Below are 144,179 nucleotides of genomic sequence, written 5' to 3' on the forward strand. Positions count from 1 at the left end.
CGTAATGGTATAACTCTGGCAATTTTCCAAGCCTTTAGGTAAACACCTTTCTCAATACATAAATTAAAAATATAGCACAAAGGAACAGCAATTGAATCAGCAGCAATACTGAGAAATTTAGCATCAAGGTTATCCACACCTGGTGGACTATCCTTACCTTTATACAGAAGCCTAATAACCTTACTGATTGTCACCTTTTCGATGTTAAATTCACAATTTTTATTTATCATTATTAAATTCTTAATTAATGTTGTTGAGACATCATCATTTACATGTGTCATATTTCTTCTCAAATTATTAACCTTATCATAAAAATAATCATTAAAATAGTTAGCTGTGTTTAAAGGCTTTGATATGAATTTACCGTCCACCTCAAGATAAGCAGGATTTGATCCGGGCATATAACCCATTATGCCGTTCATTACATTCCATAGTTTTTTCTTATCATTCTTCACATCTTTGGTTTTAGGTGAATAGAACAAATGCTTTTTCTTTTTGTTAGCAGCAGTTACATAATTTCTTAAATTCATATAATTTTGCCAGTCCGACTGAAGGCCTGACTGAACAGCAACTTTTTTTGCATCATCTCTTACCATCGTTAGTTTCTTCAGTTCACTGTCCAGCCACTGTTTGCTACTCACAGTATATTTCCTTAGAGGGGCATGTTTCTCTAACACTTGTTAGAGATGTAACAATGTATTGAAGTCACCCAGGGCATCATCTGGATCCTGCTTCACAAGTACAGATTCCCAGCATACATTTTCAACATCCTCTACAAATGCCTCTTCACTAAACAACTTCATTGACCTTCTGAAAACTTTAGGTCCTGCTTTTGGAACCTTCGTTTTCCTAACTTGAGCAATCAAACTTTGATCACTAAACCCCACTGGATTAGATAACGGCTTAGAACAGAAATGACTAAAGTTAGTGAACACATGGTCAATACAAGTTGCTGTTGCAGCACCAAAAATCCTTACACACACTTGTTGGCTTGTCAACAATTTGCACTAAATTGCTGGCATTGGCCACAGCCAATAGCTTATCTCTGAGTGGACAGCCATCCATATTCCAATTAATATTCAAATCAGCTAATATATGAATCTCATGAGCAAGATCACACACTTCATCAAGCATCGCATATATTACATCCAAATAATTTACCCGTGCATTCGGAGGTCTGTAGCAGAAGCCTATCGGCAAAGGCCTCAAATTAGGTAAATGAACTTGTATCCAAAGTGCTTCAGTGTCAGCGGACATTAAATCATATCTTATTTTAGCTGGTATATGAGACTTAAAATAGGCTGCAACACCACCTCCAAATGCATTTCTGTTCCTCCTAAATATGGTAGGCTATATCCATGAACACTAACTACCGAGTCATTAATTGTATCATCCAAGTGAGTTTCAGATAATGCTAATACATGAACACCCTTAGATAAAATCTCAGCAATATCAGTAACTTTATTCCTTAGACTACATGATATGTGCCATTCTCAGTCCCTTTCTTGGTAAACCATCCAAACTCTGCATAGTATTTTTGGTAGTTTATTATTTCCTTCCCTTGCATATGAAGACTAGTATTAGACAAGAGACACACCAGACATACAAATACCCATACAAACATACACACAAATAACAGTATCATAGAAAACATAGTCTAATTTGTTGTGACACCCTCAAAATATTCTAATTTACAGTTTGGGAAATAAAGTATTGATGCTGCAGACATAAACAAAAATGTCCTAAAATAAGCACCAACCAATTTGCCACTAGGACCAAATAGACTACAAGGCTAAAAACAACAACAACAAAGCAAATAGTCTAAACAATATGTCTACAGCACATTTACAATATCCAGCCACATTGGCAGATTTCCAGTCCTATTCATTAAAAGTAAAAGTAAGACTAGTTCCATCAGCAAGCCATGTAATAGCCTAATATACGCCACATTGGCAAATTTTAATGAATTAAACTATTAACAAACACTCAGCATTTAATTTACAGCCAGTTGGCCGGTTTCTCAATTTCAATGAAAAGAAGTTAGCCTACTTTTTAAATCATAAAACGCATTTTAATAATTGTCTTTTGCAACAACATTGACAAATTTTCTTAAATAAGAGTGATAGGCCTACTTAATAACCAAACACCCGAACAGCGCAGTCGTAAATATATAGGCCTACAGCCCATTTACAAATTTTGCCAATTCCTATAATAGAAATAGGCTTCTCATTACACTAACCCCGCAGATTAACAAACACCATAACAAGAGCAAGTTTCCCATTCAAGGGTGCAAGTTTTCTGCCTTACTTATGTGTGGGAAGGCTCACTTAGTTTCCACTTAGTTTCACTTAGTTTCCAAAGCTTGAAGCAAAGTCTCAACTGCAAATGTGTGTTATATGTGCGACAACTGTATCTGAATCGAGCCCCTGTCCCTCCCTATTCCTCTTCCCTTGTTGTCAATGCCACCACAGTTAATGTCTGCAAATTGAGCGCCCTGCAGAGCAGCATCCACATTTCCCAGACCCACCCTCATAAACAGCCAGGTAACGATAATGTTTGCCCCAAGCCTCAGCATTGTTTGTCACTGTTGTGATATCAAACCACTATTCTCAAGTTTCATACACTGTATTCTGACTTTCATTAGATATATTCTGACTTTCATTCACTATATTCTGACTTTCATTCACTATATTCTGACTTTCATTCAAAAGGAAGCACAAGTGATTGTGAATCAGTTTCACCTGCTTTGGTGCAAATGAAAGTGACAACAGGTGCAAATAAGAGGCAAAAGCAAGACAACCCCAAAAAAAGAGAATGGTTTTGCATGTGGTGGCCACAGACATTTGCTCTCTCCTTATCCTTCCTTACTGATTCTTCTTTAGTTTTGTGTTCTGCTCCTCGTCACCACTGGCAGCATGAGGTGGTACGGGTGGTACCTGCAGCCCAATCAGGTTGCATAGGTAGTTCAGCTCCTCCAGGATGGCACATCCTTATGTGACGTCATTTTGTTCTCAACAAATCATACAATGTACATCAGTGAAGATTTTCAACACATCATTCATCAAGACCTGATGTGTGTTTTAAGTGTTCCCTTAATTTTTTGAGTAGTAGACCTATATATATATCTATATATATATATAGTTATATGTATATTCTTCCTATAGTGCAACTTTTTAAATATATTTCTCTATGTTATTTCCCATTTTATTGTTTATGTTCTAATCTAAATATTTTTATTTGTTTGTAGAATGGAGGAGGCTACAACTACATCCAATAAGAGACCCAAATAACTACAAAGAGACACAAACTAACTTTAAAGACACACAAAATCACAAATGCATAATCAATGCATAAGGACATGCATAATAATCATAATAATAATAATAATAATAATAATAATAATAACAATTAAAAAAAAGAGGCAAACCCACCACAAAGTCTGTTTGTCTTGCTACTGTGTAGGAGAAGTGGAAGGGCCTTTGTGTGTGTGTGTGTGTGTGTGTGTGTGTGTGTGTTTAAGTTGCATGATAGTATGTAAAGGCTGATAAAGTATAGGAGTAGATATAAGCTGAGAATGGCGTCGCTGTATATTTTCGTTGGCGTGGCCGTTCTGTTGCGTCACGCTGGCAGAATTACACTAGTTTCTGTAAAATGAAATTTAATGAATGAATGAAATTTAGGGACGTAAAGACATCAGCTCTCGTTGTTTTCTGGTCTCGAAAAGTAGAAAAAACCCGACAGTATCCGAAGATCCCAGCAGTGCGCATCGTGATTTGAATGAACGGACCAATCAGCGCCCTCGCCAAACGGAAGCCGCTGGCTGTCCGTCACTCTTGCCCAATCAGCGCGCCGCACCGTTGTTTGCCTTGCTTTTTGAATTGAGCTCTAACAGCAGGCAGCCACCTAGTCGGGACTTCTATGAAGTAGCTAGCTGTCAACAAACTAAAGCAACCACATTTCGTTTATTTGGACTATTTCTCACGCACAAGGGCAGCATGCATTGACGACGGACTTGAGATATAACGTAGAGATGTTACAGATTTTCTGAGTCAGGACCGACGAGGAATGTTCAGGAATTCTTTATTGTATTGTTGACTTACTAGCTCGGAAGTTAGCTAAGTTAGCCAGAGAGCTTATTGAATTTAACTAGCTGACAGCTAGTTTAGCTCCTCTCGCTGCCCTTACTTTTATTCCTTTATCTAAGGTACCGGCCACCAAAATAGTCGGTAAGTTTAGTTTACTTTGATTTTGTTCTCATTGTGCTGTTGAAAACGTACCATATAAAGCACTTAACGTTAGCTTAGTTAAGTTAGCCTCTGTGACGTTAGGCAAAGGAAATGTGTGTCTTGGTGAAAGCAGCAAACGTTAACTTCGCTATCGTTAAGATGAAGTTGGATACAGGCTATCCCTAAAGTTATTCCCCCGGTTGGCCTTATCATGCGAGTCTTTTTGCCTGTTGTTTTAGACGAAGCATGTCTTGAACAGGAGCGAGTTCAAAGTGCCGTTAATTGCTTTTGGTATCAACTTGATTAGTGTGACTATTTAATTATAAGAAAAAATGTACCTTCATTGCTTGTTTTACGTTTATACCACAGTACCTTGTACTCTGTTTTAGCCATGAGTGTTTCAGTCTGAGATTTACTGCACTTGCACAACTTATTTGCAAAGACAGGTATTTTTATGAAGCCCACTAGATGCTGTTGTATGGCTGCTGTTATGTAAACAACCAAACAAATTGAAAGTTTCAGTATAAACTTCTTTTTCACCTTGCCTAGTTATATCAAAGTTATCAGAGTTCACAAATATGTTGCTTTCTCTCCAGTTGTCAGACTTGGGTAGTATTTGTGTGTGAAATCATACCAAGTTGTATCTCTTGCCTTTAGTTTGACAGTTCTCACCCGTCTTCTTTTCTTCCTTATTGCTTTACTTTCTCTCTCCTCTCTGCCTTGCCATGTTCTCCCTCTGTGTCCCTCTCTGTTCTTTTCCTGTAACTTTTGATAACTTGGACAGTTTGGTGCCCCCATAAGTTGCTGCCATGGCTGACAGCAGCATAGTGACTTTAGGGACAGCTCGGAGTCTGCTCGTGGATTCTTTGGTCTATGATTCCAGGATCGCCGAAACCACCAAGGACCATGTATTTCTGGGCATGGCATGTGAAGATGGGGAAGGTCAGTCTGCATGGCTTACCATTTTTTTCTTCTGTCCCTTCTCCTTCTCCTCCTCCTCCTCCTCCTCCTCTCTAAATACCCATACACCTTCAGTTTCAGCAGAGATTATACTCTAATGTGTAAAAATCAGATCATCAGATCAAATCATCAAAAAAAATTTTATTTAAATTCAACCCATAATGCAAGTACTCTAACAGAAAGGCAAACAAGGGGGGTAGATTGAAGATGGATTATTGCACATCTCCGAAAGTTATAATGATTTATTCTAGGGCTGGGCGGTATGGCCTAAAATTTATATCACGGTATAAATCGAATCCCTTCACGGTAACGGTATATATCGCCGTATAAATTTAAGTGTAAAAGTTATAATAGAAGTGTTTCTGAATGGGTTTTGTAGTCCCTTAGCAAAGCTAAATTGATAAAAAAAAAAAAAACAACAACAAGAAAAGCAAAGATATAATGTATTTTTTAGAGCAATTATTGTGCAGAATGCAGATCTCAAAACTCAAAATTAAAACCCAGTACTCTATGGTGCAAAATGTCTCCTGGGATCTATATCAAAAGGTAATTTCCTTCTTTTAGCAAAATCCTAAATGACTGAGTTGTGTTTTTTCCACCTGGACCTTTATGCTCTGCCATTTCTCCTCTAATCATCAGGCTGTAACCTGTGACAGGCTGTTATGATACCACAACTATCACACATTCACATATGGAGTTTTTTGTGGAGCCCCTAGTGTCACATAGGTTTACATTACCAAAGGTTTATGACAAACTCTCCTGGCGAAAACCAACTCCCGTGTGCGCACGGCGAGAGAGGAGAGGGAGAAACGCTGTGCTGCTGCCAGAGGAGACACTGAATGAGTTCCCTCTGAGCGGTAAGTCGCTAAAAGAGTCTGAGAAGTCTGGGGCTGTTCATAAGACATTAACTCACTCACTCACAAGTTCTCCAGCAACACATGTTGCACGTGCTACGCTAAATCACGGACGTGAACCAGCTCCTCTTGCTCCGCTGTCTCTGTGCTCGCAGCCATTTTCACACTGAGGCAGGTGTGATGACGTCATCGATGATAGGACGGTAGAGCGCAAATCTCTACCGTGGGCCAAATGTATATAATTTCTACCGTCTACCGCATATACCGTGCAGCCCTAATTTATTCATAACACTGCTTTGTCACATTTATGACCCAGCCGAAACCTGCAATATTTCTAACAAGCTTACCCGAACCACCTGATCACATCACTAGTTTGTACAAATCAGGGCTGTTTGCATCCTTAAATTTAGCAAAGTAGCGCTAATTTGCTTTCTTGCTCAGCTTCTCTCTTAGGGAATATTATACTTGCTCTTTGTCCATTCTTGTTTTTGTCTCTGTTAAAGAGGCGTGTCCCAAAGAATGGATGCTACTACCCAGAATGCAATGCGTCATGATGCTGTTGCCTATTCTCTATTTGTAGTCTACCCTCATGGATATATAAGGACAAAATATCAGAAACACATCTTGGTGTTACACAATAGCATCAAACACAAACTACAGCCTCCAAAATGACCATGAAGTTGAATCAGTCAACACCTCTCTAAAATGGTTTAAACAGTGCTGAACTCTGTTACCTGAATGAAGGACTTATTGCAGGGCCCTTATCTTATGGCTCCAGCATGGTCTGTGTGAAGACCGTGTGGGTGTGTGCATCACTGTCCGTGACAGTCAATGTTAACATACTCATGCCTCTCTCTCTCATCTGTGTGGGAGTTGTCATTAGTCTTGGTCACCAAAGAACACTGTGGAATAATTAAGAGCAATACACAGGGAGGATACCTTTAAAAAAAAAAAAAAAAAAAAAAAAAAAGCCAGGGAAAAGCTGAACAGGTTCTCACTTACATAAAAAAGGGTAACAAAAAAAGGACACAAAGCTGTGTCCAATGGAGTGGGTGCTGGATCAAAGAAATATGCGGCCAAATAGAAACAAATAGATCCACACCAAGTAGCTCCTGATAGAAGCATAAATACAGTCTTTGGTCCAGGACTGTCTTGGAGGGGGTCTGATAAAATCAGTGTTTCCCCTGGCAGGCTGCCAGGCCAAAAACATCATTAATTTTTTTTTTTTTTTTTTTTTTTAAACTGGAAATATCCTTTTCACTGTATTCACTCTGCAGCAGCACACCACTGTGAGTCCATGAATTAGACTGGTGTCTATGGTTAGTTCACGTGTCTGAAATAACAGCAGGAAAGTGGAGTGTCTGTTACCTAAACTGCTTAAGTCAGCTGAAAGTTGAATTGAAGATAATGTCTGTAGTCTAGTGTTACAATCAGACTTGGGTAGTGAACAACAATTTCAATTTTCAATTTCAATTTCAATTTATTTATAAAGCCCAATATCACAAATCACAGTTTGCATCACAGGGCTTTACAGCACACGACATCCCTCTGTCCCTAGGACCCTTGCAGCGGATAAGGAAAAACAGAGAGATGCAGGACAGACGGTAATGACAGTAGCTTACAACAACAATAATGAAAGTAGTAATATTATAATTATTATTCCGGCTATTGGGGTACAATACCTTGAAAGTATATATTAATATCTGATAGTATACATATGTGACAATAATCATATGTGTATAATAACAGTAGAAGTATGACTAATGATAACAGCAGCAGGAGGCATCTGGCAGGACCACAGCAGCAGCACAACCACACACGTCACACTATCCAGGCACCGCTGCGATATGAGTTAACCTGAGAGACAGTGGAGCACAAAGGCTCCGGAGAAGAAGCCGAGTTAGCAAGACGCAGAGAGTGAGAGTGAAAGTGAGAGAGAGAGACAGAGAGAGAGAGAGAGAGAGAGAGAGTGAGCGAGCGAGAGCGGTGTATTATCAGAGGTCCCCCGGCAGAATAGGCCTAAGTCAGCCTAACTAGGGGCTGGTACAAGGCAAGCCTGAGCCAGCCCTAACTATAAGCTTTATCAAAGTGGAAAGTCTTAAGTCTAGTCTTAAATGTGGAGACGGTGTCTGCCTCCTGGACAGCAACAGGAAGATGATTCCACAGGAAAGGAGCCTGATAGCTGAAGGCTCTGGCTCCTGATCTACTTTTGGAGACTTTAGGGACCACAAGTAACCCTGCATTCTCAGAGCGCAGTGTTCTGGTGGGATAATATGGCACTATGATAATATGGCACTCTCTAAGATATGACGGAGCCTGACCATTTAGAGCTTTATAAGTTAACAGTAGGATTTTGAATTCAGTTCTGGATTTTACAGGGAGCCAGTGCAGAGAAGCTAAAACAGGAGAAATATGATCTCTTTTCTTAGTTCCTGTTTGTACATGTGCCACTGCATTCTGAATTAGCTGGAGAGTTTTTAAAGACTTATTAGAGCTACCTGATAATAGGGAGTTACAGTAATCCAGCCTAGAGATAACAAAAGCGTGGACCAATTTTTTTGCATCTTTTCGGGTCAGAACGGGCCTAATTTTCGCAATATTATGCAGATGAAAAAATGCAGTCTGTGAGATTTATTTTAAATGAGAATTAAAAGATAAATCTTGATCAAATATTACTCCGAGGCTTTTTAAGGTAGTGCTAGAGGCCAGAGCAATGCCATCTAGAGAAACTATATCATCAGATAAAGAGTCTCTGAGTTGTTAGGGGCCAAGAACAATAACTTCAATTTTGTCTGAATTTAACGTCAGGAAATTGGTGCTCATCCAGGTTTTTACGTCTTTAAGGCAATTATGAAGTTTAATTAATTGATTAGTTTCTTCTGGCTTCATCAATATTGTGTATCATCCACATAACAATGGAAATTTACAGAGTGATTTCTAATGATGTTACCTAAAGGAAGCATATAGAGTGAATAGGATTGGTCCGAGCACAGAACCTTGTGGAACTCCAAAACAAACTTTAGTACGTAAGAATGATTCATCATGAACATGAACAAACTGAAAGCGATCAGATAAATACGATTTAAACCAGCTTAGTGCAGAACCTTTTAGGCCAATTAAATGCTCCAGTCTCTGTAGCAGAATTTGATGGTCAGTACAGAGATGAGTCCTTTGTCTGAAGCAATCAAAATATCATTTGTAATTTTAACTAGTGCTATGATGCACTCTAAATCCTGACTGAAATTCTTCAAATAACTTATTATCATGGAGAAAATCACACAGCTGGTCTGTGACTACTTTCTCAAGGATCTTTGAAAGAAAGGGAAGATTAGATATTGGTCTATAGTTGGCTAATACCTCTGGATCCAGGGTGGGCTTTTTTAGGAGATGTTTAATTACAGCTACCTTAAAAGACTGTGGTACATAGCGTGTTAATATATTGATCATGTCTAATAAGTGAGTGTTAACTAAAGGTAAGACCTGCTTAAGTAGCCTAGTTGGGATGGGGTCTAAGGGACACGTTGTTGGTTTAGATGAAGAAATCACTGCGGTCAATTGTTGAGGAGAAATCGGGGAGAAGCAATCTAAATATATATTAGGTCTTACAGCTGTGTTTGATGGCAGATAGGTACTATCTGAGGACAGGAGGTCATGAATTTTGCCTCTAATAGTAATAGTTAATTCTCTAATAGTTAGTTTTGTCATTAAAAAAGCTCATAAAATTATTACTGCAAAGGGCTAAAGGAATACAAGGCTCAATAGAGCTGTGACTCTCAGTCAGCCTGGCTACAGTGCTGAAAAGAAACCTGGGGTTGTTCTTATTTTCTTCTGTTAAAGCTGAGTAATAGTTTGCTCTGGCATTGTGGAGGCCCCTCTTACACGTTTTGAGACTGTCTGCCCAGACTAAACAAGGTTCTTCCAGTTTGGTTAATCGCCAATTCCTTTCAGATTTTCGCGATATTTGTTTTAACTTATGGATTTGAGAGTTATACCAAGGAGCAAACTTTCTTTGCTTTGTTGACTTCTTTTTAAGAGGTGCTACGGAGTCGAGTGTTCTTCGCAGCGAGCTGACGGCACTATGGACAAGATGATCAATTCGGGAGAGTTTAAAGTCAGTACAGGAAACCTCTGTTACTGAAGGACATGGTATTAAATTCAATGACGAAGGAATAATTTCCTTAAATTTTGCGACAGCACTATCTGATAAACATCTAGTATAGTAACTGTTGCTGAGTGGTGTGTAATCGAGTAAAAAGAAATCAAAATAATCAAATAATGATCCGATAGTGAGGGATTCTATGGAAAGACTGTTAGGTTATCAATTTCAATTCCATACATCAGAACTAGATCGAGGGTAATGTTAAAACAGTGAGTGGATTTATTTACACCCTGACTGAAGCCAGTGGAGTCTAATAATGAGATAAACGCGGTAGCCAGGGAGTCATTATCAACGTCAACATGAATGTTAAAATCACCTACAATAATAACTTTATCTGATTTAAGAACTAAACTGGATAAAAACTCTGAGAATTCAGATACAAATTCAGAATACGGGCCAGGAGCACGATGCACTCTAACAAAGAAAAGTGGCTGCAAGGTTTTCCAGGTTGGATGTAAAAAACTAAGAACGAGGCTTTCAAATGAATTATAGTCTAGTTTAGGTTTAAGGCTGATTAACAGACTAGAGTTAAAAATGGCTGCGACCCCCCCTTCTCGGCCGCTACCTTGAGGAATGTGGGTATTGTTATGACTGGGAAGAGTGGATTCATTTAGACTGACATATTCGTCTTGACACAGCCAGGTTTCAGTAAGGCTGAGTAAATCAATATGATTAACAAATATTAAATCGTTTACAAACACTGCTTTCGATGATAGAGACCTGATATTTAACAATCTGCATTTAATTCTCCTGTTTTGTCTTTCTGTCACAGAAGAGGTTTTAATTTTTATGAGGTTGTTATGCACAACTCCTCTTTGTTTAATTTTAGATTTAGATAATTTAGGTGGTCGGGGGACAGACACCGTTTGTATAAAACTATGGCTGGGTAACTGAACTAGAAGCTTAGAGAAGCGTGTAGGACTGTGACTCTGAGTCCTGGTCTCAACTCTGGGTTGTCAGGGTTTTGAATTACTAATAAACTTGGCCAGGTTCCGAAGATATGAAAGCAGCTCCAGCCAAAGTAAGATGAATACCATCTCTCCTAATAAGACCAGGTTTTCCCCAGAAAGTTTGCCAGTGATTAATGAAACCCACATTGTTTGCAACAACACACTAACTTGGTGACGGATTCAGTATCTTTATGCTTTAAGCTGAGCTAGACCAGAGAATATGCTGTTAGATCTTAATGGTGATGCTGTTTTACCCTCAGTGCTCTCTGCTGGAAGAGATGTAATGTAGCCCCAGTGCGTTTTATGTGGAGTGAGCACTGCACCAGGCTTTGCATAAAAAAAAAACAACTTTTCAGATGCTACATTGCTCTCCAGCAGGTGCTCAAGTTAACTTTGGAGGCAATTAGGCCTTGTGCGCTCTTATTAATTTGGCATGCAGTTAAAGCGACACTTATCTTTCTGGAAATTTTACGCTTTTCTTTGTTTTGGTTAAAATGCTATTAATAAGCTGATGGTACACTAAAATGTAAGTGAATTCCACCAGAGATAAAAACTCATAACATTGCATGATTTACAACGAGGGGATAATAAGATAAATGTGTTACTTACAGGTTGAGATTGATCCATGTCTCGTCCACCGTTTCAGTCTAGTGCGTCTTGTTTGAATACTCCAAACTAGGGCTGCACGGTATATGCGTCCGTGATTTAGTGTAGAACGTGCAACATGTGTTGCTGGAGAACTTGTGAGTGAGTGAGTTAATGTCTTATGAACAGCCCCGGACTTCTCAGACTCTTTTAGCGACTTACCGCTCAGAGGGAACTCATTCAGTGTCTCCTCTGGCAGCAGCACAGCCTCTCTCCCTCTCCTCTCTCGCCGTGCGCACATGGGAGTTGGTTTTTGGCAAGAGAGTTTGTCATAAACCTTTGGTAATGTAAACCTATGTGACGCTAGGGGCTCCACAAAAAACTCCATATGTGAATGTGTGATAGTTGTGGTATCATAGCAGCCTGTCACAGGTTACAGTGTGATGCTTAGAGGAGAAATGGCAGAGCATAAAGGTCCAGGTGGAAAAAACACAACTCAGTCATTTAGGATTTTGCTAAAAGAAGGAAATTACCTTTTGATATAGATCCCAGGGGACATTTTGCACCATAGAGTACTGGGTTTTAATTTTGAGTTTTGAGATCTGCATTCTGCATAATAATTGCTCTAAAAAATACATTATATCTTTGCTTTTCTTGTTGTTTTTTTTTTTTTTTTTTAATCAATTTAGCTTTGCTAAGGGACTACAAAACCCATTCAGAAACACTTCTATTATAACTTTTACACTTAAATTTATACGGCGATATATACCGTTACCGTGAAGGGATTCGATTTATACCGTGATATAAATTTTAGGTCATACCGCCCAGCCCTACTCCAAACAGTAGCTCAGTAGCTCTGCGATTGGTTTAAAAGTGTGGAGAAAATGTAAGGAGCCATACGATTGGCTGAAAGCGAACACACCTGATTAACTGATGAATCTGTCAATCAGAATCATAATTTTGATTGACAGATTCAGCCAATGGTGATGTTCGTTGGCCTGTGATGTCAGGGGAGTCTCAAAATTCACCACACAGATTTCTCTCACAAATGTAGAGAGGTTCACAAATGAGAAGCAGTTTGTAAATGCACATTCAGCGATTCGCATGATCTGTGAATTTATATTACAAGTGTGCCTCATATTATATTTGTGAACCAGAGTGTGTGCATTTGCGAAACAGATAGTGTGCATTAGTGAGTCCGAAATACAACTGCCAGACCATGTGCATTTGTGAAAAACCCTGCGCGAGTTCATTCATTATGAGACTAATTGACCCCATAGCAAACTGTGCCATTAGATTTGGCTACAGTTGTGTTATAGTTGTGTAGTGAACAAATAGTGTATAAAACATTCAGTTTTAAGTTGTCATAATTTCACATTTCAAATTTCCGATAATGTAACTTTCATGTCATTTTGCCGCTGCAAACTCAGTTCTTGGTCAATATGGCACGCATTGAGGAATTTATTGCTTTGAGCGACCAAGTTTCCTATCAACGCTGAGTGGACATCCACATTAAAAGTGATACCTTTTCTTTTAAAAGTTAATTTCAGGGCAGGTTTTTTTTGTTTGTTTTTTGTTGCATTCATTTCATAAAGCTAATTATATTGAGTCAAAATGGATTTAAAATACAATGAGGAGCCATGTCCTTTTTATGTGAGAATTAAAGTGAGTTCTTAAAGGACAACTTCGGTATTTTTCAACCTGGGCTCTATTTCCCATTTGCAATACCGAGTGGGGACGCCTTCCGCCTCTCTGCTCCTACACTGACTGACAGCTGACTCCACTCATTCACAGTCACCACTGCCCCTGGGCCGCTACCATATGCTATTTACAGAGATAGCACTGGCGATCTGAACCGGTCAGTGGCGAAAAAAAGCACTTTTATACAGGACGCATTTGCCCCCATTACCGTTTTAGCTCGTTTCGCGGCTCAATACTGAACCAATTTTAGAACAAGTGGTACCCATGAATCATACCCACACATACACATGGGGAAATAGAGCCCAGGTTGAAAAATACCGAAGTTGTCCTTTAAGTTCCACTAAGGGAACATATGTTGGCTTCATACAATACTTGTAGATGAATCCTCCTCTATGCAATTTCTATGCAGCTGTTCTCCTTCTTCTTCTTAATCAGTGATGCATGTATTGCAAATTTGTGGCTGTAAACCTTTGCTGTAAGTCAAAATGTAGGAAAACCTTCATCACCTCCTAGAGATAACCTCTTCCTTAATCCGTCTTCCAGTTTTTTGTATGTCTTGTACCCTTTTCTTCCTTGTTCACTCTGTCTCTCTCTCTTCATTTCTCTTAGATATGCTGCCAAAAGTGGAGACAAGGGTTGTTCTGGTGGGAGAAGCTGGCAGAAATGGAGTGCTGGTCAAAGCACTGCAGGTATATCAGTCCTCTATTAATCCTGAAGGTCTACTGGCCTCTATTAAGGTGGCAGGCCTTCACGATCTGAGCATGTCAAAATCACTGCTGTTCTCTGTTTGATAAGTAGGACATAGAAACTCTGTTCTGAAGGTTGATGTTGATGCTTCTGGGTTCAAACTGTGAAAAAATGATGGCTTGCCCCTGCTGTTGTCTCATGAGGTAAATACTAAGGATAGACCGATACATCGGCTGGCCGATATATCGGGCCGATATTTGAGTTTTTTACTTGTATCGGCATCGGCCGATATGCGCGTGGGTTCGCGGATTTATTTTTCCCTGGCACTTTTTTTCATTTGAAAGTATGTGGTTAAGTTGAACAAAGCTGTTGAATCCTACTGTGTACAGTAGTTGTTGTTTTATTTATGCTTCAGCTTAAATATTTGTTTATTTTATAAAGACATTACTCAAAGATTTAAGTGAATGTATAATAATAATAATAATAATATTCTACCTGTTCTACCTCAACTTTCCATCTTGTTTTAGTATTTTTTACTGTTCAATAAATGTTTCTTATTTTAAACTTGAGACCTGTAATATTTGTTATCATTGTTTCATTTTTTTTTTTATGTAAATTGAGGGAGCAAAAGCAGTATCGGCCCCAGATATCGGCTCAAGAAAATCGGCAGTCCATAATCGGTCATCGGCTAAGGGTGATGGGAAAAAAATCGGTATCGGCATCGGCCCTAAAAAATCCATATCGGTCTATCCCTAGTAAATACACCTGAATCAGCATGAAATGGGATACAGAAGTCCCTCATGGATGTCAGTTTTTCACTTTTTATAACTGTTGCAAGACAAATTAAGCATTTTGGCCTTGGGCTCTGGAAACTTGTGATGGGCATTTTTCGTTGTCTTCTACATTTTTTAGACAAAACAAATACATTAAACAATAATGAAAATGTGAAAAGTGATTAGTTGGACACATAGGGTCTCATTCATGGAACGTGAGCAGAACATATTTGTGTGTTAACTGTTCGCTGAAGGAAATTTATGTGTATTTTGGCATTCATCAATATGTTAGTAGCTCTGAGCTTTTCGTAGGTTTTGACAAAATGAACAACTGCTTCTGACTGCGCATAGTACTTGTGTAAATAAGGAGTGCACATAAATTTTGCTTGTCGTTATTAGAAATGACAATTTGAATTGGTATTGTGCTCTGTTATGTTCACAATACGCAGATGCCTTTGAAAGATGTAAGTTAAAAGTGACAAAAGATTAGAAATATCATAATGACGCTAAATTAGTTGGTATTAGCAGATTTAAGATTAGTAGTGATTTAGTAGTAGTGATTTTTATTCCGAACATGCAAATGATATATAACGTATATATGAACAAGTAAAACAGAAATAATAATACAAAAATGGACAATCAAGACAATTACAGAAAAAGAAAACAGCTCAATAATTTCACTTACATGTCCGAAAAGGGGTGGGAAGAAGTACAACTTATTTAATCCTGCCCCTTCTCCATAAAATATTAATAATAGTTATTTATCTCCCTCTTCCTTTTACATTACTCTTTTCTTATTTCTATATGCATACACACACACACACACACACGCATATGTATACACATACATACTGTATGTACATATATACATATACACACAAACATACAGTACAGGCCAAAAGTTTGGACACGCCTTCTCATTCAATGCGTTTTCTTTATTTTCATGACTATTTACATTGTAGATTCTCACTGAAGGCATCAAAACTATGAATGAACACGTGGAGTTATGTACTTAACAAAAAAAGGTGAAATAACTGAAAACATGTTTTATATTCTAGTTTCTTCAAAATAGCCACCCTTTGCTCTGATTACTGCTTTGCACACTCTTGGCATTCTCTCCATGAGCTTCAAGAGGTAGTCACCTGAAATGGTTTTCCAACAGTCTTGAAGGAGTTCCCAGAGGTGTTTAGCACTTGTTGGCCCCTTTGCCTTCACTCTGTGGTCCAGCTCACCCCAAACCATCTGGATTGGGTTCAGGTCCGGTGACTGTGGAGGCCAGGTCATCTGCCGCAGCACTCCATCACTCTCCTTCTTGGTCAAATAGCCCTTACGCAGCCTGGAGGTGTGTTTGGGGTCATTGTCCTGTTGAAAAATAAATGATCGTCCAACTAAACGCAAACCGGATGGGATGGCATGTCGCTGCAGGATGCTGTGGTAGCCATGCTGGTTCAGTGTGCCTTCAATTTTGAATAAATCCCCAACAGTGTCACCAGCAAAACACCCCCACACCATCACACCTCCTCCTCCATGCTTCACAGTGGGAACCAGGCATGTGGAATCCATCCGTTCACCTTTTCTGCGTCTCACAAAGACACGGCGGTTGGAACCAAAGATCTCAAATTTGGACTCATCAGACCAAAGCACAGATTTCCACTGGTCTAATGTCCATTCCTTGTGTTTCTTGGCCCAAACAAATCTCTTCTGCTTGTTGCCTCTCCTTAGCAGTGGTTTCCTAGCAGCTATTTGACCATGAAGGCCTGATTCGCGCAGTCTCTTCTTAACAGTTGTTCTAGAGATGGGTCTGCTGCTAGAACTCTGTGTGGCATTCATCTGGTCTCTGATCTGAGCTGCTGTTAACTTGCCATTTCTGAGGCTGGTGACTCGGATGAACTTATCCTCAGAAGCAGAGGTGACTCTTGGTCTTCCTTTCCTGGGTCGGTCCTCATGTGTGCCAGTTTCGTTGTAGCACTTGATGGTTTTTGCGACTCCACTTGGGGACACATTTAAAGTTTTTGCAATTTTCCGGACTGACTGACCTTCATTTCTTAAAGTAATGATGGCCACTCGTTTTTCTTTAGTTAGCTGATTGGTTCTTGCCATAATATGAATTTTAACAGTTGTCCAATAGGGCTGTCGACTGTGTATTAACCTGACTTCTGCACAACACAACTGATGGTCCCAACCCCATTGATAAAGCAAGAAATTCCACTAATTAACCCTGATAAGGCACACCTGTGAAGTGGAAACCATTTCAGGTGACTACCTCTTGAAGCTCATGGAGAGAATGCCAAGAGTGTGCAAAGCAGTAATCAGAGCAAAGGGTGGCTATTTTGAAGAAACTACACAAGTACACATACATACATTCACACACACATACTCTTCAGATTAGCTTTCTTAAAAATGTGAATGGATTGTTTTAATAGACTTATTGGCAAAGTGTTTTCAGAGACTGAGAGAAAATGTTGCTAATAGTTTAGCTTTCTGTTAACAGGGGCCAAAGGCTCACAACTGTGGCTTCGCAATCATGTGTATGTTGCTAATATTGGTATGCTATAGCTTCCTGTCATAAATTCAGTTATCAAGACAAAAATCTGAAAATACACATCTTGCATCTAGACAGCATGGAGATGTTGTTAGATGTATTGTTTTTAACAATGATTTATTTACTCCATAAGTGAAAAACTGATGTGTAAAGATGCTCTATTCCCATTGATAGCAATGGTTCACATGACGACAGAATTCAAAATGCTGTCAAAAATTCAGTTTTTGATATAAAATTCTGATATTTGCCAAATCTGAAGATGCTCTGTAGCAAGTTTGGTGTCAACTGAGTAAAAATTGCGGGAGGAGGTAAGTTTAAGAAGTTTTACAGTTTTTGAATAAAACAATAGTGATGGACTTCTAATTTGCAATAGGTTTAAATGTACAAAAGTTTCTTCAGTATTGGGGCTACATTTTGGTGAAAGCTGTAGCAGCACCTACGGTCGATTTGTTGTGAATTTTCAAAGTTTTTTACTTTAGACGCTTGCTGTAGTGCTACCATCAGGACTATTGACTGGTATTTGCAGCTGAGAAAACCTGGCATAGGACTGGATCTTTGTGCAAACTTTGGTGATTTGTCACGCATGGGAAGTAGGATTGGAGGAGGAAGAACAGGAGCAGGAGGAGAGTTAACCGTTAATCGTTTAAACTCTGACAATATTTTTGACCAGGTATGTGTGCCGGTCTACAGGTTAATTTTTCTACTTTTCAGTTTACGGCTCTGCGTATCACCTGTGCCTGGTGGGAGCTAGCGGCACTGCTCATTCAAGATGCATGTTGGAGTGTTGGCTCTCTCTGTCCCTCACTCGCACACACACCTGCCTGTCAGTGGAGATAAGGTTTTTGTGCTTACTTCTCACAAGTTAGCCTTCTTGATACAAATACTGGTTCAAAATCAGTAAGTTTATAAGCTTATATTGTATGAATGGAAGTTTAATTGGGAGAATGTGACTCCTGAAATTCAACTCGCATCGCTAGAGCGAAGGCGGATCGTTCTATTGGACTTGTTTGCGATTGCACAGTGGTGTTTTAGAACGGAGCTTCTTCCTTTAAAAAGAAACCTTTGGTTGAGCACAGACACTGGCTCCAGAGAAGGCTTTTGCCAGAAAACAGAACTAGTGACAGCTAATATAAGCTGATGTTGTTGATGTTTTTCATTTGAACTGGTGAAAATGAGGGTAGAATCTTTGGTTCTGTAGTACCAACATGTTAGATTTGTAAATTACACTGTCTGTATTTTTTTGTACTTGTGATTCAGAACACAGCTTTGGTCAAACAGTCTTTGCTGCTTTGCAGTCATTTCCTGCATCTGTCCCAAAAACTGTCCTTGCTTTTGAAACTATTCCTGCTCTGGGAGTAATGTTCCCTCTGTTGTTTAAGTCCACAAGGCCAAGTGAGACCAAGGTGCAGCTTAGTTTCTCTTCCTCAAACTGTAGTCTCTCTATGTAATACAATACGTCAAAGGACTAGCTGAAGGGAACAAAAGAAAAAATCCCAGTACTTCATGTCATTGTTATCATATTGATACACTATTTTGTAGCATTTTGTTCAGTATTTGTGAACTGTTTCTTTCTCTGCACTTTAAGTTCACATAAAAGGAGAAGCCTATTTTCAAAATTGCAAATTACAGATTAAGAACGTTGATTTTATATTGCACGTCAGTGTGCACTTATTTGCACCTTTTTACATACTCACATATGGAGAGAAGACCTATTCTTGCCTTGGTGTACAAACTGGTATTTAAGTCTCAGTTTAAAGGCGGAGGAGGTTCTTCTGCATGCATATTCAAAATAAACACTAATCGCATACATCTATGGACTCTCAGTACCAGATGTTATAACTGAGGAGAGCTCACAGACGTCCTGTTTGATAATGGATTTCAGCAGATGGAGCAGAGAGGTCCGCACATTAATTCTATTCTCAAGCCTTTGTTTTGACATGATACTAGTCGACCTCTGAGGACAGGCTAGCTGGTGTTAGCTGCCCTGCAGGAAGGGACAGACTGAATAAAGCAGAATCTGCACTCTGTCACGTCCACTCTTGTTGCCTTCCCTCTTTTCAGGAGAGATATCCCCTTGTCAACTGACACAAACAGAGAATGCTGATCAATTTGCAGAGTCCTTTACAGTCTGTCTGTCTCGTAGATGTGACCATTGAATTTACTGAAGGACACGAAATACTGTGTACATTCCCCAGTTCAGTGATGATAATTTTGAGGCATGTTCAATTGTGTGATGAATGGCTGGTGAAAAAAGAGGACTACATGAAATGCTGCTTTTGCAAAGTGAGTTTGAGTTAGAGCTCTGATTCTCTGACTGAGCCCGATTGGGCCGGACCCAACCTGCTGGGTTCGGTATGGGCAGGGCTGTAATTTCTCATTATTTTCCCCAGGCTTGAATTGGGTCAAGTATCACCAATTTAGCATTGTTTTTTTTTTCTCCAATGAAACTGGCAGTTCTCGTGCATAAATGTCAGGAGCACGCTCTCTGTTCACTGGTGGGAGTATGCTCACCTGTGTGTGTGTGTGTGTGTGTGTGTGTGTGTGTGTGTTAGTGTTAGGCCACGTCAGTGGCACAAGTCGACACCCCCCGGGAGGAGTCGACAAGTCGTGTGTTTTTTCCCCCCCTCTCTCTCTGTGTGCTTGTGTATGGAATGCAATCGCTGCCTCTGATTACGCTGATACTTTATCCTTGACAGCGTACTATAAGCGGAGCAGACTCCGCGAGGAATGTCCGCAGTCATTCGGGCTTTCATAGTCGAGCGCATTTCCGCATTGTAGCTTCCTGTAAAAATGTCCATGAAAAATCCCCGCGATGTGAAAAATACATGCCGAGCAGTCACTGGTGCGCGGAGCGGAGTCCGCGCAGTCGTACAATCTAGCTTTGCGCGCACAGGGCTTGCGGACCTCCGCAGAGTCCGTTCCGCGTACGTTCCGCCCGAGTATGTTCGGGCCTTGACAGACACACACATCACATGTGTGGAGATACTTCACTTTCCTCCGCCGTGTCAATGTGATGACGTCATCAAATGACTTCTCGACTCGACTTTATTGACAGATAAGTCGACCTGAAAAAAAATCAGTCGTTAATGCCCTTGTGTGTGTGCATGCGCATGCATCGAGGCAGAACTCTGCCGTGCACGATACAGAGAGCAGAGGAGAATTGTAAACGTGTGACCATGTAGAGACAGAAACGACATGCCGTCATGTAAATAAGATAAATAACATAAGGTTATTTAGTTTGTTTAATAAAATGACAAGGTATAGACCTGCTCTATAGGAAAGGTAAGCTTAAATGACTTCCAGGGTTCCAGACTAGAGGGTGACAGGGGTGGATTTTCAGTCCTGTCCCATCCCACTCCCACAAAAATAATCCCATCCCATCTCAATCCCATGAAAAAGAAAAAAAAAAATCCTGTCCCGTCCCAATCCCACAAGAATGACTCCTGTCCCATCCCGCTCCCGTGTTGTGTTTCAGTTCCAATTAAAAAAAAAAAAAAAATACAGTACATGGATCACACAGTGCCTACCTTAGTTGAATATAAACCCAAATATGACATCTAATGTTGTGTTTTGATGTTTATTGCCTAATTATTTTTACATTCACGCCACCTTGAAGCTGTTCAGAATGATGTGGTCAGACAACACGTCATAAGAACCAGTTCTGAGAGAGAAAAATGTAGTTAAAGTATTGCAGTAAAAGTAGTGTTTGGTTCCTCTGACTGATATTATTATATATGACATCATTAGATTATTAATATTGAAGCATCAGTGTTAGAGCAGCATTTTACTGTTGTTGCTGGAGGTGGAGCTAGTTTCAACTACTATATAAAAACTTGACTAATTCCGCCCGCTCCCGTTGACTTTTTTTCCCATCTTGTCCCAATCACGTGACGAATAGTGAAACTGATTCCCATTCCATGGGAATCCCACAGGAATCACATGACCTGTGGGATTCCCGAAAAAATGTCAGCCTCTACTCCAGACTAACTTTTTTTAGTAGGAGCACTGTAGCCCCTAACTGAACATTTTAGGAGTACAAGCAGAAAATTTAGGGGAACAGTAGGGCTGCTGGATTATGGAAGAAATCATAATCACGATTATTTTGGTCAAAATTGAAATCACGATTATGCAAACGATTATGCGGCACACGTGATGACTTATACTGTTTGCATGACGGCATGTCATTTCTGTCTCGACATGGTCGCACGTTTACACTTCTCCTCTGCTCTCTGTATCGCGCACAGTGGAGTTTGGCCCCGATGCGCACACACACACGTGCGCGTGCGCGCACACACACACACACACGCAGACTATCCTGTCTCGCTCTCCCATTTTCCGCACGCTGTTTTTGAAATCTCCTGCGATCACCTGCCCCTCGCATTATTTGTAGTTATCCAACTTGACTGGCTCGTGGAGTGAATAGAGAGAGGACAGGAGGGGGCGGTATTGCGCATGCGCGGTTTCCGTAGAAGACAAAATAACACATCCAGGCGTCCGTGACCAAAAATCGTTTACCCTTGATTTCATTAATTTTGAAATCGTTTGACCTCAAAATCATAATCGCGATCACCAGACAATTAATTGCACAGCCTTAGGGCACACCTTAAATTGTCCTGCACTGCAATTATTCACATTTTTTTTTGCCATTTTAACTGTATCATAAACTATGTGTAGTCTACTGTCTATTAACATTGGACTGTTTTAATTATTTAAGTATTTAACAACACAGAGACTGGTGGTCAGTGATTTATGAGGATTCTTAAAATAACATATGTACAGATAGTGGTGGGCGATAAAATGATAACATATTGTCTTGCGATAAACACAAGGAAAGCCACGTGAGTTACTCTTGGAGTTGGGCTGTACAAGGTTGGTTGCATGACCACACTCACTTGCTCCCTGGTAACCTAGCAACGGTGTCATGCAAACAGCTAACAACGTCAGGTTTGGTTGCACCATCCTCATGTGTGAACACAAGTTGTGTTCAGGTCCGCCTATTAGCCGCAACTTTGGGCTTGTTTTTTTGTAAAGTCGCTTACAAATATTGGTAGTCTCCAGTTGTTTTTTGAACTTGTTTCTAAAGTGGAGTTGCTTATATGGGCTTGCTCTCTAAACATCGCCTTTTTCTATATATATCCGTCTAATAAGTTATTTAAACGCATGATAATATGTCAGGCTGCAGGATGTTTCCACAGCTCCCCTCCCTCCACCCTCGCCTTCTCCGCATACACACAGGTGACGGTCAGTCAATGAGACTTTTCACATTTAAATTGCACGATTATTGGAGGTTCTTTAACTATTTTGCTAACAAGTAGGCGAAATATGGAAAGAATACAATACAGATATGTAGAAAGAAAGAGGATTAAAAGATTCAACTTCAAGAGGGGGGAGATTCAAAGGCAGTGTGCAGATTCTGATTCTGTGTGAAATATGTATTCATCATTCTGATCTTGTTCAGCATACCAGTACTGTTACAGTGAAAGTAAAATGGCTCGTTTTATGCAACTTCTTTACTTTCATTTTCATTCATTCATTTATTCTCTCCACGTTTTTGGTCGGCTAGTTGGTTTGGTAGAGTTCAAGGGCAGTAAATATAATGTATTTGTAAAGTAATTTTGGTTGCTGGTCCTGGTTGCTTGTTTCTCTCTATTTTTAGTGCCTTAGTTTTTTTTCCTTCTCTACTCTAGTGTTTTATTGTTTCTTTTATCTTTGTTTCCCTCACTGAGACCTGAGTACAATTTTAGTTGCCTTCATGTACCAACATGTTCCGGTAGTGACAATAAACTTCCTTGAATCCTTGAAACTGGCAACAATGAACACAACATAGCATGGAGTGAGTTGCAAGAATGAGTGCGGATAGCGAGGAAATAGTCGAGTTGTAGTTTTTATACCATCTTGTGTATGTTCATTTATTTGAGTGTTTTCTAATGGTTGTGTTGACATTACATTTTTCTCCGTGTGCCTTGACTGATGACTGTGATTGAAATCAGAAGAAAGCTATTGCGTTTAAAATAAATGTGTTGAATTTTTTTTTATCTTAAATAGGTTATATAAAAATTATCAATAATTAATAATAATAATAATACATTTTATTTATATAGCGCTTTTACAGCTCTCAAAGACCCTTTACATTTAAAATCAAAGAAAAGAAGTACATACATGTAAGTGCAAAGACATAAACAGAAGACGAGGACAATATAAAACAACAAGGTGCAAAAGCATAGTGCAAAACAAAGAAAAGGAGGGCACATGAGGAACCGAGAACGAAAAGCTAATGTTAAAGGTTAAAGGCGGATTTGAAAAGGTGGGTTTTGAGGAGTGATTTGAAGGTGGATGGATTTGGACAGTCACGGATGTGTATAAGGAGGGTGTTCCAGAGGGAGGGGGCGGCTATGGAGAAGGCTCTGTCGCCCCAGGTTCTGTGCTTGGTCCTGTGTGGGGGTGAGAGGAGGTTTTTGTCGGATGATCGAAGGTTGCGGGAGGGAGTGTGGTGGTTGAGCATGTCTGTGAGGTAGGAGGGGGCCTGGCTGTGGAGGGCTTTGTGGGTGAGGAGGAGGATCTTGAAATTGATTCTGTACGGGACAGGGAGCCAGTGAAGGAGCCAGTGAAGGTTTAATTATCGTTATCACCCCTTAATGTAATGGTAGGGGGAAATTTGGGTTTTGTGCAGAAGTCCTGCACGTAACCCGCAAAAAGCTGTGTAAGGGGTAAAAATTTGCATATATGTATATGCAAATACATATATGCAAAGGGGTAAATATATTTTTTATTTTTCAAAATAAAACAGTGAAAAAGACTTGAATTTATAGGTGTTGGTGGTTGCAGCTTTGACTTAGACATAATGACTGATAACAGGTTGTTCTAGTACTGAGCTTTACAAGTGTGGGTGGGTGTGGGTTTTCAAAAAATGGACCCGTGCAGGACTATGCACTAGTGTACTATTTGTCACTGCAGGTCTTATTCTGATTGGTTCATGTGTAGACATAAGTTGTAGCAATAGTCACATGGAATGGTTTTGGTCCTAAATTTTTTTTTGATGAAGGCTGTCTTTGGTCTCAAAAGTTCAAAATCATTGCGTAGATCTAGGAAGATTGGATTTTGATTGACAAAAGACTCCACCATGAATCTTTTACAATTGTCATCATATTTTAGCTCATCACATGATAAATAAGAGTCAAAATCCTACCAAGTTTTTTTTCTGCATTTTTTGCCATGTGAGCAGACCGAAACATTGCAAGTTAGGACTTACTACAGAGCCAAAATAATCCTAGGTTAATATTATATTTTATTTAAAAAAAACAGAAATACACCTGGTCAGGTTGTTGAAACATACAGTATAACATCCAGTCAAAATGTGTACTTTCATGGGGATATTTATGTGTCTATCAGTGTGTGTTTGTCTCAGCTCCAGTAAGCAGCATAGTTTTGTGTCTTTGAGTAGTTCCATGTGAAGGTGATTTGGAGGCGTGGCGGCAGACTAAGTGCTGTGAGAATGACTTCCTTCCCAGGTCTCTTGAGCCCTGTCACTTCTGAAGGCTTCCTGCTTAAATCATCTATTCTCCCTGCCAATCTGCAGCACAGCCACATCCAAAGACATCTGCCGACAGCTCCATCAGAGCTCTCCCGATTGCCTGCCTGACCGCCCGCCGCCATCGCTCATGCAACCCACAGAAAAAGACGCCCCCCCACCATTTCTTCACGTCCCCTTCCCTTTCTGTCCTCGTCTTCCTCTCCTCTCCTCCTCCCTCCCGAGGGCTTTGAACTTTTTATATTAATTCTTAGCAGAAATTTCTTCCCCTCCCCAGCCTACCCCCTGTTAAGCTTGATATTTGTTTGAAGTCACTGTCTTTAGACTTGCAAGGACACAGACCCCGCCCCATCTCCTCCTTGCCTCCTCCTTCTTGAATCCCTAAACCCGACCATTCTATTTTGTCCTCGTGTGGGGTTAATTTGTATGAATTTGTCCCAGGCTATCTCTTTTACCCTTATGTTTCTCGCTCTCTGTCTCAACCTTCTGTCCGTCCCCTCTTTTTTACTTGTTCTGCTCTCCTCCTTTCAAATGCCAGTGTTTGACATCCACTTCCTGCTGGTTGGTTTTTACAGGCCATCAGAGTAATGGAGGTACCGGTGGTAAAGATAAGAGAAGGCGAGGCGGGTGCCGAGGAGAAAATGATGATAAAATCTATAGTCAATATGGTACAGTACAGTGTCTGCCTCTGTGTGTGACTGTCTGACACTTTGATGGGAACTGGGGGAAGTGCTGCATGAGTCTCAATTCACACTGGGTACTCGCTCAATCGCTGTGCATGGCCAACTCACTGATGGTGAACTGATTTGTGGGTGAATATTTAAATGTAATTTTATCTGGATCGCTCTTTAACAGAGGTTGGCACTCAAATGTCAAATTACGCTTCTAGGTTGAAGAGTCATATGTAATTTATTTAAAAGGCTTTCTTCTAAGCTTTATGGCATTTGAAAATGGGCAAGTTCCAGCTGTTACAGTTGCAGGCAGTCCTGTGAAAATCTGTTTGCACAATAGACTGTACGTATAGACCCCCACCGTACAATAACAAACCCAAAATATCCTGGATACGGTCTTGCGCTGGTGCTTTAACTTTGAGTTTAGATTCTGCGCTGTAGTGATCTCTGGTGATGTCACATTCCTGCCTGTACACCTGTCCGACCTGTTGCAATAAGTGCCACTGATTGCAAGCACACCAACTGGCACACATAGCTGTCAATCAGGATGTCAAACCCCATTCCTATGATATCAAATAACTAATTAAAGCCATTCCTATCAGAAAAAACGAACATTTGAAAATACAGCAGTGCAATCAGAACTACTTGAAATGACAGAAACCATCATTGGGAAGATTTAATTTGACATGTATTTAGAGTTTGTTAGTTGGGTTGCCGGTTTTATGGTATACTGTAATATGAAAGTTAATGGATATCATAACGTGTACATTTCAAAAAGAAAACTTTTTAAACATAGCTTCATTTAAAAACAGTTTCAGGTTTTAATTAAAGTAATAAAACATTTGTTTTACATAAAATAATCCCTCTTTTTTAAAAGTCATTCTGACTAATAATAATAATTCAATTCAATTTTATTTATAAAGCCCAATATCACAAATCACAATTTGCCTCACAGGGCTTTACAGCATACGACATCCCTCTGTCCTTAAGACCCTCACAGCGGATAAGGAAAAACTCCCAAAAAAACCCCCTTTAACGGGAAAAAAAAAAACGGTAGAAACCTCAGGAAGAGCAACTGAGGAGGGATCCCTCTTCCAGGACGGACAGACGTGCAATAGATGTCGTACAGAACAGATCAGCATAATAAATTAACAGTAATCCATATGACACAATGAGACAGAGAGAGAGAGAGAGAGAGAGAGATGCAGGTAATGACAGTAGCTTACAACAACATTAATGAAAGTAATAATATTATAGTTATAGTTCTGGCTACTGTGGTACAATATGTTGAAAGTATGTATTAATATCAGACAGTATACTTGTGTGACAATAGTCATATGTGTATAATAACAGTAGAAGTATGACTAATGACTAATGATGGCAGCAGCAGCAGGAGGCATCTGGCAGGACCACAGCAGCAGCACAAACCACACACGTCACACTGTCCAGGCACCGCTGCGGTATGAGTTATTCTGAGAGACAGTGGAGCACAAAGGCTCCGGAGAAGAAGCCGAGTTAGTGACATCCAGAATGGCCGAGTTAGCAAGATGCAGTAATAGGATGAGAGAGAGAGAGAGAGAGAGAGAGAGAGAGAGAGAGAGGAGAGAGAGAGAGAGAGAGAGAGAGAGAGAGAGAGAGAGAGAGAGAGAGAGAGAGAGAGAGAGAGAGAGAGAGAGAGAGAGAGAGAGAGAGAGAGAGAGAGAGAGAGAGAGAGAGAGAGAGAGAGCCCGGTGTATTATAGGGGGTCCTCCGGCAGACTAGGCCTAAGTCAGCCTAACTAGGGGCTGGTACAGGGCAAGCCTGAGCCAGCCCTAACTATAAGCTTTATCAAAGAGGAAAGTCTTAAGTCTAGTCTTAAATGTGGAGACGGTGTCTGCCTCCCGGACCGTAACAGGAAGATGATTCCACAGGAGAGGAGCCTGATAGCTGAAGGCTCTGGCTCCTGATCTGCTTTTGGAGACTTTAGGGGACCACGAGTAACCCTGCATTCTCAGAGCGCAGTGTTCTGGTGGATAATATGGCACTATGAGCTCTCTAAGATATGACGGAGCTTGACCATTTAGAGCTTTATAAGTTAACAGTAGGATTTTAAATTCAATTCTGGATTTTACAGGGAGCCAGTGCAGAGAAGCTAAAACAGGAGAAATATGATCTCTTTTCTTAGTTCCTGTTAGTACACGTGCTGCTGCATTCTGAATTAGCTGGAGAGTTTTTAAGGACTTACTAGAGCTACCTGATAATAGAGAGTTACAGTAATCCAGCCTTGAGGTAACAAAAGCGTGACCAATTTTTCTGCATCTTTTCGGGTCAGGATAGGCCTAATTTTCGCAATATTACGCAGATGAAAAAATGCAGTCCGTGAGGTTTGCTTTAAATGAGAATTAAAAGACAAATCTTGATCAAATATTACTCCGAGGTTTCTTACGGTAGTGCTAGAGGCCAGAGCAATGCCATCTAGAGAAACTATGTCATTAGATAAAGAGTCTCTGAGTTGTTTGGGGCCAAGAACAATAACTTCAGTTTTGTCTGAATTTAACATCAGGAAATTGGTGCTCATCCAATTTTTTATGTCTTTAAGGCAGTTATGGAGTTTAGTTAATTGATTACTTTCTTCTGGCTTCATCGATAAATACAACTGTGTATCATCCGCATAACAATGGAAATTTATAGAGTGATTTCTAATGATGTAATACTGTGATACCGTGAAACCCCGATATATTCTGAGACCGCTATCATACCGTGAATACCATATTGTTGCAACCCTAGTTTTTAGTTTAGCTCATGTCCCATTGGCTAACATAGAGGGGGTGGGTTTTATGACTATTTAGTGCACTATTTAGTGAGTAGGGAGTGATTTCGGACACAGCCCTATACTCCAGCCTGCCAGCAGGGGTGATCCAGATGTTTTGGTTTCACTTCTGGGGAGCTGTGATGTTGTCCATCCTCATATAAAGTCTTAGGTTTTTACAAAAGATTTTATGAGATAAGTCTGAGTCTGTCACCATTAGCAATGCACCTGAAGCTATGATTTTGAGTGTCCTCTTCTGTTAAAGGGTTCAGCATTTTGTGAAATATGTAAATTAGCTTTCTCTCTGAGAGTGAGATGAGAAGATTGAAAATAACCTCATGTCTTTACAGAGCCAGAGTCAGGATATGTTTTTTGTGGTCACAATTTATTCTACTTGCCAGGACGTTTATGCAGCATCTCCAGCTAAAGTGCAGGTTGCCAGATATGGTTGGTGAGATTTTGGTCTCCCTGCAAAAGCATGATAGTATCAAATGTGACAACCTTACTGTGACAGCTAGCATGGCTGTAGACTAGGGATGCACCGAATATTCGGTAACCGAATATATCCGGCCGAATGTTGCAAAAAAACACACATTTGGTATTCAGTGGAATAAGTTAAAAGCAAGGCCGAATAATAGCGGCGTGTTTTGATAACGCAATCAAACAGCATGCTGTGACAGGCGGAGTAAAATGTCAGCAGTGTGGCGATCCGCCCGTCACGACACTCGCATTTGCGACTAAAAATAGTTTTGAGCGAGGAAAATAAGCTTAAATCATTCAGCACGCTATGCGAGCAGCCTACAGATTTCAACCAGCAGCAGAAACGAAAGGCGAATCCCATCGGTTGTGGGTTGAACGGGGGTCACAGACACAGACAGTAATACATTCCTGTCAAATACGGCGGCCATAGGCTTATTGCAACGGAGAAGTCGGCTCCAATAATTTCCTCTTTCGTTGGTGTCATGACTGCCCAAAAGTACCTGGACAGCCGAGCCAGCCGAACACAGGTATGTGATGTGTTTGAGGAGAAACGAGCTGTTCACGACCCACAAACCTCACCGCACTTTAGGGACTGTTCTTTACTTATGAAGGGACTTGTCAGGGGAGGAGGGTGGCTGGTTGATTCTTATTTTATTTATTTATTTTATTTTGATCCTCCCTATGTTCATCACTGATTGATGCTGTTTTTGAAGTATGAATAAGTCAATAAGTTATTTATTCCATTGAAATATCATTGATGTATTATAGAAAAGTGATTTATCTTTTTATAAATGACAAAAGGCACATCTGCCTCATTTTCGCTGTGGTATCGTGATACTACTCAGAACCATGATATTTTCACTGGTATCGTACAGTGGGTCCCAATATTGGTACCCTGACAACACTAATCTGGAGGGGGTTCATCTGCAAAAACTAATGAAAAACTAAACAACAATATTCGGTATTTGGCCAAGCGTTTAATATTATTCGGCTTCGGCCACAAATTTTCATTTCGGTGCATCCCTACTGTAGACTCTTAAGGCCCACCAGACTGACATCAAAGTACAAGCTGACACGAAAGCTGAACTGCCAATCAGAGTGATTTCGTTCACTGTTGGGCTCCGCCGTCTCCGACGCCAACTCAACATGCTAAATCGGTCAAAAAAAGCTAATGAGGGCCAACACTGCAGGACACACTGCAACAACAAGGGCGACAGATGCTCACTGACAGCCAAACATTGACTTGGTGTGTCAGGGTCTTTAGTCTGTTACATTTCTGTTATATACAGATCAAACAATAAGACATAACATGTTCACTAGTGAGCTTCAGAACTGTTGGTAGATGTAATTTTGAACACTGGACAGACCAGGCTAGGTATTTCCTGCTACTTCTAGTCTTACGCTAAGCTAGAGCGTGCTGGTATTGATCTGCTCATCTCACCTTCAGAAAGAAAGCGAAGTGTATTTCTCAAAATGTTAAAACTGTCCACATTAGCGTCTGAAACAACATGGATCTTAACATTGAATGATAAATGTAATTCTGACTCTGTGTGTGTCACGCTTCGCTGATGCCTCTTCACTTTGTCTTGTGTCACCTAATGGAACAAATGTTTTGGAGAAAATTTGTTTATATGTGCAGGTTTACAGGTACCACAAGTAATTTCATCCCTCTGGCACTGCCAGCTCTGCCCATAAGCAGTTTGACACTTAGTTTGTGGTTTAAATTTTGCTCTCTGTAATCGAAGCCATTGATTTTTAACAGTTCTATTCTGATTCAGAGTAACACATTATCTCATCTGAGAGAGCAGAATTGATTGTTTTCAAGCAGCACTGAGCATGGTTTCTGTTTGAGAGAGAGAGAGAGAGAGAGAGAGAGAGAGAGAGAGAGAGAGAGAGATTGTGTCTACTGTATGTGAAAGAGTAATAGTGATAGTGTAGTGCAGGCTTTTCTAAATCTATTTTTCTTGATGGATTGAAAATGTCTGCAGTGGTGTTAAAAGCTCTCCTGACCTTGGTACTTTGATAGGTAGACAATATTTCACAAAATAACAGTGAAAATCATTATTGAAATCCTTTTTAAACCGCTTACTGGCAACAAACTTTCTCATTTCAATCAGTCTTCATTTTATCACTACTTTTTGTGATGCAGTGTACTTACTGGCTTACACTTCTGTTAGGAACCAGGTATCAGGCGCGTTATTAAAACAAGGCAAATGTGCGGTTTCAAAACTGATTTCAAGGCCCCAAAACTTTGTTGATTCCTTATTTTTCTTACCATCAATAGATCTAAAGAAAATACCAAAACCAACAATGAACTGGTCATATTAATAAGAACTTTATGTATATCCCAAACCTGTAGAGGTCGTCTGAAATTAGATCAACAAAAATGTGCAATGATAATGAAAGTTACTTTATTGGAATTAATATGGTCTCAACCCCACATGGAAGTACAATTTCTTTTTCTGCTGCTTTGCAATTTGCAAGGCATTTGGTGCTGCGTACGATTTGTTGTAAGAGGCAGCCTTGTTCGTAAAAAGATCATTGAACTTCTCACTAGCTGCAGTCTAAGCTTGAGTATGCTTAGGTAAAAGTCTGTGTTCTTGTCACAGGTTAAGAGTGCCACGCTACTGCAACAACATAAAAACAGAAATAAAATCAAGCTTTCATCTCACATGGAATTTGGACATAGGCCATTTTGAGTTCTTTACTCTGCTTGACACAAAATCCCTAAATATCCTTACCAGGTCTTTCCATGTCTCTCTAGCCATGCTTTTGTAATGTTGGGTTTCCCACACATGAGTTTAAGTATTTGCAGTTGCCTGAAAATTAAAATGTCTGGCACCACAAATAGATTTTCTGTTTTTAGAGCTGGACTACTAGAAGCAATATTGGAATATATATGTATATAAGTTCGGTCATTTATAGGACCACACCAGTGTAGCGTAGGGCAAACTCCGGGTAGTGTCGGAGCAGCTGAACTTCAGGTGCATTGAAATTGAAACTTTATCGTTAATTCTGCTGGATCTAAAAGTTTGCATTCATTTGCAGCAGCTGCTCCTCTCATCCATTAATCTGATCTGATAAGCTCTGAAGGGGTCAACAGATCCATTATCCACCCCACAAGTCACAAACTGCTGCTGAGAAAAAAGGAAGCCATGGAGAGCTCCCCCTCCACTGCGTTCATGGGCCCACAAAAAAATTCAGACAAATAATGATACAGAAGTACACACAGGCATTAAAAACAACAAAACAAAAGTCTGCTTTTGTCCCCAACCGCTGTCAGCTGAAGCTACACGTACACTCTAATTGTGTTGGAAACACTTGGTGATTGGGCAATTTCAGCCCCTTAACTAGCGAGATGCAACGACACGCCACGACAAAACATCATCTATCTCCGTCCAAGCAGTGCTCAAACATTTATCTAAATTAGTCTGCACCGAGTTTGAAAGAGAGACTGAATAAGCAAGAGATGAATAAAAAGGATTAAACACATCACGTTTTCATTGGCCTAGTCTGAGTGGCCGGAAGTTCGCTGCATAGATCAGCCTCTCATTGGGCGGAAAGAGCCACCCGCTGAAGTCCCGCCCTACCACCTCTGGTTGTGTAGCAGTTTTCAACACATGCTTTAATAACTTTTGTGGTGTTTGATCTTGCGGGGATGTAGCCATTTTTCTGCCATGGTTCGCGTCCTGTAGGCGATATTTTTGTGGGCGTGTTACACCAAAACCTGTTTCCCCCCACAATATTTTTGCAAGCGCACCATTGCTGTGGCACCGCCCAGAACCACTGTGATTGGTTGAAAGAAATACAAGCAGCCGGGGCGTTTTTTTCTCCAGTCTTAAAGTGGGAGTCGGCCCAGCCAGGCCTTTCTTTTCTTGAGAAAGGACTGGTGAGCGAGACTATCATTGGCCTCCATACTCTTACTGTTTACTAACTTTCTGGCCTGTCCGTGACGTTGAACGTGACACTAAAAAGTACCCCACACACACTCAGAAAGGCATATTTGTCATACACCCACTAATTTTGATTAAAGACTTTCTCTGCATCTCTTGCTTATTGTTTTGACTTCATGGCGTTCAAGTTCACTCATTTGCCTCAGCTCATATCAATCATGCAGCAGCGTTTTTTAAGTAAAAACAAGAAGTACTCTTTTTAACCTACTGTACACAACCTGCCAGGATCAAACAGCACAGACAAAATTAGTGACTAGCTTGTGAACATAGTGGACCATTTCCAGCCAAAGCAAATATTTTTCGCAGAACTTGGTGGGGACCAAAACTGAGCTGGAGAATGCGTATTGGAATTATATTTTCCAGCACAACACCTTAAAAAGGCCATGATTTAATCAAATGTATGTGCTGTTTAGGTTGTTTTGGAGTTCTACCACCACGTGACTTTGTAATGCAAAATGAACTATATATATTTTTGATCTGTACAGAGAGGTTGGAAAGTATTAAGAGATGGGCTAACATTGTTGGTTTTTGTATTTTTATGGGGTTTTTTGACAGAAAGAAAAGTATGTAAATAATGCCAATATTATTCCACATTTTTTCTAGGTTGTTACTCATTACAAAGTAAATCTGCATATATTGAAATAAACTAATAAATTACCAACATCCTACAGCCTCACTAACAAGGCTTACGAAGCTTTTACTCACACTCTCTGGTAATTTGCTCATTAATTGTGCCTTTATCAGTTGGTCATACACTGCACCATTACTGTCTTGTGATACTTTCTGTTCAGGACATCAGCATCCCATGCATAATGACAGACAACGTCCAGGAGTTTGGAGATGGAGATAACACTGATTTTGAGACAGTGTTTGTCCTCACAGACTTTGATTCTCCCGACTACAGCTACCTCTACAAACGTGACAACCGTATCGTTGGGCCTCCTGTTGTGCTGCACTGTGCTGCAAAGGAGGAAGTAAGTCATTGATTCACGGTATATTTATTTTAATTTGTTGGATATGAAATATGTCACAGACTAGATTCACAGACATGATGTAATCAAAAAGTAATTAAATTCACTTGTATATGTCAAATAACAGTATTCCCCACCTTGGTCTAAAGCAAGGCTTCTTAAACCTTATCAAGGTGAAGTTTAAATGAAGAATTTACAGCTTTACTATTAAATTCTCACTCTGAGAAATGTTTTCCATTTTAATGTGGGGAGAACCGACCAGAGACAGGCCAGAGATGAACCTTGATTTCAAAAAGCAGGATGCAAAAAATACATTATGGCTTTGAACAGGATGGTGAACAGGAACTGCTTCTGCCTGCTGTGCCGTCTGTCTAAAAGAGACTTCACACAGGATGCTAATGTCAAACATGAACCATATGCCTTGACTGTGGCGTCTGTCAACAAGACAAAGCGCTCTGCATGTTTGTCAACCGAAGCACACATACACATACACACAGGTTTAGACTGCATTGCAGAGATGTATATCTCTTGATAATAACTGAAATGGTCTGAGGCCATTTTGCAGTTTTTCATTCATGTCAGACATTTATCTGACCTGAAAACTATTAGGTGTTGGAGTCACTATTCAGCCTTTTTTTTTTTTTTTTTTTTAACTGTACTGGTTTAATTTATTCGTCATATTAAGACTGAACAAAAATTCACTTTTGTTTTTGCTCCCATTTTTACAGGTATAAGGCAAAGATCTAAGACTTTCTTTTATGCACTCAATAGATAGTCACAATAAAAGGCTACTCTAAATTGTGCAGTTTGATCACACAACAATGCCACAGATATCCCAAGTTTTAAGGGAACGTTTCATTGGTATGCTGACTGCAGGAATGTCCACCAACTGAATGTTCATTTCAGTACCATAAGATGTCTCTATTGTCATTTCCCTGAATTGGGCAGTGCATTCAACTGACCTCACAACCACACAAGTCAGTTACCATGACAAACTGCTGTCAGGTCAAGGCCCCGGTGAGGACGACAAGCATGCAGATTAGCTTCCCTGAGACGGTTTCTGACAGCTCGTGCAGAAATTCTTCTGTCGTGCAAACCAATTATTGTATCTGCTGTCTGGGTGGCTGGTCTCAGATGATCTTGCAGGTGAAGGTGCTGGATGTGGAGGTCCTGAGCTGGTGTAGCTACAAGTGCTCTGTAGTTGTGGGGCTGGCTGGATGTACTGCCAAATTTACGGAAACGACATTGAAAGATGTCTTATGGTAGTGAAGTGAATGTTCAGCTCATAGGCAACAGCTCTGGTATTCAAACAATTATATAGAATCCATGTTGAGTTAATTAATACATGTCAAACGCTGCAGTAGTATTTTCAGTGGTCTGCCACTGAATTGTTAATTATACTGTTAACAGAAAAAATATCATTTAGAGTGTTTAAATGTAATTTGATGTCTTTATTGCGCTGATTTCTGCTTTTTGCCCTCCTAGCCTCTACAGTTTTCATGTCGTCCTCTCTACTCCACCACAATGCTTAACCTGTCGCTGTGTTTCACTGGCTTCAGGAACAAAGAGGAAATGGTGAGTATATTAACGTAGTGGGACACTTACTAATAGGATGTTTCCGTGGTAGGCTGAAAGTCATGCTAAGCCATGCTGGGAACGGCCTACTATGTCATGTGTCTGTTTTTTCATGGCATGGTCTTCTGTTTATAGGAAAATGCAGCAAGATCCTGTTGTCTGTAGCTTTTAATCTAACATCTTGCCGTGGCTATTTCTGCTTGCACCATTCCTCCATGCAATATTTGAAACCAATTGGCTGACCGACATTTGCCGAACATGTTCATTTTTGTTATATAGACCTGTTTTTTTATTGAAGAATGGCACCACTACCACAGATTTGGTGATCATAATGTGAAGCAGCAGCAGCAGCTCACTCGGGTTAGCTGCGGGGGGGCCTCACATGTTTGCGTTACGGTACTGATCAGCTGATTATTACAGATATATTGGTATGCATATATTTGCTCAGTTGCCAGTTTATTAGGAACACCTACTCTAAAATTAGGCTAATACAACAGCCTGGCAATAAAAACTCTTTCCTTAAGGTTATCATTTTCAATTGTTAGAGACATTTTTTAATTGTCATTTTGGCAGCTACAATTGTGATTCTATTTAATTATTATTTAATGAGAACACTAAATACTAGAAACACTGGATATAATGCAATACAGTTCAACAGTACTGCAAACAAGAGCCATCAAAATATCCATAAAGTTGAATCAACACCTCAAAAACATAAAAAAACCCCTGAAAATTAAAACCTTAATGAAAGTAGAATTTTACTCCAAGTCTGTTATACGAGTTGTATAAGGATTGTATTACAAGTTCAAAGTAGTTGTACCTAATAAAGTGGCAAAAGTATGTTGGCCAATAAAACCCCATTTCCACCAAACACTTTCGGTATGGTACCTTTGGAACCCTTCCACATAGTGTTTCCACCGCAGACAGTCCTCTTTGATGTGGGCGGGGTTGTTGTCACTAACTGCTCCGTCCAGCACTCACTGTATTTCCTCCTTTATCAGTCTGCACCTTGGTTATCGTCCACAGAATGGGGTTGCATGCTGACATTTTCAGAACAAAATAGAACAGGCTGGAGTGAGAGTCTCTCTCAGTGGGATGTTTAAAAATAGCGCGTTTGTGCATTAAGTCCTTCTAAAGCCCCGTTTCAGCTGAGCAGTACTTTTCAGTTCGGTACTCTCTTTTTCCGTTTCCACTGCAAAAAGTTGTGGATAGTAATAAAGCAAAAGAGAAATGGGAAAAGGAATTTAAAAAAAGATACATCAGCAGAAGATTGGAAGCATTCTTTAGGTGAACATGTTAAAACCTCACAATCGAAATTCTGGAGGGAGTTCGCATGGAAAGTGAGCATGAGATATTTCATTATGTCTGACAAACTAAGGAAGTTTTGCCCTGGAGAAGAGACTAGATGTTGGAGAGGATGTGGGGAACATGAAGTAAATTATTTACACTCTTTCTTTACTTGGATTAATAGCAATAGAAAAACATGTGGCGTATGTCACCTTGCTATTTATTTTCCCTCTTTGAGTTAAGCTTGTGCTGTTTTTTTGGTTTTTTTTCATGTAGAAGAACTTGGTGAATCTGGTTCATCACATGGGTGGGACCATCCGGAAAGATTTCAGCACCAAGGTTACTCATCTCATTGCCTACTCCACTCATGGAGAGAAATACAGGGTTCGTATATGCTTGCTTTTTTGTTTACTCTGATTTTGTTTTAATCTTACTGTGTGTTTTCTGATATCATACTACTGTGCAGTTGGACTGGGTAATATTGTTGTGCCCTCATTTCTAATGATGTCGAGAGTAGTTTTAAATTGACCAACAGGTAAAATTGTATTATAAGTTTTAATTAGTGTTGTAAAATGTTCCAGGTGTGCGCCACAAAACTAAAAGTACTTTTCCCAATCCAAGACTGATGACTTTCTCCCTGATTTTGTGTTTAGATGGGCGGATACAATTTCAGAGTTTAAAAAAAACTCCCTACGTTGCAGAACCAATAGTAAATCTGCAGGGCGGTCCTTCCGTGGCTCGCTGAACTCTTGTGCTCGTAAACATAGTCCGACTAGAAACACGTGTAGTGGTACAAAATGGCTCAAGTCGCTGTAAGTCCTTCATTTCCACAATCTTGTGGACTGAGCACACGTTTGATAAAACGGAGTTAAATCTCTCAGCATCCATTTTCAAGCTCTCTGTGTGTTTGTTTGTTTGTGTGTGAGAAAAGGGGAGCGCACATTTCCGGGAGGGCGTGTCCTTTTCAGAAATGCAAGAGGCGTTGCTTTGTTGCTGGCCGTTTTCTCCAGTGTGTTAAACACACTTCAGAAAGGAGTGTCCCCAGACTATCAGAAGGCGGAGGGTTCTGATTGTCTGGTGGCGAGACTACTGAATGACAGGTCAATCAGGAGTAATGAAAACAGGGTAGGCAGATTGTTCTGTGAGCATTGACAGCGGAACAATTTGGAGGTCTAATATAGTTTTTAAGTGGTACATAGATAAATGTCATGCCTGTTTTCTGATATTATTAGGGATGCAACGATAGATTAAAATGTCTCAATACTGATGTGGGTGTGTGATGTTATCTGCAAAGGTATTACATGTAAGGTGCAATATATTGATTATGCTCGATATATTGCGGCTTGTTCCACGTGGGATGTATGAAATGACAAAGCCAATAGCATTAGACTTGCTTCAGCGTTTTGCTTCTTTCGCCTTCTCTCTCCCTCTCACAGACACAAAAAAAGAAGAACAAAAGACTTACAAACATAATGCGTCAAACACACTCCTCCGCCCATCCAGACCACTCTCACCTGGGCAATACTTTGAGCAGTCAAGGCATGTGCTTTGGATCAGCAGGGCTCCACACCGCGACCATTTAGTTGCATTTTGCGACCATGGAGCTCAAGTGCAACTTGCTGATATTAATAATATATAAACTGGAGAGCTGTGTTTCCAGCTCACAGTGAATAAATCCTCACTTTTGATGGTGCCATGGTTACAGTTTAACTTTCTGCTAATTACTAACAACGAACTGTTGACTGGAAGCTTAAAGGCACTGTATTTAAGAATGTGGCCACAACGGTTACTGCACTCAAATTCAAAATACTGCCGCAAGTCGTGTCGGCCCCCCCTCCCCTACAGATTCGAGGTTGCTGGAAAGCGGCATGCTGGAGACTGATTTGTTTGCCCATGGGTGGCTGCCGTGGCAGGGCCGCGTTGCCACGTCCTTGATCTTCGGTTTTCCAGCGGACCGTTCGAGCAAGTCCAGTTTCTCTGCTGCTTACGCTAAAGTCCACAGCAAAATCATACAGAAACACTTCCGGCCCGAGATGAGTCAGATGCTTCAAAATTAAAGCACCAGTGGCTGTGCTTTTATTTATTTCATTATAACACTTTTTTTTTACTTAATCATAACAGTACTTAAACTTTATTATAACAGTACTTTATTTATCTTTGTTATAACAATACTGCATTAAACGTCATTATCATAGTACTTTAACTTTATTAAAACAGTTCACTCACAGAGGCGGACTTAGACCATAGACTGTGTAAAATAAGGCTCAAACCTAACAAGAAAATGGAAGCACATCCCATCAGATGTATTATTTAATAAGACTCATTTTTTCACCTCATCATTTTTCTTTGTTAATATTGTGATCAATTTTGCATTGTGGACTCTATTGTGATATTATCATGCCGTGAGTTTTATGTATCGTTACATCCCTAGTTATTACATCTCCCTTGGTCTTTCTCACCTCTTGGTTGCACATTTTCTCATTTGTGTTTTCCTTTCCTTTCCTCTCTCTTTACTTTCTTTTTTTGCCCTTATGTTTCAGCTGGCAGTGTGCATGGGGACTCCCATTCTCACTCCATCGTGGATTCACAAGGCCTGGGAAAGAAGAGATGATGTGTAAGTTTAATGAAAGAGGCCTTTGCAAAATTCAAAGCTGCTCTCCTTTATTACAGATTTTCTCTGCATATATGACTTTGTGAATGTGAAAAGTTACCTGGGCCAACCAGTGTGAGGACTTCTCTTGTCCAGGTTGACAGTGAAATACAGTTATTCTTGACTGTTGCCTGCTCTATGTCCCTTTCTGCTGTGTTTCTGTACTCAGTGAAAAAATATTTGTGAGAAAAAAAACACCACTGTCTGACATTGCTGTAAAATTGATCAGCAACATTTTGGCACTGCTCAGGAGCCGTTACTTGTGTTTTAGCTGTATTTATACATGGGCACAGTGCTTAACAAGTAAAGTAACCACTTGCTGGACACGTGAAATTTTAAGTCAGCCCCAGCCATGCTCTGGGTTCACTGTTGTATCTTAAATGTGTATGTCATGTTCAAGAAAACATGACAGAAAATCTGAAACACTGTCTGCACCACACTTTAAGCCCAGTTCAGATCAAAGATTTGCAATGAGACGAGACTCACAATGGATCATTTTATAACATTATAAAAACCTGCCGGTTCACACCAATGCAACTAGATTAGACAGTGTATCCGCTCTATGCAACAACTATCTAGCTTCTGTTGTGATTTCCAGCTTTTCAGGCTTATATTGTGGCTGAATATAATTTGTAGCTTCTTAAAATATGAATTTGGATGGTGATAGTGAGATACTGGCTACAGTTGCATTTGTAGTGGTGTTGAAACGGTGAAAAACAGAAACTAAACTAGAAAAGCACTCGGAGAGCGCAGACCTCCGCCGAGCAGCTCGGATTTCCCGCCATTTTATTATTTTATCCACTTCGCTTCAACCGATCGCCACCAAATTTTTATCATCTGTCCCTTGTCCCATTATCAACCTTTCCTGAAGATTTCATCAAAATCCGTTCAGAACTTTTCGAGTTATTTTGCAGACAAACAGACCAACGCGGGCTAAAACATAACCTCCTTGGCGGAGGTAACAAGCATCAGATGGACTTTATTCACAATAAATAAATAACAATTATATGAATAACCAGCATCAATTAATCAGTCAATGAGACTATGGGCTCTAGTTTTGCAGGGCAAGGTGGGGGCGCAGCGCACCTGCACTTCGCCAACTCGGTGTGGCCAGGTGGATTTTGCAAGTTTGGCACACCGCTCGCGCTGGCGCAGCTACTCCTCTCTCCCACCTCTGCCCCTCCTACCTGCAAATTCAATTTCAACAATACACACATGCACAAACTGGACATATACAGTACAGGCCAAAAGTTTGGACACACCTTCTCATTCAATGCGTTTTCTTTATTTTCATGACTATTTACATTGTAGATTCTCACAGAAGGCATCAAAACTATGAATGAACACATGTGGAGTTATGTACTTAACAAAAAAAGGGGAAATAAGTGAAAACATGTTTTATATTCTAGTTTCTTCAAAATAGCCACCCTTTGCTCTGATTACTGCTTTGCACACTCTTGGCATTCTCTGGATGAGCTTCAAGAGGTAGTCACCTGAAATGGTTTTCCAACAGTCTTGAAGGAGTTCCCAGAGGTGTTTAGCACTTGTTGGCCCCTTTGCCTTCACTCTGCGGTCCAGCTCACCCCAAACCATCTGGATTGGGTTCAGGTCCGGTGACTGTGGAGGCCAGGTCATCTGCCGCAGCACTCCATCACTCTCCTTCTTGGTCAAATAGCCCTTACACAGCCTGGAGGTGTGTTTGGGGTCATTGTCCTGTTGAAAAATAAATGATCGTCCAACTAAACGCAAACCGGATGGGATGGCATGTCGCTGCAGGATGCTGTGGTAGCCATGCTGGTTCAGTGTGCCTTCAATTTTGAATAAATCCCCAACAGTGTCACCAGCAAAACACCCCCACACCATCACACCTCCTCCTCCATGCTTCACAGTGGGAACCAGGCATGTGGAATCCATCCGTTCACCTTTTCTGCGTCTCATAAAGACACGGCGGTTGGAACCAAAGATCTCAAATTTGGACTCATCAGACCAAAGCACAGATTTCCACTGGTCTAATGTCCATTCCTTGTGTTTCTTGGCCCAAACAAATCTCTTCTGCTTGTTGCCTCTCCTTAGCAGTGGTTTCCTAGCAGCTATTTGACCATGAAGGCCTGATTCGCGCAGTCTCCTCTTAACAGTTGTTCTAGAGATGGGTCTGCTGCTAGAACTCTGTGTGGCATTCATCTGGTCTCTGATCTGAGCTGCTGTTAACTTGCGATTTCTGAGGCTGGTGACTCGGATGAACTTATCCTCAGAAGCAGAGGTGACTCTTGGTCTTCCTTTCCTGGGTTGGTCCTCATGTGTGCCAGTTTCGTCGTAGCGCTTGATGGTTTTTGCGACTCCACTTGGGGACACATTTAAAGTTTTTGCAATTTTCCGGACTGACTGACCTTCATTTCTTAAAGTAATGATGGCCACTCGTTTTTCTTTAGTTAGCTGATTGGTTCTTGCCATAATATGAATTTTAACAGTTGTCCAATAGGGCTGTCAGCTGTGTATTGACCTGACTTCTGCACAACACAACTGATGGTCCCAACCCCATTGATAAAGCAAGAAATTCCACTAATTAACCCTGATAAGGCACACCTGTGAAGTGGAAACCATTTCAGGTGACTACCTCTTGAAGCTCATGGAGAGAATGCCAAGAGTGTGCAAAGCAGTAATCAGAGCAAAGGGTGGCTATTTTGAAGAAACTAGAATATAAAACATGTTTTCAGTTATTTCACCTTTTTTTGTGAAGTACATAACTCCACATGTGTGCATTCATAGTTTTGATGCCTTCAGTGAGAATCTACAATGTAAATAGTCATGAAAATAAAGAAAACGCATTGAATGAGAAGGTGTGTCCAAACTTTTGGCCTGTACTGTACATGCACAAAGTGGAGAGATGTTAGAGTGGGCTGCCCATGACAGGCGCTCTGAGCAGTTGGGGGGTTTGGTGCCTTGCTCAGGGGCACTTCGGCAGTATTTATTGCATTATTAATGTGCCTGATATTCTGGAAACCTGCCTGTGAGGTTTTGGCGACGTGTGCGCACTGTCCGCCGGTCAGCCAAACTTCAGCTTACACCGGCTGCGCTCCCCCTGCGCTGACAGTAGACCTGGTTTCAGCTGGCGAGCTTTTAGCGCACCTTCAGTGAAGCCTTTTGGCACGAAACTGTCACTGCAACAAGCTGTATCTGTCGACACCTCCCCCTGCTGCGCCGCCACACCCATCTCAGCGCACCTCGGTCTGCCAAACTACCAAACTGAGCGCGCCTCAGGTTGCGCTGCTCGAAACTAGCTCCCTGCACCACGCCGGGAAACTAGAGCCCCGAGTGTGTGAGGGGGCATGAGCTCATACAGCGAGCAGCAGCAGTGACCCACCGTCTGACACCAACACATAGTGAGGACAGAAACAGATGGCTCAGCAGGGACGGAGCACCTGCCGCAGCAAGCGAAAAAAAACAAAAACAAAAAAAACAAAACAAAAATAACATTGGCACTTGTATATATAAAAAACTAAACATAAATTGATGCGCACAATGACTGAGTAGTAGTAGATAACCATGATGTAGTATGTAAGGACAGAGACTGTGATGTTAAAGGCAGATGCAAAAAGGTGTGTTTTGAGTTTACTTTTGAAGGAATCGACTGTGTTGGCTTCACGGATTTGAATGGAAAGGCGGTTCCAGAGGAGAGGGGCTCGGTATGAGAAGGCTCTACCACCTGCTGATGATTTATTAATTTGGGGATGGATAGGAGACCGAGGTTATGGGATTGTGGAGGCCTGATTGATAAATGTGGAGTAAGTAGAGATGATAAGTAGGATGGTGCAAGTTCGTGTAATATTTTATAAGTTAAAAGTAGAATCTTGAAGTCCGATCTAGTGTGTACAGGGAGCCAGTGTAATGAAATGAGAACTGGGGTGATATGGTCAGATTTTCTGGTTCTGTTTAATATCCTGGCAGCAGTATTCTGAACGAGCTGTAGTTTCCTAATAGTTGAATTTGGTAAGCCAGAGAAAAGTGTATTGCAAACAAAAGCGTGAACCAGTGTTTCTGCATCAGTCATGGAGAGAATGGGATGAATCTTGACAATATTACGTAGGTGAAAATATGCTTTTTTTGTTATATTATTAATATGGTCTTCAAAAGAGAGATTAGGATTGAATAAAATACAGAGATTTCTAACACGGGGGCATTGTGAAATGATGACCAGCTAAGTTTAAGGTGAGATTGCAGAATTTGTTTCTGATGTGCTTTAGGCCTAGGATTAACATTTCAGTTTTTTCAGTATTTAATAGAAGGAAGTTTGATGACATCCATTGTTTGATTTCTTGTGTGCACTGTTCTAGATCGATCAGTTGATGAGGTGTCAGGCTTGATGGATATGTAGAGCTGAGTATCGTCTGCGTAGAAGTGGGAATCTAATTTGTATTTATTAATTAATGAACCGAGGGGTCGCATGTAAATAGCAAAGAGAATGGGACCAAGCACAGACCGTTGTGGTACACCATAATTGACCTTTTGCGTTCTGAAGAGCAGTTATTATGAAAAACAAAGTGAGATCTGTCGGTAGGGTAGGATTTGAACCAGGCAAGAGCAGAGTCGGTGAGTCCTATGTAGTTTTCTAGACAGTGGAGTAGAATATGGTGATCAAGTGTATCAAACGCTGCGCTGAGGTCTAGTAGCAGCAGTCCTGAAGCTGTCGGAATCGGAGGCGAGTAGTAAATCATTGACCACTTTTGTCAGTGCGGTTTCTGTACTATGGAATTTTTTGAAACGGGATTGATGAGGGTCGTATAGATTATTGAATGAGAGGTGATCAGTGAGTTATCGGGCTACTGCTTTTTCTGGGATTTTTGAAAGAACAGGGAGATTTGTAATTGGTCTGTAATTATTGATTACATCAGGGTCCAGGTTATGTTTCTTGAATAGTGGCTTGATTACACCTGTTTTAAAAGATGCAGGTACTGTTCCAGTAGTCTCGCCACCAGACAATCAGAGATCTCCGCCTTCTGATAGTCTGGAGACACTCCTTTGTAAAGTGTGTTTAACACACCGGCGAAAACGGCCGGCAACAAAGCAACGCCTCTTGCATTTTTGAAAAGGACACGCCTTCTTGGAAATGTGCGATCCCCCTTTTCTCGTCCGCAAGGAAACAAACACACAGAGAGCTTGAAAATGGATGCCGAGAGATTAAACTCCGTTTTATCAAACGTGTGCTCATCCGTGAAGAAAATATTTTTTCCAGCGGATGTCTTAGTTACAACATGATTGAGCTAACTGTAGTAGTTTCATGTCGTATCCGACAACGGGAGGGTTTTAACAGATGACGTCCTGATGTTAGCTTTGCTGCTGCTGTTCGCTGTCCCTGTCAGCTGCAGCCACTGATGCTTTCTAGACATCGTGATTTCCCAAAACTGAATAAATACCACACATAGCAACACAAAACTGCTTTGCTAGCTCAATCATGTTGTAACTAAGATATCCGCTGGGAAAAATATTTTTTTCACGGACCGTTTAATGAGTTATTACCTATTACAGACACCGCTAACAGCTAAGAAATAGTAATGTTTGTTCAGTGATTGTGTTTATCGACTTTACAAACATCAGATTAGTCTAAACGGTGATACAGTGATGTGAAAAATGTGATATATATAAACCAGCAGAGCTTTTAGCAGTATATGAGTCATGGCCTTGTAAAAGATTATGTTTGTTTCTTTTAGTCGGCGAGAATGTGTCGCCACAAACGCGACAAACATCCACTAACTTTGACGGCGTTTTCTGCGAGCACGGGTGAGCCATTTTGTACCGCTATACGTGTTTCTAGTGGGACTATGTTTACAAGCACAAGAGTTCAGCGAGCCACCGAAGGACCGCCCTGCAGATAGGGATGCACATTTTGAAAAAATTTTCTGACCGATGACCGACTCTCGTTAACCGATTAATAACCGTTAACTGATAAGATTAAAATGCGCTATTGAGTGTCTGTGACCCATCAAAAAAGTACCGTTACAACAAATGCTTTTTTTCATAAGGGGTTTATTTTTTAAATATGCAGATGAGGGCATAAACAATAATGTGAACATGAGGATTTTTTTTTTACATTGCCTCAAACCTGCAGCGCTGCTGAAGTGTGAACGGAGTAAAAAAAAAGGAGGAGGACTACGCTGCAGTAGCCTATACTGTGAACGGAATACAACAGATTTGCACATATTTAACTTAAATAATTAGGTATCAAATAGCCTAGATGCCTGACTTTCTAATGAAAACAGCATAACAAAACGAAAAACACACTTTAAATCCTCCAGTGCCGTTATAACATTTTGAAATAGCGGAGTGTCTCTCATGCATCAAAATATTAAACTTATACAAATAAATAACAACAGCCAGATTAACAAAACAAAAACACACTTTGAATCATACAGCGTGCCCAGTGCGCTGCATAAGATAACATTTGAAATAAATAAAATAAATAGCGGAGTCGGCTCTCGTGTAGCCTATCAAAAATATTTAAACTTAGGCCTATAGATAGGCTACAAATAGGATAAATAACAACAGCCAGATTAACAAAACAAAAACACTTTGAATCATAACTGTGCATAAGTGGCCCATAGCCAGCCACTGGAAGTCCTCACGTGTAACTTAAAAAATAACTTATACCGGTAATTTCTTAAAATAAAATAGCAAATAGTATAGCCTGCCTATATCTCCCGTGTATCATATTTTATAACTTATTAAAATAAATAGCAACAGCCAATAGATTAGTAAAACTGAAACACACATGAATGCTCTCGGCGGCGGCGCTGTAAAAAAAAAAACACACACACAACACAACACTTTTTTTAGATGAAAATTTCAGTCCTCAAAATAAAATAATCAGGCCAGGCCTACGTACCTCAGTCCTCTGTCAGACAGCTCACAGGTTTTGATTAAGAAAAAGCAACATGTCAACATGCTCCGGAGTTAGCCTGGTGCGCAGTCTGTTCACTGTGAGACCCGCAGCGGAGAACACCCGCTCAGACGGCACAGATGTCCCGGGAACACAGAGGTAGCGCCTCGCTAGAGTGGCCAGCCTCGGGAAGCACGTTTGTTGAATTTTCCACCAATCAAGAGGATTAGTATCCAGTGAGGGTAGATTGTCTCTCATATAGGTGTCCACCGCTGCCTTTGGATCATCACCTTGTTTAGGGGTGCTGTAGTCATCTCCCAGGAGCAACATCATGGCACTGCCTGGGCGGCACCGGATTCCAGCCTGGGCAGCAGACACCGCTTTCTCCGCATCCTCACCCGAAGCACCACCTGTCTCATCACCTCCACAAGCAGCGCCAGCGACAGGCTCATCTTCAGTGGCTACTTCCATAGTAGCACAGATTTCCAGTAGTTTTGCTTTTGCGGCTTCTTTCTCCCTTGGTGAAAAAAACCTGAGATGTTTATGGCGTGGGTCCAGGACACAGGCGATCAGCGCTGGCTTGGCCACCAACTCCTCCGTATCAACCTGTGGTGAACAGTATTATAGCCTAATTAATTTCCCTCTTATTTCATAACGGAACAAAGCATAATAATAATGATAATAATTAGGCTACTATTATAGCTAAATAGATTACCCCCATCCGGTCACACAATGACTGCCGGACCTTCACCTTAAACTCTCTCACTCTCTGGCCGTCATCTTCAGCTCTCGTCAGGTGTTTGTTTAGCAAGCTGAAGGTGATGGGATAAATGTTGGAAACTGACACCTCCTTTTCTGTGGACATGATGGTGGTCGCACATTTTAACGTCTCCAACACCGGCACAGTCTCCTCCATTATCTGCCAGTACTCGTCTCGGATCTCAAGGGTTCTGGCTTCTTGCAGTTTTGTAACTGTTCGGTCGGACAGAACAGCTGTAACTGCCCACTGTTGTTCCAGGAGTCTTGCGAACATGTCACACACCGAGTTCCATCTTGTTTTACACGACTGGATAAGTTTGTGTTTTGGAAGCTGCATTTGGTCTTGTTTGGCCTCCAGTGCTTTGCATGCAGGAGTGCTGTGGTTGAAGTGTCTGACAAGCCGCCCAGCTGCAACAATAACACGATGCACAAAAATGTTGAATCCATCATTTACCGCCAGCTGCAGTCTATGCGCAAAACAGGAGACTGAGTCCCAGTTCACCCGTCCCGGAGAGTTGGCAGCCACAATGTTGCGTGCGTTATCGTGGACGCATGCAGACACTTTCCCACTGAGTCCCCATGTCTCCACCGCATCATTTAGTTTAGCTGCGAGGTTGTCAGCTGTGTGTCTGCTTGGCATACTCTGTGTTAGCAGGACGGCAGATTTAACTTTCCAATCCTCATCGATATAGTGACATGTAATTGTCACATATCTCTCCGTTGTGAGCGCGGTCCAGCAGTCGGTTGTAAGAGCCATGAACTTTGTGCTTGCAAGCTGTGCTTTAAGTTCTTTTTTTCTCTCTTCATAACGGGTTTCAAGTCGATGGGTAATGGTCGGCCTTGATGGGATTTGGTAATTAGGCTCGATATAGCCCAGTAGCTCCTGAAAACCCTCGCCACTGACCACGCTGATAGGCAAAATGTTGTTCTCCACCATCGAACAAATTTTCTGAGTTATCTGCTCAGACCACCGCGCATCGCATCTTCTCCCCGCTATCATGGAGAGCAAAGTTGGCTGTAGTCCTCCATCATCTGATGCTTGTGGATGTTTGCTTTGCAAGTGGTATTGCATTGTGCTCGTACTACTGCTATATTTCAGTGTTGCACTGCATATTTTGCAAATAACCTCATCATTCTTTCGGTCAAAATGGTCCCACACATTACTCATTTTTGCTGCGAATTGCTAAATATGGCGGACTGCACGAGTCAGTAGTCTGCACGTGTCGACACGCCCCCATGAGTTGATTGACACAAGTGGCCAAAAAAAAAAACAAAAAACCAACCGATAGTGTTAATCGGTCAAAGTTCTTGTTATCGGTTAACGGTTAAACGGTTAATCATGTGCATCCCTGCCTGCAGATTTACTATTGGTTCTGCAACGTAGGGAGTTTTTTTAAACTCTGAAATTGTATCCGCCCATCTAAACACAAAATCAGGGAGAAAGTCATCAGTCTTTAGTTAAGCAAAGCGTCTAAAGACTGACTTGTGAGTCTACTGTTCCAGTGGTAAGAGAGCTATTAATTATATGTAGTGCTGGGCTAAGAATTGGGAAGAGGTCCTTAATGTACTTAGAGGGAATAGGATCCAGTAGGGAGGTAGTGGAATTGGAGGAGAAAACCAGTTTAGAAAGAGTTTCATCGGAAATTGTCTCAAAGTGGGTGAGTTTGCAAGGTGAAGACAGGTCGTATGAAACCGCCATGCCCTGGGTGGGAGATGGGAGAGAGGATATTGCTTTTCTGATGTTGTCGATTTATTGGTGAAAAATTCTATGAAATCAGAAGCAGTATGAGGAATATTGCACATAGGGGATGGTTTACATGTTAATTTAGCTACAGCGTCAAAGAGAAATTTTGAGTTATTTTTATTATTTTGTATAAGTTCAGAAAAGTAAGCTGTTCTAGCGGCACAAAGAGTGTGTTTATATTTACGAAGGCTGTTTAACCATTCAAGCCGAAAATTATTTAGCTTGGTTGATCTTCATTTATGCTCGAGCTTTCTGCATTTTTGTTTCATAAGCCGAGTGTTTTGATTGTACCAAGGGGATGGTTTTGGTCTAATTTTTCTGTTATAGAGAGGGGCGACTGAGTTAAAAGTATCCAGTAATGCAAAATTGAAATTTTCTGTGAATTCATTTAGGCAACAGGAGTGATCCATGGTGGTGATAGTTGATTTGAGTTTCTCACAAAGTTTATCAACAGTGGATGAGTCGGTGCATCGGGTAGTATAGATTTTAGAGTGGCTAATATGACGATTAAAGATGAATGTAATTTTAAAGGTGAAGAAACAGTGATCTGAAAGGGCATTTAGGTGTGGTGAGATAGCTAGATCTGTGAAAAAGAGGCTGCGTGTAAGGATCAGGTCAAGTGTGTGACCATAGAAGTGAGTGGGTTCATTGATTTGTTATGTCAAACCAGTAAAATCGGTCAGGTCTAGAAAAGCTTTACTGAGTGGTTCAGATTTATCGTTAATATGGATATTAAAATCTCCCATAATTAAAAGTTTATCAGATCATGTCAGCATGTCACAAAAAAAGGTAGAAAACTCTGATAAAAACTGTGAGTAGGGCCCTGGTGGTCGATATAAAATAGCTATATAAAATGACTGTAGCTTGGAATGCATAACAAGTACTTCAAAGGATGTAAAAACAGTGATGTTTCTTGGATTTAACTGAAGAGAACTGGAGTTATATATAGCAGCAACGCCCCCACCTCTTCTTGATGACGTGACACTCGTAAGCTTGTGTAATTTGGGGGGGATTTGGCCATCTGAGTTGCAGGTGACATTATCAGCAGGTTTGAGTTGAGCTCAGACTGGCCAGTTCACACCGCTGCAACTTTTCTCTGCAATGTTATGAAACGTTTTGTTTTGTCTTGTTGCGAATCATTGATCTGAACTGGGCTTTACGTTGTTATCTCTCCCTCAACTGTGTATCTCACTCGCTGAGCAAATAAGTGACAGTCACTTCCACTTTTGCCTTTAAATGGCTTATCTCTGAAGTGTTTCAGTGTGTGAATTGCAGTTGTTCATTTTATTATTGTTGCACTTAATACAGGTCTAGCATTAACTCTTGATTATTGACTATTCTAGTGAGACGGACAGTGTCTCAGTGCATGTTTACAATATAGGCTTGATCTATGCACAAATCCTTTGAAATATAACAGTAACAGAATCAACTTTTAATGAAACTGTACTTGACAGTTGAAAGACCTGTCACATTATTTTTGTGTGAGTGGAACAATTATGTTTTAAGTACTTGAACACAAACCCAATTGCAGAAATGATGATGTGATAGTATTGACTGTCCCTTTGTTTCTCCCACTTTCATGTGTTCAGGCACTTTCATGCAGGAGAAGAAGAGTTTCGAACAGAGTTCAAAGTGCCTCCGTTCCAGGACTGCATCCTCAGTTTCTTGGGTTTCTCAGTTGAAGAGAAGGCCAACATGGAGGAGAGGACTCTCAAACACGGTCAGTGCAGCAGCACACAACGATCTGGCAAAGTGTCTGTGCAGCAGTTGTTGTTTTTTTGTGGTGGCTTTCTGGCAGACAGGCACACTAGTTACAGTGTTCACACTTCTATTGTACACTTGCACTTTTGTATATATTTGGTTTATGGAGTGAGGTGATAAAAAAATGACACAGCTTTTAAAACACTTTGATACTGAATATTGTTCTTACTGAAGCCCGAAAATAAGCAGCCTGGTGAGACCATCCTGACGAGGTAAGCTCAACTTTCTGTTTAGCTTTTTGTATCAGTCTGGACTCACTGCCGCTCCAAACACTTAAAGTGGGTGGGAGTACTCACCTTGACCTAGACAAACTTCTCCAGCAAATCAGCTTAACAAAACACCAGGGAACATCTTCTTCATTATCAACAGAGCCGTTTCATAAATCAAGCTTTTGCCAAATCCAGTAGAGAAAGAATAGAGAAAACACCTTTTCCTCGAGAATCTCAGTGAGTGTATACTCTTCTTGTTTCTTCGTTGTTACTGACTCTATTTCTGCAATAACTTTACTTATTACTGTGTTTACTCTACTTATGTTAGAATTAGCACTTGTTTCTTCAGGAGCTGCTATCACTGTTCTTCAAGCGGCAGTCTGCCTTTAATGTCATCAGCTACAATGCAGTCCCTGATTGGCTGAATAAGTTGTCAGCTATGGTACTGATCCCTGATTGGCCCCGATTGGATTTTATTTTCTGGAAAGTGTTATTGGGTGGCACCCAGTGCAGACTGATTGAGAGAACTAAGTAGGATGTTGAGCTGACATCATCAAGATGGTCATACAAAGCTAGAAAATAAGCTCTGTGGCAAACAAAAGTTTATGATACTTACACGTTTTGTTCAGCAAGATAATCTTCACATATGGAAACCACAATTTTTGAAGCCTAAATGCAGTTGCAAGAGGTAAGAAGCTAATGTTGTCCTATAATTGAAATACACCATGGTCGGATGATTTAACATCTGTACCACAACAAGGCTGTAAAGCCATGTTTGGCGTGATGATGTTCTGTAGTCTCATTTAGCTGCTTGTTATTGACCACCTTTTTTAATACACATATAAGCTTCAAAATTTCTCATAGTCTCGAGTAGGTTATTCACTGACATATTTCATGTCCGAGAACAAAATGAGACAAGGGAACCGGATGTGCAAAAATGCTAACTCATTTCTGTATTTAAGACTCATTCTTGGGGCACTCAATTTCTGTTGGGGAGGGGCTTTATTGAATGGTCAATTCTGATTTAGCTAAAGTAAAATTAGTAAATCTGATCCATTTTTAAAAAGGTGTTTGTGTATATATGTGTATGCACATTTACATATTTTTCCATCATTATCTCTCTGTTTTTCTGTATCTTAGGTGGGAGTTATCTTGAGGTTGGAGATGAGAGGTGTACACACATGGTAGTGGAGGAAAACTCAGTAAAGGAACTGCCGTTTTCTCCCTCCAAGAAACTGTTTGTGGTCAAACAGGAGGTAGGTAGTTTTAAGGAAAGAGTGCAGTTTCAGTGCTGCTTCTTAAGACAAACAAGTTTGACACCTCTGAAACTAGCTCAAACACTACCATGACATAACATACCATATACTCTAATGTTTTGCAACAGGAAGATAAAGATACAAGGGGGGCAAGGGAAAAATAATAGGTCCTTTCAGTTTTTTCCTCCTTAACAGAATGCCGTCATCATCTGATCAGGATTCCTTTTAGATTAAACCTCAGTTGATACCATCTCTGCTCTCCCTCTCTCTGTCTGTGCTGTCAGAGAGAGGGATCAATAATAGATTTCCTCATTCCAGTGGATGAATAATTTGAGTCAGGGTAGAGTGGTGGTTTAGGTGTACTTCAAACCCCACAATCAATATGGCTTTTTCTTTATTCTGCTCGTTATATTGGTTTTCAAAGGGGAGTCTATGTCACTGTAGTATCAGAAATCTTTTGTTTCTACGTAGCTCTGTCCAAACCCAGCAGTCAGTAAAAGCAGTTTTCTCTCTTCTGTGGTAGTGGTTCTGGGGAAGCATTCAGATGGACGCTCGGGCTGGAGAGTCCATGTACCTCTACGAGAAGGTGAGTGTGTTTATAGGTGATGTTATTAATTCAAGCCCGATGTATATACACTGACCTAAAGGATACTGCACACTTATAGTATGAAATGTAAACAACACCAAGACAAACAGTTTAAAGGCAATGGATCAACCTTTTGTTTAATTCTCTTTGTCACTTTTGTCTTTTTTAATAACAAAGCACTTATATTTATGTTGCTCCCATTCTTGTTTCGGTACTTTTCATTTACTGTAGAGTTCTTTCTATCATTTGAAACCAAACCAAGGACCCCTATTCAAGCTCTCCAGGAGAGAGATTTCATTCAGTATGTTTACACGCAGTTGAGCTACACTTATAGGTCAACTAAGCCATTTAATTGGACTACTGTCCTTGTCTCAGTATACAACAATGGGACGGGAATTGATTTATTGACTGAAGTACAGTACAGGCCAAAAGTTTGGACACACCTTCTCATTCAATGCGTTTTCTTTATTTTCATGACTATTTACATTGCAGATTCTCACTGAAGGCATCAAAACTGTGAATGAACACATGTGGAGTTATGTACTTAACAAAAAATGGTGAAATAACTGAAAACATGTTTTATATTCTAGTTTCTTCAAAATAGCCACCCTTTGCTCTGATTACTGCTTTGCACACTCTTGGCATTCTCTCGATGAGCTTCAAGAGGTAGTCACCTGAAATGGTTTTCCAACAGTCTTGAAGGAGTTCCCAGAGGTGTTTAGCACTTGTTGGCCCCTTTGCCTTCACTCTGCGGTCCAGCTCACCCCAAACCATCTGGATTGGGTTCAGGTCCGGTGACTGTGGAGGCCAGGTCATCTGCCGCAGCACTCCATCACTCTCCTTCTTGGTCAAATAGCCCTTACACAGCCTGGAGGTGTGTTTGGGGTCATTGTCCTGTTGAAAAATAAATGATCGTCCAACTAAACGCAAACCGGATGGGATGGCATGTCGCTGCAGGATGCTGTGGTAGCCATGCTGGTTCAGTGTGCCTTCAATTTTGAATAAATCCCCAACAGTGTCACCAACAAAACACCCCCACACCATCACACCTCCTCCTCCATGCTTCACAGTGGGAACCAGGCATGTGGAATCCATCCGTTCACCTTTTCTGCGTCTCACAAAGACACGGCGGTTGGAACCAAAGATCTCAAATTTGGACTCATCAGACCAAAGCACAGATTTCCACTGGTCTAATGTCCATTCCTTGTGTTTCTTGGCCCAAACAAATCTCTTCTGCTTGTTGCCTCTCCTTAGCAGTGGTTTCCTAGCAGCTATTTGACCATGAAGGCCTGATTCGCGCAGTCTCCTCTTAACAGTTGTTCTAGAGATGGGTCTGCTGCTAGAACTCTGTGTGGCATTCATCTGGTCTCTGATCTGAGCTGCTGTTAACTTGCGATTTCTGAGGCTGGTGACTCGGATGAACTTATCCTCAGAAGCAGAGGTGACTCTTGGTCTTCCTTTCCTGGGTCGGTCCTCATGTGTGCCAGTTTCATTGTAGCACTTGATGGTTTTTGCGACTCCACTTGGGGACACATTTAAAGTTTTTGCAATTTTCCGGACTGACTGACCTTCATTTCTTAAAGTAATGATGGCCACTCGTTTTTCTTTAGTTAGCTGATTGGTTCTTGCCATAATATGAATTTTAACAGTTGTCCAATAGGGCTGTCGGCTGTGTATTAACCTGACTTCTGCACAACACAACTGATGGTCCCAACCCCATTGATAAAGCAAGAAATTCCACTAATTAACCCTGATAAGGCACACCTGTGAAGTGGAAACCATTTCAGGTGACTACCTCTTGAAGCTCATGGAGAGAATGCCAAGAGTGTGCAAAGCAGTAATCAGAGCAAAGGGTGGCTATTTTGAAGAAACTAGAATATAAAACATGTTTTCAGTTATTTCACCTTTTTTTGTTAAGTACATAACTCCGCATGTGTTCATTCATAGTTTTGATGCCTTCAGTGAGAATCTACAATGTAAATAGTCATGAAAATAAAGAAAACGCATTGAATGAGAAGGTGTGTCCAAACTTTTGGCCTGTACTGTATGTCCGTCTCAGCTGATAGATGGTGATATGCCCCCTTTCAGCGTGTTAAAATTTGACCCTTTTCTGGTTGACCTATTATGTCGCAGACCAAACAATCTGCAAACAAGTTAGCTATAGTTAGCTAGCAGCAAACCTGTATTTTAAAATATTTAACTCTATCAGCTGACACAGCATGAACTGTGTCTCCGTGTCCGACCAAAAATGCACGGCTCTGGATGTAGATTTTTCAATTCCTACCAACTTCTTATGTTCCACATTTAATGCTATTTGACTTTCAGGTCAAAGCCTGGGGTAGAGACTGTGGAGCATGCGCAGAGTGCCTTGGCCAGTTTGGGTCCGATTGACTATATACATGCAGGAGTAAATCGACTCCCAATTGCAATATCTGGGTGTGTTAGTCTGACTTCAAGATTTGATTTAGTACGATTTCAGTCTGACCAACATGTTTACTTGTATTTTAAAAGTCTGGTTTTAATCCGACTAACACAGTAAATCAATTTTCTCTTATGCCATGTAAACATAGTGAATATCAGGGTTCTATGTGCCCTTTTCACAATTTGAAAGTTAAAATTTTGCCCATCAAACTGTCACTTTGAAAAATTTTCTTTGATATTTTCTACTTTATTCTATTTATTTATTAGTTTACTATTTTTTGTTATTTTGTGCACTTAGTGGCGTTTATTTCTGCTGTACTGCTGCAACAACTTATTTCCCTGCAGGGTATCAATAAAAGTGTATCTTATCTAAAACAAATGGAAACTGTGAAAAATGTATTAAACAACCAGCTATCTTGCCACATCAAGATTTAGGATTGTGACCATTTAAACAGAGTGATGTGTCATCCTATAGCACAATCAAAAACACAGATTCAGCTCATTTTTGTTGAGTCGACCCTGCAGCTTCTCTTGTGGCCTTTTTCTTTAGCTGTGATAACAATGAATGCTTGTGTGCCTGCTTGATAGTGGGGCTAACTGGTCCTAAAGGCCAGCTTATGCTTGAAATGAACTAATTTGTACTGAGTGCCGTTCAATCGTGTCTAAGGCAAAGGTGTTCTTAGCTCTTCAAAGTGTCTACACTTAAAGGGGTGGGGGGGGGGCTAAAAGCCTGCCATCATAAAGAAAAGAGACACGATGAATTGTACAAAGATAATGATAGACAATGGTGCACACTCTTGGACAGGCTTTCCTTAAAGGCATAAGTGGTGTTCTACTTGAGAGAGAAGTCCACATCATGCCTACTTTCCCACCTCCTCACACTGCCAGAAAACACAGTAAACTGCCACAGCAAACTGTGAGATGTAGAGCTGTAGGCGAAAGGCTACCACTGCAGTTTATGCAACCAGCTCACCTCCAATACATTGTTATGGTCAACAGTGCCTTTTTCCAACCCACCCTGTCCTGTGTGAATCAATATGTGCCTGTGTTTGCTTACAACTCGGTTTTGTTATCCCTTCTACTTGGTAAATTGCCAGTGCATCTTTTAGGGGTCTTTCCACAGTTAGTTGCCCTTTTTACACAGAGACGGCGCTATAGGGCCACTAAAAAGTCCTGTCTTTATGCCGCCATGCATTTTTACACAGAACCAAACAACAGCGGCATCATGCTGCTTCAGTGTATAAATTTAGAAAGCCCCCGGACCTCATTGTTTTCCAAATATGTGGACATTTTCAGCCACTGTTCTTCTTCTTTGAGATAGCTGCTAACTGCTAGTAGCTACTTTTTACATCTCCTGCAGTGGGTCGCACACGTAACACATCATCAAAAGGTTACACTTGTGCTGCCCATGATCCTGCCCTGCCAGGTGTTCTTTATAAGCCCAGTTCAGACCAGTGATTAGTGACGAGATGAAACTATTTTCAAATGTTGCCGAGAGAAGTTGTAGGGGTGTGAACTGGCTGGTCTGAGCACAGCTCAAGCCAGCTTATGGTGTCACCTGCAACTCAGCTGGTCAAATCGCTGGTGGCTGGTTTTAGAGCGTAAAGCACATCAGCTGTTGGAACAGCCAGTCGTCCCCACTGAGCTCTCTGTTTCCATTCTCAGAGTGGGTTGCTGCTGCTCGCTGGGTGTGCTTATGCCTCTGTCCCTGGGATTGTACCTTTTGTACAGAACAGCAAGGCAGAATAACAGAATTAAGTTCCTGCCTTGAAAAGACAGTGCAAAAGGGGCTAATGTCACCCAACTCATCTCTTTGGGAACTTTCCTAGTGGGACTCTTTCATGTTACCACGCTCTTAAAGCATGTCATTTTGAGGTAGTTGCCATCTGCTACACAGCACAGTTGAAATCAAGATTTTAGCCAGAACTACAGCATTATACAAACAGGAATCAAGATTTGCACATTATGTATGACACACTGTGACACTTTAGATGTGCCTACCTCACTGATTAACAGGTAATTGTATTAATTATAAAAGGTTTTTGCTTCAAGCTGTTTTCATTTTTTTCCCCACAGTTGCAAGACATGCAGCTTGTCTTCATGCTGCTTTCTTTCTTTGCTCAGTTTGTATTTTTCTTGTCCTCATCTATATATTTTTAACACACTGTACTTTAGAATGACAGCCCAGCCATGAAGAAGGCAGTGTCCCTCCTGTCCCTCACCACCCCCAACAGTAACCGTAAGCGTCGGCGTCTGAGGGAGACCCTGGCACAGCTCGCCAAGGAGACAGAGATCTCCCCTTTCCCTCCACCACGCAAAAGGCCATCAGCAGAGCACTCCCTGTCCATGGGTTCTCTGCTGGACATCTCTAACACCCCTGAGACATGCAAGGCCTTGGCAGGTAAGAGAAAAATAATGGCTGACTGGAAAACAGCTTTGATCCAACCCTAAACCCCTGAAAGGTTACAGCATTTCTGTTATATTTTTATGGAAAATACAATACCTGAGGGGATCGTCTCTTCTTTGATTATGGTTGGTTCTTCGTCATAAGAGAACATGAATAAGATGAATCCCTCTTCCTTTCAGAAGACAGAGTAGGGAACAGTTCAGAGAGCAAAGATGCCAATACTGTGACCAGAAATAGGATAAGAAGAACGAAAACCAGGGAAAGGAAGATTAGGACAGACAGGGAAGAGAGGAGGAAAAGGTCCTACCTGGGCACAAAAACCCTTCAACAACCAGAGGAGGAGCAGCAGCAGCCAGGAACTTCTACAGGTCAGGTTTTTACTTCGAGTACTACTGAACTGATATCGTTAGCAAATATCAGGCCAATTCAAGGCTAATAGAAAGTAGTTATCGAAAGGATCAAAGAACTTTGTGGTGACGATAAATAAGTCATGCATCATTTTTTTCCCAGTTTAAGTGAAAAGATTTAGTTTTTTTCGGTGAAGCACTGAATTTAACCCAGGCCAGCTGAAAGTAAATGAGTGCAAACATGAACATGGGCTGCAAGTGTTGAAAATAAAGCACTTTCTGATGAGCTTTCAGACGTTTTTTTTTTTTTTTTTTTTCACATCTAACAAATGGCAAAAATCATTAGTTCCACATCGACAAATTCACTGTTTTTGTTTGTTGAATCTGACCTTCAGGAAAATTAGGACTGCTAACATGATTTAGTGTACAATGCTCTCTTGTGGAAGCTTATATCTCTCCTCCCTGTGTTTTCTTAGCACAGAGTAGTTTGGAAAATATGCTGGAAGTAGGCTCCTCATTTTTAGATCATTGCTTTGACAGGCTGAAATGACAAACTATATTTGCGTCAGTTTTCAACAGATGTAGTTCATTTTGTTTATTTAGTAAGGGGCCTTGTCCACCATAGTAGAGCCCTGCGCGGGACTGTTTTCTTCATCCCGCTCCTGCCTGCTCCCGCTGAATTTCTGACCATTACTGCCCGCAACCGCAACGTGTGTGTTACACTCCCGCCTGCACACGCAATGTGTATGTCCACTCCCGCCCGCTCCTGCAAAACTGAGAATTTATGCCCACACAATAATAGAGATGCATTGATTTTGTCTTCTCCCATCCCGCAGGAGAAAACATGTCATTTTATAGGCTATTAATAAAGAGATTCATGGGGTTTTTTGTTTCGTTTTACCTGGCCAGCATGTCACTGGTCAGGAATAGCGCTCCTATTTCGTTGTTTTCATTTAGTTTTTAATGAAGTAACGGCTGTTTCATATTCTATTCTCCTCCTCTGTATTTATTTATTTTTCTACCTTTATATAATCACACAGTGATTGAGGTTAAGGTCTCTTTTCTAAGAGAGACCTGAATAAGAAACATTAATGAGATAAAGATAAAGCCTATGCTCAATAACACCGGCATCATCACGCCTCTTTATGTAATTAACAAATAGCAACGAGAGTAGGCTGTGAGTGGCTCAAATAACACTAATAAATAACATAAAATAAAGAAAGTTAACGAATGAAACGAATGAATTTAACAAATTAATCACTTGGCCATAATATTGCTGTGGAGGAAGAGAATGTTGCTGAACGACTGCGGTCCCAATCCTGTGCGTCTCTCTTCCACGATGTGCCCACAGACACTAAAGGCCTGCTCTGAAGGCGCACTGGATGCGGGGATACTGAAGATGAAACACGGCAGCTTTGAGAGCGCTGGGAAGTAGAGGGCTCAGTGTGCCTTCACACCTTGTTTGAGCTTCTTTTCCACATCATTTGTTAACTCCATCCTGTCGCTATAGGCTACATCCCGATCCCGCAGTGACCCGACCCAGCGGGACCCAGCGGGACCCAATCCCAATGCAGCCCTCTACACCAAAGCATTTTTGTCTGGGGCCAGCATATTTTTGTAATGTTTTGCAATGGGAGCACCGTGCTACAAACACTTATGGCATGACAAGGCACTGGGTGTGAATTTTGCGCCGAGTGCTGCTGGTTGGGCGTTTTGTCTGTGTGCCAAGAGTTGAAAAATTGTCAAATTTGGGTAAAAACCCTGCGATCATCACTGTCACTTCAGCCGTTCAGTCACAGTGGAGGAGGGACAAATACCGCAAAGACAGTCAAGTTTAACATGTTCAAGAGCTGAACAACAACAACAACAGAGGAGAAATCTGTTAATATACTTTATATATATATTATGTTATGTCTCATGAACCTACACAAACGGCAGGTCCGTCCTCTCACCTTGCATGCTTAAGTACTCTACATCGTGATGACACGTTTACTTCTGCAAATATTTCGTATAATAGCAACCAGATGTACGTTTTAGCTTACCATACTTTGATACTGTATGGCACATTCAGTTTGTAGTCCAGATATACATTTTTCCTGAATGGAAAAAAAAAAACAAAAAAGAAAATCAGGATCAAAACCGGAAAGGTATGTGATGTGGTGTACCTGAGGTCTGAACTGGAAGTTTTACTCAGACATCCACAAAATTCAGTACAAATGTGCTGTTTTGACCAGGCCCTAATTTCATTAAAACTGCTAAAAACCATTGTGGATTGACACCCGGCAGTGTCTGTCCTTGCTTCAGTGCAGTATTAACAACTTGCCTTCCTTTCTGCCTGCCTTGTTTCTCCAGAGAGTTCAAAGCCATCTAAGAGTTCCACTCCTGTTCTGTCCAAGCAGTCAGCCAGGTGGCAGGTCTCCAAGGAGTTCTACCAGACTGAGAGCAACTACGTAGACATTTTAAGCACCATCCTACAGGTAGGTGTGAGTCTGTGAGGTGTGTTTGCACAATGTGGACAATTCTAACCCTCCCTCACAGGTCAGCCAGTTGGTTGCCCTCGACAGCAATTGAAGCTAAGCTACAATCATTAAAGGTGTTTGTGTTTGCATGCTCTCACTTGGCCTGGCTTATCAGTTGATCCCAGCAGGGAGTCAGATGGCTGATCAGTGAGGGAGAAAATGACCTGCCTAACCATTTCTCCTTCTGTCTCCCCCCTGCCCAAAATCTTTAGCTTTTTTTAAAGTCTTTCTTAGGCTTCCTCCATTTTGATGTCCTTTTCATTCATTCTTTCTCTACCTGACTCACTCTCTCTCTGCCTCAGACATCTATTTTTAATATCTATATGCTTGATAATTGCCATCTCACTCTCCTGTCATCTGTTTTCTCTGTTGTATTGCACAGGGCTTAACTGTTTCTTGTCCTTACAAAAAGCCTCCTGGTTTTAATTAAATCTGGGAACATAAGGTATGCTCCTTGGTGTCGTGGACTTTTCTGTCTTGAATTAATAAATACAATTAAAAAACTGAACTCACCAACTCACAGCATTGTGCCATAGATTCACTACCGTGCCATTTATCGAAGGAGAACAAAGTTGAGGCTGTCTCATAGTACTGTTGATTACTGCCTGTTTCATAGTCAATCCATGCTCCCTTTTCACTTCACAGTTACAGTGATGGGAAAATATACTTGATCTATATTTCTGAGTGCAGCAGTTGTCTTTTTCATCTCACAGCCATTTACTGAGGCAGCAGATAGTATAAGCCTGTGTTCAGATGAGCAGCAGACAGTAGACTGCTAATTGGATTTCATTTTTCAACATGACACAACAGTAACACAGGCTGACTTCCAATGAGGGGATGGCACTAATATTGTACAGTAAACTATCAATGGCGAGCCAAATTATGTCATTCACTACTCTTTTTTTTATCCCCTCCAAAAATAATTTTTATTTGTGTAATCCTGGGACTAGAGTTGTCAAAAGCATCGATACTGAAAAGTATCAATGCTCAAACGCTGTATCCGGATACAATACTAATTTACAAAAGTATCGATACTAACAGTGCACGCCACCTCAGCGCCTGTCAGGTGCGCGTGACGGGTCCAACGGACACGCGCTGTGCAGGCAGCGTCTGGCAGGCACAGAGCCCTCACTGCAACCCCGCTTGTTGTCGTCGCTGTGCATGCATGCACACATTTCTTTTGCTGTAATATGGCCAGCGCGGCTGCAGGAGGATCAGAGCAGCCAGTTTTGGTCAAAAATGATAAAGGAAAAAGCGCTCTTTGGAAATATTTAGTGAAGTGAACACAGCACACTGCAGACGGCAGGTACAGCCCCTCCCCTCACTAGCAGCTGAGCAGCTGGTGTCGCCAGCATCAAACTAAAATATAACATCTGACGTTAATGTGGGAGCTAAGCAGAAAACTTTATCAGTCATGCCCGTCTGTAACATTAATAGACAATGTTAGTTTAACAGGACAACACAATTATGTGTGTCTGAAAAGTTATGTTAACTGTAAAGTCACAGATTGAAGCTGAAAAAAAAAGTTTGGTTTCTCCCATAACCCCTGGTTCTCTGATCACATAGTGAGGTAGAAACAGGAGCATCAGTGCAGTGCAGTGCGAGCATTTCACTTGCATTTGCCCCTAAAAATATATGTGCGAACCGGGAAAATGATTTAGGTGCACAGTGTGTGAGTAAACACAACATACTGTTTAGGGATGTCCCGATCCAGCTTTTTTCACTTCCGATCCGATACCGATATTACAGCCTTGAGTTTTGGCCGATACCAATACCGATCCGATCCAAGCGCGTATTATACATATTCACTTATTTTGTTGTCAGTCATGTTAGAAAAGGTTTGATCAAGCGATATTACTCTAACAAGAACAACTACTTAATTGGGTTAGTTAGAATGATCCACAACAGTTGGTATGAGAAACTGACCCATTTATTGTTAACAGGGTTAAATAAACAAACTTTAAACTTGATCATTAACATTAAATAAAAAATATAGCTAGTTTGCTTTGGCTGCTTTGGCCCCTTAATAAATAGAAAATAAATCAACACCACAAGACATTGTTGACATTTAACAAACAATGCAGCCTTTCCTTTTCAGTTATTTTAGTAGTGTCAGTGCAAGCCTGGTGCTGCTGTTTCCTGGGACCAACAGAGGGGACAAAAAAACCACACACAATATCACTCTCAAAAAAACAGAGCAGAAAACAAATAGTCAGTTAACTAAATTGACCGCAATTCTTCCTACCCTCCGTGTGTGTCTGCCATCTGCATGCTGGCCTGGTGGATTGATAGTAAGAGCTGGAGCGGATCACTGGAATGGACTTCTTGACTCGCGGAGAGCTGGGCTGGAAAACCTGGATCGGACACCGTGAAAAACTGGATCGGAGTTCTTGGATCTGCATTTTCTCATGCAGTCCGATCCGATGCCGATGCACGTTTTTTGCTAATATCGGCGGCCGATACTGATGGGAATATCGGATCGGGACATCCCTACTACTGTTTACCGTACTCGGCATTGGACGTTTTTTCATTGATAACCGATCAAATAAATGTATTTTAAAACTCGCTCCTTTGGCTCTGACACAGCTGTCTCCCTCCCTGCCTGCAGTCCCCACTGCACTGGGCTTTGTAACAATGTCCTGCCTACAGCCCCCTCTGATTGGTTACACGGCACAAGTGATAGCCAGTCAACACTGATGCCTGTGCATGCTTTCATCATGTCACATTGAGACACAGAGCACAGACGGAGCAGGAGAGGCTCCGGTAAACCAGCAGTAATTTTGAAGGTGAGGTAACAGAAACCAGACAGAACGAAAGTTGCAATAAAAATCCTCTATGCTGAAGTTTTAAAGTCACCACCACAACATTATATGATCCATTTCAATGATGACATGCTCGCCCAGAGGCGAAATTTTGACGTAACTGCCTGTTTAATTCACATCAAGCGCAATACAATTTTGCAAACAGCCTAAATGATTTAGCTTCTAAAAATAAATAGCACCAAGGCAAAAAAGAGATGTAGGAGCTATAAGTCAAAAAGTCTGGTAACCACTGAAAGTTTGATCTTTATTTATAAACTCATTAAGCTATAAAAGTTTAATCTGAAAAGTAACTACTAAAGCTATAATCTTTTTGTTCGTTTTGATAATAAACACGTTCCTTTGCAACACATACATTTCTATTTTTTCATTTTGTGGCCGCAACACCAAGCCCCCCGCTCTGGAAAAGATTTCAGATTTCAGGCACACAAATCTTCCGTGCTCCACATTTCAGGCACAAAATTTTTTCTTGCTTTAACCCTTGAAATACATTTGTATGGACAGATCTTGTTTCTGGTTGTTATTTATTTTGGGGGGATTTTTGTTGTTATCATTGATGTTACTGTTCTGATCTTTATTTAAAAAATGACATGCCTCATAATTTTTTGCTCATGTATCGAAAATGGTATCGAGTATTGAATATTTTCCTGGGTATCGATATCGAGTTTGAAATTTTAATATCGTGACAACCCTACCTGGGACATGAATTGTTTGCACAGAATTAAAAAAGTACAGATGGTAATAATGATTTAAGGCCCTGCAGTAGATTGAAACCAAACCAAAGCTGACTGGCTGAAATCCTAACTAAACTCAACGAGGAGTGCAGTGATCTACTGGTTTTAAGGTATACCATGATATAAAGCCCTGTTTCCACCAAGCAGTCTGGTACGGTTCAGTTCAGTTCGGTGAGCAATTTTTCCATTTCCACTGTGAAAGGCTATGGATGGTACCAGTGCTAACCGTCCCCATTTTTGGTCACCCATCTGTTGGGGTTCCTAGGACTAGGCCTGTCGCGATGCGATAAGTCGGTTAATTGCACGGTAAATTTAAAGGGAGATGGTAACTTTTCCGGCCGCGATTAATTGCGGTTCAGAACGTTCACTGCTGTGCATCGTCTGGCAGCCAGGTGAGTTGGTTCATTAGCGTCATGAATGGAGGGAAGGCTCTTGTCATCGAGTGTCTTTGTCTCTGTGGGGGAGGCGGGGCTATGGGCTACACACACACACACACACACGCACACACACACACACACAGTGGTCTAAATCCAGCAAAGTTACAACAATATGGGCTTAAAAGCACAATATTACGCAATATTATCGCTTATCCCAATGATTTCTGATGCAATTAATTGCCCAGCAAAATTTGTTATCGTGACAGGCCTACCTAGGACGCAGATTTGGAACTAAAAGGTGGAGTTAGACACACTGCAGTCTGTTGATTGGTCAATAGAGGACGATCACTCTTGCTCAGGGCTGAGTTGTGGCTGGTTTTGAAACTTATATAACCATTGTTCATACCGTGGCAAGTGATACAAATATTAGTAAACAATAATTATAGATTGAAAGGATGTTTTGCTGCCTCTTGCAGCAGTTGTAGACTGAGGAAAAAATAATTTAATTCACTGGGCCGACTGCTGGCAACTTTGCCAGTCCGCCCCCCCTCCCCTACAGATTCGAGGTTGCTGCTCTGTGCTGAATTGCTGTGTTGTGCTCCGGCGTCCGGCAAAAATAGAAGTCCTGCGTATCTGTTGCGGAGGGCTCCGGGGTGCCGCAGCTGAGACGGAGCCGGAACGCAGCACAGCTGCAGCCAGTGGAAGCACACACATTGACTAGAACTGAATCCTGTCGGCTCTGCTGCCATGCCGGAGCGCAGATGCAACCAACACGCATCTGGTGGAAATTGGGGTTGATTTGTTTGCCCACGGGCGGCTGCCGTGGCAGGGCCGCGTCGCCGCATCCTTGATCTTCAGTTTTCCAGCAGACCGTTCAAGCAAGTCCGGCTTCTCTGCTGCTGCCAGGATACAGCTGAGGAGGAGCCGGCTGCTAATGCTATGTGCCGGGACACTGCTAATGCTGCTTGCTGTGCTGCTAACGTTTGTTTCTCAAAAAAATCAGTCGGGTCGATGACCCACCTGCACATGAGCTACAATGTATGATCGAAAATGAATAAGAGTTGAAAGTATTCGAAATGTCCATCCCCGTCTAGCTCTGATGCTAGTTAGCCAACTTTGGCTAAAGCTTACCTGTCGAGGAGAAGAGTAGCTACTTCGACAGCCGATTTCAAATTCATCTCTGCTTTCAACCATCTCCACCGTTCAAAAGCATCTCCTATATAGACCCTTGCTTTGCCTCGAGTTTTGTCTTGGCGTTTTTGGGAATCTTAATGAGGTCGTTTGGGTTTAGTCGCACCGTCAGCCATTGTAGCTCAGTCGTAACTGTAACTGATGCTGAGACTCTACTGACTGTGTGACTGGTAGACGGCGGTGGGTGGCCAAAACAAATTCAAAACATAAACATGATTTGCAGACCGTAAACATTTTTTTTAAATGCGAATATTCTGGCTGTACTGTTGTCAGTGAGATCAGTATGTTATATGAACATTATTCCTTAGTCTCTGTGACATATTAGGATGATTTTACGACTATTTGCTTTAGATTTCTTACATATGACTCCTTTAATCTTCTAGCGTTTAAAAATATATATTCATTTCAACCGAGTTATGTGAACTGCATATATTCTAATCCTCACTTGAATAAAAAAAAGCATAGAAGAGCATTGTTGCTGTGAGCTACTGCAACACTAAACCCAGGCCCTTACCTGAGAAGGACTAAATGCACAAACCTGCTATTTTAGATATCCTACCATGAGAGACTCTCACTGCAGCCTGTTCTTTTTTGTTCTGAAAATGTCGCTTTGCAACCCCATTCTGTGGATGATAAATGAGGTGCAGACTTCCCTGTGTGTCACTGGTGAAGAGGAAAGCGATTGCTGGACAGAGCAGTGAGTGACAACAACCTCACCCACATTTAAGAGTGCCATTTGCGTTGGAAATGCTAAACGGACCGAGGGTCTGGGTACTATGTCTAAAGGGTTCCAAAGGAATCATACTGAAAGTATTAAGTGGAAAAAGGGAGAGAGACAATGACAACTAATGTTATAGTCAGAGTTCTCATATTGAAATTTAAGGTGGGTTGTTATTTTTTTCCTCAGGTTACAGCTGCTGCGAGAGGCAGCAAAACATCCTTTCAGTTTATAGTTACTGTTTACTAATATTTGTGTCACTTGCCACGGTATGAACAGTGGTTACATAAGTTTCACAACTTTTAGTACAGAATCAATGTGCCAGGTACCCCAGCAGAGGGGTGACTAAAATGGGGTTGGTTAGGATTGCTTCTGTACCATCCACAACTTTAACAGCTGAAACAGAAAAAAATGCATACCAAACTAAACTGTACCATACCAGACTGCTTAGTGGAAATGAGGCTAATGTATGCTCACCTTTTATGCTCCACACCTTTAGGGGGTTTTTACTGTTATCTAAAGTATTCACAGATTTCTCTTCTTCTCTGAAACATACAGACCGTGTGATTTCGATTGATGGAAATACAGAATTAAGCAGTTTCATGTTACAAATCCAAATATCATGACACTGTTTTGCACATCACTGTGGGCAGCTAGTCCAATACACGCTAATGTGGTGTCACCTTTTTTCTCCAATAACATCACATCCAGACGTTCAGGAGGTATTTATCGGAGACTGAATTATCCATAGAGGTCTCTTCCTTTCCAGAGCAAACAGACCACGTGATTTGCAGTGCTACAAACAGTGAATAAAGCAGTCTCACGTTACAATTCAGTGCATTTGCGGCGTGAATGGCCTTAAGTGGAGCCAATGTTTGGTTGGTCCTTTCTGGGCTACTGTAAAAACATGGCACTGCAACATGACAATCTCCATAAACGAAGGCCAGTTCCCCATGTAGAGATAAACGACTCGACGATATTAAGGTAACAAAAACACAATGAATCCTATTTTTGGGTGATTATACACCGAAGAAAACATACTTTTTATATTCCATTTCTGCCAAAATATCTCCTTAAACCCACTGGACCTTTAAAAGTGATAACAAACAAGTAAAAACATAGTGACTAAACATTAACCCATCCTCCCCTAACATTGTGATTAAACACCCTGGCTGATTTTGTCCTGTTTCTACAAATTCCTCAACATTTATGATATGATGAAGCCCAGTTGCAGTCTCAACTTATCATCAGTTATTGTTTCATTATCAGTATTAGTTTCATGAGCATTTTATGGCCACTAATGAACGCAAAGTGCAGTTAAGTGCTTGAGTGACTTGCTGTTGCTCATAATGAGATTTTTACACAGATGACAGTTGCCAAAACTACCCTCTAAATGAGTTACCTTTCACTCTCTTAATTGTTCACAAGAAGCAAAGTATAACTACAAGTTAGCAATGTGTCATCTTTGGTCTGGACTAATTAATCTAAGCTCATAGCTAACTTAGAAATGTAACCTCAGATGCAACATGGAGGAATCAACACGTTAGGCTACATCTTGGAAAGACATGTACATGAAAATACAGTGTATAGACAAGATAGATTTGTTTTCTTTCCATCCTAAAGGAACATATTGTACAACTTTGGAAACATCTAGGTCAGGGATACTGAACTTGTTTTGCCTGTGGCCACTTTTGCAAAATGGCAGGAGGCCAGGGGCCAGTTAGTAAACATACATTGATAATGTTTATTAGTGAATATAATAAATACATTTCCAGTTTATAACCTTTCGACATTTGCTGTCCTCACTCATCTTTGCTAAAAGGCAAATCCAATTGCAGCTGCCTGCACAGGTCATGTTTGAGCAGGGGTGTTTCTGGGATTTGAGGACATTTGGGGCTTAGCCCGGACCTCTGTTGGAGGGTCCAAAATCTTCCGCTGGCACTTATCATGTTAAACAAGCTCTGTTTTGGTGCTTTTATGCACTCTGCCACCCCAATGGTAATACATTTTTTTAAAATTGTGAATCAGAAAATGGTTGCCGGCTGTAAGTTGAGTGTCACTGATCCAGAGTATTGCTGTGCCTGCCCCCCCCCCCCTTTGGCAGTTTTGTGGAACATTTAAATTCCGTAGTGTTTGTGGGCTTCTCTCATAGAAAAGGGGGTTCTCTCATATGTTTTTATTTGTAGCTTTTCAAGCTTCCATTGGAAAAAGAGGGGCAAGTGGGTGGACCCATCCTGGCCCAAGAAGAAGTGAAGACAATATTTGGCAGCATCCCTGAAATCTACGAGGTTCACACCAGAATAAAGGTAGTGTGTCCTCAACTGTTTGTATCAAAACCAAATGTAACTAAATGTGATAGTGTAATTTGTAAAGATGCATTGTTGACCTGTTATTATCTGTGTGTAAAATGTGTTCATCAGAGTGACCTTGAGGAGCTCCTGTCAGACTGGTCTGAGGACCGGAGTGTTGGAGATATCATTCTCAAATATGTGAGTGAAAACAAATCTCCACTAGTCTGCAGATGTTGTTGCTTACATACAAAGTCAATGATATCTGATAGAGTGCCCCTGTAGTTATTCTGACACAGGTAAATTACTATAGCAGTTTGAGGGCAGGCTTTTGTATGCAAGACTAACACTGCCTTAATGGTTCATGAATGCGTTTTAGGGATGTTTTGCTTGTGATGCTGTGTTAAATGACATCATGGGTTGATTGCTTCTGTTATTATAACATTACTTTTATTCATTCTTTAGTTATAAAATATTGTTTTGCTGAGCGTAATGCATATTACAGTAATGCACCATTCGTAGTTACTCAAAATAAGAAGTCACAGTTGACAGTGACAGGCAGGTATGGGGCAACTATTGAAAGGTCTTTCAGTTACAGAGAATACAATTATTGTGACATTGCAAATTATTCAATGGGACTAGTCTGAAAACATCTTGAAGCAAACCAATCCAAATTGTTAGTGATTTAATGTTGTTTCCCCCTTGTGTAAAACCTTGCGCTTCTCTGTGTGTGGATTTCTTCCTCTTGATGCTCCTGACCTGCTCTCATCTACTTTGTTTCCAGTCTAAAGAGCTGGTGAAGGCCTACCCACCCTTTGTCAACTTTTTTGAAATGAGCAAGGAGACAATTGTTCGGTGTGAGAAACAAAAGCCACGCTTCCATGCTTTTCTCAAGGTAGGACCTCTGGATTTGTTCTGTATCAGGGTGTCTGCAGGTCCTTAAAATGTCTAAAAATGTCTTGAATTCAGTTCTACAAAATATTAAACCTTAAAAGTCATTAGTCTTAAATTTGAATTGTGAGGTTTTAATTGCCGCACACATTGGATCTAATTTCATTTATTATATTATTTATCCATTTTTTAATTTCTCTTTGTCAAAATGAGTCAAGCTCTTCTGTTTGAAAGTCCTTATCTCTGATTATACAAATCTTCAAGCCTACCCTTCAAACTAACACTGTCTTTTTACTTAATGCTTGCACTTACCTGTTGGCAAAATGTAGATTAACGTAACTCACTCACTCACGCTCACCGACAGGCCAACTTTAACCGAAGGCCAGGCGCTGGCTTGGTGTGTCAGGGCCTTAATGCCATATTCCTAGACCTACCTCTGCAGGGGAACACATGACTACTAAGCTGTTGAGTTGTTTTGATAGTGAATTTGATGGCTGTGCATGGACGTGAGCAGAACAATTAAAAAAAAAAAAACGAAGAAAAAAATATTTGTGTACTTACTAGTGCTTGCACAACAAAGAAATTATTTGTCCAAAAATCTGTTGTAAATTGGTTTAAAAATATCTTGAAAAACTTAACAAAAGCATGTAAGTGTCTGACACCCTGTTGTATGTTTGTTTGCCTGACGGATGGATGGCATGTAAAGATAGATTTTGTATTACAGACTTGAAAGGTGTGGTAAATAAATAAAACAGGAAAACCTAATGTATATGATACAACTTCCCACCTACACCACAAACTATAGCCTTGTCAAGCACCTTCATTTGATATATGTCATCTCTGTAGGGCAGTCTCAATCTGTCTGGCTCACAATCCCCTAAAATGAGGGAATGTGTACTTGTTAGTTGTCAGAGGTTGGCAGTTGCGTGTGTGTGACAGAAACACTTTTCTTGTTTCCTATCCTTTTATATTACTTCTCATTTATCGTGGTTCCTTCCTGCTCAGAAATGTTGGTCTACTACTATTGTAAAGTTCATCCGTCAGTGCCTTTACGTGCACTTAAGTAACAGAGTGTATTCAAGCAAGCTCATTTATTGAATGCCATGTACAGTACAGGCCAAAAGTTTGGACACACCTTCTCATTCAATGCGTTTTCTTTATTTTCATGACTATTTACATTGTAGATTCTCACTGAAGGCATCAAAACTATGAATGAACACATGTGGAATTATGTACTTAACAAAAAAAGGTGAAATAACTGAAAACATGTTTTATATTCTAGTTTCTTCAAAATAGCCACCCTTTGCTCTGATTACTGCTTTGCACACTCTTGGCATTCTCTCGATGAGCTTAAAGAGGTAGTCACCTGAAATGGTTTTCCAACAGTCTTGAAGGAGTTCCCAGAGGTGTTTAGCACTTGTTGGCCCCTTTGCCTTCACTCTGCGGTCCAGCTCACCCCAAACCATCTGGATTGGGTTCAGGTCCGGTGACTGTGGAGGCCAGGTCATCTGCCGCAGCACTCCATCACTCTCCTTCTTGGTCAAATAGCCCTTACACAGCCTGGAGGTGTGTTTGGGGTCATTGTCCTGTTGAAAAATAAATGATCGTCCAACTAAACGCAAACCGGATGGGATGGCATGTCGCTGCAGGATGCTGTGGTAGCCATGCTGGTTCAGTGTGCCTTCAATTTTGAATAAATCCCCAACAGTGTCACCAGCAAAACACCCCCACACCATCACACCTCCTCCTCCATGCTTCACAGTGGGAACCAGGCATGTGGAATCCATCCGTTCACCTTTTCTGCGTCTCATAAAGACACGGCGGTTGGAACCAAAGATCTCAAATTTGGACTCATCAGACCAAAGCACAGATTTCCACTGGTCTAATGTCCATTCCTTGTGTTTCTTGGCCCAAACAAATCTCTTCTGCTTGTTGCCTCTCCTTAGCAGTGGTTTCGTAGCAGTTATTTGATCATGAAGGCCTGATTCGCGCAGTCTCCTCTTAACAGTTGTTCTAGAGATGGGTCTGCTGCTAGAACTCTGTGTGGCATTCATCTGGTCTCTGATCTGAGCTGCTGTTAACTTGCGATTTCTGAGGCTGGTGACTCGGATGAACTTATCCTCAGAAGCAGAGGTGACTCTTGGTCTTCCTTTCCTGGGTCGGTCCTCATGTGTGCCAGTTTCGTTGTAGCGCTTGATGGTTTTTGCGACTCCACTTGGGGACACATTTAAAGTTTTTGCAATTTTCCGGACTGACTGACCTTCATTTCTTAAAGTAATGATGGCCACTCGTTTTTCTTTAGTTAGCTGATTGGTTCTTGCCATAATATGAATTTTAACAGTTGTCCAGTAGGGCTGTTGGCTGTGTATTAACCTGACTTCTACACAACACAACTGATGGTCCCAACCCCATTGATAAAGCAAGAAATTCCACTAATTAACCCTGATAAGGCACACCTGTGAAGTGGAAACCATTTCAGGTGACTACCTCTTGAAGCTCATCGAGAGAATGCCAAGAGTGTGCAAAGCAGTAATCAGAGCAAAGGGTGGCTATTTTGAAGAAACTAGAATATAAAACATGTTTTCAGTTATTTCACCTTTTTTTGTTAAGTACATAACTCCACATGTGTTCATTCATAGTTTTGATGCCTTCAGTGAGAATCTACAATGTAAATAGTCATGAAAATAAAGAAAACACATTGAATGAGAAGGTGTGTCCAAACTTTTGGCCTGTACTGTATATGAAAAGCCTAAGGTATTAGAGAAACCTGATTATGTGGCTATATTTCTTCTGAAGGTGAGAGGAGCAGCCATATAGCGATGAGTCCTCCTGTTAAGAATAATTCCATTCAGTCAACACTTAGAATCTAGGTTTTTGAAGTCTATGTTGGTTTTCTAAGATGAGTATTTTGCCGTTTGTTGATTCAGACACTTTTGTGCTGGAGAAGGCGTGTGTTAACCACTGAGACTGTCCTCACTTCTCTGTCAGTTTGCTCCAGCACACCCATCCAAACAAAAGTCAGATAGCAGGATTTTGTATAGCTACTTCAATTCAAATAAGTTTCCAAAATAAGGTTGGGGAATGGCAGAAATCCAATTCCTGACCTGCTGCGGGCTGTCTATTAAAATAATGATGAAAATGATTTAGAAGTTTCTCAGAGCTGTCTTCATAAAATGCTTTTTGAACAGATAGACTTGAGCAAATTGACCTTCATTTTGCTGGTGGCTAGCATGCAGTGCAAACTTCTGTCTCCCAATTCAAACTGCTGCGTAGGCTTACACAAATACACATGCTTTAACATGAATGCTTTTCATTTTGTGTCACAATGAATTCTACAGATCAATCAGGCCAAGCCAGAGTGTGGTAGGCAGACACTAGTGGAACTGCTCATCAGACCTGTACAGAGACTGCCTAGTGTGGCCCTTCTTCTTAATGGTAACACACACACACACACTCCTTTGTTAAAAGAGTTAAGAATAGAATATTTTTTTATGCTAACTATATCCCTCTTTGTCTTTTTCTCCTTATCTTCCTGCTTCCATACCTGCCTCCTTCCTCCATTATCTCTGTTGATACCTGTCTGTAATTTCTCTTTCTCACTGTTCTTTTCTACTCACCTTTCTCAACATGATTTTCATCTCTTCCTGTATGTCTGCTTCTTACCAAATTTTCCCTTTTTTTCACCCTTTCAGACATAAAGAAGCATACGTCAGATGACAACCCGGACAAAATAACACTGGAGAAAGCAATTGAGTCTCTGAAAGAAGTCATGACGTGAGTTGGCGTGACCTTACCCTTTCTTTTGTGATGACCACACAGACAGCAATATTTGATCAATTCCAACACCTCGGATGAACTATCTACTCTACTCTTATTGAGCATATTGTATTTTCAAATTTTAATAATTAGCCATTGTTAAGATTTTGCAAGAAACAAGTGACATTAATTGATTTTTTTTGTTTTGTTTTGTTTTTTGAAATGTTTTAACCTTTGACATGTGTACATCCAGGATTTGGTGAACTTCTTGATATTTCAGAGCATTTTCAGATCATCAGGAGGTCACATACAGTGCTGTGTGACACATTATGCTCAAAGTGAACTGTTGTCACTTTAAGTGAACTGTTGTCACTTTAGCCACCTGACCTTTAAAATTAAAAATAAGTAATTTATGGCATGAGACTTACAGTTGTAGAGGATTGGGTTTTCGTAGACTCAGGAGTCAGTCTTTAGACGCTTTGCTTAACTAAAGACTGATGACTTTCTCCCTGATTTTGTGTTTAGATGGGCGGATACAATTTCAGAGTTTAAAAAAAACTCCCTACGTTGCAGAACCAATAGTAAATCTGCAGGGCGGTCCTTTCGTGGCTCGCTGAACTCTTGTGCTTGTAAACATAATCCCACTAGAAACACGTATAGCGGTACAAAATGGCTCAGTCGTGCTCGCAGAAAACGCCATCAGAGTTATTGGATGTTTGTCGCGTTTGCGGCGACACATTCTCGCCAACTAAAAGAAACAAACATAATCTTTTACAAGGCCATGACTCATCCGTCCGGCCGGACTATAGAGGGATTCGCCTTGTTTACAAATAGCCTACTTCCGGGTAGAAAACCAGCTTTTAGCTAGCCTATATATATAGCTATATATAAATAGCTAAAAGCTCTGCTGGTTTATATATATCACATTTTTGACAGGGACAGCTAACACTAGCAGCAAAGCTAACAACAGGGCGTCATCTGTTAAAAGCTTTCCATTGTCGGATACGACATGAAACTACTCCAGTTAGCTCAATCATGTTGTAACTAAGACATCCGCTGGAAAAAATATTTTCTGCACGGATGAGCACACGTTTGATAAAACGGAGTTTAATCTCTCGGCATCCATTTTTAAGCTCTCTGTGTGTTTGTTTCCTTGCGGACGAGAAAAGGGGGAGCGCACATTTCCGAGAAGGCGTGTCCTTTTCAAAAATGCAAGAGGCGTTGCCGGCCGTTTTCGCCGATGTGTTAAACACACTTTAGAAAGGAGTGTCCCCAGACTATCAGAAGGCGGAGATCTCTGATTGTCTGGTGGCGAGACTAGGGTTTTCGTTTCTTTAGAAGGGGCCATTTATATCTACATACACAGTGAGTCCTCCTCCACTGAGTCTGCCACATTGTTTCTACAGTAGCCTGGAATCGACAAATCAAACACTGGCTCTAGATAGGGCCAGTCCCATTTTTTGTGTAGATCTCTAAGGCGCTTGGCACACAGGAGAAGTTGCAATGTGCAACCTTACTGCTAGATGCAGGCTTAAAGTACTCCAGCGTGGTGCTGGACTTCTGGCTTGAGGGACATTTCTAGTATTTTTGTTTTGTTTTGTTTTTTTGTGGCAACAACTTGGCATAAGTTAGCATTTAACGAATTATCTTCTGATTTTCAGTGAAGCACATGGGTAGTTCCAATAGTATAGTGTTATCAAACTCAGCTGGCCAATAAGAGCTGAGTGGGGAGGGTCTAAAAACAGCACACACACACACACACACACACACACACACACGGACAGGGTTTCAACACACACGCACACACGGACAGGGTTTCAACACACACTACTTCCAAGCACATGTTGTTTAGGTGTCCGTTACAGCCTGATATCCAAATGAGTGTGGGTGAATGTGCAATCGAAATGGACAATTGAACTGCATTTGAATGATTAGCTTGTGTTAGCTTGACCATCAGCTGTCAGACACTAAGACAAAACAGCATGCCGTGTGCGTTTTGTGCAACAGGTGGATGCGGTAGTCTACCGGTAGGGTAGAGAAACAGAGAACTAGTTTCATGCTAGGAAAAAACTCACTCCTCCTTAATAGGAACTTGTGCTCAGTATTGCTTTGCACATATTTTTTAATCTTTATTGCCACAATAGAAAGAGCACGGTCAGGGAGGAGAAAGTGGACCAGAGGCCAGCAAGGATGATCTTGCAGGGTCTTCACAGGTGAGGAGAGATTATAACTGGCTGAGAGAATATATCTATAGCATAAAAGTGACTTTGCGATTAATTTCCACAGCTATGTCAAAAGGCATTTGGAGAGCTTTGTAAATGTCAAAAATTAAATGAAATGGCCTAGGTCTAGGCACTCTTAGACTTGCATTGTCTAGAAATATATCATGAAATGCTCTTTAGACTACAATAATACACGAAATATATTATTATTCCCAAAATAATATTTTAGTTAGATTTTAATCAAAATATATTCAACCATTTCAACCATGAATTTTGCTTTACATCCAAAATGCGTCTTGTGTCTATAAAGTAATAGGCTATATGCCACATAGGCAAGTCCTAGTTTCTGGTTTTCACTAGTTCAGTCACTCTGAGCTGAATGCAGGTTCACTTGTGAAGGCCTTGCAAGTCAGGGTGGCTTTGAATGAATGTCGGTATTGCCCATCTCCAGAATGCTACCCGTAAACCCACCAGAATGCAGGAAATCACATCTACCACATCCAAAATTTTCTGGGGGAGGACCCCCAGACCCCCACTATACTACCATTGTCTCTCTCTGTATGGTATTTGTATGTAAGGTTTTAGGCCCTATCCATCTCCAGCAGGCGCCCCAAAAGTCCGTTAGGATGCGGGGGATCACAATCGCATCTACCAAATCAGTTGACAAACAAAAATTTTATGTGTCAGCTTAAACAACGAAATTGTACTCAGCCCCGCTGAATCTCACTCCAGTGTTTTTTGAAAAGTTGGCAACCCATTGCTAGGTGCAATACAGTAAAGAATCAGCAAAACTGAGGTAAGTGTGGGTCAATGGGTTTCAGGTTTCAGGCTCAGGAAAAGTTTTCACTTTAAGCCCTATAGATGCTACTAGCTCCTTTACACAACACCTTCACATTTGGCAATGTAAATGCATGGCTCCCCTCCAGTTAATTGGTTTTCAGGTGTGATACTTGCTGCTCTTTTTTAAATGAACTCTACTAGTGCAGTGCCCGTTCAAAACACGCCTGCTCGAAACGGGCCCATTGTTTGGTGTTCTTGCTCGCAGCTTTCTTGAGAACTGCTCATCCAAACAACTTCATAGATATAGACCTGGGCCCCAGACAGCTATAGAGTTATGATGATGTTTAGATATGAAAAACATTGAATTATGTTGCTGTTCTACCTCAGTGTACACTGAAATACCATACAAAGACCCCCAAAGCACCTAAAAGATATGCATCTCAAAGGTATACTACTTATTTACTGTGTATTATTTACTGTGTATTACTAGGGGTGTAAATCACCAGTTTCATCACGATACAATATTAAATTGATTGTTTTGACAACAGTACAATATCTTCCGATATTACAAAGTCTGCCATGATAGGATTTCGATTTGATAGGACTCAGGGGTCTGTGATGGATATTAGGTGATATTAAATGCCCATTTAACACAGTCAGTGACAGAAGATGCTGCCACCCCTTTCTTTTTTACTTTGGCCATAAAACACATAAATAAGAAAGCACCTCTAAATCAGTCAGTTTTTATGTTTCTGCGAGGGAAACGCCATCTCATGGTGACACCTTGTAATTGAATAAATGGGTGCGTTACAGTGGAATCTAGGCACACCCCCAGAAAGGTGGGGGGAATGGTATTTGGCTGGAAGTTGGCTGGACATTGGCAGGCATCCAGAAGGCTCTCGGATGGCGTGGGAAATATGAAGTGGCTGCATCCGTAATGAAGAGTTTGGTTGTAATGTTAGCATATCCAGCATCTGAATTGCAGTCGGTGAGCCGCGGCTGGCTGGCTGCAGATGACGTACTGCTCATTCTACAGAGTCCTGGGCTTCCTTGGGTCCAGGAGCAAAGTGTTCATTCCAAAAGTTACATCGCTGATGCTTGAAATGTTTGCTACATGAAAAATCTCCAGGCTCTTTCTTTATCTGTTGTTGACTGTACTGTATCAAGCAACAGAGGCTCCTTGCTTATGTAGGTGAAAACATGCTCAACTCTGCAGAACTCTGAAGCCCTAGCCCTGCCTCTGCACAGAGCCACAGAACGCTGTTCACTTATTTATTTAAAGTTTATTAATACTGAACATGTTGTGTGTCTAAATTTCACCAAATTTGACAGTTCATGTCTTTGGTTCTCCAGCAACACACCCATCAAGTGTGATGGGTGGATATACTTACACACAATACAAACGGACAGAGATTTCTTGCTTTATATTAAGATTAAGATGTATGGTCAGTCATTGATAGAAACAGCACAGGGCTACTGATACAAGTCTAGCCTTAAACTAACTTGATTCACACTAAATTCGCTAAAACCAAGCCCCAAGGACAGCAAGCTTTGAGGCCTATTTGACACAGTGGGCCAAAAGTTGAAATTACAACTCCTGGGTTCATCACATGATGCCATTAGGTCTCAAAAGTCCTTTTCATATATACTAACATTGTGAAAGAGACATCTATAAAAGAGTGGATTTTTAAGCACCACAACCAACCAGCAGTCCAAAACCCAAAGATGTTCAATTTAAAATGATATTTAACAAAACCCTTAGTTTTTAGAGGGTGGAACCAGCAAACATTTGGCCTTTTTCCTCGATGAAGGTATACAAGTGATGGATTATCAAAATTGTTGCAGATTATTTTTCTTTTGGTCAACTAGATGATTTCTTGGCTAATTCTGTATTACCTGAGATTAATAATTACATTATTCCTTCCCTTCTCTAACTTCCCTTTCCTCCTCACTAGTCACATCAATGAGGACAAGAGGAAGACTGAAGGCCAGAAGCAGATCTTCGATGTTGTATACGAAGTTGATGGCTGTCCTGTAAGTTTGAGGGATATTCCGTATAAAAAATATAGGTCATAGGTTTTAAAGAAGTACTTGAGATTAAATGCATGTGACCTTAAAATCACTAGAAAGTCTTCCATTGCAAATACTTAGTATTGTGGTATACACTATTCATTAATCTAATTATGCTGAGACTGTCTAATATGTAGAAATAATTGGAATTTTTTAAAGAATCAACCTTGGGTTGAGACTAAAACAAATGAACCCTGTTGCGCTTCTTTTCTCCAGAACCTTCCCATCTACTGTCCAATAGTTTATATTTTATCCAGTTTTCTCCTATGTACGCCTCCCGCCCCCCCCCCCCCCATCAGCGAGGCAGTCATGGTACTGCTGAATTTTCTCTTTTCTAATCTCATTTCTCTGTGTCTCTCTTTGTTTCAGCCACAGTTCTCCACACTTTCCTTTAACTTCCTGTCCTTTGTTTTCTCTGCAGGCCAATTTGCTGTCTTCCCATCGCAGTCTGGTTTACAGAGTAGAAACAATCGCCCTGGGAGACCAGCCCTGTGACCGTGGAGAAAATGTCACACTCTTCCTCTTCAATGACTGCCTCGAGGTGAGAATACACGCAGACGGCAATAAGCATTTACACAGAACACGTTCACACCTGATTTACCATTTTTCTATACGTCAGGGTTAGGGCTGAATTATATGGAAAAATAATCTATTGGCATTTGTTTTTTAATATGATGATTGCAATTTAGTATGCAAGTTTTTTTCTTAAGTAGAGCTGCTCTATTACTACAAAAATAATAATCATGATTATTTGATTGACATTGAAATCACAATTATTTATTACAGTTCTCATTGGCTTTGAGAACATCATGCATCTTCTTTTTAACACTGGATGTCTTTTAACTTCAGATACAGTTAAACTGAAAAACAATCAAATTAGTTGTGTTGCTTTGTGGTATAGCCAAGACCATGTAACACATCATGTACATAATTGCTGTTTGTTTGTTCTGACTCTTCAAAGTGTATTTCCACACCACAGACTTTGTTTAACCTTTTTTCCTCGACCTTTCTGCCATCTTCTTACAAGTTCTACCAAAGAAATTTCAAATTTATTTGCAACGGAGCATCGGTGGCTTTGTGGATGGAGCGTACGCCCCATGATCAGACGCCTAGCGCCTGATGCAGTGGCCGCAGGTTCAAATCCAGCCTGCAGCCTGCTCTTTTGCCATTAGAGGCAACAAAAGCCCCAGAAATAATCTTAAAAAAGAGGAATTCCACAGAACTGCAGGTTTGTCAGTGTTAATCAGAAATTAATCTAAATTACAGTATGCAATGATTCATGAATACTTTTTATATATATTCAAAGATTCCGCTGTGTAATTGGCTCATTTATGGGACTCAACATCCCATAATAGCTCCATCTGAGAATAAAGGAGATTACGTGAGTCAGAAGACATTTCACAGCAATTCAGCAATTCAGTGAACCTCAGCCTAATATTGACAGAATAACTATGCATAAGCAAAATTTCTCACCAGTCTGTTTAATATCTTTGTGTTTGATTTTGAGTCGCTGCCCAGTGTGTTTGGGCTCCATCAGATTACAGCTGAATAAGAGGATACAGCAAATTATATTAAAATATATGAACTCTGTGTAATGTTTCTGTAGGTTATTTTCTGTATATTAGACACATTAACGCATCACATTACATAACATCACTTCACATTACCTGTTAACACACTCTGCAGTCTTTCCCCATCACACCTCATGCTGTTTAGCTTCAGCTTATGTGTTTTTTTTTTTTTTTTCTTTTCTTTTCATTTCACGGCCATTAAAATCTCAGACTCTGGCTTTATGCTTTCGGCCACTGAATATCAGGTTATCCGCACTCCACTGATGATGTCTTTCGGTGATTGCCGTGAACGCGCCTCTCTCAGTTCTGAACATATTCAGAGTTGATTGAACTAATTCTGATCAGCTGTTCTGGAACCAAAAGCTCAGAGCTTCTCAGCTCAGGCTCAGTCAACCCGGAGATCGGGATCAGGCTCAGAGTTTGTTGAGCCTGCTTCCTGAAATAGGGCCCTGAACCACATTGGATACAGTCAACATAGAGGCCAGATATCAAATACCATTACACCCCTTGCCCCGACCACTTCGCCCTTACCCCTATGTTTTGCGCTTTCACCCTTAGGGGTAGGGAGTAGAGAAAAAAGGACTTTAGCATTTGCTTTTGCTCAGAAGATAGAAAACCTACAACTACCAGAATGTTCTGCGCCGCATCAGACTAAGAAACGCTCCCGCTGGTAGGTTATGTAATGCAAATTTGTCAGCGTATCCCTATAAGGAAATTTCAAGTATCCTCAAATACTGAGAAATTTCTACTCCTGTACCACTAAGAGCATCTTGTTGGGGAACATCACAGCTTGGTACAGAAACCGCACCGAGCAGGACTGCAAGGCCCTGCAAAATGTGTTTTGTTTTAAGTGAACATAAGTAAATTATATAAATAAACTGATCGATTGATCTTTCTTACTTATATGTCTACTTCATCATTATTTTCTAAGCCAGCTCAATGAATGCTCTCAGTCAACAACAGTGCTATCAGAAAGGATTGTACAATGTCAGGAGATGCCACATCATGTTCATAGACTGTTGAACTTTATTGTTGAAAGTTGTATTTGTCTGTGTTTTTAATATAACAACATAAACAACACCAACAAAACCATGAAATTAAATGGAAGTTATGTGTATGTGTATATTTACAAATTTGATGTGTTGGCTGTGGTTTGGATATTTAATATGATTTTTAGAATTCAATGGAGTTTAACTACATTCTGTTTTGTAAATGGAGAATTCAGTAAGTAGTCGCATTACCTGAACATGCTTTCTATTTTCACCACTTTAGACTCTGATATCATTTAACCAGTGATGTAACCAGCAAGTCCCTTAATACCTCCACCTTCTGTGTCGTTCTTCCTCTGCACCTTGTTTGTTAAGAAAATCTCAGCGTGGATCTCAGCACGATGTGAAACACATGCTGAGATTCATGTGCACATGCAGTGTTGAGTACATAAGGGGCTTTTTGCAGTGCAGCAAGATTGATTGGGTGATCAATTCATGTGTGTAGAGTCTATCTTTGCTGACAGTCTGTGTGTGTGTGTGTGTGTGTGTGTGTGTGTGTGTGTGTGTGTGTGTGTGTGTGTGTTAATGAGCAAAGGGGCAGCATAAGAACAGAGCAGGCAATCATGAAAGAGATGAGGTGTGCGCTGCACTGATTGAGGCATGTCAGCAACACTCTGTGTGTGTGTGTGTGTGTGTGTGTGTGTGTTAAACAGTCATACATGGATTTCTGATATTTTCCATGCCGTCTTGTATGTTTGATAAGTGAATGTTGTGTTGGAGTGGGTGGCTTCACTAATCATTGATTAACTCTTGCATTCATATAACCTCTTCACGCTCACGGCCAAAATAACAATGACCCATGATGTAGTGTCCTATTTTATCCTCTCCTCCATCTCTCTCTTTTTCCCCTTCTTCCTCCTCTCTTTTGTCTCTCTCAGCATCTAATTAATGTGGCATTAATGAGTTGCATCGTTTACCTCTACGAAGGCCACATTGATTAATTGCTAAGTAACCGATAGCAGCTTCACCCACACAATGCAAAATGCACCCACACTCAATTCTGAATCACCATGACACACACACACAAGTTGCTTTTCTTCACATTTACCTCCAAAGTTGCTGTCTCACATTGTTGGCATGTGTGTGTTTCTCTGCAGATTGCGAGGAAGCGACACAAGGTGATCAATACGTTTAAGAGTCCGCTGGGACAGACGAGACCACCACCCCCGCTTAAACACATCGCACTGATGCCACTCTCCCAGATCCGAAGAGTGCTAGACCTGCAGGACACAGAAGGTAACACAGAGACAGCATGTGCACGCTGTCAACTAATGAAGCCACTGCGTATCACTTCATCTGCATGTCATTTAGCAGTGTTTTATGTGTCCCTCTCCATTTGCACTGCATTTTAACAATCAAAAATGGTTAAACACACTGTTGGAGTGTCACTGTAATACAGCACAATAGTGGAAACAATGACAAACCTACTCCAAGATCTCTGCTCCATTTAGGGCTGATTTTTTTAGTGTGCATCAGCTCTGTCACTGTGGCCTTTGCTTTCTTGTGCGGTGGTGTGTCTGTGTTAAACCTCTAAACTATTAGTCAGTGGTGGGTTTTCTGTGATTAGTGTGCATACTAAAGTCAAACAATTGGTAACATCTTTTTTTAATTTACCAAATGCCTCTCTTATTAACATCACACAGATGGCGCTCACTTTTTTTTTTTTCAAGTCCCGATGCTCAGAGCAGAGGTTCCGCTATCGACTCTTGTTTATCACTGTACCATGGACGACATGGGAAAGTGAATATTCAACAACATTTGGAGATTTTGCAACATGGCTAAAACTAGTACAAAGCAATGGATATTGAGCTTGGTATTATATATAAGAAAGTTTTTCAAACTCAGCATAATGGTAACCAAGACAGTGGAATCCCACATGCAGAGTGAGAAACAGAAATCGCAGAAAAAAACGCAATGTACAGGATATTTCAAGAATGCCATGAGGGAATTTCTTCAAATTTGGCACAAACGTCCGCATGATCTCAACAGTGAACTGATTAGATTTTGGTGGTCAAAGGTCAAGGTCACTGCGATCTCGTCCATCTCGTTTTTGTGAATTTGATATCTCAAGAAGGCCTTTGGGAAATTTCCTCAGATTTTGCACAAACATCCAATTGAACTTAAAGATGCACTAGTTAGATTTTGGTGGTTAAAGGTCAAGGTTACTGTGACCTTTCATCCGTCTCACTCTTGGGAACATGATATCCCGACATCACTTTAAGGGGATTTCTTTAAATTTGGCGCAAACAAATTCTAGTCCTGTTTATAAACTGCTTCAGGATCACACATTTTACGATACAGTATGAAAAGCTAAGTGAAGGATGTCCAATATTTCCTACATATGCAAGTGTTTCCTACACAATTTAATGTTTCTTTTACATTGTCTAGCCCTGTAGTTTCATGTGAGAACACATCGTTCAGAGATAAATTCTGTCATTACACAGGGAACAGTGATGATTAATGTTTATGGAGTTTGGATGGCGTACTGAAGTTGATTTGACTTGGATGTTTTTTCCTCCATTACTTCTGTCTGCTCTTATCTTTCCATCTGTTTCTCTTCCCTCTCTACCGGTACAACACTTATCCTCCATTGTCCCCATCATTTTCTGTTTCCCTCCCTTCATCTCAATCTCCACACTTCCTCCTGTCTTTTGTCACTGTTCATTATTTTCTCTCTCTCACTCCATCACTGTCTGTCCCTCTCTCGCTCTTCCACTTCCTCCCTTCAGAGTGTGTGAATGCATTTGCCTTGGTGGTTCGCCCTCCAACTGAACAGGAGAACTTGTTGTTCAGCTTCCAACTGGCTGGAGAGGAAACAGTTAAAAGCGCCTGGCTGAGAACGCTTTGCCGCCATGTCGCCAACACCATCTGCAGGACTGATGCGGTGAGAAGTCACGCACAGCGCACACACACACACACACACACACACACACACACGCACACAAAGAAAAGAAAGTAGGTAGTTTGACAGAACAACAGGCATGGAAAGAAGCTGTGATGATGTGAGCTCTGTCATCCTCAACAGCAGTTAAAACTGAAGGAGCCTTTTCCTCTCCAGAAACTTGGTCACATCAAACAATTGTTCCAGTCTTATATCCATCAACATATCTAGTCCTGAGCAAAAAGCTGTACAACTGGCAATTTTGATGTAATGCTAATATTTGGAACTGAAGGACCTACTTTCCATATCTGATACACTACTGAGCTATCACTACGAAAAACCATTGTGATGCCACATAAGTGTATGAGGGTCACCTCTCTAAAATGAATGCAATCTAATAGAACAGTCCTGCAGTAAGCCCTACCATCATGAAGGTTATTATGTTCAGTTTTTATTGAAACCATTTTAGAGAGTGGGGCGGAGCCAGCCGTAAACATTTGGGGCTCAGCCCAAACCTTGGGAGGGTCTGGGGGCATGCTACTATGGGGAGATGTTTTTCCCCCCAGCTATATGCACTATTTTACATTTGAGATATAGAATGCATAAAATCTGTACATCATGTGGGGGAAACATGATAGTTGCCAGGAAAATAAATCACCCTGTAGAGCCTACATCCCACTTCAATTTTTCTCCATCGGTCTTCATCATTCAGAAACCGTGACACAACAGATGTTGAGTATGACTATGTTTTTTTTACTTTTTTAAAAACAGGTAAACATTGTCTTTTAGTATTTTTAAGTTGCATAAGGTAGGTAATTTAGGAATTGGTGTAAACAGCATTACTAATCTTGAACCTTTTTTTGCTATACTATGCTGGAGTAGAGTTCACAGCATGAATGTTTAGCTGACAAATCTGCAACATTTAAAGCTATAGTAGGTAACTTTTTCAGCAAATCTGACAAAATGTGTTTTAATTGTCGCTATCCTGATAGCAGAACATGAGGCAGATAATCTGTGAAAAAAAAATCCTGTTACTCTGTCTCCTCCTCATAGTGCTTATAATGGCATTTGCAAGAATTGAGACAACAACCAGTTAGAGCCGAGGAGCCTCTATTGCAGCTGTCAGTTATGTTAGTCACTGCTCCTAAACTGCGTTCGGATTGTCAAACTTAAGCAGTACTGATCAAATATTAATCAAGACTCTGTTACTGCATTTCTTGCCTTAAATGTTTTCAGAAACATATTTCATTGTACTGTTTAGCTGTAAAATGAAAAAGTTTTGTCTGGCCGGTGGGTGGCACTTGGTTTTGGCTCGAGTGTTTTCAATATGGTGGCCGGGTCGAAAACCTTCTCATTTTGAAGCTAAACAGTAAACTAAAATATGTTTCTGAAAATACAGGCAATGAAGTTTTGATTCATATTTGATCAGCGCTGCCTAGTTTCACAGTTTGAACGCAGTTTATAAGCAGTCTCACAATGGCCTGTGATAAGCCAAAGCTACATTTTCTAGTCCCTAAAAACAGAGGAGAGGTTCAGAAGTCTCATGTTCTCTTAGACCACTTGAATTATAATATCCTCAAAGGTTATTATGGGATTTTTGCATAATGTTGCCAAAATTGAAGTGCCTTCCCCAGGTTTAAATCCATGCCATAATAATCCCCAACAATGACAAGTAAATATGGTCAACAATACTCTGAATTGAATATTATACCAGTGGAAGAAGAAGAAGAAGAGGAACATTTATTCATTTATATTATATTTCTTTAGGCATAGATGGCATATGGCATAGATTCTGGGCTTTTGATCAAACATTTGGAGCTGCAGCCCCAGAAGGTCCCTCACCCCTGCTCCGCCCCTGTTAGAGAGGTGTTGATGCAATCATATGATCATTTTTGAGGAATTAGTTCATGGTGCTAAAAATGTTGTTTCCTCTGTTTAGCCTATACTCATCGATATGGATTTTGTAGACAAAATAATAGAAATACCTATCAAACCTTGCAGTATCATACTGCCCAGCACTGAACTAGTGGCAGTGAGTCTAGTCTCTCCAAGTCAAGTTCAGCATGTTGAATCAGTGACAGCAAAGCCTGTCTGTGAATGAAATCACTCTGATTGGCAGTTCAGCTCAGCGCTCGAAAAGAGAGACTGGAATGACAAAAGTAAACAAAGAACTAAAGTCAGAGGAAGTGAGACCAAAACAAAACTTGTTACATAGGAAAAGATTATTTTTCTTAAGCCACTGGGCTCTTTAGCAGAAACTTTTCCTGACGGTTTGTGTTATTGTTCACTGGCACACGCTAAATATGCTCTGTTCATTCAACATCAAATTGGTTTGTTAATATGCTAACTGGCTAACTAGCATCATGACATTCTTCTGGTTTCCCTTTTTGAATTGCAGTTACAAACTGCCACCGTCTGCTGGTGCGTTATTTCTTCTCACGCAGGTGCAGAACATATGGGCTAGTTGGCTGTCGGGTGACAAGATGATGTCAGACAAGGCATTGGGGAGCCTTTGTTGCCACTAGTTCTCTAAAGTCAGTTTTGTGTGTCTGGGCTTTATCTCTCAATGTCTTTCCAAATAACAATACTACAAGCACATATTCTACAGTTGATTTCTGTCTTTATGTCAGGGATTGGGGGGGGGGTATGTGTGTGAGATGAGTTATCTATCTGGAAAAAGCCAAACTAGGCAAAAGCAAATCCTGTTCCAGTGAACACTAAAGACTGGTACCAGGATCAATTTTTAGGATAACAAGATAAAAAAAAATAGGTCCAGTTATCTCCTGCAGTGATTAACAAATGTTTGCAGGGGAGTTTTTTCAGCTGTAAATTAATAAACATTTGGTGCTCTAGTGAATATTTCCCACAGCAGGACAGTGACTTTGGGATTTTGTTTTTAAATTGTGAAATTAAACTAGTTTGTGTGTTGATGTTAATGAAGGAACATGTCACCCAGTGCATCAGTGTGGCGTTGATGTGTATTTAACTGTTTTTTGACAACATCACGGCACACAGGCTACACAGACACAGCCAATGCCTAGTTGGTTTTAGTCTTTTTGTGGGATTTTTGTGAATATGGGCTGATTAAGCTTAATGATTATGGGTCCAGTGGAAGATATGGAGTTGAGGCTGTCTGCTGTATAGAGCAGAGCAAGCAGCAGGGGGCGATGTTGGCCTCTGGTCTGCCTGCCACCTCACAGCTGCATTCCTAATGCTGTTTTCACTGGGTCAGCGCTACAATGTGAATACCAATGAGATAGAGCCCTGCTTGTTAACAAGCCCACTGCAGGGTGAGGGGGGGAGAGAAATAAAGACTGTGTGTGTGTCTGTGTGTCCTAGCACTCACCTCCTCTTGCAACTATTTTGACAGCAAATCATAATGTATCTGCTGGTACTGATTGCATGAATTGCACACTTCGGGTGATGATTTATTATATTGAGTTTGAGGCTGTTTTGTTTTTTGTTGATTACCAGGAGGATCTGATTCAGTGTACAGACCCAGACTCACTGCAGGTCAGCACCAAGGATATGGACAGCACCCTGAGCAAAGCCTCCAGGGCCATCAAGAAGACCTCTAAAAAGGTAACGGCAAAAGAATCAGTTTCACATCATTATCCTTCTAGTCTACTCCAACTGCACCTCTTCCAAGATGGGCTCATGATCAGGGTTGCAAAGGGCAGGAACATTTCCAAAGGAAGTTGAGCTTGGGATATGGAATTTCAGTTTAAAACGGGTACCTTTAACAGTGAGATTATTTGGGGCATAAACACAACACTAGATCTTATTGCATGTTGCTCAGTGGCTAGAATAGGTGTTCCTGTTGCAGCGGTCACAGGCTTGATTCCCGCTTGTGGCCCTTGGCTGCATGTCAGCCCCCTTTTTCCACCAGCATGGTTGGTTCAACCAACATGGTTGGTGGAAAAGGGGAAACATGGAGTTCTGCTCCATGTTGGAACAGCAACTAATTTTGAATCGTTGAAAGCATTTCCACTAAAAACAAATTGGTTAGAAGCCTGAAAAGCAAAAAAATAGCAGGTTGTTCTTAACGTGTAGTTCAAATAGTGACGACATGAGCAGGCTTTTTATATTCTATAGTTGGAAAGAGATTTGCGCCTAATAGTCTTCTTTGTCGTCTTATAATCATTAGTTGGTATTTTCTGTTTTTTTTTTCTTCTTCTGTTTTTTTGGTTTTTTGTTTTGGATAAATACAAATCTCAGTTACAGAACAAAAGACACGTCCTACCTGGTGTAAACACAGGCTGGTTCATTAGAAAGTACCAAGGTTCCAAGAGGCCTGAACAGAGCCGGTTCAAGAACCAGAACTTATTTGGTGGAAAATTGATATTTGTCAGCCAAAGCGCTACATGTTCTCATGGGAGTTTTGATTTTATTTCTGGAGTGAATATATATTTACTTATGATATTTAATTTAACAAGCTGATATTAGCTTATTAGCCAAGTACACTACTTACGCTACTTAATAAGTTTTGATTCATCTTTTTCCATTTATTCTTTACTGTATACATTTCTTTTCTAGTTTAGTTGTTCACTGAAAAGATTTTAGCATTTTCTTTAACTTTATTTTGATATTGAAAGAAAGAGGGAGACAGAGGAAGAAGGACAGGGAAGAGATGGGATAACATGCAGCAAAGGCAGCAGCAAATAATGAATTATGTCTGTGTGTTTCTATCTGCATATGACATGGTTAATACATTTTACTTTTTAAATCTCCCGGCAGTGGGTTGCACACGCAATACGTCGTCAAAACATCACACCTGTTCCATCCAAGGTCCCATCCTGTTGGCTGTCCCTGTTACACAGAGATTGATTTGGCGGCGTTGCTACCTCCACTGCCGGCTCAAAGGCGAGACAACTCTGTCCCCCCGTTTCACAATTATACTGTTTATACAGAATGGCGAGGGAGGCAGAATAATGGTGCGAAATTCACACCTTGAACAGGCAGTGTAAACAGGGCTTAAGTCCTAATAGAGAGGTGCGATGGAAACGAAGGGCTGCACGCAAGTTTCTGGTAGCATTTCTAATGCTTTTACCTCCAGTGCTGAATACAGTGACGCCAGTTAAAGCCATAGTTGGTAATGTTGGAGAGCTAGCAAGATTTGAAAGCGGCATCTCCTCTAAGCTCCACCCCCTCCTCCCCCTCCCGTCAGTGCTCCGTCCAAAGCCACGGCCCCACACAAGCTTGAACGCGCATCTTGCAGTCAGCAGGGCAGAGGAGAGACAAGTAAAATAACAAATCCCCCCGAAGCAAACAAATAATTACCTGTCCAACAGAAAGACAGCAACCTCTGCATCACTTTTCAGGCCCTTCAGCTCCCTCAGTTGTCTCCACTGTTCAAAAGCTGCACCGATGTTGATGTCTGGTTTGTCCTCTCACTTTATCCAAAGCCTTTTTCGTCGCAGCCTTTTCTGCCTCCGACTTTCTTTTATTAGCCTGTTTAGCGGGGCGAGTCGTTACAAGTAACGCTGGAAGTGGTACTTCTGGCTGCATTTTCTCTGCACATTGTTGAGCAAACTCCTGCTAACTCAGTATTTCTGCTGAGGAGTGTGCTGAATATTTCCGGCAACGGTGACACGTGATGAGTGCACGCAGGGAGGAGGAAGGGAGGGAAGGATGGGGGCTCGGGCAGGACGAGACATGAAGGCATCTGACTGGTTCTTTCCATTTGCACCTAATGGCAGGGCTTGGTCAGAGTTTTTACAGGCCTGCAGCTGCCACAGAGGTCGGATTTTTTTCATTCCTTTTTCTGAACGCGTTATGTATTGACTACTCTCAGAATGGAAGGACCATTTCACCCAGTATAAAAAGAAGTGTTTCTGAATAGGATTACCAACTTTAACTTTAAGCAAGTTTTGAACCAGCGGCTGGTACAGTACAACCTCCTCTCCTGCTGTCCAGTGTGACTGACTCTCCAGTTGACAGAGCTGTCAGCACCCACACAAGAGGGACATGTTGGCCTAAAGTGTCGACTCTAAGTCCACCCGAATGTCCTCATTCGGGTAAAGCCCCAGTTCAGACAGACAGGACTTTGCATATTTACCTCATTATCTAGACTACAGTTTACAAACTATTTCATGCTGAATTACACAGAAACATGAAAGAAATCATGCACAAGACATCTAGTGCAGACGTTTCCCTTTGATGTCATTGTGCCGTAATAAAACAATGGACTGGGTCTGAAATCTGCCTCAGATTCTGTAGCTGCTCTTTCCAGCTCATCCAGAGAGGGCAGCTAAAGGATTTGAATATTAACTGAGAATAAGCACAATACTGCCTGAAAGAATCTTTGGAACAAGCAGACAAAGATATAGTATGTGACATTGTCAAACAGCATGTGGAAAAATGGTTTATCTGACTTTAAAGAAACATTTGAGGGAACAATTGAGAGCGGTGAAGGTTAAGAGATTAAGGAAAGGCTCTGGGGCAGACTGTCTCCCCAGTCATTCTACCAGTTTCTCTTTTTCTTGGTGTTAAAAAGCTATCTGCTTTTCCTGATTCAGAGTATGGTTACTTTAAAAAATGGCTACATATTCTGCTAGGTCAACAGCTGTAATCGCTTTAAGAAATAGGTTTGCATGTTTTCATTTTATGAGTGACAACTAAACAGACACATATAATCACAGCATATCATAGTACTACTGATGAAAAAATATTTGGCCTCGTAAAAAAATCATGACTTGTCAGATGCTGATCCTTCTCAGTAGCTGTCTCAAAGGCTAATAACTTTGTGAAATTGAAGATAGCAGGGAAACTCATAGCTTAACACCAGCCTTTTAAAACTAGTACAGAAACATGGCCCCTTTCAAATTACAATGCTCCCCATTTTTCTGCCAGTCTCATCTTTAAGTTCTTTTCCACTTAAGGTCCACGTTTTGGTATGACAGTAAATGCATTCCTGAACTTTATAATACTACTGTGGTGAAACAACGCCCTAACAATTTTTCTTACTCAGATTAATCAAATAACAAAAATCACTGCAGTTTACAGATTTAATACTGAGCAATCAGGTTACCTGATAAAGTGAATGGAAAAAATTGCAACTTCATTTAATTAACAAATGAACAATATCAATTGTTTATAGAGCCTGACAGATGAATCAGCCAGGTTGAGGTGTTGGCAGATAATAGCTTATTGCGTATATTTGGGTATATACATGTGTGTTTGTCAGTTAATTACAAGAAATGTCAGTAGAGAAATGGCAAAAATATGTTGAGGTCATTTAGAAACAGTGTGACTCTTACATAGTACTGTTAAGATGTATTTTCTTTCAACTGTAAAATGTCCCATTAACTTATCTTCTTTGTCTCTTACTTACCAGATTTGAAATATAATAAACATTAATGTATGTAATGAGTTTATCGCATTTTTTTAAAAGTCCAGTAGGTGAGCTTGAGGGTGATTCAGTGGTAAGAATTCCTTCACTGTTGTTATCCACAGTGGTCTCCTCATCTCCAAAACAAACAGACCAGGTGATTAAAAGTGGTAAAAACACTGAATAAAGCAGTGTCACATTACAAGTGTTTGGGATGTTGGGGATGGGCAGCTTGTGCAATGCCTGCTATGTGTGCTCATCATTTTTCTAATCCAAACATTCAGGAGGTTTTTACCTGGAGCCGCATTATCCACAGATAATGTTTATTCCTCTCCAACAAACAGATTCAGTGAATAAAATTGGTAACAACACTGAATAGGTATATTTATCATATATATTATAATATATTTTCACAATACAAGTCACGATACAATGCCATTGTGATTTTAAATATGTGATGATATGCTGAGTATTACAATAAAATATTATGTAATGTAAATTATGTCTCCAAAGGAAAACTTTGTCAACATCTCTTTTATTTAATAACATAAAGTCTTCAGTCTTCAGTTCATCTCACTTCAGCCTTTTTGCAGCAGCAGCAGCAGCAGCAAAATGTATCTACTAGACAGAAAAAGCAATTGATTAAATTATTCTAGTAGGCTACCTAAAGTTTAATTTGTATTTGTAATATTGATAATTTTTTGAATAAGAAAAATTGATACTTGGCACTGTGGTGATATGATATTGCTGTATCAATTTTTTCCCCCCACCTTTAGTGTTTCTCCAATGTTGTTTGGCCCGTCAGAGATGGCCGTGAGCCTTGCGCCTGCTAATGTGTGCTCACCTTTTATCTCTGATAACCTAAGACCCCGACGTTCAGAAGGTTTTCACTGGGAACCGAAATATCCACAGAGGTCTCTTCTTCTCCTAAATAAACACACCCCGTGATTTAAACTGCTAAGAAATACCAAATAAAGCAGTTTCACGTTAAAAAATCTGTTTTTCCATCGCTGCTCATCATGAAGGGGCCTCTAACTACAGTGACCGGTGCAAAAACACAAATGGGGTTTTGAATTCAGTTAGATAAATGAAATCCGTCAAGATGTAATCTTATCTAGAGCCAGTGTTTGGTTTGTCCATTCAGGGCTACAGTAGTAACATGGCGGTGCAACATGGTGATCTCCATAGATGAGGACTCGCTCCTTATGTAGATATAAATAGTTCATTCTAAGCTAACAAAAACATAACAATTCTCATTTTCAGATTATCATATCTTATAGAAAATATGATTATTATATTATTTTCCATTTCTGCCAATATATGCCCCTAAATTCAACACACTGAATCTTTAAAAACTCCATCGTTATCCGCACTGGTTAGTGTTGAAGACGACTAACCAAGTTAAAGACAATGTCTTGGCATTACCAGTTGTTAAGTGCAAACCTAGCCGTAATACGATCCCTAAACCATATAGAAAGAAGACTTTTGCCATAGACATATTTTGATGTTTTATATCGTAATTATTATTATCATTGAATGGGCTCATTATCCTTTTAATAAATAGAATGTACAACTGTACTCTGTTAATGAATGTTTTAGTGTGTTGTTATAACCATGTAATGCCTGGTAAAGATAGTACTGTAAGTGACGTGTTATGTCACTGTGTTCAGAACAAGTAAAAAACAAAGTTGTAAGATTGGCCTCAGCAGTGATAGATACTAAGTACAAAGAGACAAAAATGTTTCTATCTACAGATACTCATAATCAAGTGGCTGAAAATTCACAATATAACACACAATATACAGTACCATGCTAAGATTGTCTGTGTGTCTGTGTCTGCAAGGTGACGAGAGCATTTTCTTTCACGAAGACTCCGAAGCGTGTGATCCAGAGGGCTTTCATGGCCAGCAGTACTCCAGAAGAGAAAAGCCAGAGGCTGAGTTGTGAAAACCGCGTTGGCAGCAGCTCCACACTGGCGGTAAGTTCTTCTGTTTATATACACATTGTGAAAACTGAGGGAAAAAACAATATGCTCTCTAATATCTAAGTTACTTGTTATTGAAAGACCATTATCTGTGTTAATAATGAAGATAAGTTTCCTGAATTTCTTTCTTTTTTTTTTTTTCTCCCCAGTTTTTACAAAATGTGTCTACTTTGTCTGTTTTATATAAACAGCATATCACAATTAATACTGGGTGGCTGTTGGATATCTCTCTGTCCATTTTTCTGTCCATCTGTTCCTCATTTCTTGTCTATTCTCTCCATTCCTTTCTCCTTTTGCTGAGAAACAGGCCATTGATCTCTCCATCAATCCATGATTGAACAGCTTTCAGTCAGTGTCAGTCGTTTTGATGTAGCTTGATTAGAAAGCAGATAATGGTTTCTGCTCTTAAATGTGCTTGAACTTTTTCAGCTTTTCAGTTTTGTTGCACTGTAATTTTAGTGATTTCCATACTTATTTCCCCCCACATTTTGTGTTATGGCTACTGTTTGAATGATTAATTTCATAATACTGTATTTTCATTAAACAAGTGGACATGAAGTCGGGGAGGAGGGGAAAATGTCAAGAGGTTTGAGGAAAAATCAAATTCTGACATTATTCACACTACTTAGAATTTAAAATCATAAATCATTCATCTAACTTATAACCTTATTCAATGACAGTATTCAATTCAGTTTTCTTCATAAAGCTCAATATCACAAATCACAATTTGCCTCACAGGGCTTTACATCATACAACATCCCTCTGTCCTTCTGACCCTCACAGCAGATAAGGAACCCCCCAGAAAAGCCTCTAACTTGCAAAAAAAATTGGGAGGGATCCCTCTTCCAGGACGGACAGACATGCAATAGATGTCGTACAGAACAGATCAACATAATAAATTTGCAGTAATCCACATGACAAAATGATGCATAAAGACAGAGAGAGAAATTGAGACAGAGAGAGATGCAGGACAGACAGTAATGACAATAGCTATAATAACATTAATATTAGTAATGATATTATAGTAATAACTAGAGCACTCGGAGAGCGCAGACCTCCGCCAAGCACCTCGGATTTCCCGCCATTTTATTATGTTTACATTTTTACAATTACAGAATGTAAGAATCACTTTAGGCCTACACAATAATAAATCAAAAAATGAAAATGTTTAAAAAACACCATTCATTTTCATATTTTTTTTTTTTGTCAAAGCACAAGAAGCTAAAGGGCCACATGTGTCTTTGAAGCCGCTGGTTGCTTACCCCTAAGCTAAAGGGTGCTTGGCCTAAAAAACAGTGATGACCCCTGTTAATGTAAACTCACCCAAATCTAATAGAGCAGGACACAGCTGCTAACATTAGCCCACAGTCTGATATAGTAGCATTCAACTGGCTCCACACAGCAGGGAAATGCTACACAGGCTAGTGGTCTTTTTATAACCTGTAACCCCAAAATATGAAATGCCCCTGGTTTTATTGGACAATAGCTGTCCGTGTTCAGATACTTGATTTGATTGTTATTTTAACAGTGTAGACAGGTGTGCATTGTGAATTAAAAAAAAAAAAAAAAAAACAGTATAGGGATGCACGATATTGGATTTTTTGCTGATGTATATTATGCCGATATATTACAACTTATTTGGCCATTAAACAATACTGATATGGATATATCCACTTTTTTCCCCCACCTAATTTTAGTGATCATTAAGTCTCTTCCGTAGTGGAATTAACATAATATTATGCATGCATACTCTTACCATGATGGCCCACCAGCAGATGGAGACATGAAATACAATTCTTTTCATGTATGTAATATTCATTCATTGTGCAAAATAAGAAAAAGCATGTTGGCCCATTCTTATAGTTACTTTTAAAGCTGATATTGGCCGATACTGGTGATGTACTGCTATTATCAGAATGTTGACCGATTTTGATAGTTCATTTTTAGGGCAATATCAGGCGATATCAATGACGTGCCAATATTATTGTGCATCCCCGCTATAGTATTAGTCAGTTCAGTGTGCAATTTTAAATTTACCCCTGCAGATGTCTCTTTCCCACTCTACTTAAACCTAAATTCTAACATCTGTCTTACTTTGTGAGATACTCATTCTCTCTCTCCCTTCCTTATACACTCTTTCACATGAAGACAAGTGTTTCTATCTTTTGTGTTACCTTCTGAAAATATCCTCTCTCCCTGATTTTGTTTCAGCATGTCTATTCTCTGCCTGTCTCATCATGTTTTGTCTTTTTTTTTTTCATGATATATAAATCCTTGCTCCATATGTGTTTCCCCTCTGTTATGCACTCCAGATGTCTCGTTCTGCCTCCACGTTCAGTTTGAGTGATACTGCCAAGAGCAGTGCTGTGGTACAGCGCTCTAACTCTCTGGACCATCCTCCTGTCAGAGCCAGAGTCCCTGTCTGTATACGCACCCCCTGCAGCCCATCCCATAGCCTCGGCCCTAACACTGGCGCTAAACTTAGCCAAAGCCTCTGCCCGGACTGCCCTAGCACTGGACAACCCAAGTCCATTCTTCATGCTCCGTCATTGTCCCAACCAGCACAAGCCAATTCAGGCCGTTCCAGCTCTATTCCAGCTGCCCAAAACTCCACTCAGCTAAACTCCAAAAACTCCCATCCAAAATCTAGCCAGCATGTGTCCAGACACCTACCCCCTGTAGGATTCCAGCCAAGGTTTCCGGCACCTCAGCTGGTTAATGTCAAAGACGGGACCTTTTCCAAGTCATGCAGGGATCCCCAAGTCCCCCTGGACCCACGAAAGGCTGCCCTGACCAGTCCTCGCAGGGAGACTCTGCTCTAAACCATCGCTAAGCTCAGTGCTGGAATCTGACGTGAGCAAACATTATTGTGGTTTAGTTTAACTAGGGGTGCACTACTACCATTTTTAATGTCAAATTAATCTTCACTACCTGCTGTATACTCTATGTTGGCCTTTTAACATCCAAATGCCACAGGTGCATTTCTAGTCCCAAATCAACTCCTTAGAAGCTGAGCCCCCACGACAAAGATGGATCAGATTAATAAGAGTCTGCTATACAGCTGAACTCCAATGATAAGATGAGAGGGGGTTAAAAATATTTAAGTATTGTGGGTGTAATGCTTCTCCCCACATAAGATTGGCATAGGTGTACAGGGCAGAGATTTTAAGGGTTGATTTGGAATAGCTCTGTTCTTACAAATCACCCGGGTTACTAACGGTCGCTGGTGGCTGGGAATATTCACTCATTCATAGATTGCTATTAATAGTGGGCTGTACACAAAATGGTATAATGGAGCTGAGTTGATGTGGAGCTGGGGAGAGGTTTGTCCAGGTGTCGGCCTGCTTTTCCTCAGGGGAAAAAGGCTCCTTTAAAGCTACAGTTTGTAACTTTATGAAAATAATTTTGTTTCAATTTTGCTGAAACTTAATTTCTTATTGTGAAAGGAGAACATGAGATACTCAGGGAAAAAAATAATTTCCCTCCTCCTTTTCCTACTGCTTCTAATGGCATTCACTAGAATTTACCACCGTGCACTAAAAGCAACCAATTAGAGTAGGGTTAGGTGATAAATAAAATAAACTCAGTGTATCGCTGCATGTGCCACATTGGATATATAAAATGACCATTTCGCAAACATCGAGTGTAAATGTTAACACCATTTTTTAAAGCCATCTGCATGAGACTCGCTTCAGCAATTCAGCTCACTTGCTTTCTCTCGTTGCTCTCTCCCTCTCACAGACACACACACATAATGGAAGACTCAAAAATCTAATACATCACCCACACCCCTCTGCGCATCCAGATTACTTTCTCTTGAAGTGTAGTGTGTGAGCAGGGCTCCAGACCACGACTATTTAGTCACATTTTGTGACCATGGAGCACCACTGCAACTTGCAAATATAAGCTGTTAGTTTGTTTCAAGTTTACAATGAACAAATCATCGTGTTTAACAGTGCCACGGTAATAGTTTAATTTAATGAGATTAGTGATAAGGTGACCAGGGAAACCGTGTGTCTTTGGAAATGTAGAACACCAGACTGCAAATACTCAGTTGCATTTTGCAACCATGGAGCACCAGTGGGACTTGCAAATACTATTAAGATATGAACTGGAGAACTGTGAGTTTGTTTCCAGCTCACAGTAAATACAACCTTACTTTCAAAGGCACTGCTACAGCAGTTTAATTTTGTGCTAACTGCAAACATCAAACTGTTGACCGGAAGCTTCAAGTTCAAAGCAAATACATCAACACTTCCGGCCCAAGACTAGCTGGGTGCTTCCAAATAAAAGCACCAGTGGTTCTACTTTGATATTTTTTTTTTAGTTATAACAATGCTTTAGTTAACCTTATTATAACAGTACTTTATTTAACTTTATTATAACTTTGCTATATTTAACTTTATTATAACAATAGTTATTTTATTGAAACTTATTGAAACTGTAGTTCATTTAATTATTTCGTATTTTAGTAGTCCACAGTACTTTAGAGGAGATTTCAAAATATCATGATACATATAATGTAATGTGAAATAACCTGAAAATATCACAATATTAGTTTTAAGCTATGTCGCCCAGCCCTAAATCAGAGTTGAGGACTCTCTAATGCCACTTTGAGATTGTGACCCAGTTTGACATATTGGAGACGGTCAACCAATGTACTAAGCGCGGCCAACCAGGCAGACCAGCATTCTCATATCACAGCTAAACAGGACACTAAAATATGTTTCTGTATACATTTGAGGCAAGAAACAGGCAATACTGTAACAGAATCAGGGTTTTCCCTGCTTATCTAGTACAAAAGCAGGCTGCCTGAGTGATTTTGGCCACCGCCTTGGTTAAATCATGTGTGTGTGCATGGGGGGCATTCAGATGTATCTTTTGCGCACACAAACCCATTACTTTCAATGTAGACACGCGTCATGCGCACTTGGAACCCAGAGCGACGCCGTAGCGGCGTGCAAGTGTGTCTCTCTTAGTGTTTCCCATGGAGCTCTGCCCAGTCTGAAAGGCGAAGGAAGCCCGTATGTGGAAAGACGTCGCCTCTGAGATGTAGAATGTGTATTATAGAAGAGAAACACACATTTCAGGACCACTGACTTGTATCATCAGAACAGACATGTCCTGTGATTTTCAGGCTCCTTTCATATTTAATAGAGGGGGGACAATACCTGACAGTAATATTCTCAGCTGTCAGAATGTGCCTGCTGTAAAGGGTAGATATAATCATAGAAGGCTGACAATCACAGGACATGTCTTTTTTGATTATACAAGTCAGCAGCTCAAGCATGTGGGGGCCTCCTTTCATATTTAATAGAGGGGGGGACCGCATCTAAAAGTACAGCTGTCAAGATGCCCCCCGCCACAGGCCTTTGCCACCTTGGTCTCGAAAAATCCCAAGGAAAACCCTGAGAATCCTGATTCAGATTTAATCGGTGCTGCCTAGTCTGACAGTCTGACCTGAGTTCACAGGCTGTGATTGACATGACTGACAGCTGTGTCACAGACTCCTCGACTCTGACCGGTTGTTTTTGTTAACATGTGGTTGCATTAGAAATGCTACACTGCAATAGAGTAAGCAGAGGTATGTGGGGTTTTTTTTTTCATTGATTATCATTCATATAGTGCTCTGTGACTGTAGTGACAGTGTCAGCAAATATTACACAAGTTATTTTTTATTAAAGTTACTAACTACAGCTTTAAAGGCATGCTGTCACATACAGTTTAGTTTTATTTTCCTGTCAGGTGTTTACCACATTACTGTTTAGTACAGGCAGATCCTTTATTATTATAAAGAGTAGTTTTGTTTACTCAAATCAGCAGGTGTTACTAAGTTGAAGTAAGCTTTTAGAGGTCTTTGTTTCAATCAAAGCAGCTTATTTAAAAAAGAACTTGAAGGACTAATGTAAGTGCTGGTTAAAGAAAATATCAGGAGTGAAAATCCAAATGTCAAGGCATGCCTTTGATTTTGGATGCTGTGCTCTTTGTAAGTTTTGGCTACTTTACACAAAAACAGCTCACTAGAATTAAAATGTCAATGTATTGATGGGAGCCGGACTGACTTCTCATCTTAGCTTTAACTTGTGGTTCAGTTCACATGATAGCTGTGCTCCGTTTTAACCATTTGTGATTGAGGAGCTGCTCAGTGTACTCAGTTCAGCCATTTAACCTGTTCCCAGTCATGTGGATAGTGCTGTACCAGTGTGAAAGGGATTCATGTTTATGAAATGGGGTTTGACATAACAGAATGACAGTGATTTCAATTTGGAGATCATTAAACCATTTCACAATGAACCATACAGAACCCTTTTAAGATAAGATAAGATTAACTTTATTGTCCCACGTGTGGGAAGTTTGTCTTGGGCTGTAGAGGTGACCATCACTGCTCACATGAAGACTTGACAAGAACAAATAGCTTACATAAGGACTGAGTGAAAACTAACAGAAAATTAGGACATACACACAGTACAAGTAAGACATACACAGTACAGTTCATTCTCCGTCTTGGGGATAGATTACTGAAGAGAGAGTTTTTTACTGTCTTGAGAGCCTCCCCACTGCAACCTAGTAACGAACACAACATTTTGGGATTTGCCCATTTTACTCTTGCATCAGTGTGATTTTGAAGGTATGAGTGGGATTTTTTTGAAGTGGGGTTGAATGGGGTACTTTTCTGTAGTTAGTGCATTACATACAGTAAATGTCAGTCGGCACGCCTCCAGTTTGGAGAAGCAGGCTAAGTACAGCAATCTACTGCTGTGGATTGCCCAGCAACAAAATGTAGTCTAGCCACCTAAAAAAGTCCAACCTAAAAAACTCTACATCAGTTTAAGTGTATACTATATAAAGGGTATTTTCACCGCTTTACCTTTGTGTCAGACAGCCTGTTCTGACGGGAAAGCCTGTAAAGGCTTGAGTTCCACATCTATGCTCTCATCAAAGCCACCAGACTCCACTGAAGGTGTGTTCACACCGGACCTGTTTTTTTTTTTTTTTTTTTTTTTTTTTCGCTAGCGACGAGTTTACATACAAAGTCAATGCAAACATGTGATTGAGCGTATATTCGCCCAGGAGAAAAATCGCTCGGGCTCCAAGCAACAGAGCGATTTTTCGCTCGTAGCTTGAGATGAGAAATCTTATCTGGAGCGGTATTTCGCTGGGTCCTGTCGCTTGCAGCTCAATGCTGATTGGCTGCCGGAATCCCGGGGGGGGTGCTTGACTGTCAGGACATGTCAGCTTCATTAAAAGTATAGCTGCAAATTAAAAGCAACAATAGATGTAAAAACACAGACACAATGCATCTGTGATCAGTTCCCTAATTTAATTTTAACAATTTTTTCAATCTTCAATTTCTTGTTTTATTTTATGGAAGTGATCAATGTAAGTGCACTTGTCCTAGAGCCGCCGCGACAGTTTTTATAATGCAAATAACTCTGTTTAGATAAAACCTACAAGCTTCTCTTCCTATGACTTTTCCTAAAAATGTGTCTTCTGAAGCCTTTAAGTTACAAAAATGAAACACACTACACTTCTGAGCATTTATACCACCGACTGCTGCTGAAAATTATACATTTTGATACATACAGGTAGGCTATATACATATTGCAAAAAAATATTTATTTGAAAACGAAATCATTCATACTGTCAATAAAAAAACATTTTGTTAATAATAAAAAACGAATGTAATCTCAACAGTGACCGTGCCAGCCAGCGGGACTGCGGCGCTTGGAGGGGCGCTGTAATCCTGGTGGTCCTAGTGTAAAGCACCACGGACAGCGCCAATGCATCTATCGTTGTAGCTCAGAGGCTCTGATGCCGGAGTTGGAGCTGGAGCTGCCTCAACCACAGGTTATTGATAGGAAGAAAAATGGCTGCTGAAAAAACTGTCACTGTTAACTGCCTCCAAGCGCCGCAACGATCTGCCAGACCATCATATGTAACTTCATTGTTTATGCTGCCCGCGTGCTCAGAAGCACACAAAGAATGCATTTTTGAGTAATTTCCGAGAAGTTATGATAAAATAAAAAAAGTATTACAGACTATAGAATAGGACTGACATCCTCTCCAATGTCTCATGTCAATTAATTAACACTATTTGTCGGCTTTTTATAATGCCTTTTTTTTTTTTTTTTTTGGCTGCTGCACTGTGTCTCCAGTTCAAAGTGGTGATTTGCGGGGCGCTGGTGGCTTAGTGGTAGAGCAGGCGCCCCATGTACAAGGCTGTTGCCGCAGCGGCCGGGGTTCGACTCCAGCCTGTGGTCCTTTGCTGCATGTCATTCCCTCTCTCTCTCTCCCCCCTTCACGCTTGTCTTATACATTAAAGGCTAAAAAGCCCCCCAAAAAAATATCTTTAGAAAGTGGTGATTTGCTAAATACATTCTACAATAATAAATTAGTTTAACTTTTGGTTTATAATATTGTTGGCTATATTACCCATTTTAATGAAAAAAAACTTGAGAATAAAAGAAATAAACACCGAAATAATTAGTGGAAACTTTTTTTTTTATTGATATTCCTCCTCTCTGACATACTAACACGCACGCATGCACGCACACGGCTGGCGCGGTCACTGTTGAGATTACATTCGTTTTTTATTATTAACAAAAAAATTTTTTATTGACTGTATCAATGGTTTCGTTTTCAAATAAATATTTGGAAACGAAAATGTATGCTTTGGTGTACTTTTACAGAGTTTTGCAATATGTATACCTGTATGTCTCAATATGTAGGCTATAATTTTCAGCCGCTGCCGCGGTCGGAGGTATAGTCTGTGTGTGTTTTTACATCTATTGTTGCTTTTAATTTGCAGCTATACTTTCAGTGAAGCTGACATGTCATGACAGTCACTGTTTATGGATATGTACCATATACAGCCCTACTTAACCCTACAAAAAATTTGAACTATCCCTTTAAGCTTTTACATGTGTGGACAAAACCTACGGAGGTTTGTTAGTGGGTTTATCAGTTGCCAGAGTAACCCTGATTCTTAATAAAATAGGTGAAACTATGAAACAAATTCACACAAACAAGTAAATAAATGAACATCTAAATTAAGTATCAAACATTTGCTTGAAAGGTAGACATAAAAACATTGTTTTTTATTTAACTGAGCACAAACAAGAAGAAAAAAAATAAGCAGCCCATGGGCCTTAAAAAACACACCTTCACCTTTATGTTTCATGTAATATTGGCAGAAGATGAAGAAAGCAACACTGACCTGAGCAGAGCTGCACACAGATTTAAATTTACAGATAACAGGACATTAGATTTGAATTAGATGAGATGTATTTCTTATATCATTCATTGGTGAATTAAAATTGCTAAAAGGCATTACTTAATACCTAAATTAAAATTATCAGCAAGGGGAAAGCTGACCAGCAACATATAGAAAAGCTAGACCCCTGGCATGTTTGATATTTAAAATACACATTGTAAGAAAGAGCTGAAAATTAGCCTCTCTCTAAACTTTAAATAAAGTGTTGCAGGGCTGCACGGTATATGCGGTAGACGGTAGAAATGATATAAATTTGGCCCACGGTAGAGATTTGCGCTCTACCGTCCTATCGTCAATGACGTCATCGCACCTGCCTCAGCGTGAAAATGGCTGCGAACACAGAGACAGCGGAGCAAGAGGAGCTGGTTCACGTCCGTTTAGCGACTTACCGCTCAGAGGGAACTCATTCAGCGTCTCCTCTGGCAGCAGCACAGCGTCTCTCCCTCTCCTCTCTCGCCGTGCGCACACGGGAGTTGGTTTTCGGCAAGAGAGTTTGTCATAAACCTTTGGTAATGTAAACCTATGTGACGCTAGGGGCTCCACAAAAAACTCCATATGTGAATGTGTGATAGTTGTGGTATCACACATTCACATATGGAGTGAATGTGTGATAGTTGTGGTATCATAACAGCCTGTGACAGGTTACAGCCTGATGATTAGAGGAGAAATGGCAGAGCATAAAGGTCCAGGTGGAAAAAACACAACTCAGTCATTTAGGATTTTGCTAAAAGAAGGAAATTACCTTTTGATATAGATCCCAGGGGACATTTTGCACCATAGAGTGCTTGGTTTTAATTTTGAGTTTTGAGATCTGCATTCTGCACAATAATTGCTCTAAAAAATACATTATATCTTTGCTTTTCTTGTTGTTGTTGTTTTTTTTTTTTTTATCAATTTAGCTTTGCTAAGGGACTACAAAACCCATTCAGAAACACTTCTATTATAACTTTTACACTTAAATTTATACGGCGATATATACCGTTACCGTGAAGGGATTCGATTTATACCGTGATATAAATTTCAGGTCATACCGCCCAGCCCTAAAGTGTTGTTTGATGATTAGTTATTACAGCCACAAAATGAGTAATCCATGAACAGACAGCAGACCTTGATGGCTGCAATATTTACTTCCCACTCCGTATTTTAAATAATGATAATAAATATAAATTAGATAAGGTGGTGTTGTAGCCTGATGTGTTTTAAATTGGATTTCAGACTGTCTGTCATAATTGAACTTGGTTACATGATGCATGAGTGGCATGGCCAGGCATGTTTTTTCCTTTATTGAACTGTTCCAAAAAGCGCACCTTTGTAAGAAAAATGTGTTGAGTTCTCCTTGATGTGCTCAAGAGAGGAGAGCAGTATGCACCCTGACTCTGTGTTGCCAGTCAGCAGTGTGTGAAATAAGGCTGTTTGAATAAATTTCAGGGGTCAAATACAAATCAAAAAGTGAAAATGAAATTGATAATAATCAAATGCTAAAATTACTGTTTCTATGTGTGTGTTTTTAATGTTCTGTCTGACCAGCTTGCAAGATCAGACGCAGGTAGTTTCTGCTACTGGGCAACTCAGACAAAAGCCTGGAACTACAGAAGCACAATGTAAAGAGGAAACAAATAAATGATAAAATTAAATTAGTGCTGTCAAGACATTTTAAAAAATGGAGAGAGTAATTAATTATGTAATTAACTGATCTAATTAATCTCTTTTTTAATCTCATCTCAAAATTGCCAAGAAAAGCCCTCAACTTGAGGTATTTTCATTTAAATTCATTACATTATTGTGGCAGATGATCAAAAGATTGATATACATTACAAAAGCGGCTTTATAAAGTCATATTTATTGTTTTCAACAATAACACACTTGAACACAGATGCAGTACACCTAGCCATTACATTCTGTTGTTTTTGAGATTAGTCCCAATATAGAGTGCTGCAACCTTCAGTCTCGACCACCAGGGGGGTGCTTGACTGTCATGACATGTCAGCTTCATTAAAAACATAGCTGCAAATTAACGCAACAATAGATGTAAAAACACACAGAAACAATACATCTGTGATCAGTTCCCCATTTTTATTTTAAAAATTTTCCAAATTCTTTTCTTCTTTTCCAATTTCTCATTTTATTTTATGAAAGTAATCAATGTAAGTGCACATGTCCTTTAAACTTAATAGAAAATAAAAGCTAACGAAATGAAAGACACCTGGTACATTCGTTACAGCTGTATCAGTTTATAGAACAGTTTTGAACAGTTAGAACAAGAGGCTGCACTGCAACGTGCAAATCACCCATAATTCATGTAGGAACTGCTGCAGCCATTGTGCAGCTGGTGGGGGCTGCATGACGACTCAACCACCATGATCAGTTTTTAATGTTTTATCAGGCAATAACTACTCCAGACTCTGCTCTAGTGTAATTTTCGGGGCAGGATTCGGGATTTGGGACAACTGCTTGGATTTTGGGACTGTCCCGAATTTTTCGGGATGTCTGGTCACCCTACAAGGCACGGAGGTTGCCGGGGAGGCCAGATACTTGCATGCTAGGGCAGACAGCTTTTCATAGGCTCCTGAGTGAGCAGACCACCACTGCAGGGGACAATCATCAATGCTGATGCTGGGCTCTGCTCTGTAGCGCTGCAGCTCTCCCACAACTCAAGCACAAAGAAGCAAAATCTACGCCTTCAGACAGATTTTATAAAAGGCAACTCTGTGGCATACAGAAACAGTAAAGTTAGAGATTGAAAATGAGATTAACGCGATCAAAAAACATAGTGCATTAAATATGGCTGTAATTAATTATTCGCAATTACAGCAATTATTTTACATCCCTAAATTAAATTAAATAAAAGAACACAATGAGTGCTTGAGAAAGAAAGAGAAAGTCTGTGTATGTCATTTTATAATGTCCATATGAACCCTGTTTTAAAACTTGAATAATACAGGTATTTCCCAGATGTCTTAATTGGAAAATGTTACATTCAGAAAAAGGCCCAATTCGGAAGATCTAGACAGAACATGCTGTTAACATGACAAAATATTATAATGTTTGGAGTAATAGTGAATTATTAGTGCATATGTAAACGTAGTTCTTTCAGATTTTGGAAGCAGGATCACCCTTGTTTCAATAATATTTACTTGAATTTCCACCTGCTCAGACCAACTCATTGGCAGAGGTGCTCACTCAGACTGTGTGGATACCTTTATAAATTGTTTAAATCTTTCCACAGTGTTTAGAAAAGCACTTTGGGGCTACTGTACCTTCCTTCTCGCATGGTATTTTCACTCTGCTTTCTTCTTGCAGTCTGTCATTGACTGTTTAAACCGGTGATGCGCCCTCAGGTTTGATGTACAGCCCACAGAGCTGATAAAAGGCTACCCTGGCAGTGTTGTGATCAGCCCCTCTTAATTCGCTCCAATAAAAAGCACATCTGGATAAACTTTAGTGTCGAGGGCACGAATACATCTACATGACACCAATAATATCACTGGAAGCAGGGACAATCTGTTGATGTGTGTTTGAGTGTGTGCGCTGACTGAATCTGAAATGGAGACATGTTCATGCACACTTGCACAAAACAAGTGTTCATTAGCATGCAAGCTTAGTTATATCAGGTGTGTAATGAGGGTCAGACATGTTTGCATTGTGACTAGGACTGCCCTTGACCCAGCCTTCCCCTCCACTGCCCATTAATTTGCTGGATCATTCAGCTCTGTGTTTTTGAAGCCCTCAAGCACCACTTACTAACATGTAATCAAGACTGCCATTCACTGGTTATTGTTCATCTGCTGATACAAAGGGCAGGAGAAACAGTGCTGTAATGCTTGTAGAGACCTGCGTGCGTGCGCCAAGATTTGGCTTTGAAGGCATAGAGGCCCTAGTAACAGTGTTTGTCTTTCTGCACTCGGTACTATAAATGAGGCTGGAGCATATAAACCAACCTTACCCTTCATACACATACACACACTCCTGACTGCAAGCTAGAGGGCTCCAACCCAATCACCAGGCTGGCATTGTGCAATTCTGCAAACCCCAGATATGTTACATTTGTACGTTATTGTCTACCAGATACATTGAAACTTTGATTCTTTACATTTGAGCAGCGCTGTGGTTAATGTGTGGGTAGGTTTAGGCACAAAAATCACTTGATTATGGTTCAAAAAAGATCATGTTTGGACTTAAAATATCCAGTTTTAGTGGCACAATCCCCAACTGGAATTGTCTCAGTAAAGAACATCAGCTTTTCATGGCACTATTCTCAATGAAAAAATACTGTGACATGTGCTGAAAAGCCCTGTTTCCACCTAACGCTTTTGGTATGGTACGTTTGGAAACAAAAGTAACCCTTCAAACATGGTACTTAGACCCTGGGTCCCTTTGGCGTTTCCACCACAGACAAATCCTAAATGTGGGCGGGGCTGTTTTCATTCACTGTTCCACTGAGCAGTCGCTGTATTTCCTCATCACCGGTGACACAGAGGCTGTCTACACCTCGTTTTCGTCCATGGAACGAGGTTGCACATTGACATTTTCAGAAAAGAACAGCCTTGGGTACCTTGGGTATCACGCCATCCACCATCCCCTCTACCTCCTGATGATTATCAGCTGATGTACTATATCACTTTAGAAATGTTTCTGTAATATGTATAAAACATACAAATGTAGCATATTTATGCAGAAATGTACAAAGCCAACATTTTCTTCTTGTGACTGAGCTGATGGCCCACATCACAACTTATCGTGTTATGTTGGCTTTTAAAAGATCACATTTCAAGGGAGTTAGGACGCTGTTATCAAAGTGAGTTTAATGGTGAACACCTAGTAAACATACAGTACGTTCGCACATGCACGCATGTTTTCTTGTATTTATATAGTAATACCTTCCTCCTGGTAACCACATAGGTGGCGTTCAAGGATATATGAGGATATTTTAGTTTATTGCAACATGCTCTATGTTTTTTAGTTTTTCCGCTCGGTTATAACGTACTCACCATAGTAATTGCTGAGCTCTTCAGTGGCGTTACAACAATAAAGTCTAATGGGACAATAACACGAGCAGTCCGACAACCAGGAGCTAAAAGCAAAAGTAAGTACACAGGAAATATTAATGCAGGTTTGCTGTTTAGTAAGAGCCCCTCAGTAGACACAGGAGAGAAAAAATATATGGATAAGCAAAAATTATTTGGGTGATAAAAAAAAAGAACAGAACTTTTGTGATGTTATGCAAAACTTTGTGTTTTCCAAAGATATATTTTGAGTCTCCATGCAGACCTCCTGCAGCAGAGTAACGTGCAAAGGGCTTGGTGAATAGACATGCTGATGACATAGAGATGCTGCATTTGGGTGACACAGTCATATTGGAGAGATCAAGACTTGCCTGTAACCAAATGCAAGTAATCAGAAGAGCTGCAGTTTTTGTGGATAAAAAGAACTATAACATTCGTATTTATCAACCAATTGCAATGATTATTTATGGGCTAATGATCTGCATGTAATAGGGCAAAAAATTGATCTCGATATTTAGGCTATTATCACTGCTGGACGCTCAAAAGACTGTTTGTTCGGCTTAAATACAACTGAATTTCTTAACATTAATATTACGTGGTGTAAAATTAATTAATTGTCAAAAAATTGTAAAAACTCACATTTGTCAAGCATGGATTTGGTGTATTTTCCTTGGTTAATACTTGCAGAGATGTATATATATTATAATATGTTATATTATAGATAATTTATGTGGAAGTAGACAACTTTTAAATTTGCTAGCATCACTCTGCTAATTAACTCCTTGATCATCGCAGAACATAGTAACTTAATCCACTGCTCATTTAAGAAAGACCACCACAAGAAAACGTGTTCTTTGTTTAGATTATATGGACAATGGACCATTTGTGCCTTGCTGCGAGTAACTAGTCATAGCTAGCGTAGCTAGTGCGCTAACGTTGGAGAGCCTTTCTTTTCTCAGGATTGTACCTGGATATAGACGGGAACCAGTCTAAGCGCACATTAACAAAACATGTTTTCTTGTGGTTGTCTTTCTAAAATGAGCATAGTGAAAGTTACTATATTGTCTTATGATCATGGAGTTAATGATAAGCAGACAGCTTTGGCTAGCTAGTTGAAAAGTTGTCTAACATCACTTCTGTTAAATTATATCGGGATAGCTCTACATGTAATTAACCAAGAAAAATAAGCCAAATCCATGCTTGACAAACACGAGTTTTTACAATTCCCCATGAAAATGGATTATTTCACCCCACATAAGTAATTCAGTTCATGTAAGTCAAACACACACTCCTCTTTTGAGCTTTTGACCGCAATTAGAGCCTTAAAATCAAGATTCAACTTAAGTGGAGACCGAACTTTTTTTCCCTACTGCACGGGGATCATAAACCCTTGAATATAAACACAACTCACTGCAGTTGGTTGAGAACTATAAACATTACAGTTCTTTTTATCCAGAACCGCAGCTTCTCTGTTTACTTGCATTTGTTTACTGGCAGTTCTTGCTTTCTCCAGTATGGCAGCGCTGTTAACGTACAATCCAGCGGCTATGTTTCCATATCTATAGCTTAGTGAAGGTGAATATAGTCAGAATCAGCTTGTTGTCAGGTTGTGGTGATTATTAAAAATTCTCTCAGCCAGTTACATCACTGGTCTCTGACTCTGAAACAGCCGTGCCACTGTTAAACGTGATAAAGGCTCTTAAATAAAGCTTTAGTATAATTCAGTTCCAGGTTTAAGGACCCATCCCAGGGACACTATTATGAAGGAGACGTTCATTTACCAGGGTTCATCTTTATCAGCTTTCTTTTTTAGCAAAAGTAGCGTCTCATGATTTATCCTTGGAGTATGTTGCACTGCAAACACTGTTGTGTAAAGTGGGATTTATACCTCTGCATCAAATCAATGTTGTACCTGTGGCGTAGGCTCTGTGTAGATGTGTACCCTATGCCGTAGCCTGACATGCACCTACCCAGAAATGTAACTATACGCTGTGGCAATGCTTACCTTGTGTTTATTTTTGTTAGCTGAAAGCCATTTCCCTCAATGGAAACAAAGCTTTTATTTACTTTTATTTCACAGGTAAGGAACAATAAATTCAATAAAAAGACAATAAAGCCTCCAAAAAACAGCAATTTAAGTTCTGTGTGTAATTTATCCAGGTTTCATATGAGTAGAGGAAATATCCACTAGCCCCTATGCTAATTTATGCAATGTAAAATGCTGTAGGCTTATGCTAATAGTTAGAATGTTGTACTGTATTTGTAGGGATAATATTTTCTGTACAAGACTGTTGTTTTGTTGGTGAACCTTCTGTGTTGTAATGGAGCTGAATTTTGTAACATTACCTTTGTTTAATGTTGCTGTTGTTCCTGGCTTCATACTCTGCTAGCCGCTAGGCTAATTTCTACAATGTAGAAATCACTCTGTGCCATAGGCTTGTGCTAATAACGTCAACATGTTGCATTTGTAGGGAAATGTGTCCAGCAAAAGACAGGTGCTTTGTCTGTGATTCTTATGAGTTACAGTGGAGCCGATTTGTGTACTTCTCTTTAAAATTATCGCCATGAAGCCATGTTTCACGTTTCAGGTGTGTTTTTAGTCAATCAGACTTTACAGGACAAAACCTTACCTTACAAAACTTTACAAAAACCCCGCTGCCTACTAGTGTTTTGGAGATGTAACTGCAGAGCGATAATATGCGATGCTGACAGCGATGTAGGCAATGTGCATAGGCTATGTGTAGGGCCAACGCACAACTATGATGTATCATGTACGAGGTGAGATACATTGAAATTATTACTGTTATACTCTATCTGACTGTAGGTGCACATTTGTGGTCATGTGTGTTTATTTAGTGACATTCTGAATCATTCTTCCTGAGGTAGGCCAAAGCTTTTCATTTGCAGAGCTCATTATCACTTTTAACGGTGGCACAGCTGATTCAGCGCCATGAGACCAGTGATGTAAATGACTGTGAGAGTATTAAATAATCACCACACCCGCTGATTCAGACTATATTCACCTTCACCAAGCCCTTTGTTGCACTGCTGCAGGAGGTGAGCATGGAGACTCATGGAAACTTTTAGTCATCTGTTTTATTTCTCCCCCATGTCCCCTTAAACTACCTTTTTGTTAGTTTTCATGTGGAACTAAGTAAGTAAATTAGGTCATTGCAGGAAGCTGGAAAATGTTTACAGTGGAGAGTTTGGGATAATAATTGTATCTTTCACCTTTTTTTTTCTCCCCCCAAAAAAGTATGACAAACCTGGAGTTTTGATCTTCTGACTGCTCATGTTTCTTGTCATGTTGGACGTTGTTGTAGTGATGTCAGTGTTAATGTGAAGAGTGATCATTTAACAACACAACTGGGTATTAACATTTTATCTCAGGTTTTTCTTTCCTCTCCCTCACATCCATTGTTCTTATTTGTTCTTCTGTTTTATTTACAGGCACATCATTCTCCCTCCATGGTCAATCTGCCTTCCATGTTTGAGAGGAAATACCACACATTCAGTCGTTCGACCACCCACCTTTTCTGATTGGGAGCACCAGCAGGAGTCATACCATCTTTACCTTGACTGCTGCTAACAGCAAGTCTTAACCGGACAGGCGTATGTGTATAAAGTTAAAGCTACCTGTAAATTATGGCAAACTAGCATTTGTCTATACTGGAGCTCCTCATAGATTTTTCAAACCTACAGGAAGTGGCATTTAGCCACATTTGGAAAAATGCACTGAAAAATTCACAATCGTCCAGCTACTGTTAGAGTGCTTCACAGCTGAAATTTGGGCCCAGAAGGGTTAAAAAATAAACCAGTTGTTTGTCAATCTGATGCCTAATGTGATGCATTCAGCTGATACCGCCCACATCTGACAAGGCAGTATGGTGTATCTTTCCAAATGCACAATGCTTGAACTAAGACTGTTTTACTAAGAGCTAATTGGATCTGTACTGCACCATGCTAGGGGCTACAGCTGTGTGGTCGCCATTGGAATGTAAGTTTGCCTTACCCTTAAAAAGATGAAGGATGCTCTGCTTTTTGTCTGCAGTTGTTAATGGATTATTTTGATTTATTTGTTAATATACTTCATCAAATCTTGTGTTGATAAGTTGCCTGTTTAGCTTCCTGGTTGGTTACCATTGTTGGAAGTGTTAACACTAAATAAAAATCACATCTTTTCTCTCAGTTTTAAATAGGGACTTTGAGTTGTCCCCAGGTGTCCCTGGATGCTATTTTTATTTCCTTGTGCTTTGGTAAAGTAAAATAACATTTAATTTTGAGATGTTTAGGTATTTCTATATAACAAATGCAGATTGTTAAACTTTTTGTGTTTCTGACATACTAAAGATACAGGGTTGACTTCTCTTGCCCTTTACTTTGAGACTTTTTTTAAATTAACCTACTCAGTAAGAGACCTTTATATTAACTGACATTAAATGTTTTATTTTAGTGGGGTAGACTTAATTTCACCTGATATAATAATATGGTAATTATCCCATCCTCAACATTTAAAGCTATGATAGCTTCCAGCTTTTATAAAGCTTGTATTTGGCATCCTTTAGAGATTTGTTGAGGAGAACAAAAAGCATTCCTGCTCTTGTTCCCTGTACGGCCATTGATGTTTTAAAAGATCTTTTTAAAGTGTGTCTGTGCGTATCTGTGTGTGTGTTTAAGAAGGAAGGCTGCGTCAGTGTACATATTTATTCTTAAAGAATCCTTTTTTTTTTTTCTGTTTCTTTTTCCTGTTGCTATTTATGTTGTTTTCTGCGTGTATGTCTGTTTTTTCTGTAATGCTGTTTTCAGTGAGCTCCAATGGTCTCCTGTTGTTTCATCTCTGTATTAAATGCACTTAAACATGTACGTTAAGATTTTTTTTTTTTTTTTTACTCCGGTGTATTTGTCTTTTATCACCAGAACATTCTTAAAACAATTCAGTTTATTTGTAGGGGATGCTGACTCAATATACCAAGTCGTTTGTGTCAAAATAAATAATTTTATTTCCTTTTTATGTCCTGGAGTACTGTGTGTGTCTGCACACTTAAAACACACCAACAGGTTCATTCTGTTGACAATGTTAATTCCGATCCTGTAAAAGCTGATCTTAATTCTGCCGAAACCATCCCTATTTGCAAGACTAGATATCATTGATAATTAACCAATTACGCTGCTTCAGTGGGGCTTGAAATAGTCTTGGAGCTTCCACTTGAGTTTGGGATCTTTGAAGGCCTGTTTGTGATTTGCATACTACTTTGAAGCAAGCTCATGATTGCTCCTCAGTACTTGTCTGTACTTCTTGCTCATTTGATGTTGGAGTTGGTTCAGAAGATTCTGGATCCCCCTACACTAAAAGTGCACTTTCCCAGTTTCCCTTGGAAACTGCTGCTGTTTCAAATTCACTTTTGAACCAGCAAAGTCAGTCCACAAATACTGAGAAATGGGCCAAACTGAGGAACCAGAAGCTTTTTTGTTAGATTTTGACAGTGATAAGATGAAAAAAAAAAGTATTGAAGTGCCTGTTAAACCTTGTTACAATATCTACATTTACATCTACCAAATAGTACATTTTTTTGCCCTAATGGTTCGTGTTACTGTTTACTGGCACATGGTAAATATGCTCTGTTCTTTAAACATTGGATTGTGTTGTAATTGTGCTAACTGGCCAACTAGTGTCAAGACAGTCTTCCAGTTTTCCATTATTTAAATGACGATGACAGATTTATGTGGTCTGCTGTAGGGTATGTCCTCTCATGCAGGCGTAGAACATACAGTTCAGTTTGGTGTGTTCATGTGCAACTTTGCTTGTTTTCTTTAAAACATAAGCACTACACTCGCATTTTAATTCACATCAGTTGTGGTAATGGGAATCATACCCTTTAATAATTAGTGACTTTGCACTAATAAATATCGCAGGCAGATCAGGCGGGTGGGACAGAGTGACAAAGCAGCATTCAGAGTAAGTTAATAACTTACAGAAACACTGCATTAAATAGTCCATCTTCACCTTCACCCCGCTCTCTCTGTCTCTCTCTAAACACAGACACACAACGTGGAGAGTGCCGTGACATTCGTCCCTGTCCTCAGTCCTGACAGTTGTGCTATTATAATGCATACAGTTCGTGGGTCGGGTTGTTGTGTATTTTTAGCATCCCATGCATCTTGTTTGTTTTATTTATTTATTTTTTATCAACCCTTGATGCTGCTAAATATGACAGCTGGTTTGGTGTTCACTTTCTGTAGAAGTCCCTGCACTGCGAAACAGGGTTTTTTTTTTTTTTTTTTTTTTTGCATTCTTGACTTTATTCTCTCGATTTCATCTTCTTCAGTTTCTGTGTGTACACCAGAGGCGTTTCTAGAATTTAAGGACATATGGGGCATAGCCTGGTCCAAGGATCCTCTCCCAATAATTATTTTCTTTGAAAAGGCTCTATTTTGATGTTTTTACATGCACTCTGGCGTCTTATTTACAAATTGTGATTTTAAAAATTTGAGTAATTGGAAGTAATTAGTATTGAGTAGAAACAGAATACTTTGCTGCTATCATTAAAATCTAGAGAATTTTGAGGTAGGCTACTTGTACTTGAGTATTTCCATTTTATGCTTCTTTATACTTCTACTCCTCTACATCTCAGAGGGAAACACTGTACGTTTTACTCCATTACATTTATTAGTCTGCTTTACTTACTTTGAAGACTCAGATTAAAAATACAAAATATAATCAACTAATGAATGATGATGTATAATTCCTAGATGATTATTAATGTGTAATATTAAAGAAAGTCTTTAACAAGTGTTTACTTGTGTGCTCTCTCTCTTGCAGGTGTGGAAATGATCACACAAAATGTGCTGCTTGACCCAAAACTTGTGTTTTTGATCAATGATATATTAATTTTGGGGGCTTCAATGCATGACGAGAATGACAGATTATTAGATAAGGGGGTATTTGTTTGTATTATTAGGCCTAATCTTATTTTTGAAATATACATATAGACTATATATTTAGATCTGGCACTATTGATAAAACATTTGGGAATGAAGCCTCGGACACCCAGGCCTAACATCGCCACTGGTGTGCACAAGGCCCTGCAGTCTCATGCCCTTTTATGACAATTTGCGGAGCAAATGCTTAATAGGGTCAACTTGCATGCACAATTAACTTATGAGAACGCAAGTGTGAACAGTTGTAGGGTTTAAAAACACGCCATGAATCAGACAGATTTTTTTTAGGATCTTTCTTAAGAATACATATAAGAAAAAATCTTAAGAAGGTATAAGTGAATAAGGTCCAATGAGCTTGAAGACATTACAGTGCTGAGTGGAGAACAGCAGATGATTTACAACTACGAACAGTCATCCCTTAGGACCTTACCAATGTGTTGTCAGAAGTTATGCTGTCAAAATTAGAAAATTGAAAGGTTAAATCCCTGGGGAGCTGTGTTTGCATTGTGAAACTGAGGGCACAGGTTACAAAACCATTCATACTGATTTACACATTGAGTTATTTTTCCTACCATGTGAGCCCTGAGGAGCCTTGTAAGGATCTAATAAAGGAGACTACAAAGTTGTTTTCTGAACTTTGACACAACTAAACTCATGTACAGCACAACCAAACAATAAGAATAAAGAAGTGAGTCAAAAGAAGTACAAGTTGTAATTAGAAAAGTGCTACACTTCTGTACAGTGAGTTCAGCCACCTCCTGCACAGCCAGACCTTCGCTGTGTGTCCTCTTGCCTTTAACTTAACTATAATCACATTAGTTAACCCGAAGTCAGCTGACTTCTTCACACTGTGTCAAGGTGTGTTTTGAATGGCAAGCCTTTAAATTGAGCCACATTAGTATTTATGACACAGCAGAGGGCCGGGAAGAAAGTGCTCTTGTTTTGTCCTCTTCACATACACCTCTTCAAAGCATTAGAAGATAATCTGTGTCTCCTGGATAAAGCACAGGACGTGCCAGGCTGCCAGCTAGTGACTGGGGTAGAGTGCCATGCAGGCCCGAGGCAAGGCGAGACTGGGGAATAGCCACAATGAAAAGGCACCTCTTCAAGGAGGACACTCACTCTTTTCATATTTGCCTTTGCTTTCACTTCAAAGTGCCTCTGACTGGCTGTTTAGGGGTGAAACGAAAAGGGAGACGGGCTAAAAGCAGGAGGTAGGGGGGCTGGAGCTGAAGTGGTAGGGGTCTGCTGACTTCAAGGTAGCATCATGAAGGACACAGTCCCAGACTAAGGTACAGACTACAATTAATACACAGGCCAGTCTCTCTAAATACTGTAATTGAGATAGATGTCTTAGACAAATACTCTGCTCTGTGCATGAATATGACAGAAATATATTTCCCCTCTATAAACAGATTACACAGAGGAGACAAGACTAGAAAGAGAGAGTAGTTTGACATTGAAATTCCTCAGTGGAAAGTGAGGGTGTGGAGATTGGACCTATCTAATGTAAAGGAGTCCTCTACTGTGAGAGAAGTTTTCCTTTTCAGTCAAAGTTTCTCTTATTTAACCATGACCCAAAACTTAGCCTAACTTTGAGCAAATCTTGGAGGTTACTATACAGGAGGATTAAGAGTTTTTAGATTATGGAAACTCCCCTGGTAAACTTGAAAGCAGAGGCGTGTTCCCCCAGAGGCCGAGGAAAGCCATACTGTCAGAATTATTGAGGCCACTGTCATAATTTTAAAGACATTGGGTCTCATTCATGAAAAGTGAGTAAATCTGTGTGTAGATTTGCACATAAAAGCCTACTCTACTAAAAACCTACTCCGGATTCAGGAACGCCGCGGGAAACTCAGATTTGATCGTAAACAGCGCGCCCCCGGTAATCAGCAATTAGCATAAATCCCCGCCCATGAATAGCCAATGACCACCATATAAGGAGGTGTAGGTGCATCCAGTCGACCTGTCAGTCATGGCGCAAACAAAGAAAGAGAGTGAAAGAAAAAAGAATTTTTCCGAAGCGGAGATCGAAATAATTTTGGGTGAAGTGGACTTAAGAAAAAACATTTTATTTTCTTCAGTTAGCTAGTAGTGGTGTGACAGGGACAGACAAAGCGAAGGCCTGGAGGGAGGTAACAGATGCTGTTAATGTTGTCTCCGTGGTACAAAGAACCATGTCAGAGGTGAAGCGTAAATGGTTTGATATGAAACTGGAGGCAAAGAAACGCATAATAGGCCGTAAGGTGAATCAGAAAAAGTCTCACAGAAACTGATTTCCGCTCCGACATCTAAGAGTGGGCTACAATGAGTACCGGGCCATCAAATCACAGCATCCGTGGTGAAAGGACACGGAATTGTGTGCGCTTTTACGCACGCGGGTGTAGGTGATCACAGATATTTTATGTGGGAAAGATGTAGCCAGATGTATTACCTGTTTAAGATACGTGTCTGTCTGTCTGTCCATCCGTAGCACGAGTCATGTGCGCCACTTCACCACCGACCCAGCGAATAACGCTCAGGCGGAACAGATCATTACGCTCAGATGGAACAAGTGCCGAATTACGACCCCGATCACAGGACTCTTGCGGGGTTATGAGCTACGAACTCCTGCTGATTAGCTGAACATGTATCGATCTTTTTTATGGAGTAAAGATCGTGTAGTCCCCAGATGTCGGAACGAGATGAAACGATAACTGCGTTCACCTTAGGCCTATAAGCACACACAAAAATACAGCGGTCACCAAACAAACAGAAGATTCATTTGTGGAGTTTTGAATGAAGTGGGAACGGCCGAAGGCCCAAGAGGCTGTGATCCAGCTGTCCTTACGGATATTTTTATTATCATCACTCAACATGTAGAAAGAACGTGTAATCTATTGAGTCGATTTACATAGATAATTCACAATCATGAACCTAATCTGGATCTTAAACCTGCTAATTACCAACTAATTTAACTAAATGTGTTATATTTTTAATATTTTGTCATGTTTAGATTACGTGTTTCAAAGGCATCTGTGTATTGTGTACATAACAGAGCGCAATACGGGTTAAAAAATGTAATTTCCAATGGTGACAAGCAATATTTATGTGCTTTACTACATTTACACAAGCACTACGAGTGGTCAGGAGCAGGAGTAGATTTTGTTAGTAGCTACGAAAAGATCGGAGCTACTAAAATATTGTTGAATGCGGACATGCACGTAAATTTCCGTCTGCCAACAGTTTACACACAAATTCCTTCTGCTCACGTTTCATGAATGAGACCCATTGTGTGTATATGCTTATGTGATTATACCATGAATGGCACAAGTTTTTGTTTGTAGAAGAAATGATGCTGTCCTCGTGAAGATGTATGAGGAGGTATTGTTTTTATGTGGTTTATGTTTTAACTAACAGGATGCCCCTTCTATTGTCATATTTGATACTACCACAAAAGTCATAAATGTTCACATTGTGGCTTTGATTAAAAAGATGAAAATTGTCACATAACAAGAACAGTTATGCCAGCACTGTAAAAGCCATCATTTCTCTACTTACTTGTTGAGTCAAATAAGCTGTGTTGCGAAGTGTGGTAGATGTTAGTCAGATTGTGAGGTGAAAAGAGTATTGCACTTTTACAGATGAAGTAATCCTGTTGTCCGATGAAGAAAAGCCAGATGAATTCGTCATTCAAACAGAAAGGTTTATTGATTGACTTTTTTTTTTCACATCTAGGACACATTTTTGTTTTTGAACAGCACTGAGCGAGATCGAGGACAATGTGTCATATGCTGTAACTTGTTAAGGACTAGTCAGTAAACAGAACAATAAAGTGGCATGCAAACGTTTAGGCACCCCTGGTCAAAATTTATTTTAATGTGAATAGTTAAGCAAGTAGCAGATGAACTAATCTCCAAAAGGCATAAAGGTAAAGATGAAACATGCTTTTTCAACATTTTAAGCAAGATTAGTGTGTGTGTGTGTGTGTGTATGTGCGTTTTGTACAATTTTAGAGTGAAAAGGAGCAAGACATTTGAGCTCTCAGACAACCTTTACCAGGATCTCAGACCTTAATTAGCTTGTTAGGGCTATGACTTGTTCACAGTCATTATTAGGAAAGGCTAGGTGATACAAATTTCAGAGCTTTATGAATATTCGTACTCCTTAAACCTTGTCCCAACAATCAGCAGCCATGGGCTTCTCTGAACAGCTGCCTAGCACTTTGAAAACTAAAGTAATTGGCATATTTAGCTTTTTGATCCAAGCAGAGCTGGGAAAAGTACAACCTTCAAGTTATATGCTGTATATCTTTATTTTAACATGAGCTCACACACAGTTGGCCTTGAGTGCATTTAGTTGAAAAACAAAAAAACAGTGTAACTTGTCCACAACAGATGCCTAAGTAAGTGACCATGTCTGTTAGAAGACTGGATATAATACTTGAAAGCAGACATGACGATGGCCGAAAACAGCTGCCCTGTGGGGCAATCAGATGCAAGTAAAGTCTCAGGCAAACAAACAAACAAACAAACATGAATAAAAATAGAAGTGCTTAGATTTCTAACCTTTATATTTCCATTTTACTATCCAACAATCCATAAATGATATTTAAAACATGACTGAAGAATTTACAAAATATTAGAGCACACTGGACAAAACAAAAATTAAATCATCAGCAGTGTTGGGTGTAACGCGTTACCACCAAAAATGGCTTTTTTCAGTAACGAGCAGCGTAGGCACTACTGTCCCTAAATGCAGCAATCACTTACAGTTACTAATCAAACTACTACTACTACTACTACTAAGTACTTACTTGCGTTACATAAATTCATCATTAGATCTTCTCCTTACTTAAGAGTTAGTGACGACGGGCTTCAGGCTGTTGCCAACGGGTCGTCTTCCGTGTCCAGCCGGTGTTGTGCCATATTAAGCACGCCTGCTGTGAAAAGCATCCCTGTTCGCGGGAATGCGCGTTCCCACTGCGACCAGGAGTGCTTTTCACGGCAGGCGTGCTTAAAGGCTAAAGTATACTTGCTGCACGAAACTCGTGCACATGCACTTTTCGTGCACGTTTGGCTGCCACGCGTATTTTGTGGCCGTTTGGCGCGTAGACACGCGGTAGCGTGACGCATACGCAAGATGCAATATTGACATGAACACTAGAGGCGCTCATGCGAAGTATACCTAGAGACTGTGAATGTGAGGTCGGAGGTGGACTGGTGAAAACGATAGATAATGGAATTAAAGATGTAGGAGCAAGGTAGACCCAGAAGATGGCGGTAATGCAACGTAACGGATGCCAACCGCTGTAAAACTCCAAAGAAGAAGAAGAAGACGGACATGCTGAAATATTCCCTGTGCTTTTCCTCATTGATTGCTCTCATGGGTTTAAACAAGGGAAACAACCTCCCCATGTGATTCGTTAAGGGGCCACACATACCATCTCCGATGGCGGCGGAGACAACGCCTTTTCCTCTGCCGAGATCTTAACAGCAATAAAATTATGATCTCCTCTTCATCGAGAGTGTCCATGTGTGTGTTTTTTCCGGAAATACACTGTCACCGCCTTCTTCGCTTTTTGCAACCTCTGTGTCTGAGTGCTGCGGACTGCCCCTAGCGGAGACCACCAGAATCAGGCGTTTTGGCTGCATCGATGAACGTTCGTGGTGCAGCAAGTATACACACAGGTGCAGCACACCGTGTACATGTACGTTGGGCCACACAGCAAGTATACTTCTCGCTTAATACAGTACAACACCTGTCAGCGGCGAACACAGATGCGGGGACGAGCCAGAGGATGGGAGAGTTTCTGCTGCAAACAAGCACAGAGACCTGGGGAGACATGGGAGCAGCTTCATGTGTTTACAGCAGATAGCAAGAGGGAGGACAGACGTCTCACTCCGCTACTCTGTGCGCAAAGGGACAGCACACTCCCAGTTTATAATTGTGACATCCGTTGTCCTACTAAGTATTGATAACATGCTTAGTATTTTACAAATTCAAGTTTTTTTTTTATTTGATGAACGTGGCGCTGATATGCAAAAATGAACTAAATGACTGTGGGGCAGTGGGCAAGTAATATAATCATAACACATTTACACACGGTAACCACCCCCTGCCTGGCATAACAGCTTCTCCCTGCGAATACTTAAGGAGAGAAAGAGGGAAGTCTGCTTAGGGGCCTACCTTGTGAACCAGCTGTGCAATGAACAAGAAGCTCTGGCCTGACACCTCATGCAATAGCCTAATAGCATAATGGATTTCAGTCATCGCTACAATTACACTGATGGGAGAAAACATATGCTTTTATACAAGTGAGGGGGCACAGTGAATGAAGTGGGAGGGCACTGCCCCCTGGTGCCCCCTCGTGAAGCCAACTCTGGGTATATCCATCTAGTTAACTATACCTACCTTAGGACTGTTACACATATGTAAGGTTTAATGCTATATTGTTAACTGGCAAATTACGTGACAATGCATTTCAGGCAATTTTACAGATTAACTAGTAATGTAACGAGTATTGTAACTAATTACTTTCTCCAGGGAGTAATCAAGTAAAGTAAGGGATTACTTTTTACCTAAGTAATGTGTAATGTGTAATACATTACTTTTTTGAGTAATGACCCCCAACACTGATCATAAGCCATACCATGCATGAGTTTACTTAAAAAATACAAATGAAAAAAACAATGTAGAGACTCACACAAAAGCAATCTCTCTCGGTCATCACATAGGACCTACTACCAGTGTGCAGCAGTGTCTGTCCCTGCAGACATCCATCCCTCTGCCTATATTTAGGGACCTCGGCTGCAGGACGAGAGAAAACGGAAGTATATTTTGAAAACAGACAATGCAAGTAACAGGCTGAAGTTGACATGGCATCCCAGAGTGTCAAAAACCAACACACCTAGAGTACCTTGCATGTCATATCAACATGGAAAGTCCATGACCAAACGCTGATATGTGAGGAGGTTGGAGTGAGAATGTGTTGCCGTGTGTGTTTGTGTGTGAGAGAAAGAGATATCATGTGATTCCCAGTGGACTACAGCTGACCTTCAGAACATCAATAAGCTCTAAGAAGAACAGAGTGCAGTTGGATATTGACTAGCACTGATCCGTCCTCCATCAGTTTTTCCTCTTCTTCCCTTTTGCAACCAATTACTTCCCTAACTGGCTCAATGAGACCCTCCTTCAACTACACACGTTCATAATTGCTCATTTACAAAGCTGGAGGCTAGATGCACTCCCCACTAGCAGGACATGTGAACTTCAGAGCTGCCAAAAATATCATGATGCTAAATGAACCATCAGAGTTTTAAGTGGAGTCTTCTAGTCCTGTTGCCAAGGTGAAATGGTTTTCTCCCCTCATTCTACTTAAACTAGCTTTGTACTGAAAGGTTCTAAGGCTGTGACCAAAATATCATACTAACATGTTATTTACTATGGTAAAACAATGTGTGAAATTTAAGTACATTATTTTAGTATGTACAAAACCATTAGTAGGCCTACTTAAATTGCCACTATTTCCTGTTAAAGCTATAGTTGGTAATGTTGGAGAGCTAGCAAGATTTGAAATTGGCACCTCCTCTAAGCTCTACCCCCTCCTCCCCCTCCCGTCAGTGCTCCGTCCAAAGCCACGGCCCCAATAACTTGAACGCGCATCCTGCACTGCAGTAGAAGTCAGCAGGGCAGAGGAGAGCCTTAACAAATCCCCCCGAAGCAAACAAATAATTACCTGTCCAACAGAAAGACAGCAACCTCTCCATCACTTTTCAGGCCCTTCAGCTCCCTCAGTTGTCTCCACTGTTCAAAAGCTGCACCGATATTGACGTCTGGTTTGTCCTCTCACTTTATCCAAAGCCTTTTTCGTCGCAGCCTTTTCTGCCTCCGACTTTCTTTTCTCAGCCTGTTTAGCGGGGCGAGCCGTTACAAGTAACACTGGAAGTGGTACTTTTGGCTGCATTTTCTCTGCCATTGTTCAGCAAACTCCTGCTAACTCGGTATTTCTGCTGAGTGTGCTGAATATTTCCGGCAACGGTGACACGTGATGAGTGCATGCAGGGAGGAGGGAGGAAGGGACGGAGGGGGGCTCGGACAGGACGAGATATGAAGGCATCTGATTGGTTCTTTCCATTTGCACCAAATGGCAGGGATTGAGTTTTTACAGGCCTGCAGCTGCCACAGAGGTCGGATTTTTTTCATTCCTTTTTCTGAACACATTATGTATTGACTACTCTCAGGATAGAAGGACCATTTCACCCAGTATAACAAGAAGTGATTCTGAACAGGATTACCAACTATAACTTTAAGTGTTACACATATTGGGTATGTACTTCATAGTATGCAATGTTTGATGCGGTGTAAGAAAGCATGCCAGTCACAGTCAGCTAGCCTATCCACCATTTTGGGATTAGAATTAGGACCTCCAATGGGCAAACCTATTCTTTTTTTTTCTCAGTTTTGTAATTCACATGCACAGGTTTAAAAAAACATGAGCCTTACCAATCATCATCACATTATTAGAAGGTGAGTCCAAAAATTATGTTCTTGTCAATTCTGTTTTCATGTTATTAATAGTTAAAAGAAGATTAATCAAAATATGGTCTAAAAAGAGAACCCGATGAGCTAGCTTGTTGATAAAGGCCTTAAAATTTAATCATGAAAAATCATCTGATTTCTTGCACCACTTTGAATTTTACAGTAAAGGTATCAGAATTTGATGACAGCTGTGGCTCATGGTGCCATTGGGTGAGGCTGCCTTACCAGCCAGGCACAGCAGGCAGCTCCAGACACTTGGGAAATCTAAACCTCAGGGTTTGCTTTATGAATGGTATGTGGTAATTTGATAGACTCAGATTTTTCAAATATTTTATTATTACAACACCCCTACATGTACACTGAAAATTTGAATGGTGGCAGAAATCATTCCTGCTTTCCACACTGGCCTTGAAGCATTTGCTTTGTAGTTTGAGTAAAGCTTTTTATAAAGGACTTTTTAAAACACAGAGTTACAAAGTGCTTCACACACACACAAAACTATAAATGGATAAATAGATAAAGTAAAATCTAGGATTACCGCCTTGTGGCTGTATGCCTCTGCAAACCACTCAAGTTGCACTTACAGTTGATATCCATGTCTGTGAAAACTAGCAGCACAGAAGATCAAAACAATCAGCACAGTCTCAAGATGGACACCCAAGATTAGTGTCACCAATTCAGTATCTGACCAAATGTTCCCCCTTCTGTTCCTTAGATATGACACTGAATAATTGTTAACACTAAGTGGTATAACCCTGGGCATGTAACCATAAAGGACTGTGTGTGTGTGTGTGTACCCCTGATGTAGAGCTCCTGGCGGTGGGACTACAGCCATACTATCTACCGCAGGAGTTTTCACATGCCATCATGGTGGTTGTTTACATTCCCCCATCAGCTGTTGCAGCCAGCACGAGTGACGTCATCCACTCAGTGATCGCAGGACTATAGATGCAACACCCTAGCGCTCTCATCCTGATTAGTGGGGACTTCAGTCATGTCTCTCTCTGTCCTGTCCTGACCAACTTCACACAATATGTGGACTGTGCAGGGATATAATTCTTCTTCTTCTCTCCCTCCACTTGGTCACTTAGACCACAACCTGATACTCCTTGACACCACCTACAAGCCAACGGTGGAACAGCAGGCGGCCAGCACAAGGACTGAAAAGGTCTGGTCTGATGACACAGAGGAGGCACTGCAGGAGTGTTTTAATGTCACAGACTGGGGACTTTTTATAGAAGACTTTGGCGATGACATGGAGGGTCTCTCTCGTTGCATTACAGACTACATAAAATTCTGTGAGGACATCATTGTCCCAACAAAAAAGTTTTCCCCTTCTTTTCTAACAACAAGCCATGGATCAATAAAGACATTAAAGGCCTTCTTAACAGGAAGAAGAGGGCGTTCATATCCAAGGATCACGAGGAACTCAGGGCTGTTCAGAAGGAGCTGAAGAGGAGACTGATGGAGGCCAAAAACAGCTACAAGGAGAAGACTGAGGCCAAGATGGGACAGAAAAACACAAAAGAGATGTGGAATGAGATGAGGATGATGACAGGCTGTGGGAAAACCACACCTGGAGTCAAAGGTGGCCCAGAATTTGCAACAGAGGTAAACGTTTTCCTCAATAGGTTTGAGACAACAACCCTCCCTGTGAGCTCTGTCTGTGGATCTGAGTCCTCACCCACCATCACTGTACCCATTCACATCTCTGCTGTAGACTCTGCTCCCCTCCCCAGCAGTGACCTGTCTCCCTCCCTCTCTCCCTGCTCATTGACAGCTTGAGCTGGAATAAAGCCAGCGGGCCGGACAACATCAGCCCCAGGGTCCTCATGGTGTGTGCTGGGAAGCTTGCTGGAGTCTTTCAGCACCTCTTTCACCTCTCCTTGAGGTTAAAGAAGGTGCCTGGCCTATGGAAGACCTCCTGCATCGTCCCAGTACTGAAGAAAGGACGTCCCAGCACTCACAATGACTACAAGGCCGGTGGTGCTAACGTCACATGTCATGAAGACATTTGAGAGGTTTGTTCTCCAGCACCTGAGGCCACTGCTCTCTGCCTTCCTGGGCCCCATGCAGTTTGCTTACCAGCAGCACATTGGTGTGGAGGATGCCATCATCTCCCTCACTCACAAGGCTCTGTCTCACTTGGAGAGTGCTGGAAGCACTGTGAGAGTCATATTCTTTGACCTCTCCAGTGCCTTCAACAGCATTCAACCCAGCCTCCTGAGAGACAAGCTGCTGGATATGCAACTTCATCCAGACATCACTGCCTGGACTTTGGATTACCTCACAGGCCGGCCACAGTATGTCAGGGTGGATGGATGTGTATCTGAGGTGGTGTCCAGTAGCACCATTCTTTTTGTTTTTAACATGAGTATGAGTGAGTATTTATTAGGCTTGTCCACAATGTGTTTATTATGCTGTGTGTATTTGTGTATTTTTGTACTTTGTGTTGCTCCCACTGCTGCGAAACTAATTGCCCCACTGGGGACAAATAAAGCAATTGATTGATTAAATTGATTGATTCTTCTTCACCCTCTACACCTCTGATTTCTGGTTTAATTCTGGTTCCTGCCACCTTCAAAAGTTTTCTGACAGCTCCTCTATAGTCGGATGCATTAGCAATGATGACGAGGAGTACAGAGGACTGATTGAGAGCTTTGTCGCGTGGAGCAAGCGAAACCACCTTCAACTCAACATCAGCAAGACTAAGGAGGTGGTGGTGGACTACCAGACGAACCGGAGGCAACCTGCCCCAGTCACCATCCAAGCTGAGGATGTGGAGATGGTGGACTCTTACAAGTACCTTGGGGTCCACATCAAAAACTAGAAAAGCACTCAAAGAGAGAGTGCAGACCTCTGCCAAGTAAGTGATATTCCCTCCCCCTCTGCATCAGATTTTGCAGCCTGCATCACAATTAGGTTATTTGCATCATTATCATTATTAAGTTATATATGCCTCCACCATGGAGACACTGTGGTGTTAGACTCACAAGTCAGTCTTTAGACGCTTTGCTTAACTAAAGACTGATGACTTTCTCCCTGATTTTGTGTTTAGATGGGCGGATACAATTTCAGAGTTTAAAAAAACTCCCTACGTTGCAGAACCAATAGTAAATCCGCAGGGCGGTCCTTCGGTGGCTCGCTGAACTCTTGTGCTCATAAACATAGTCCGACTAGAAACACATGTAGCAGTACAAAATGGCTCAAGTCATTGTAAGTCCTTCATTTCAACAATCTTGTGGACTGAGCACACGTTTGATAAAACGGAGTTAAATCTCTCGGCATCCATTTTCAAGCTCTCTGTGTGTTTGTGTCCTTGCAGACGAGAAAAGGGGGAGCGCACATTTCCGGGAGGGCGTGTCCTTTTCAAAAATGCAAGAGGCGTTGCTTTGTTGCCGGCCGTTTTCTCCAGTGTGTTAAACACACTTTAGAAAGGAGTGTCCCCAGACTATCAGAAGGCGGAAATCTCTGATTGTCTGGTGGCGAGACTACTGTGGTGTAGGCTACTTATTTCGTTTTTATTTTGTACCAGCACAGAATATAATATGTTTTTTTGTATTTTTCACTTTATTTTTTTCCAACATAGAACATTAATTTCAACTTTAGAATTACAACAATGTTTAGCAAGTAGAACAAGATGTGCTTTCCGGCCACCAGATGGGGCTATTTTCACCGTCTTAATTGCTGCTGAGACTGTCAGACCATAGACTTTATTTATTATTTTATCCACTTTGCTTCAACCGATCACCACCAAAATGTTATCATCTGTTCCTTGTCACATTATCCACCTTTTCTGAATTTCATCAAAATCCGTTCATAACGTTTTGAGTTATTTTGCAGACAAACAAACAAACAAACAGACAAACAAACAAACAGACCAACGCTGGCAAAAACACAACCTCCTTGGCGGAGGTAATAAACTGGACTGGACTCATAACACAGATGCCATCTATAGGACAGAGCAGGATGTTCTTCCTGAGGAGACTCAGTTAGTGGATGGATGCAGGAATAGGGGTAATGTTGGACTGATGGCTAGTTCCAGTTAATAGCCTGGTGGCTGCTTTTTGAACCAGTTGTAAATGATTTAGAGCAGCTTGACTGAGGCAATTACAATAATCTAGATGTGACTATCCCTCCCATGTCTCTGCTCTTCCTGGCCTGCTTGAGTTGTGTCCTCCCCTTGCAGGTAGTGGGGCAGGCATTGCAAGTTGTTAGGGAGCTGGATCACCTAGGCTGATGGGCCAGCAAGCTTACAAAGCTGAGCAGTTAAGTCTGCTTTGCTCCCTTGGATTTCTCTTAGCTCCCATCTGGTCTTTTGGTTTGGTTGATTTGTTTTGTCTTTTCTTTAAGCATGCAAGCAAGCAACATCTTCATAAACCACTTTCCACTCACCATGACACTCACTAGCACATACCACCCATGTTACTTGTTGACATCTCATTCATTTGTTTTGTAGATAACATTATTTAATAAATATTTAAATTTTTAACCTCCACCTTGGGCGGCACGGTGGTGACGTGGTTAGCACTGTCACCTCACAGCAAGAGGGTTCCCCGTTCGATCCCGGGTGTGGCAGCCCTTCTGTGCGGAGTTTGCACGTTCTCCCTGTGTCAGTGTAGGTTCTCTCCGGGCACTCCGGCTTCCTCCCACAGTCCAAAGACATGCAGATTGGGGATTAGGTTAATTGATAACTCTAAATTGATCGTAGGTGTGAATGTGAGCGTGAATGGTTGTTTGTCTCTATGTGTCAGCCCTGCGATAGTCTGGCGACCTGTCCAGGGTGTACCCTGCCTCTTGCCCAATGTCAGCTGGGATAGGCTCCAGCCCCCCCCCCCGCGACCCTCAAGAGGATGAAGCGGTTAGATGAACCTCCACCTTTTGTGTATTCTCCCACCTTTTGTCTGAATCCTAAGCCAGTTCAGGACACTAGACAGGAGAAAATGAAAGCATTGAATAATAGCTCCACATCAGTAGGTGACAAAATACATCAGATTTTATTTCTAGTATTTCTCAGTTGAATAAAACTGGACAGGATGAGCTTAGTGAAATGATCTTCAAAAGTCCTGTAGGCCTACTGGTTAGATGATACAAAGATTCTATCTTCTTGATATCTGAGGGAAACAGAGCATAAATTGTAAAATTAATGAATGTCGCCTATTGGTTTGTGGACTCCTGAAGCCATCTTGTTTTTTTGGAACCAAAGATGACCATATTTGGGTGAGAGGCTTGCACTGTGGAGGAGTGAGGGATGGATCTGAATGAGAAGCCGAGGACACTATCTGCAGATAGGCTTAAAGTTACACATAATTGAGGGCAGGCCACATTGAGCGATAGTCTAAGTAAAAAGTAAATGGGTGAGTTATATAAAAGTTCACCCCCTTTACAATTGTCATGAATGTTGAAATTAGCTATAGAGACCAGTCATTTTTGTACCATGGAGGTCTATGAGGATTGACTGTTTTGGAGCCAGCTTGCTTTGGCCATTCAAAGCGCTGCAGTTATTGGCACTTCAGTGTGTTAATTTTACAGCCCCAGAGATTGCAGCTTGAAATGGACCAATAAACTGATCAACTGCAGTGGCAAACTTATCAGGTCAGATTAAAAGAATTTCTGTTTTGTCAGAGTTTAAGTAGAGGAAATTAAGAGCCATCTAATCTTTGATGGAGGACAGTTGATTTAGGTTATTGGGTTTGATTATCAGCATAACAGTGATATAAAGTCTTGTAAGTGGCTGAACAAATGACCCAGAGGAAGCATGTACAATGAGAAGAGGGCTGGTCCAAGGACTGAGCCTGTGAGGGACTCAGCAGGTGAGCTGAGGAGGACACATGATTGTTGTTACAAACATTGAAATATTTATTTGTCTAATAAGAGTGAGACTGCAAATTCCAACCCAGTTATGTAACCAATCAAATTGGCAATGCCAAATTTATTTATATGGCACATTTCATTATGTAAACTCAAAGTAGCCTACTTTACAATGAAAGACAATGTACAGAAGAAAATGCAAGAACAAAAGTCACACAAAGATATATTAGAGTATAGTAGGAGCATTAGTCATCAGTGTCATCATAATGATACAGAAAACACAAAAACATTAACACAATCAAATAGAAATCCCTATGCTATCAACAAAAACAGGCATACTGTCATTGAAGTTATTGAAGGCAGCAGTAAAATCAAATACAATAAGAATGGAATATTCACCTTTGTCTGCATGCACAAGAATGTTGTTCATGGTCTTATTACTATGCTTGTGGTGAGAGCCAGATTGAAATTTGATTTCATAACTCTTAACCCATTTCAGCAGTTGGTCTTTAATGATTCTTTCAAGGATTTTGGATAACAGTAGTTATCTATAATTCTGTAGGTGGGCTGGGTCGAGAGAAGGTTTTTTAAGAAGTGGCTGAACATTGGCAATTTTAAAATAGACAGGTATGGGTCTGAATGTGAGAGAACAGTTGGTAATAGAGAGTAAGTTGGCACAAAAGATTGGATGTTCTAGGTGTGTCATTGGGCAAAGCTGTAATGTCTTCACTCTTTTATTGAAGGGATAGTGCACCCAAAAATGAAAATTAAGCCATTATCTACTCACTCATATGCCGAGGGAGGCTCTGGTGAAGTTTTAGAGTCCTCACATCCCTTGCGGAGATCCAAGGGGAGAGGGGGTAGCAACACAACTCTACCTAATGCAGGCTGGGCGCCCCAGATTCAAACGTCCAAAAACACATAATTGAAACCACAAAATATCTGCATACTGCTCATCCATAGCGATCCAAGTGTCCTGAAGCCCCGACAAAAAATGTTGTTTGGAAAAACGTCATTTGAACTCTGTTTTTAGCCTCACTGTAGCCTGTAGCTCTAACTGCCTCTTTGTACACCACGCTCACTTGTGTGCGCTTGTGCACAGAGAGGCAGTTAGAGCTACAGGCTACAATGAGGCTAAAAACAGAGTTCAAATTACATTCAGTTATGTGTTTTTGGACATTTGAATCTGGGGCGCCCAGCCTGCATTAGGTAGAGTTGTGTTGCTACCCCCTCTCCCCTTGGATCTCTGCAAGGGATGTGAGGACTCTAAAACTTCACCTCCCTCGGCATATGAGTGAGTAGATAATGGCTTAATTTTCATTTTTGGGTGCACTATCCCTTCAATAAAAGAGTGAAGACATTACAACTTTGCCCAGTGACACACCTAGAACCTCCAATCTTTTGTGCCAACTTAAAACTTTGGGTGCACTATCCCTTTAAACTATGTAGCACAGAGTCTGTGAGTCTTATTTGGGTCAGTACAGGTGTATGATGGTCATTGGTCATGTGGGACAATGATAGTCCGTCTTTACAGAAAGACTCAATTTCATGTTTCAATTGATTATTTTAAGCCAAACATGGTGTATCCTTAACTATAACCAAATGCTTTTTGTGCCTAAACCTAACCAGCCATTTAGCACAGCATTGTCACACCATAAAGTAGCAAGCAAGACAAGAATATTTTGAAGCCACTCGTGAGAGTTCAAATCTAGGGTTACCATTTAGCCTCAAAGCCACTAATAACTTTAGTGGATCATAACATATTGGGTAATCTGCAAATGCTTTGGTTCAAAATGAGACCAAACTTTTCTATGGTGTCCACACATAGCACAACCACAATGAAGGACAAAATGTGGCCTGCAACAGATTAGGTAGGGCTTGTTGTTTTTAGCTGAAGTGACCCCTCAATTAATGTGGCCATGTCAAGTAGACACTATTTTCAGTCAAGTTGGATCACACCACATTATCACAGTCTTGACTTGAACAGATGTTTGGGTGTTGAACTATTAATAATGTACAATCCACAACATTTTTTCTTTAGCCAACTTTGATTTTTGCTTTTCAAGAAACAAATATTTAGGGTGATAGAAAATATTTGAAGTTGAAGTTGAACCAATTGTATACATCAAGTCTGTTATTGGTTTTGCGGGGTAGTACAAATATTTTTTTGCTTCAGAGGGAACAGTGTGAAATCTGATAAATTTCCTCAAGTGAAGTCCCAAAAAAAAAAAAGATTTCCGCACACTTGCATCTATGCAGTGTTCCACTCTATTGTTAAGCTTTCGGTCTATTTGACCTTCATCAGAGCATACATCAAGTGAAGTCCCAAAAACAAAAAATTAAGATAAAGATGCATATGGAGCTACATTTGTTTCCTTATTATTAAATCAAACATAATAGGTTTTGCAATCAAAAAAAAAAAGATTTGAGAGCAAAAGTATCAATACTGCAATCAAAAAATGTTTTATTGCAAGTAAAAAATGAGGCAAATCCTAATGTTTTGCTTGCGAGTGATTTTTTTCATTTGCAAGTCAAAAAGTTTTGCGAGTAAAAAGTTGAACCTGGTGGGCGGGGCTTAAACCGAAAGCTGTAAGACACGTCTATTTGCCAGTCTCAATTGGAATGACAGCTTGCAAAGCATTTTTTTTTCTTCTTCTCTCGGTTGGCGGATTGCAAACAATTTAAAGGTGCATACCGCCACCTACTGTACAAGAGTGTGCAACATCATGTTATTTAGCCTGTTTCTTAAATTCTACTCATCAGCCTAGTATGTTTGCGAAGCAACATGAGAGTTCTGTAGTTCACGGGGAATTCAGTGCGGGAGCTGTGGTGAAAATCAATTCTGAAACCGAAGTTTTTCAGGCTCAGCTTTCCAAAAAAAAATTCGTCCACATTAATGGTGTGATAAAAAAATATGATACACATGCAAAAGCAGTAGGTGGCGATGTAACTTCTAACGGAAAGGCAATTTTAACCAATCAGAAGTCAGAGTCAATACCGGAAAAGGGAAGTGCGGAAAATAAAAACAACCCGATCCACAAAAAATAGCGTGACCTAATTCAACAGCAGAGGCGCCTGAACGACCAACTACACTACCACGAAAGCAGCGATGGGCCTGCAAACGGAGGTCTGACCCGGCCAGATCCAGAACTTCTGTTGGCAGGCCCGTTGCTGCTTTCGTGGTAGTGTAGTTGGGGTAGCTAGCAACAGGAGCAGCCAGAGATGGGACCAAGTCACACATGTGCAAGTCTCAAGTAAGTCTCAAGTCTTAACCTTCAAGTCTCAAGTAAGTCCCAAGTCATTTTTTCTTGGGCAAGTCAAGTCAAGTCAAGTCACAAGTTATGTCAAGTCAAGTCCTGTAATAGGTCAAGTCCAAGTCAAGTCACCTTATTATTGTAATTTTACCTGCAGAATCTGATCTTAATAAAGTGAAAAGACAAGATATAAGTAACTGTCAGTAAACACTGACTTCATCGCTGCAATGTTTACTTTGCAGGGACGACCCCCATGCGTGTGCGCGCACGCACACACACACACACACACACACTAACCAAGGCAGTGGCCAAAATCACCCATTTAGCTCATTTAACCCTGTGTTGCTCGTTCATAAAACGTACAGCCGGTCTTGTGATGAACCATTCGGAATGTTAGCGCTCGTTTTCTGGGGTTAATGTTAGCAAATAAATTAAAAAACAAGTTCCACCAAACTGACCCACCCACCCACCCCACCCCCGTATCATATAAGCTAATGTTAACTAACTACCGACTAACCAGATAATATTAGCTAATTGACAAGCACTTACTGGGCAGAATGGCTCTTCAAATGACGAACAAAGTTTGAAGTTGTCGCCTGGCTGACCGAGATGTTTATGCCGTATGTCTTGCACTGTGCTGTTCGTCTTTTGCTGTTATAATGGTAATTCCGAAAGCCGAAGACGATGACTCTCAGTACCCCTCCCGCTGACATGTTGATGCCTATCTGATATAAGAGGGCCCGTTTCTCCAATAAACACCTAAGGTGAGGTACGTAGAGAGGGCATGACTGATTGACAGGGTAGTGATCCAATCATGACAATGCCATTCTCAGCCTGCGCTCCTGCTGGGTAATCAACATTATTTTTTTAATCAATTTATTAATTTTATATTCTAACCGAAAACATGATGTGAATAACACTCAAGTTATTCAAGTCATCGTGTCTCAAGTCAAGTCCCGAGTCTTTAACTTCCAAGTCCAAGTCAAGTCTCAAGTCTTTTATTTTTTGTCAAGTCAAGTCACAAGTCATCAAAACAGCGACTCAAGTCGAGTCGACTCAAGTCCAAGTCACAATGACTCAAGTCCCCATCTCTGGGAGCAGCCTCCTTCGTTGGTCGTTAGGTTGAGCAGCTGGATATGCCATCCAAAGTGAGCAGATAGCATGCTCACAAATAAAGTTAGTGTGACATATAGGGTATTTATGTGTATCTGCCCACACAATTGTGACATTATTTTATGCATATATCAATTTTGTATCTTTACAGATTAATTTTGACACTCTAACCTGTGCCAACACATTAGCTAAGGTTGTAAGGACTGTAACTGTTGGTAGCTGTTGTCGATTTTGTTTAAATATGTTGAATTATAATTTTATGGGTTATTGTTTGTCGGACGATTGAGCTAAGCTACCTAACGCTAACGTCAGCTGTCACTTCTTGCCATAGCAACGGTAAGCATTCACATACGGGCTAAGTGCAGAGTGCAGAATCCAGCTTCACTGTAAATATAGTTAAGATACATTGTATTTAACACAGGATGTGGGATTTTAGTAGTTGGTAAACTTTTAGAAAAGAGCTATTTACCGTTGCTCTGACGTCAAACAATGGAGACAGGTAATAAAATACTGCGATTATCCTATCTACATGCAACCGCTGGCACCGGAGTCTTCCAAAAACTTCACCCTGGACTCTGGTTTCAAAGAAACGCGATTTCGGAGGCCCAAAAGTGCCATTGCGTGTGGCCAAACAGCCACATCGCATAGAATAATACACGGTTTCAGAAGTACACGGGTCCATGTGGACTAGGCCTAATAATAGCAAGAATGTTTTATTTGAACTGGTGCATGTAGATTGCTTTTGTTTAGCCAGGGCAGAACTATTCGACGGCGTAACGGTCAGTACCGTCGATGCCCTGGGGTGTAGCAGTTATGCCGACTGTCGAGCGTTTCCAGTGGGAGAGAGGGAATCGTGGGTGTAGCCCGCTCTGTATGGAGCCACGTCAAACCCACCAATAGAAACTCTTCTCTCTCTCATCCATCAGCATAGGCCCCGCCTATTAAGTGCAGTTGAACTTGCAAGCAAAACTTTAACTCACAAGCAAAGAGTACTGATTTATAAGCAAAATGATCACACTTTTTTACTTACAAACTTGATTTTTGATTGCAGTTCAAGAAATATGCTCTCAAAACAGTTTTATATGATTGCAACAAAAAGACACAAAAATACCTCCATAGATACATATGCAGTAAGTATCTAAATATACAGTATTGGCACTAGGTCTGTATTTTCACACAATAGAATGACCTAAACATTCTATCAGGATGCAGGATTCTATTTCAATGTTTTATATAGACATTACATTAAAACATTAAACTAGATGGTGTAAGACGAATCTTCACTGTCACCATTGCACCACTGACTGTGATTGACAGCCAATCATTGCCTTCCTCCCTCCTCTACCAACCATGCAGGAGGTCTAATAGACAGCAAGAAGAAGTCACTCTACCGGTTGTTCTTAAAAATAGAAACACCAGCAGTGAGTAGGAAAGTGGGAGAAGTTAGGGTTTCATAAGCAGAGCTTTCAGAAAGATGGCTCAGTGCTTTGTTCTTTTTGAACTGGGTAACCCAGCCTAACTTAAAGGAGCTATATGAAAGAAATCTAAAGCAAATAGTCATAAAATCATCCTAATATGTCACAGAGACTAAGGAATAATGTTCATATAACATACTGATCTCACCGACAACAATAGTACAGCCAGAATATTCGCATTTAAAAAAATATTTTACGGTCCGCAAATCATGTTTATGTTTTGAATTTGTGTTTTGGTCTGTTGCCCACCCACCGCCGTCTACCAGTCACACAGTCAGTAGAGTCTCAGCATCAGTTACAGTTACGACTGAGCTACAGCAGCACGGCAAGCAGCATTAGCAATGTCCCGGTACATAACATTAGCAGCTGGCTCCTCCGCTGTATCCCAGCAGCAGCGTTAGCAGTGTCCCGGTACATAGCATTAGCAGCTGGCTCCTCCGCTGTATCCCAGCAGCAGCGTTAGCAGTGTCCCGGTACATAGCATTAGCAGCCGGCTCCTCCTCAGCTGTATCCCGGCAGCAGCGTTAGCAGTGTCCCGGTACATAGCATTAGCAGCCGGCTTCTCCTCAGCTGTATCCTGGCAGCAGCGTTAGCAGCAGAGAAGCCGGACTTGCTCGAGCGGTCCGCTGGAAAACCGAAGATCAAGGACGCAGTGACGCGGCCCTGCCACGGCAGCCGCCCGTGGGCAAACAAATCAGTCTCCATCGTGCCGCTGTCCAGCAACCTCGAATATGTAGGGGAGGGGGGCGGAATTTGAGTGCAGTAACCGTTTTGGCCACATTCTTACATACAGCGCCTTTAATTATTTCCACATTTTATTTTCAAGAATTGTAATACATTGCTTCTGACTATGATTGAATCAAACCTGTGCATGATATTATAGTCAACAGTCAGCGCTACGAGAAATCCAAGGAAAGAATGCAACAACCTCTATCCACCAAGATTAAAAAAAAGAGAAACAACATAAAGATTACTCCTTATTGTTTGTGTGTTTATTTATTACCATGTATACCTTTCTCTGTAAACCAGTCATTTTTTATTCAGTTTAAACCTCAGGCCACTCCAACAATCCAAAAAATATAAGAACCTTTGCTCATGCTAGAAGAACTTTTATTCTAATATGTATTGATCCATTTTTTTGGCTTCAATTAATGTTTCATTAGGGGGATGCCAACAATGTGTGCATTTATGGTCACTCCATGCACCATGTAACAATTTGACATGAAATGTTTGTAAATTTGGGGTATTAGCATTTGGTTACCTTTGCGAGCACCAAACTCTTGGAGCAGCAGAGCATACTCTGGGCACTCTGTGTAGGAGACAGAGTAGCAGAGCACCAAGTGCAGTGAGTGTGCTTAAAGTCCCAGTGTGTAGGATTTAGGGGAAAAAAAAAAATTATGATATCAAAATTATGATATTGAATATAATAATAACAAAATTATTATTATTTATTATTATTATATCATTAATTAATAATAAGTATGTCTCTATAATGTATAACCACTTGAAAACACATCCCAGAGATACCCCTGATCCACAGGGGGGACTTCTTTAACTGGACTTAGCTCTGACCTGTCAAGGCATGGACACAGGACCTCTAGAGGTGTCCTTTGATGTCTGGCACCAGGGCATTTGTGGTGGATCCTTTGAGTGACAAAAAGCTGGTCAGTTATCCGCATCCCTGTATGCAGTCAATAAACACAGGCAACACTCGTACTGGGCATAAATTATGCAGGTGCTGTTGCTTTTGGGGGTGGGGGTGGTGAAATAGATGTCAGTTCAAAAGACAACGCTTTATATGACATGGCAGGAACCTAACTGTACACACCAAAAGCTGTCAGAGCTGCAAAGGTGACAGGTCTAATTCATTTTCAATGGACGTGTGGCGACTAGAGGCGTTTTGAGCTGCAAAAGTGATGAGCAGTGGGGGTTTGGCAAATTGAGCTGCAAATAAAAGTTGAAGACTGGTTAACTTTATACAAATTAGCTATGACGCGTTTGAGCTGCAAATGACCAGCAACCAATCGGAATGTAGATGTCCATCGCTTGTGTAGAACCCAAAGAACATCCTCAGAAACTTTTAGTTCCTACCACACATTCATTCCTACTTCAAAACAAGCAGCAAGCTGTCAAACGGATCTATGTTCAGCCTGAAGTAGCACTGGAACCTCTCCCCATCCAGCTGCAGCTCCTGCACCAGCTGATGATATGCCCCATGCTCTTCACCCCGGAGGATATCATGAACCCAGACCCGATAGCGGCTACATCCACGCAGGTACCACAAGGCAGCACAAATTACAAGAGTGTCTTCTTCCATGTGCAATCGATACACAAGTTTGGACAAGTGCACGTACTTATACAATTTCTTTGTGTTTTGGAACGCTTGTTATTAGCAGGAATGCAATTAATTTGCTCTCCTTACCACCAGTTTAACTAATTGCACTGTAGGCACTCGAACCCAAACCACTGACAGTGTTTCCCCTAGGTTTACAGCTTTGGGGGGGAATAATAAGTCAAAAATTTTTGCTCATATTTGGTTCGGGTTCGGCCCACTTCACATGCTGCTGTGTTGTGCTACGGCCTATTCAAGTGCTGGAATTTGTTATTTACGTGACAACGTCTGAACGCAACACAGGCTGTGTGTGTTTAATGTTTAATGTCAGACCTATTTAGACTTTTTATTCTGTTTTCATTGTCCAAACGTGAAAGTTCCTGTACTCAGGCAAATGCACAAAGTCACATTTCTGTGCTCCAGCCAGTAACTTGCTTTGCGGCTCCTTTAAATTGAGAATCATAATCGAACGTTCAGAATTTGACATCATGAGCAACTTGAGCTGATTTCGCTGCCACAAATATTTTACCAGCAGCGCTGCTATAGCGAATTCAGCTATTTTGCAGCTCTGGCAGCTTTTGGTGTGAACATACAGTTAGAGATATATGCCGGATTAGGGTGCGACACCACCTTAGAACTGTCAAGTGCAAACTGAATGCATGGAAGATGAAATGAGAGCACGTGGATATCTCCCATGTGTTTCCCTGAACACAAAGCCAATAAGAATGCTGTCTTATATGAGAGCATATTGATACCAATAGATTGTAATGTTTATGGTGCAGCACATAGTGTGTATAAAACTAGAACGAGGTCCCACTGAGGGACCATTGTTTTACGCACCAGTTTCTTATGCAGCATGCCTTTCATAGGCCGTATCACCAGAGGATGGGAGCCCAGGGGATTTCCCTTCAAATCCCACATGGCAGGCAGAGATAGACAGGTAGACTTTAATCGTGGAAAAGGACAGACCCTTTTCCAGTAACTCTTGAAGAAAAGTCAAAATATCCACCACAGAGCTTTGGAAAGGAAAAATATCCTCCTCTACACACCTTGCCTCAAATATGCGCCACTTAAGTGCATACAGCCCCTGTGTGGATGGCGCTCTGGCACTCTGTATTGTGTCAATAACATTTCCGGGCAAACCTGTGGCCATCAGATTCTCCCTTTCAGGCGCCAAGCTAACAGGTAACAGATTTCCGGGCGTGGGTGCCATATTTGGCCCAGCGCCTGATATAGGTTTCTACACACGAGAAGGCACCACGGCCTCCCCAGTAGTGTCCTGATTTCCGCAAACCATGCTTCTCTGGGTCAGCGGGAAGTGATCAGAGTCATGGATAATCCCCTGACATGCACTCCAGAGTGGTTTGGATTAACAAAATTGGAGGAAAGCGTACAGGAGCATCTGTGGCCACTGAGGAGCCAGTGCATCTAGACCGAGGGGCGCACTGTCATCAGGTAGCAAGAACAACATAGTACAGTGTGCATTTTTTCTGGAGGCAAAGAGATCAACGGTGGCCCTGCCAAACCATTGTCATATCTGTTTTACCACATCTGGGTGCAGTCGGCACTCTCTTGCCAGAAGAATGCCCCTGGAGAGAAGGTCCGCTCTGCGGTTCAACACTTCCGGGATGTGCGTCACTCTGAGAGACAACAGGCTCCATTACAGTATCCTGTGAGAGAGTGAGAGGAGAGGGAGAGAGCTTGTTCCTTCCTGTTTGTTAATGTGCGGAATTATGTATGTATTGTCGCTGCACACCAGACCGTGGTGACCAGACAACAGACCCATGTCGTAAAAATGTCTCACTGACAGAAAGACATCATATAGTTCCAGTAGATTTATATGCCATGGCCTTTCTTCATCTGACTGGGTTCCATTTGCATGAGCGTCTCTGCAGATGCCTCCCCAGCCCCAGGCGGACGCATCCATGGTGACCAGAACGTGTGACAGAACCAAGCCTAGAGGAGCTCCTTTGCCTCTCCACGGGAGCAGAGCAAACAGGCATGACCGAGTGACATGTACCCTCTGATGAGAAGAAAGCCTCTGTCTAGCATACTGGAATTTTCTCATCATCAGCAAGCCTATAGGCACAGCTGGAATCATAGAGGCCATAAACACCAGTAATCGCTGGCACTGATAGAGACAGACGGTGCAATGCGGCTGAAGAACTGATTGACATCAGTTGAAGGCGGTTATCCTTCAGGATGATAATCGGGCACGATTAGAATTCACTGCCTCTAAGCACTTGGTGAAAACGTGGTGGCTCCTCCTCTGTCATTACTTCAGCCTCCTCCTCAGAGAAACCTCCTGAAGCAGCAATGGATATTTCATCCTCGGACAGTACCCCTAATGGTACATTATCCATAGCGGGCGTGAAGTTGGCTGACTCTTCCTCCATGCCGGTAAATTCATCCCAGGGGAGGATTGCATCCACCTGCTCCCCCATGATTGGCCCGCTCTGCCCTCATCATCTCCACCTTCAAGCTCCAACGTGGCGGAGGATTCGGCAGCTTTGGACAACAGAGGCTCCCAGCACCTTCATCAGGAATGCCACACTTCTCTCTGGGGTCGTCCTACATAGTCGGCGACAGTGCACACAGGTTTCTGGGTTAGCTGGTGTAGCTTTCGCATGCAACATGCCAAGACAGACCAAGCAAGCATTATGTGTGTTCGTCTCATAAAGAGAGAAACTGCACGCAGTTGGGCATGGGTGATATTTGGCTTTCCCCGCTTGGCCAGCTTTGCTAGACCTGCTGGGAGAGCCTCTTTTCTTTTTCTCTGGGGCCATTCCACCTCACAAGTTAGCAGGCTAAACGAGCAAGTTGTCCTTTAGCTAATGCTAAACAGGTGTGGGAAATAGCAGAAATAATTTGTCAGTGGGCTAAACAAATATTCATTAGCTGAGCTAAGCTAGTTAGCAAGATAAACAAGTGCAATGCAGAAACAAGCCTTGATAGGGACGTCCTGGGTAGGCACCCTGCTCAACTCCTGTCAGACAGTTAAGTCTCTAGCAAGGATTCTGCTGGTAACAGGTTTTGCAAGTTGAAGTACAAAAAGATTGAGATTGAGACTGTGCAGGGTATATATGGTCCTAGGGGAAGGTGGGCCTTCCCTCTCCTTTCTCTCCTTCCTCTTCTTCACAGGCATTTTGAAAAAGGTTCTTCAGGTTGGTCTCGCTAGGATGCAATCCCCAAACATATGTGTTGTAAATGGTAAATGGACCTGCACTTGTATAGCGCCTTTCTAGTCATCTGACCACTGAAAGTGCTTTTTGCACTACAAGTCACATTCAACCATTCACACACAAAATCATACACTGGTGGCCGAGGCTACCATACAAGGTGCCACCTGCTACTCGGTTTCTTTTTTACAAACACACTCCGCTACACCGATGGAATGGCCACCAGGAGCAATTTGGTGTTCACTTGCTCAAGGATACTTCAACATGTAGGCTGGAGCAGCTGGGGATCGAAACACCGATGTTCAGATTGGTGGACGACCTGCTCTACTTCTGAGCCACAGCCACCCAAGTGTGAGTGCCGATCAAAAGGGAACCTCAATAACAATAAACCCTGAAGGAATTCTGACCTGGAGAAGTTACCGTTGGTTACAATCTGCAGTCCACACTGCTAGATGCCACTTAATCACACTGTTCTTTTAACTAAAACACTTGTTAATTCATAGCACTCTGTATTTCTCTGAACAACAGCGCTCTCATTTTAATGTGGAGTGTCAGATTGGTTTTATGAACACACTCAATAACTCAACACACCTGTCAATCTGGCTGGGTGGCATTTGCACAGCACATTCTCCTCAAATGGTGGAGCATTGTCACAACAAAGATGTGGCTCCTAAATCAATTAAAGGATTTCTTGTGCTAGCAGCTGCCAGGGTTTCTCCCAGGACAGAGGGGGGGTGTTGTCTATGTGGGTCCCCTTTAACGAGGCCCAGATGAATTAACATGGATGAGAGCTTAATTAGGACACACTTCTATTTTTCTCTGCCTCCATCACTTTCTCATATCACTCAATTTTTCTTATTCTCCATCGACAAGTTTCTTGTTCTTTTACAGTTTCATCATTGCTTTAAATTCATCTTCTGGCTGAAGTGATGAGCTAGCAAAGATGACATAGGACAAGCTACTGGACCTTCACGGGAAGCCAGAGACGGAGAAGGGGACAAAGAGAGAGATGTTAGCAAATGACTGTGGATCGATGTCTCAAATGAAGAAAAATGGCCGTATGGCATCAGGGATTCCGGTTACTTATGAGCCCTTAAACAGATGAGAAACACTATGGACATATTGCTAAGCTGAGTGTTTACTCTCTACAGAGGACATCAAAGGCAGAGAGCAGCTAAGGTTATTTACATGTTTTACCATAGTAATAATAGGACAAGGGCATTCAGTTCTCCCCTCAATTCTCTTCACTTTTACATTTTTCTTTTATACCTTGACTGTGTGTGTGTGCATATATAAATTGTGTTGTTCTGGCATGTTCTTCATGATAAGCTCAGTGCTCAGGGGTGATTGCAAAACACAACACATCCCTTTTCATTCATTAATAGATCCCTCTTTCAAGTTTGCTGCAAACAGGCCAAAATTAATTGCCAACAAAATGGAGATTCCTGCTTTCTTCTAACCCTGGAACACGTGATTCTGTTTAAACATCCGGGGGGGGGGTGTAATACCAGTAATTAACTGAAAGCAAGAGTATAAAAAATAGGTCTTCAAGTGCTTCTTGAAGCTCTCTATGGAAGTTGCTTCCCGGATGTGAATGGGTAGTCTGTTCCAAGCCACTGGTGCATATAAACAGAATGCTGCTTCACCATACTTTTTATAATTCATTTTAGGGACGTTGAGCAGGCTAGCACTAGAAGACATGAGAGTGAGGGCTGGAGTGTATTCAGATAAGTAGTCGGAGAGGTAGAAGGGGATGAGGTAGTGTTTTAAAAACCAGCAAGAGAATTTTAAAATCAATCCTAAAAGCTACAGGCAGCCAGTGGAGAGATGCTAGGACTAGGGTAATGTGATCTCTCATCCTGGTTTTTGTTAAAACTCTGGCTGCTGCATTTTGTACAAGTTGTAGCTTGTCGATACTTTTCTTCGGGAGACCAGTAAAAAGTGCATTACCATAATCAAGGCGAGAGAACACAAATGCATGCATCAATTTTTTAACGTCATCCATGGATAGATAAGGCCTAACCCTAGCAATGTTTCTGAGGTGAAAATAGGCTGCCTTAGTAACACTGTTGATATGACTTTCAAAGTCCAGCTCAGAGTCGATAATGACACCTAGATTTTTCACCTTAGCCTTATTTTGCATGACCAGACTACCAAGTCTACTTGAAATCATTTGCTTCTGTGTGCTAGTGCCGACTATGAGGATTTCTGTCTTGTCTTCATTTAATTTAAGAAAATTTTCACTCATCCACAGTCTAATGGTATGCAGACACTCTATTAAGAGATCGAGCACCTTTGGATCATCTGGTGCCACAGACAGGTAAAGCTGAGTGTCATCAGCATAAAAATGGAAATTGACTCCATAGTCACCAATTATTTTTCCAAGTGGCAGCATATACAGACTGAAAAGCAGAGGCCCAAGGATGGAGCCCTGCAGAACACCAGAGAAGATCGGGCTTTTGTTGAGGCATAATCAGAAAGTTTGATCTGATAACTTCTGCCGGTAAGATAAGAGCGAAACCAAGATAGGGCAGTTCCAGAGAGACCAATCCAGCTTTCAAGCCAGTAAAGAAGAATGTTGTGATCGACTGTGTTGAAAGCAGCTGTCATATCGAGAAGCATAAGAATGGAGGTATTTTTATTGTCACGGCTCACCCTGAGATCATTGACCACTTTAACAAGTGCAGTCTCAGTGCTATGTCCTTGTTTAAAACCAGACTGGAATTTGTCATGGATCTTATTCTCATTTAAGAAGGCATCCAGCTGTTCATATATTACTTTTTCAAGAATCTTACCCAAAAAAGGTAGATTAGAGATTGGCCTGTAATTACTGAGGATTGAAGGATCAAGGTCGTTCTTCTTTAGTAATGGCTTGACTATAGCCATTTTTAGAGTGTCAGAAAAAATGCCAGATTCCAGGGAACTGTTTACAATAATACATCTTCAAGCAGACAGTCTAAGACCTCCTTGAAAAAAGCAGTAGGGATAGCATCCAAGGAGTAGATAGTGGACCTCATCTGTAAAATATTTTAACAGAGTTCTTCTTTACTGATTTTGTGGAAAGAGGTTAGAAAACTTGGAGGAGGATTAACAGAGGAATGACTGCTGAGATTAACAGCACTATTCAAGATATCAGCCCGAATACTGAGTAGTTTACAGTCAAAGAAAGTTGCAAACTCTTCGCACTTTGAATTTGATGCCAAACATAGCTGCTCAGTAGACTGGGAAGGATTTATAAGGCGGTCAGTTGTGGAGAACAAAACTTTGGGGTTATGCCTGTTTTCGTTTATGATGCCAGAGAAATATGCCTGTCTTGCATGATGTAATGATTTGTTATAGACAAGTATAGAATTTTTTAGGATGTCACCATGAATAGTTGGCTTGCTTTTTCTTCACATTCGCTCAGCCCTACGACACTCTCTCTTGAGAAGTTGTATTTGCTCATTCTTCCAGGGTATTGATAGTCTCTGTGACTTCTTCTTGATTTTTAGAGGAGCTACTATGTCAAGGGCTGACTGTAGTTTGAGGTTGAAGTGGTTAACTTTGTCGTGGACGGAGGAGTCGTCTGTTAGATGAGGTAAACTATGCAGAAAAAGGGGGAAATCGGTGGCGGCAGATAGAGTAAAAATACGTCTCTTTATAATGCCCTCTGTATGACTACTTATTAAACCTGGGGTGGACATGGTAAATAGTAAGCAGAAGTGATCAGACAACCTACTATCCACAACCTTGTTGACATTGATATCCAAGCCTTTGGAGATCACTAAAGTCAGCGCATACATCTTCTTGATTCAAATCAAATCAAATCAAACTTTATTTACGTAGCACTTTTCATACATTAAAATAAAAACATACAACAAAAATACTACAAATATTGAAAACCCGCCCCTCCCACCCCTACATATAAACACAAACACACACACACACACACACACACACACACACACACACACAGAGTCAATATAGTCAATATAGTAACATGACTGAGCACTGAGGAACCGGGTGAGAAAAGAACCACCTATGGGGAGCTCATCCACACTGTGACTAGTGTCCTTGCATCAACCAGGGCAAAACTCTCCAGTGTTTCCTCAGGTAAAAGCAACTGTTCATGTGTGTTAAAAATTACATTCTGTTGAGATAAAAGACTGGATGTGATATCATCGATTTTACTTCTGAAGTGGTCTGCAAAGTCCTTGCAGAGGGCGCCTGTTGACATCTTGGATGGTTTATTAAAATTGGTGTTGGTTAAAAGATCGAAGGTGGAGAAAAGGAATTTGGGGGTGTTTTTCTGATCGAAAATGTGTTTTGAAAAGTGGGATATTGTTGCCTGTTGGACTGTTTTTATTGTAGGATTTGAGTTGATCACGTAATATTTCATAATGAACTGTCAGTTTGGTT

At 40.8% G+C, this 144,179-nt stretch overlaps 2 protein-coding genes across 5 annotated transcripts; one reads left to right on the top strand and one right to left on the bottom strand.

Moving 5' to 3' along the window:
- The first annotated feature begins 3,882 nt into the window (after window positions 1-3,882).
- ect2 (epithelial cell transforming 2) lies at window positions 3,883-112,027 on the top strand. 4 transcript variants are annotated; one of them, XM_033620789.2, is made up of 26 exons: window positions 3,883-4,226; window positions 5,011-5,168; window positions 14,045-14,124; window positions 25,541-25,633; window positions 33,649-33,831; window positions 35,314-35,403; window positions 36,967-37,074; window positions 39,231-39,304; window positions 50,304-50,434; window positions 51,825-51,940; window positions 52,464-52,526; window positions 57,123-57,348; window positions 60,054-60,178; window positions 68,246-68,365; window positions 68,480-68,548; window positions 69,132-69,242; window positions 72,577-72,673; window positions 72,931-73,012; window positions 77,952-78,030; window positions 78,488-78,607; window positions 81,784-81,922; window positions 83,416-83,570; window positions 87,042-87,149; window positions 92,741-92,875; window positions 95,194-95,734; window positions 110,609-112,027. In XM_033620789.2, the coding sequence occupies exons 2-25, from the start codon at window positions 5,036-5,038 to the stop codon at window positions 95,701-95,703; spliced, it is 3,147 nt and encodes a 1,048-aa protein (XP_033476680.1). In that variant the 5' UTR covers window positions 3,883-4,226; window positions 5,011-5,035; the 3' UTR covers window positions 95,704-95,734; window positions 110,609-112,027. The 4 variants fall into 4 exon arrangements, with proteins under 4 accessions (XP_033476680.1, XP_033476683.1, XP_033476682.1 ...); XM_033620792.2 differs by lacking the exon at window positions 95,194-95,734; XM_033620791.2 differs by lacking the exon at window positions 25,541-25,633.
- On the bottom strand, window positions 46,239-48,223 carry LOC144463718 (E3 SUMO-protein ligase ZBED1-like). Its single transcript, XM_078169108.1, has 3 exons — window positions 46,927-48,223; window positions 46,677-46,817; window positions 46,239-46,625 (listed from the first exon to the last, which is right to left on the bottom strand). The coding sequence occupies exons 1-3, from the start codon at window positions 48,136-48,138 to the stop codon at window positions 46,239-46,241; spliced, it is 1,740 nt and encodes a 579-aa protein (XP_078025234.1). The 5' UTR covers window positions 48,139-48,223.
- Window positions 112,028-144,179: the final 32,152 nt, after the last annotated feature.

The sequence above is a fragment of the Epinephelus lanceolatus genome, chromosome 6 (genome assembly GCF_041903045.1).
Source record: "Epinephelus lanceolatus isolate andai-2023 chromosome 6, ASM4190304v1, whole genome shotgun sequence".
NCBI classification, from domain to species: Eukaryota; Metazoa; Chordata; class Actinopteri; order Perciformes; family Serranidae; genus Epinephelus; species Epinephelus lanceolatus.

Excerpts from the sequence above, each read along its gene's own strand:
- ect2 (XM_033620789.2), top strand. The coding sequence starts at position 5,036 with ATGGCTGACAGCAGCATAGTGACTTTAGGGACAGCTCGGAGTCTGCTC. Across the intron at positions 33,832-35,313 it reads ACTGTGCTGCAAAGGAGGAA|CCTCTACAGTTTTCATGTCG; the intron begins GTAAGTCATTGA and ends TTGCCCTCCTAG. Across the intron at positions 87,150-92,740 it reads TCAAGAAGACCTCTAAAAAG|GTGACGAGAGCATTTTCTTT; the intron begins GTAACGGCAAAA and ends TGTGTCTGCAAG.
- LOC144463718 (XM_078169108.1), bottom strand. The coding sequence starts at position 48,138 with ATGAGTAATGTGTGGGACCATTTTGACCGAAAGAATGATGAGGTTATT. Across the intron at positions 46,818-46,926 it reads CATTGTGTGACCGGATGGGG|GTTGATACGGAGGAGTTGGT; the intron begins GTAATCTATTTA and ends TGTTCACCACAG. Across the intron at positions 46,626-46,676 it reads AAATCTGTGCTACTATGGAA|ACAGGTGGTGCTTCGGGTGA; the intron begins GTAGCCACTGAA and ends GGAGGTGATGAG.